This window comes from Schistocerca cancellata, chromosome 9 (assembly GCF_023864275.1).
Source record: "Schistocerca cancellata isolate TAMUIC-IGC-003103 chromosome 9, iqSchCanc2.1, whole genome shotgun sequence".
Classification (NCBI taxonomy): Eukaryota; Metazoa; Arthropoda; class Insecta; order Orthoptera; family Acrididae; genus Schistocerca; species Schistocerca cancellata.
In genome coordinates, this window is record NC_064634.1 from 353,411,078 (window position 1) to 353,555,256 (window position 144,179).

The 144,179-nt window shown below is 43.3% G+C and overlaps 1 protein-coding gene and 1 non-coding gene across 2 annotated transcripts; one reads left to right on the forward strand and one right to left on the reverse strand.

The window, feature by feature from the left end:
* Positions 1–5,341: 5,341 nt before the first annotated feature.
* On the reverse strand, positions 5,342–90,851 carry LOC126100739 (tyramine receptor tyra-2). Its single transcript, XM_049911360.1, has 6 exons — positions 90,450–90,851; positions 26,184–26,379; positions 17,808–18,046; positions 12,406–12,753; positions 10,099–10,328; positions 5,342–6,967 (listed from the first exon to the last, which is right to left on the reverse strand). Exons 2-6 carry the CDS (start codon positions 26,354–26,356, stop codon positions 6,158–6,160), a joined length of 1,800 nt encoding a protein of 599 aa, XP_049767317.1. The 5' UTR covers positions 26,357–26,379; positions 90,450–90,851; the 3' UTR covers positions 5,342–6,157.
* Positions 90,852–109,937: 19,086 nt separating this feature from the next.
* Trnat-ugu (transfer RNA threonine (anticodon UGU)) lies at positions 109,938–110,011 on the forward strand. The gene has a single exon. It is a non-coding gene; the product is annotated as a tRNA-Thr (tRNA).
* The last annotated feature ends 34,168 nt before the right edge of the window (positions 110,012–144,179 follow it).

Here is a 144,179-nt window from a genome sequence, read left to right on the forward strand (position 1 = left end):
GAATCTGCTTAGTGTATTCATCTCTTGGTCTCCCTCTACGATTTTTACCCTCCACACTGCCCTCCAATGCTAAATTTGTGATCCCTTGATGCCTCAAAACATGTCCTACCAACCGATCCCTTCTTCTAGTCAAGTTGTGCCACAAACTTCTCTTCTCCCCAATCCTATTCAATACCTCCTCATTAGTTACGTGATCTACCCACTTTATCTTCAGCATTCTTCTGTAGCACCACAAAGCTTCTATTCTCTTCTTGTCCAAACTAGTTATCGTCCATGTTTCACTTCCATACATGGCTACACTCCTTACAAATACTTTCAGAAATGACTTCCTGACACTTAAATCTATACTCGATGTTAACAAATTCCTCTTCTTGAGAAACGCTTTCCTTGCCATTGCCAGTCTACATTTTATATCCTCTCTACTTCGACCATCATCGGTTTGTCAACTATGGCCAGGTAAACAGCATAACCATGCACTATTGATCTGTTGACAACCTCCATTGGCCTCATCAGGTGGAATGTCAGCTACGCGGGGTAGATGCGTGGTCTGAGGCCCCTTGCCGAGGCTTCCCTCGGATATGGGTGTGTGTGTTGTCCTTAGCGTAAGTTAGATTAAGAAGCGTGTAAGACTAGGGACCGATGACCTCAACAGTTTGGTCCCATAGGAACGTACCACTAACACAGGTGGAACGTCAGCGCACATGAAGTGTAAATAGGTGGTGTGGGAGGGTGAACCGTCAGCTCATACACCCATTTTTCATAGACAGAACACTCAACATGCACAGGTATTGCAGCCTCCTAACAGACTATTTTCCACGCATACAGACTAAGAATAGTCTGCAGTACCAACATCATCGCTGTGCAGCCCATGGTACACGAAGTACTATGGCATGGTTTTAAGAATGGTTTCGAAATCATTGGATTGGACGCAAAGGACCTGTACCTTGGCTGGTCCGTTCCCCATATTTTACACTTGTAGACTTTTTGTTGTTGGAAAAGCTGAAAGAGTTTCTGCAAGGAGCTACCAACTACACCCTATGATATTCAATGACGTTTACTGGAGCCTGTTCGGACATCTCTGCTGAAATGCTAACATTTCTGCAGCAGTCGTTCCATACTAGACTGGAAGCGTATATTGATTTTGCTAGAGGTCATTTTGAACACAACCTGTGATGGTCAATTGTCCCATTACTGGTTAGATAACTAGTGTACGCACGTGTGTTCTTCTTTAGTGTGTTCTAGCACAGGTATTATACAAGTGTCGTCGATGTGGGAACTTTTCAAAATACGGTATCCTGTAAAACGACTCATACTAATGTAGAATGCTGCAACAAACCTCACTAACATTCTAATTTACCGTTCTTTTGGCTTGTCAATGATAATAGGTATTGTTACATTTTAAAAAAGTGCACATTTCAACAAAAAACTAGACTTTATAAACATTATTATGATCTGTGTTGGCTAACAATGAGCCCCAGACGGTTTGGTGGGGAGCACAGACAACTGTTCAACTCTCAATGCATTCAGTCTTGTCCAGAACTGAGAAGCATCAACAGCTGCGTACCTTCTTGGTGTATAAGTGCTGGTGGATAGTTCCATTCTGAACTTAGCGGGTTGCCCCCATCCTGTTGACGTAGTTGTGCTGGAGCCTTATCTCAAATGACCACTTATGACGCTCTCCCGCAGTCTACAAGCTCAGCACAATATGTTTGTTTTCTCAAATTGTAATGTACGTTCTGTTGATGCTGAGTGCTACCAATGCTGGTTTAACTTAATGCTCCAGATGTACACATTTACTGTGTCCCACCCAGGGCTGCGAGATGCAGCACTGTGTTTGGTGGATGTACTGGTGCCCACACTTGCAAGGGATGCTCCCAGGGGGTATGATTAAAATGCAGCTGCTGACAGAGTTGAAATGTGGGCTGTAATTGTCGTATGGCACCAGAATATTGTAGGCATGCTAATGCATTGAGGCAGAACCAATTCACTGTGGAAAAAAATTAGTTCCAATTTTGGCCACCAGGTGCAAATCTGAAACTGTACATCAACTTGTCGACGTCTCCAGTGCTCATAAATTGCGTACGCAGCAGTTAATAAAGATACCAACATTATACCTTTCTCACTTGTTTGACCTTTTCTGCTCACATCCCATTCCTAATCCATTATATCTGAAAGCATTTCTATACGCCTTTTTTGCATTCAGAGCGTCAGTTTTGCACCTGGTGGCCAAAGTTGGAACTAATTTTTTTCCAACATACATCAGTTTCACATTAACGCATTGGTTTCACTGCTGTATGATAATTACAGCCCACATTGGACCTCCATGAGTAACTGCACTTTAATTAAAACCATATATCTGAGCGAGTGCATTTTCTTTCTGTAGACTGCCTTTCCTAGTGTACACTATTATCTTGTACAACTACTATAAAGATAGAAAACAAAAATTAGACACTATGTACCACCATATATGAATGTGCCACCTATTCCAGTCACTACAATGCTTACAGGAGTTTACTATGGAAGACGTTTGGAAAACGCCACATAGCAACCTTATGAGTTGACATGGTCCAATCAGTCAGTCTGATGTGTATACAGTCAGATACTGCCTAGAACAAAATATACACTATAAAAATGGCCATACCAAGCGGAGATGCTACTAAACATTTTTAGACATTTAAGACTGTTTGATTATTGCTTGTCTTACCATACTGCATCACTTCCCACAGAAGTGGAAGTACTTATGTAAAAAAAAGTACTTTCTTTAAGGCTATGAAATTCATTGAATTATCCATTTTAATGATTGTTGAGCTACAGGGCTGCCGCTGAACCCAGTGACATGGTGGATGCTGCACTGTTCTGAGCATTACACAAAGAAAAAGTGTTTGTGTCACTCTTATAAATGCAGAAAACATGAGCAACAACAAGCAGAATAGAAAGATAACTGCAGTATCCAAATTGGAGTAATCGTTTTTAACAATAGAACTGAAGATTTAAATGTGTTGCATCAAATGACGATTGGCAAAAGCCAAAATCATCACTTCATATAAAATACATAAAAAAGTGACTGTTTGCTATGTTTCTCAAAAATGTCATGAAATATATCTTTCAACTGAGACTTTATCCTGATTGGAACATATTTTATACATCTTTCCTGATAAATAAAATTAAATGTTTTCATGAGAGATATCATGATCTCACAGTGAATGACCCTGTACTGGTGTTATTGGTTGCCGTTGAGGTCACGTTTTTAATATATAATCCAATGAACACTGGCATGAAACTATTTTTAGTGTAATTTTGTTGTAGCACTTTACCCGTGCATGACATGAGCTATTTTATGTTATTTCAAGTATTGCACTTGATAATTAACATGAAACTCTGTACCAGTTCTGAATAAAAAACAATAAAGGAGTTTTTTTATGTTTAAGATGTTAGCAAAATAAGCATTTCACACATTGATATTAAAGAGCTCAATATGTACAAGATGTTTTGTCATTTTCAGACAAGATGGAGTTCTAGAGGTATGCTTATATTGATGCTACAGTTTAATCTTTCCCCCAGACTCCATGAAGCTTTATTTTACTATAGAATGTGCACTCTGTGTTTGTGGTCAATCTATCTGTTGTGTTTTTAGTTTTCATGCAAGAGATTCATCACTGATGCAAATGTAGATATAAAAACAGAAAAGCTGATACTTATTAAAGCTCCTGCTTCCCCAGTTACATTGAATCACAGTTGTCTACCTACCACCATTTGCCTACTATTATTTGCACGGCCACACAGTTATTTATCAAGAATGAGAATTGTCCATTTGCTGTAAGAGTAGAAGCCAATTTACAATGTTACTGCATCTGTGAGACTTTTTGCTGTTGCTATTAAATTCTCACTTTCAACAAGTGGCTGAAAACTTGTGTTAAAATGATGTAAGGGTGAAGTTATTTGTAGACAAGTCTCACATTGCATTCTGTTTACTATGACACATCTTCTGTTACCGTTCAGTTTATTCATTGGAGAAATAAATTTGATGCAGGTAAACAGAAGAAGAAGCTATAGAATACAGCCAACGATAGAGAGAAAAACTGTCATAAAAAAAGAAATGACAAGACTGCAAGATAAATCCTGCTTTGGGCTAACAACAAAATACTATAACTCATTAAACTTTTCTAAGAAAGACTATTCTTACTTAATGAACCAGCTGGTGTCAGCATTAAATTTTAACAGGATGAGGAATTTCAAATGAATTGATGAGTATTTAGCAAAAGGAAGATTGTTTTATTTTTAGCCAAAGCAATTAATAAAAACACAGCTGAAGTTTTACATAATTCAAGATTAATTGCCTCTAATTTGAAATGTGTTTAATACAAAACATATTTTGAATTTAGAAAAGTATAATTTGTGAGTTTTGAGCTGCACAATCTCCATAAAATATCTAACATTTAAATAAAAATTTCTTTCTGCAATTCTTGATGAATTGTGTTTTTTATAAAAATTAAAACAACAGTTTAATATTAATTTAAATCAGTCTTTTCAAAACTTAAATATAATATCACTATGCTGATAGCATTTTACAATTTGACAGGCAAAACATTTGGCTTGAAAGAATGCTGTTCCTCTAAAGTTGTCACTTTTTGTTTACATGATTTGTACTTGGAAACAGCCCACTATAGCAGGGATGTGAACACACAGTTTATAAGTTGCTACACAATTTTCTAGACGTTTCAAAAGGTACAGCAGTATTTTTTTGATGTAATCAGCTTCTGATCATTACCTAATTTTTTATGTCTGAAAGAAACTAATATTCTGACTAGCTTGACTGACCTTTCTGAAACATGCTGAGGATATAAATCGTAATATTAAGTAAATAATTTATTATGCCAGTAATCTGACAGTAATATCTAACAACATCTGTTAATTACAAGCAACAGTAACTGACCATCTGTTAGGATAATTTTTCTTTTCATTGATTTTTTCAGAACATTGGAGCATGCACAATGTGTTTCAAATTCCCCATGTTGGTTTGCTGTAGTATAATAATAATAGGCAGTGGCACGAGTCTGTACTGCTACATTGCAGCAAGGGTAACATTACTTAGTAATGATATTGTAGCTTAAATGCTCAGTGAGAAATAACTAATTCCCAGCCAAGCTTTGTACCTGTCACATGGTAAGACTGTTAGTTACAGTGAGTAGAATTTGAGCTCATACAAATAAGCACTGGTCAACCGTATCATCACATACTGCTGTACCAATGTAGAGAGCATATTCCATCTACATAAATGTGAAAGTGCTCTAATATCACTATCATTATCATTTCTCTCTCTCTCTCTCTCTCTCTCTCTCTATCTCTCTCTCTCTCTCTCTCTCTCTCTCTCTCTCTCTCTATCTCTCTCTCTCTCATATTCAGCAATGTAGTTGTTGACTTAAAGTTTCACTACCAAGCTGTGGAATACTGAAATTTCAGAAAATCTGAAATGTTGGCTGCCTATAACAGTCTCCACAATAAATTTTCTTCCTTAATGAACTCACAGTAATGGAATTTCTTACTATCACAAGACCCTGCAAATTTTGTTATATGCTGGTGGTACTCTCAGCAACATCTTCATCATTCTTCTGAGAAAGTTAAGCACTTTCAGGAACTTAATTGTAGGGAATACTGACAAGCTGCACTATACATATCTTAACTGTTCAAATATGCTCTATTTACAGCACTACTACTACAACGACTTTGTCTGAGGTATGTCACAATTAACTTGTGATGCTCTAGCATTGATTTTGGTCTAGTTTATTGTTCTCTTGATGGAAGAGTCTGCAATCAGTATGCAGCCATTTTCAGCTGAGACTGTGCTTCAGCTTCTTTCCCCTAAACAGTACACTTGCTACACATCAACCTCCAGAGCATCCTTACTGAAGTTCCTAATTGTAAGTGCTCTGCAAAATTTCTAACACAGCAAAAAACCACAGACGTGTTTGTTATGTTTTTGACAGTTTGAATACTTAGTGGAATACGGTACACAATCGTGCATTGACAGTATCAGTTTTACTCGCACTCCAGGCTACGGATACAGAAAATGGCAAATACACAATGCGGCACTGTACAGTGTCTTTTCGAACAGTCGTTACATTCACACAGTCGAACTATACCACTGCAGTTGGCGATCTCAGTCATCTATTCCAGTGTCCACGGTGGAAGACGTGTACTGCGTACTAGCACCACTGGAGAAGGAACTGCGACAAGTGTCCACACTGAGAGCCGCGTCGGGAACTGGCACAAAGTCGCACAGCATAGTCCGGCACTTGGGCTGCTTGGTGCCCCATTTAGTTTTGCTGAGCAAAGACTGCAGCACCGACGAGGAACTGTCTTTGGACAGAGAGTCAGTCTCGCCTTCCGCCAGGGAGGCCATTACGTCCAGCGACACGTGGCTGTAGTTTGCAGTGAGATGCGTCTGCTGGGGATGGTGGACCTGCACAGACGGCGGACGCCTCAACGTGGGCGCCTTTCGACGGCACGTGGCGGTACCGGACCCCGCCTCGGACGGCCTCGGCAGCCCGAAGATACGGCGGACCTCGCGCTGGACGCGGCGCGACCGGAGGGCGAAGAGAAATGGCGAGGCGACCGTGCCCGCGGCCAGCATGGTGAGGCTGAGCGCGTCCACGTAGTGCGGCACGCCGCCGGCAGGCAGCGCCACCAGCAGCCCCGAGTGCAGCAGCAGCGCCGCCACGTAGGGGAACCAGCAGAAGAGCGCCATCACCACGACGAGCGCCGAGACGCGCGCGGCCCGCGTCTCTTCGCGGTAGCGGAACACGCTCGCGTTCGAGATGCGGTGCTTCAGTGACGTCACGATGCTGCTCGACGTGCTGCGGACGCTGGCAGCGCGCGAGAGCGGCGTCGAAGGCGCCGGCGACGACTGGCAGGTGGCAGGGCCGGCGCCCTTCTGCGGGGAGCTCGGCGGCGTCACCGTCACTGTCACCTGCGAATTCAAGGAGGCAGCTGCTGTCAGCTTCACAGGTCACAATATTGGGCATATGCATCAGTCAGGTCACTTACAAGGTACCGGACGATTGCAAAATGATATACCGGGTGATCAAAAAGTCAGCATAAATAAACCACGGAATAATGTAGATAGCTAAAAATGGACACAGGCTTGGAATGACATGGGGTTTTATTAGAACCCAAAAAAAAGTATTGCTAGACGCATGAAAGATCTCTTGCGCGCGTCGTTTGGTGATGATCGTGTGCTCAGCCGCCACTTTCGTCATGCTTGGCCTCCCAGGTCCCCAGACCTCAGTCCGTGCGATTATTGGCTTTGGGGTTACCTGAAGTCGCGAGTGTATCGCGATCGACCGACATCTCTAGGGATGCTGAAAGACAACATCCGACGCCAATGCCTCACCGTAACTCCGGACATGCTTTACAGTGCTGTTCACAACATTATTCCTCGACTACAGCTACTGTTGAGGTATAATGGTGGACATATTGAGCATTTCCTGTAAAGAACATCATCTTTGCTTTGTCTTACTTTGTTATGCTAATTATTGCTATTTTGATGAGATGAAGCGCCAACTGTCGGAAATTTTTTGAACGTTTGTATTTTTTGGTTCTAATAAAATCCCATGTCATTCCAAGCATGTGTGTCAATTTGTACCTGTCTATCTACATTATTCCGTGATTTATTCAGTTTACAAATTTATACTGACATTTTGATCACCCGGTACAGCATACTCAAAAACGAATATAGCGATTAAGAACGCCTGTAGCTACACTGATGTTTAAAACTCAAGGACGAAAGTAACTTCCGCTCGATGTGCTATTCAAGAGCAGTATCAGTCTTATATGTTTGGTCTGTTTATTGTAGTGGATTTCAGCTGTTATGTTGCTATTTTCAGTGCAATTAGATCTCACGACTGATGCTGCCTTTCCTGCTGTTTTGGATCTCATTAATTCGGTCGAGAAGTACGCCGCTCATGATGTTGTTGTTTTTGTTGTTGTTGTTGTTGTTGTTGTTGTCTTCAGTTCTGAGACTGGTTTGACGCAGCTCTCCATGCTACTCTATCCTGTGCAAGCTTCTTCATCTCCCAATACTTACTGCACCCTACATCCTTCTGAATCTGCTTAGTGTGTTCATCTCTTGCTCTCCCTCTACGATTTTTACCCTCCACGCTGCCCTCCAATGCCCTCCATATATGGCTACATTCCATACAAATACTTTCAGAAACGACTTCCTGACACTTAAATCTATACTCCATGTTAACAAATTTCTCTTCTTCAGAAACGCTTTCCTTGCCATTGCCAGCCTACATTTTATGTCCACTCTACTTCGACCATCATCAGTTATTTTGCTCCCCAAATAGCAAAACTCATTTCCTAATCTAATTCCTGCAGCATCACCTGATTTAATTCGACAACATTCCATTATCCTCATTTGCTTTTGTTGATGTTCATCTTATATCCTCCTTTCAAGACACTGTCCATTCCGTTCAACTGCTCTTCCAGGTCCTTTGCTGTCTCCGACAGAATTACAATGTCATCGTGGAACCTCAAAGTTTTTATTTCTTCTCCACGGATTTTAATACCTACTCCGAATTTTTCTTTTGTTGCTTTTACTGCTTGCTCAATGTATAGATTGAATAACATCGGGGAGAGGCTACAACCCTGTCTCACTCCCTTCCCAACCTCTGCTTCCCTTTCATGCCCCTCGACTCTTATAATTGCCATCTGGTTTCTGTTCAAACTGTAAATAGCCCTTCGCTCCCTATATTTTACCCCTGCCACCTTCAGAATTTGAAAGAAGTATTCCAGTTAACATTGTCAAAAGTTTTCTCTGTCTACAAATGCTAGAAACGTAGGTTTGCCTTTCCTTAATCTAGCTTCTAAGATAAGTCGTGGGGTCAGTATTGCCTCACGTGTTCCAACATTTCTACGGAATCCATACTGATCTTCCCAGAGGTCGGCTTCTACCAGTTTTTCCATTCGTCTGTAAAGAATTCGTGTCAGTATTTTGCAGCCGTGACTTATTAAACTGATAGTTCGGTAATTTTCACATCTGTCAACACGTGCTTTCTTTGGGGTTGGAATTATTATATTCTTCTTGAAGTCGGAGGGTATTTCGCCTGTCTCATACATCTTGCTCACCAGATGGTAGAGTTTTGTCATGGCTGGTTCTCTCAAGGCTGTCAGTTGTTCTAGTGGAATGCTGTCTACTGCCGGGGCCTTGTTTGACTCAGGTCTTTCAGTGCTCTGTCAAACTCTTCACGCAGTATCATATCTTCCATTTCATCTACATCCCCTTCCATTTCCATAATATTGTCGTCAAGTACATCGCCCTTGTATAGACCCTCTATCATATAAAAATATGTAAATGCCGTGTGATTAGGGCCTCCTGTCGGGTAGACAGCCGGGTGCAAATCTTTCAATTTGACGCCACTTCGGCGACTTGCGCGTCGATGGGGATGAAATAATGATGATTAGGACAACACAACACCCAGTCCCTGAATGGAGAAAAATCTCCGACCCAGCCGGGAATCGAACCCGGGCCCTTAAGCTTGACGTTCTGTCGCACTGACCACTTTTTTTTTGTTATCTCATTTTGTTCGTCATTGTTCGTTGCATCTGTTCGTGGCGGACGTCCCCTGACGCCCGTTGAAGTTCTTTGTTGATCGATTCACTCAGCTTTTTTTTATTACAGAGGGCAACTAACCCTCTGATCGAACACGCTGAGCTACAGTGCCGGCGCTTTTCATTTTGTTCGCTTTTGTTCGTTGTATCTGCTCGGGGCAGACGTCGTAAGACATCCGTTTAAGTTCGTTAGTGATCGATTATCTCAGTTTTTTTATTATAGAGGGCAGCTAACCCTCTGACCGATACTTCACCCTTAGTTTGCGATGCATCGATAATTATTCCAGAGAGGGATCTTCAGAAATTTAATATCAGCTCGAATAAATAAAGTTACGTAACTATTTTTTTTTTTAGTTCCTTGCAGGCACGCGTTTGGAGTCTTAGTACACATTGAGCTCCCCGCACCACAGCAGGGAGGCATGTCTGTTTTTGAGGTGATAATTTAACTTTACGATCACGTCTCCTAATGGCTAATGGAAGACTCACTTGTTGCAGGAGGGCCGTGTTGTCCTCCGAGGCGGGCGCAGCGGACACGGAGAAGGTGATGGTGGTGGGCTGCTGCTGCTGCTGTTGCAGCTGCGGCGGCTGCAGGTCGCACGATGCTTCCTCCGCCACGGACGCCAGCGGTTGGCAGTCCGCCACCTGTGCGTCGACAGACGCGTCCGCTGTGCTCACTTGTGACGTCAGCTGAGAGCTGGCTGCCACCGGACCAGAACCTGCGCACACCGACATACGGCGGCTCTGTTAGTCGCTGCTGCTCTGCACCACCAAACGCCTGCTGCCTGTCCGTTCCTTATGTGAGCAATGCGGTTTCGAAAAAGGCTGTGACAAAGCCGCCACTCTTTATGAACATCTGTAAGCAATTTCCATCCCCTGGTACAGAAACCAGATGGCAGTTATAAGAGTCGAGGGACATGAAAGGGAAGCAGTGGTTGGGAAGGGAGTGAGACAGGGTTGTAGCCTATCCCCGATGTTATTCAATCTGTATATTGAGCAAGCTGTAAAGGAAACAAAAGAAAAGTTCGAAGTAGGCATTAAAATCCATGGAGAAGAAATAAAAACTTTGAGGTTCGCCGATGACATTGTAATGCTGTCAGAGACTTGGAAGAGCAGTTGAACGGAATGGACAGTGTCTTGAAAGGAGGATATAAGATGAACATCAACAGAAACAAATGAGGATAACGGAACGTTGTCGAATTAAATCAGGTGATGCTGCAGGAATTAGATTAGGAAATGAATTTTGCTATTTGGGGAGCAAAATAACTGATGATGGTCGAAGTAGAGAGGACATAAAATGTAGGCTGGCATGGCAAGGAAAGCGTTTCTGAAGAAGAGAAATTTGTTAACATGGAGTATAGATTTAAGTGTCAGGAAGTCGTTTCTGAAAGTATTTGTATGGAGCGTAGCCATGTATGGAAGTGAAAGATGGACGATAAATAGTTTGAACAAGAAGAGAATAGAAGCTTTCGAAATGTGGTGCTACAGAAGGATGCTGAAGATTAGATGGGTAGATCACGTAACTAATGAGGAGGTATTGAATAGAATTGGGGAGAAGAGGAGTTTGTGGCACAACTTGACTAGAAGAAGTTGGTAGGACATGTTCTCAGGCATCAAGGGATCACCAATTTAGTATTGGAGGACAGCGTGGAGGGTAAAAATCGTAGAGGGAGGCCAAGAGATGAGTACATTAAGCAGATTCAGAAGGATGTAGGCTGCCGTAGGTACTGGGAGATAAAGCTTGCACAGGATAGAGTAGCATGGAGAGCTGCATCAAACCAGTCTCAGAACTGAAGACAACAACAACATTGGTTAATAAGAGTTTATTAGAAAAAGCGACAACAGTTATTCACAAAAGCGAAGAAGAATTACTTATTTTCGTTTTATTTCAAGGAAAGTGACAGTAAACTGAAATATCAGGCCACCATAAAATTCGTTTTGGACAGTTTATCGCCAATGGATATTCGAAGTTGATCACGGTTTATAAGCACTGCTCCTTTATTTTCAGCTGGTAACGTAGGGGCTTCTGAATTCAAATGTGGTCGACCTCGACGGTGTCGAAAGTGAAGGACTCACGGAAGTGCCGCCTCAGATGGACCCATCAAGCACACAGTAAGGTTTAGACGACTGGCAGTTAAAGGTGTACGAGGTTTTAAAATTTTGAACATGGCTGCGCTGTAGTAATGTCGCAGGTAGAAATCTGATAGAATTGGAAAATAACAGCCAACCAGTTGCAGAAGTAAAGGTATTTCTGTTTTCCCATGGTTTCGAAAAAATAATTTTTTCAGTCCGTTTTCCTTACGAAGAAGACAAATTTATGCTTGTCAAAAGGATCGGTACGGGCAGCGGAATCATCCTGTATTCACTTGACGAAAATTGGAAATTTATTTAACCTAGTTTGTATCTGCATATCGTCACAATTGTGTCTGCTCTTTCAGGCATACACGTCCAAATGAACGGACACCGTACCCAAATAATACATATAACAAATAGTACTGGTAAAGCGTAAAGAAAGCTGATCTGAATTGATATGGTCCCTGGAGACCAAAAGGGAAAGAAAGAGTTGGTGCCATTGAGAAGTTCAAATGGCTCTAAGCACTATGGGACTTGATATCTGAAGTCATCAGTCCCCTAGACTTAGAACTACTTAAACCTAACTAACCTAAGGACATCACACACATCCATGCCCGAGGCAGGATTCGAACCTGCGACCGTATCAGCCACGCGGTTCCAGACTGAAGCGCCTAGAACCGCACGGCTACTAGCGGCCGGCTCATTGAGAAGTGAGTCACTCACCAGTGAGCCGCGTCCGCTTGCTGTTGTTGTGTGCCGCAGAGTAGATGCACAGGTAGATCCACGCGATACCAGCAAATGGGATGGCGAATATGAAGATTGCGTAGCAGGCGGCGAAGGTCTCCCTGTAGAGAGAGTAGTCAGCCCGCTCCAGCTGTGGCTCCTCCACGCTGATGGAGCTGGTGGTGTTGGTGTTGTCGGTGGTGGTGTTGGTGTTGGTGTTGGGAGCGGAACGCGCATGCCGGTACAGGCACGCCTGCCACAGACTGGAGCCGGTGGAGTCCTCCACCGGGACGATGCCCGCCAGGGCGCCGAACACCAGCGCCACACTCCACGCCGTCAGCATCATGGCTGCCAGTCATAAAAAATACGTGTTACACTGACTACTGGCAAGGGAACGATAAATGGAGACCAGACTTTGTCGGTAAAGGGCGGGAGAGGGACGGTGATGAGCAGAGGCAAAGCTGGAAGCGGCAGGGAAGCAGTACTGTAGAAGTCAGACATCCTCGAGACTGCTTATTTCTTTCAAAGTGTTTCATAGTAGTTGTAATTTATCTCAAGCAAAATCAGTATAAAGTAACAAGTAGTTACGGCTGGAACGATCAGTTACTGGCCAGAGCCGAGAGGCTAATTGCAGTGCCATGTTTCAAACAACCACTACTGTAATGTGTATACATGGCAAACGCTGTAAGATGAATGTATAAAATCGTATAAAAACATTGTGCGATTTATGTCACACAGTAACTCACGACTGTAGTAACCACGCTTAAAGGAAATAATGAGGACAGGGTTTTTTTCCATACTCCGCAAGCCACCTGACGGTCTGTGGCGGAGGGTACCTTGAGTACCTCTATCAGTTCTCCCTTCTATTCCACTCTCGTATTGTTAGTGGAAAGAAGGATTGTCGGTATGCCTCTGTGTGGGCTCTAATCTCTCTGATTTTATCCTCATGGTCTCTTCGCAAGATATACGTAGGAGGGAGCAATATACTGCTTGACTCCTCGGTGAAGGTATGTTCTCGAAACTTCGACAAAAGCCCGTACCGAGCTACTGAGCGTCTCTCCTGCAGAGTCTTCCACTGGAGTTTATCTATCATCTCCGTAACGCTTTCGCGATTATTAAATGATCCTGTAACGAAGCGCGCTGCTCTCCGTTGGATCTTCAGTATCTCTTCTATCAACCCTATCTGGTACGGATCCCACACTGCTGAGCAGTATTCAAGCAGTGGGCGAACAAGCGTACTGTAACCCACTTCCTTTGTTTTCGGATTGCATTTCCTTAGGATTCTTCCAATGAATCTCAATCTGGCATCTGCTTTACCGACGATCAACTTTATATGATCATTCCATTTTAAATCACTCCTAATGCGTACTCCCAGATAATTTATGGAATTAACTGCTTCCAGTTGCTGACCTGCTATATTGTAGCTAAATGATAAGGGATCTTTCTTTCTCTGTATTCGCAGCACATTACACTTGTCTACACTGAGATTCAATTTCCATTCCCTGCATCATGCGTAAATTCGCTGCAGATCCTCCTGCATTTCAGTACAACTTTCCATTGTTACAACCTCTCGATATACCACAGCATCATCCGCAAAAAGCCTCAGTGAACTTCCGATGTCATCCACAAGGTCATTTATGCATATTGTGAATAGCAACGGTCCCACGACACTCCCCTGCGGCACACACGAAATCACTCTTATTTCGGAAGACTTCTCTCCATTGAGAATGACATCCTGCGTTCTGTTATCTAGGAACTCTTCAATCCAGTCACACAATTGGTCTGATAGTCCATATGCTCTTACTTCGTTCATTAAACGACTGTGGGGAACTGTATCGAAAGCCTTGCGGGTATCAAGAAACACGGCATCTACCTGGGAACCCGTGTCTATGGCCCTCAGATTTAACGTGCACGGACGGCGAGATCGTTAGAGATGAAATCCTGAGATTAGGAGAGGACGGCAAAATAAATTGTCCGTTCTTCTGAAAGGCTGACATTACAATCGGTGGATTTAAAACTGCGATCTTCTGTTCATGGAGGTAGGCTGGATGAGGCACCACTCTGAGCTCCATGCGTCTCTCGATGGTGAAACGCTTTCGTCAAAACAGCTGCTTGATCGATTGTGCATTGCCTGTCAGTGCGTTTGAACAGAGTACAGTGGCGTCAACGACACCGTGGATTATGTTTGTTTGTGCATTAGAGTCGCATAGAAAAAGCTTTGCTATGCTGACGTTTTTTTATGACATGTATTTTTTACCAAACAAAAATGGCTACAATGAAATGACATAAATAAGGTGATAGATAATTGCAGCCATAAATTACACCATCAAAGAATGAGGAATATTTAGCAGTAGCACACATTTAGCACCTTCACTGTCACCTTCAACCGGTGGCAGTTTAGCATGCACATTTTCTTCTTCTGCAACCTCAGGTTCCTCATCATCATTTCCCAGACCCAAATTAATCATTCAGTAAATGCTTGATGTGTGTTCCTTCCAGGGTAAATTACGTGGACAGAAGAGCAGTCCCGAACAGCTACATCGCAAAATCCTTCACTGCCTTGTTATTTTTGTCAGTTCCAGCCTTCTGAACGCATCCTTAGGGAGTTCAAGATCTTCCTTTATATCAGACACCAGATGTTTGCCGTCATATTCTTGTATCTGCTGTACTACTGATTTATTTTTCATGTGTGACTTGCAGGTGAGGTTAGGGTTGGGAACGTGACCCAACCCATCCCCTCTCTAACGAGGAATCCAGTTCCTAACCTACACCCATTCTGTTGAAGATAATTCGGAACATGTTACCATATTTCTTATTGTGATTCTGATACTTAAGTGAGGGAACAAGATCATACTGCGGTTCTTCGCTTCAGTTATTACACGAACATCAAACTGACGTATGGAAATAAGTGTCTCGGCATATGAAAGCGGAAAAACTGTCAACAGAGCTAAGGTAACTTGACCTGATGGAATATATGATTCGACACAGAATACGCGAAAAGACTTGCATTAGCATACTGCAGGTCGTCTTTTGTGTTCCATCTGATTGGTAAAACGCGCAGTTCCAGAAGGGTAACTGAACATACGAACTGCTTACTTTATTATGTCTTATACTATGTCATTATGGGGTAACTCCTCAAACCGAGAGGTGGTTTTTAGAGTACGAAAGTGTCTAATAAGACTCAGCGGTGCTGAAGTCAAGCTTGCATAGCACATGGTAAGCACGGTAAATGTTGAAGGTCGTGGGCCTTAACCAAGAATATTGCCCTTCCCACTTTTTCAATTTTCTATCTTCTTCGAGTCTCTACATCTTCAGTCCACTGCGAGAGCACGTGATGAGAATTGATTCACTTTAGAAACAAACGCCGAACAGTTTAGCACATACATTACGGAAAGAGTGCTACACAAATCGGAACATTTTGGGTTGACTTATCTGTTCTCGATTGATGCCAATTTAAGCGATCTATCAGTACTGGCCCTTTCAAAGCGTGGCGAAATGTGAGGTGCGAGTAAATTGATAAGTAATGTAACGAACAAGTTTAAACACGAACGTCTCTATAATCAGCGTTCGCGAGCCCTTATCACTTGGGTGTGTTATTTATACCATAGCTACTGTGATCGGTACGAGGCGAGCGCTTCCGTGGATTACCAGTACTGATCGACACTACCCCCGTCACTACCACTTCCCTGCCCCCCCCCCCCCAACCAACCAGACGTGTAGGCTGTGTCATTCTCCCTGCGCTCCTAGCATATCCCAAGGCAACTGTCTTCTTTCAGTACAAGGACGATCAGGAAAAGGTCTACAGTAGTATCGATTATTATCTAAAACTTTTCGACACTTGTCGATCAGAGTGTTGGAAGTATCAATAGTACTTCGCGGCATTAATGACACTGACCACTGAAGAGAGAGTCGGGAGAAACAGGTGGTCAACAAGAGACGCGGGAGGATTAAAAAAAATATTGCTGTAATACGGCAGATCTCGAGAAATAACACTGCTGGCCAGTAAAACTGCTACACCAAGAAGAAATGCATATGATAGACGGGTATTCATTGGACAAATATATTATACTAGAACCGACATGTGATTACATTTTCACGCAATTTGGGTGCATAGATCCCAGAACAACCACCTCTGGCCGTAATGACGGCCTTGATACGCCTGGGCATTGAGTCAAACAGAGTTTGGATGGCGTGTACAGCTTCAACACGATACTACAGTTCATCTAGAGTGGTGACTGGCGTATTGTGACGAGCCAGTTGCTTGGCCAGACGTTTTCAGTTGGTGAGAGATATGGAAAATATGCTGGCCAGGGCAGCAGTCTAACATTTTTTGTATCCAGAAAGGCCCGTACAGGACCTGCAACATGCGGTCGTGCATTATCCTGCTGAAATGTAGGGTTTCGCAGGGATCGAATGAAGGGTAGAGCCACGGGTCGTAACACATCTGAAATGTAACGTCCACTGTTCAAAGTGCTGTCAATGCGAACAAGGGGTGACCGAGACGTGTAACGAATGGCACCCCATACCATCACGCCGGGTGATACGCCAGTATGGCGATGACGAATACACGCTTCCAATGAGCGTCCACCACGATATTGCCAAACACGGGTGCGACCATCATGATGCTGTAAACAGAACCTGGATTCATCCGAAAAATGACGTTTTGCCATTCGTGCACACAGGTTCGTCGTTGAGTACACCATCGCAGGCGCTCCTGTGTGTGATGCAGCGTCAAGGGTAGCCGCAGCCATGATCTCCAAGCTGATAGTCCATGCTGCTGCAAACGTCGTCGAACTGTTCGTGCAGATGGTTGTTGTCTTGCAAACGTCCCCATCTGTTGTTGACTCAGGGATCTAGACGTGGCTGCACGATCCGTTACAGCCATGCGTCTAAGATGCCTGTCATCTCGACTGCTAGTGATACGAGGCCGTTGGGATCCAGCACGGCGTTCGGTATTACCCTCCTGAACCCACCGATTCCATATTCTGGTAACAGTCATTTGATCTCGACCCACGCGAGCAGCAGTGTCGCGATACAATAAATGCAATCGCGATAGGCTACAATCCGACCTTTATCAAAGTCGGAAACGTGATGGTACGCATTTCTCCTCCTTACACGAGGCATCACAACAACGTTTCACCAGGCAACGCGGGTCAACTGCTGTTTGTGTTTGAGAAATCGGTTGGCAACTTTCCTCATGTCAGCACGTTCTAGGTGTCGCCACCGGCACCAACCTTGTGTGAATGCTCTTGAAAGCTAATCATTTGCGTATCACAGCATCTTCTCCCTGTCGGTTAAATTTCGCGTCTGTAGCACGTCATGTTCGTGGTGTAGCAATTGTAATGGCCAGTAGTGTAGGAGGCTTGGTCATCCATGCTCGGATAGTGATGGGAGTGGCTTACCTGCGGAGCGCAGCTTGTTGATGCGCGAGTGGTAGTGCAGCGGGTCGACCACTGCGCAGTACTGGTCGAGCGCGATGAGCAGTACTCCAAGGATTGAGGCTGCGCAGGTGGCGGCGGCGGCGGCTCGGCCGGCGGAACAGAGCGCCCACAGCGGTCGGGACAGCACAGAGTCTGCAGCCGCCAGCGGAAGGAACACGCAGCACGCCGACAGGTTCGTCGCCACCAGATTCAGCACGAACCTGCGCATCGTCGAAGAGCACAGGCGTCACTCGCCGTACAACACCGTGCCGGCCGGCTGGGTACTGGATATAACAATTTGTAGGGATACGATTTCGTTCAAATGGCTCCGAGCACTATGGGACTTAACATCTGAGGTCATCAGTCCCCTAGAACTTAGAACTACTTAAACCTAACTAACCTAAGGACATCACACACATCCATGCCCGAGGCAGGATTCGAACCTGCGACCGTAGCGGTCGCGAGGTTCCAGACTGTAGCGCCTAGAACCGCTCGGCCACTCCGGCCGGCCCCGGATAAGATTTCACGCAGGCCCAGGACGCTAGGTAATACATGTGGAACACTTCGGTGCATTAGGATACGGGGAAAATTCAGTCAGTGTAAAAACGACATTGTTTACAAAAGTAACTCGTGGGAACTATCTGCTTTATGATGGATAAAAACTCGAATTACGCCAGCCATCTATGATGTCTGGTTAACAAAGGGAGCGTCTTTCGCAATCATCGCGTGTTTCATGGTACGCAAACTTCCCGTCTGGAAAATTATCGTTTGGACACTGCCCTGATTAACGTGGCGGTTGTATTACAGAAGATCCCTAAGGTAGTGTTATAGGCCCTTTGCTGTTTCTTATCTATATAAACGATTTGGGAGACAATCTGAGCAGCCGTCTTCGGTTGTTTGCGGATGGCGCTGTCGTTTATCGACTAATAAAGTAATCAGAAGATCAAAACAAACCGCAGAACGGTTTAGAAAAAAATATCTGAGTGGTGCGAAAAGTGGCAGTTGACCCTAAATAACGAAAAGTGTGAGGTCATCCACATGAGTGCTAAAAGGAATTCGTTAAACTTCGGTTACACGAGAAATCAGTCTAATCTAAAAGCCGTAAATTCAACTCAATACCTAGATATGACAACTACGAACAACTTAAATTGGAAAGAACACACAGAAAATGTTGTGGGGAAGGCTAACCAAAGAAAACGTAACAGACCTACTAAGGAGACTGCCTACACTAGGCTTGTCCGTCCTCTTTTAGAATACTGCTGCGTGGTGTGGGATTACCAGATAGGACTAACGGAGTACATCGAAAACAAAGAAGGGGCAGCACGTTTTGTATTATATGGAAATATGGGAGAGAGTGTCACAGAAGTGATACAGGATTTGGGCTGGAAATAGATTAAAGGAAAGGCGTTTTTCGTTGCCACGGAATCTTCTCACGAAATTCCAATCACCAACTTTCTCCTCCGAAAGCGAAAATATTTTGTTGACACCGAACTACATAGGGAGGAACGATCACCACGATAAAATAAGGGAAATCAGAGCTCGTACGGAAAGATACAGGTGTTCATTCGTTCCGCGCGCTATACGAGATTGGAGTGATAGGGAATTGTGAAGGTGGTTCGACGAACCCTCTGCCAGGCACTTAAAGGTGATTTACAGAGTATCCATGTAGGTGTAGACGTAGATGCGGCACTCAGATACGATTAACCTAAAGATATTCACGTTCTAACTGTCGGATATTTCCTCTGACGTCAAGAATGTACCGAGAAACCTTATGGCTTATCCAGATGTTTCCCATTGACTAGGACCAACTACGATCATCAACGAATATTGAACGCATACAAACAAGGACAACACAAATGGTCACAGATTTATTCGACGCGTGAGGTAGTGTCAAGGACGTGCTACTGGGCCTGAACTGGCAGACAGTTCAAGACAGACGTCGAATACTCTGCAATAACCTGCTTACAAAGTTTCAAAGAACCAGCATGAAGCGACAACTCTAGGAACATACCCCCATCTTCTACATATTGCTTCCCTAGAAACCGAGGATGCGAGATCAGACTGCAACCTCATGATTTCCTGGCATATTTCAAACTTACAGGATTGTCGGGCGTCCGCTCCGGTCATGTCAGTTCTCCACGATACTTCGCCAACAGACTTGTTGCCATCTCAGGTGGTTTCTGATCAGTGCTGCTCTGCTCGGGTCGGCGTCCTATGTACGTTGGCCGTTACCCCTTCCATCGCTCTGTAGTGACGGAGGAAGTAACACTAAACTTACTTAGAACGCCGATCCCAGCAGGACAGCGTTTATCAGAAATCACCTGAAGATGGCAACGTGTCTGTTGGCGAAGTATCGTTGAGAACTTGCGATGTCATCCCGGATGACACCCGAGAATTTTACAAATAAGATCCGGCTAATTACAGTGCATACAGAGGCGTTTAACAAATAATTCTTCCTGCGTGAATAGACTAGTAAGTGGTACAATGAGAAGTACCCTCTGCCGTGCTCTTTACATCGGTTTGCGGGAGTATAAATATATAGATAATCCAAATTTAGTGCATACTGCGATGAAGAGTAGTAGAAACGAGAACAACAACTTGCTTAACATCAAAATGGCGATCGATACCGAAGTTCAAGTGAAAGAGGTAATCTAGCTATCTGGAAGCAAGATTACTATGGATGGCCGAATACTGGAATCAGGTTACTACAGGTGATGAAATATGTCTTCAATAAAAGAGCGCTGTTGCTATCATATACTCGTATGAGTATGTAGAATTCCATGAAGCATGTATCTGGAGTATAATGTGGAAGTGAAAAGTAGGCCATCGGAAACCCTGATCTGAAATGTGGTGCTATCGAAGAATGTTAAGAATGAGTGGACAGATAAAATACGAAATGAAAGAGAGTAAAACAATAGGGAGGGATAGAAGTAAACAGAAGACACTTAATGGAAGAAGGGACAAATTAATGGGATGTCTGATACTGCATCCAGCTGTAGTTAACCTGGCTCTGGAAGGAGTAGTAGAAACGAAAATAGATGTATACCAAGACTAGAATGTGAAGAAAGATTGTAGATGAAAAATAGAGGGCAGCGACAAACTAGTCGAAAGAATGGCATTTTAAAACAGCGATCCATGTGGCGCTTTGTGGGAAACAATGAGATAGAAATGGGCATTCAGTACTAGTAAGCTTGAAGTAAGAAGCCTTAGGGTTTAAACCGTGAAGTCTGAGACGGTGGTGGCTAAAGTTAATTAGTTCGATGTTCCGAAGATGGTATCACAATACACGTTCGAAACGTCGCATTTTTCGTCCCCGTTACTGCGCTTCTGTACTACGTTAAGTATTGCAATACTGAAACGTAATATTCTCTCAATTAATTGTACCATCGGCGGAAAACAATCATCTCGTGCTTCAGACTAATTCTTCAGGAAGCGCTATGTTATTTGGGTTTGCGACGGTCATCACATCGAATTACGTCAGCCATCTGCAAAGTATTGTTGATGATGGCATTCACTCCGTGTTTCGCGGTACGAAAATTCCCCAGTCCGCAAAACTGTGGCTTGGACACTGCCCTGCTTAGCATACTGGTTCTGTTATGGAAAAACTCAGAGCAGATGTACTTAATTTAAAGGAATTCACGTTCTAATTGGTTGGTTATTCCCTCTGACGTCAAGAACGTACCAAGAAACCTTACGATGTGTGTAGAGATCTTTGCCACTGATCGCAGAGAAGACCTTCGGCGTTCTCCGCCTGAATATTTCCATTGTGTAAAGTTTTATTACCTATAAAAACTTATAAGCACAACACAAACTTGTGATCTTGTCGATGTATGGTCATATTTATAATGAACGTATACTACGGGAATAAAGGCAAGAGACGTTATCTATTTTCTAAATTTTTCGCAAATTTTTAATATTGACGTTTCGCGGGCGCACAATTTTATACCGAAGCGGTCAGTGTTACCAGAGTATGCACATTCCAAATACGTTGACAGTAGCTCGTTGCATCCTTACTTGATGGAATAAAGAAATAAGATTACATATTAATGTACCGTCGACTTCGAGTTTGTTAGAGACATACTTGGTAATCAGAATTCAAACATCAGGTCAACGAGTGTGATACAGTTTTTCTTAAATTTTTAAAATCTCACTACGGTTAGTTAGCAGTTCTGGCATGATGTCTACAGTTGTTTGGTTTTCTACACCATATTTGTTTTATGCCAACTACAGTTGCGACTACTGTAATATGCTGCGTATGCCTGATTATTTTTGACTCTAGCTAATAGTGCGACAATTCTGATCTTCTGAAGAAGGGCACTAAGTCTCTGAAATTGGTCAAGAAATAAAATTTCTTTTGTAGAACTGGTTACCTATTTCTTCAATAATTACTCTTAGTTGCTGAGGAAGGTTAAACTACTAAAAATCTATAGCCCTTTTACAAAAACATAACTTTGCAAAACTGAGGTAGTGTTCCGTTACTGGTGGCATTCCTGAAATGTAAGTGAACTTGATGCTTTTTTTTGCGACCTCGTAAACTTGTCTTGTGTCTGTCGTGGGACTTCATAATGTAGAAATTTCGTTATACAGCTTAGCGATATTAAAAACAGTAATGATGTATATCGTAAATTAGTTACGAAACAAGAGTAATACTATAAACTACGGGCCACTGAAGAAACACTTACGAGGTAGGCGAGTCCTAATCACTATAGATACAAAGTCATCACTAAGTGTGTGCAGATGCCTACCATGGATTTAGCCTTTGGGTGCATTGTTCTGTGTCATTTTACACACCAGGTACTATGCCTATTCGGAGGGTAAGTTCCGATTGATAGAGAAATGGAAACCACTGTGATAATGAGAAATATTTTATCTTCAACAGTTAGCTACAGCTTCCAGACACTGCTCTACATAGTCACTACTCCGACTTAGACATTTGTAGTGGCGTTGTACCAACTTTCCAATATCCTCGTCATAGAAGGCAGCCGCCTGTGCTTCCCGCCAATTCTCTACGCTCATCTATAGCTCGTTGTCTGTGCGAAAATGTTGTCTTCACAGCCAGTAGCTAATGTGAGCAGAGATGAAAAACAGAGAGAGCCAATTACGGGCTGTAGTGCGGGTGATCAAACACTTCACATCGAAAACGCTGCAGGAGCGTTTTCATTGCCCGTGCAGCTTACGACTGAGAATAGTCACAAAGTAGGAACCGTATGACAGTTCTGTAATGTGGGTTGCATAACATCAGGCGAAATCTCTCAGCAGAACCGTATACTTGGCGGGAGACACTATTTTCTACACATCTTTATGTGCTCGCCATGCGCTCAGAACTGGAAAGGGCGAAGTGATGTAACCGACAGGCATACTAGAGACACTGTCGAACACATATGTGCAAAGCTTTACTAGATTTTCACAGTGGTTTCCATTTCTTGACCGATCGGAACTTACTTTCCGAATATCCCTCGTATACTGCCCAAATGTAGTCTAGTCGACCGTTCGATCGTTTGTTCATCGTGTAACGGTTTGAAGTTATCCACCGTATAGACCACAGCTGGCCATACACATTGTGAAAGTCGGAATAGCTTCACGAGCAACAACAGCAGAGTCCAGACTAATGGGCTTGAAGTCCACACATGAACATGTGAACCGAATATGAGCTACACGATTGGTACTGGAGGATCGAAGTTTGTGGGCGGTCGTCGTTGCAGTGTCGTCACTTTGTTGCTATTTGATCAAGTTCCACACGACCTACGTCGTTTTAGTTCTCTTCGAAGACTCTTCCCAGTGCCACCGAAAAACGCGTGTAGTTCAATTAAAAAGCTATAAAAGAAGAAGGAGAAGAAAAAACAACCACTAGAATACGTCAGAAAATTAACCACATTGTTATAATTTAGCGAAACCCACTCCGCGATTTGTAAGATATATTGAAAAATAACGAGCCTGAAGCTGTAAAATGAAGACCGCTGAAGGGATGGTAATGACATTGCCTACGGAAGGTGTTGCCCCTTTGGAGGGGTGAAGCTCCAAACTCGCCACACACCACTTGATGAGAGCCAACACTTGGACGCGTCGACCGTCCCCTGCACTCATTAGTGCCGAAAACGCAGAAATAGGAGCTTCAATAAAATAGTAAAGGGGTGTAGCGCGTTCCTTTACAGCTGGAAGAGTGCGGGGAATGGAAATTCATCGAAGACTGGCACAATTATACGGAGGGCACAGCATGTCCGTTGCAATTACGACGGTCAGTCCCACCTCTGGGTCAACGGCTGCCACTGTAACTCGCCGGTTTTCAATAACGAGGGCATCCATATACGGGGCAATGGTGTCTGTAATGCGGTGTGGCCTTCCAGATCGTGAGTCATCGGCTAACGACGTCAGTCCTTTCTTGAATCTCATGTGTGATGACCCTTGCAATGGACTCTCAGTGCTCTCCGTACACTTGTGCCATTCTTTAACGAATTTCGGTTCTCCGCTACTCCTTCCGCTGTCAGGAAACACAAAACATCCCATTGCTCTTCTTTTGAAGCTTCCTTTTCTCTGTTTTCAGCAGTACTGAGTGCAGTGGACGGTCGACGATTGCACGTGTTCGCTCTGTCACGTGCGTGTGCGCCCATGTCCCCCTAGCGGCGTGTTTGAGGACTCAGCGCTCTTACACTAATCATGCAGTCTTCTGTAGCCAATGGCATTACGATCCCTTCATCGCTTTTAAAGCCTCCGGTTCGTTTCTTTTTGAATGCTACTTATATTTAATTATTCTCGATATAGTTCAGAAAGTTTGCCTCAGCTGCGTCACCCTGCATGTGGTGCGTAAACCGACCAGCAGCTTTGCAGGTCTAACACAGGAGTATAACACCCTCAATTAAATAAAAATTTATGTTATATGAAATCATACTATGCATTCCGGACCCTAAGGATCCATTATCAGGTGCATATAGTACAATACATTATTTACGTCTGCTCTTGAGCGAGGTGATGCGAAATGTACATTCCAAAATATCTTTTGGGGGTACATTTCGCATGACTCGCTGAAGAGCAGACGTAAACAATGTATTCTTCAGTTTTCGCCTGATATTGGGACCACGGGGTACGAAATGTATCGTGTGATTTGGAGAAACACGAAGAATGTGTATTGTATACAGCCACGTCCACAGATGCAACGTGCGGATAAAAATAGACGCAGATGCAAAAATCACTGTGGTGGGGGCGTTGGCAGTGTAACACGAGTTTGATAAGAGGGTATTTTTTCTTCTTTTTCAAGATTCCGAAATAGAAATTACAGTGAAAAGGAAAAACGTTTTATTTGCGGCATTTAGCTACATTTTCCAGCTACTTTTGTACGTAGTCGTTTCCCCGACATAAAGACATATGTCGTATAGTGGTACCAACTTTCCAAGACCTTCGTCGCAGAGGATAACCGCCTGCACTTTCAGTCAATTCTCTATGCTGGTCTGCAGCTCGTTGCCTGTGCCAAAATGCTGTACTCATAGCTAGCGTTTTATGTGAGCAAAAAGATAAAAATCGGAGGGAGCCAAGGCCGCGCTATTGTTGGGTGACCAGACACTTTCCATAGAAAAGGCTACAGGAGCGTCTTTCTTGCAGCTGCAGTGTACGGCCCAGCACTGTCATGAAGAAGAACAATGCCTGAGGACAACAGTCCAACTTACTTGAGTTCCCCTTCGTAGGTGATTTTCTCTAATCGCCTAATCGACTCGCTGAGCAAGATCCTTTGTTGACGCTCGCCTCACTCCCTGACCGCCTGCGACATCAACGTCTGTACGCCCTGCTTCGAAGTTCCTGCACCATTGCCACAGTCGTCTGTAACGCGTGACAGTTACGTTTTCGAGCCGCATGGAAGTCAGGCAAAAACCCTCGGCGTGAAAAGAAGAATCGAATGACAGCACCCACTTCACATTGTTCTAGGCATCTTTTGCGTGTTCACTATCTGTCCATAAATGGAAACTGCTGAAAAATGCAACCTGATGTTGCCGAGGGCATACTAGAGATACTGTGCAATCCATATGCGCAAAGCGTCATCGGATTTTCACTGTGGTTTTAATTTTGCGACCGATCGGACTCTGGTTAAAAAAGTGCCCTCGCAGAAGCTTCTGTATCCTCACCTCCAAAGGAAATTCTGCCAGCAAAGCTTTTGGAAGATTAAAATTTCTCCGCTGCCTCCCTACCTTCTCGAACAGCGGTTGTAAACAATTCATTGGGAGGTCGCGCAGCAAACGTATGAGGGACTTCGAGAGCCTGGACCCGCTCAGCTCTCAATTGGCGGCTTATTTATAGGCGAGCGCCGTTGTGGAAGGCTGACGTAAGCGAAATGAAACGGAACAGAGTGGGCCGGCTGTGGGCTGGGCTCACCTGTTGGATAGGGTGCGTAGGCCGGGCCGCCGGTAGAAGACGAGCAGCACGGTAGCGTTGGCCACGAGCCCCGCCACCAACAGGAAGAGCAGCGCCACGTCGCACGCCACCAGCAGCGCCGCCCCCGCGTCCGTCGCCGTCGCAGTCGCCGCCACAGCCGCCCCCGACGCCATTCGCCGAGGGCCTTCACTGGACTCTGCAACACCACCACCATCACCGGTCAGTCTCGCTTGGGGCAACCTGATGTTGAGGTGCCGTCCTCACTCCCAAAACTAGACAGTCTTAACACTTGATTCACAATGGTCTTGACCCCGCTGGATGGTTGGCTGGTTGGTTGGTTGGTTGGTTGACTTGGGGGAGGGGACCAAACAGCGAGGTCATCGGACCCATGATCTAACGTGGAGGAAACCAAGGAAGGAACAACACAAACAGCCCAGTCCAGCTAAGACAAAGAGAAAAACGGGCAAACGAAGAGGTAAAAGGAACGCCGGGGCAGCAGGAAGAGTGAAAAACAGGAAAATGGGCGGGGAACGGGGAGAGCAGGGGCGTCCCAGAGACGGTACGCGAGTTGGGGCATCAGCACCGCCGCCGACCCTTCCCGATCCCCACACCATACCGTACCATACCATAATCACGACACAATGGGTACAACACCAGGAAAAGAAGACAGAAGAAACTTCCTGGCAGATTAAAACTGTGTGGCGGCCGAGACTCGAACTCGGGACCTTTGCCTTTCGCGGACAAGTGCTCTACCAACTGAGCTACCCAAGCACGACTCACGCCCCGTCCTCACAGCTTTACTTCTGCCAGTACCTCGTCTCCTACCTTCCAAACTTTACAGAAGCTCTTCTGCGAAACTTGCAGAACTAGAACTCCTGAAAGAAAGGATACTGCGGAGACATGGCTTAGCCACAGCCTGGGGGATGTTTCCAGAATGAGAGGACGGGGCGTGAGTCGTGCTTGGGTAGCTCAGTTGGTAGAGCACTTGCCCGCGAAAGGCAAAGGTCCCTAGTTCGAGTCTCGGTCCGGCACACAGTTTTAATCTGCCAGGAAGTTTCATATCAGCGCACACTCCGCTGCAGAGTGAAAATTCATTCTGAAGACAGAAGAAAATGGGGGAAAAACGGCTCAAAAGATCAGACAAAACGTAGGGCAAAGGGAGGGGGACAACTTGGCCGATGGGGAGGCAAGGCCAAGGTTGATCGTGTTGGATGGACTTAATAGCACTTTGCAGGTTTCGACTCTTATGAGCCATCATCAGAACCAGTTTCTTGTCTGTAAAGTAGCGTGTCACACGCACTCGGCGACTGTGTTGGACACTTGACATCGGCATGAACTCAACGCTTCACTTGAGTTGATGTCAAGTCACCATCAAAGTGACTGTTCGACGTGCTACATTTCTACCAAGATACTGGTTCTGATGATGATCATAAGAGTCGAAACTGGTAAATTTTATGTCTGTAACGGTACATTTAGGGGGGGGGGGGAGGGGCTTAATTGGAATGGTTAAGTTAGTTCTTGGGTTGCCTAATTTTATTGCTATCAATTTTCTGGCTTTGATATGCCTACAGTTCACCGATCCTATGAACGGCTGCCGCGTCTTTGAGACTTTGAGGGATCTGCGATTCCTATTTAAAAAATTATCCTTCTGTCACAGGGCAAACCAGTGCAACTGTGGCGATTCTCTTAATTTCAGAGGTAACTCAACGTAAATATGTTTATTTAGGCAGCTAAGTGAAGTGGTGAAACGCCACAAGTCCATCCCGTGCCAACAGGACAATAGTAAATGAAATACTTACGGAAACAGGTCGCGCGCTACAATTTGACAATGTCAAACTTCATTCTAGATGGGTTATTTTAAGATGTATAATCAAATTACTTTGTGAAGACAGGGCCACCGCATATACTACATGTGGAAAAAGGCTACTTTAAATAATTTTATGATGCCTGAAGGTGTTCGGACGATCGAAACCGGTTCATAAAAATTTATTTCATCAGCAGCTATTTGTGACTCTAACGTGTGAATTTCTCACATTTTGTATACAACTCATCACAATCGGCGTAATTGCGTTACTCATCAAAATCTCTCAGTGGTAAAAAGAAGGGCAGAGGATGCGTGAGGTGTCAGTCGGATGTCACAAAGAAATAACACGAGAAATGTAAGAATATACTGAACACGTATAACAACACCACAGTTCACGTAAGAATTGTGATCTGGGACGAGACACCGCGGACAACACGATCAGTTAAAAATGAAACAAAGGAAGATACGGGTTTAACAATCATCGGAGACGGATTATATCCTCTTCTCTTTGGCTTTTGACCTGAAGATCAAAGAGACATCGCTCAGTGTTTTAAGAAGTTTAGAAAGTTTCTTGTAGGATGTTATAGGGTAAGATTATGTTTATTTAAAAGTTCATAATTAGTTTTAAAATTAATAATTATCCTGGCGGGTACAGTGTTAGTTGTTAATAGTTGAAGACGTATAAGTGTAAGAAATATGTTTACTGGTTTGCAAAGAGTTGACATTCCAAAAAATGTGACGTATCTGACGGTACTAGTCCATCAAACTGACGATAAGCATTATCTTGACTGTTTATGCTGTACAGATTGCTGGAGAATGATTATTCGCTTTAATTGCGTGGAACCAGCGTTCCGAGGGAATGTATGGCTGTAAATGTCCATAGTATTTCACTTTACTGCGTATGGTTGACTCGCCATCTTTCCATCGATGCCTTGTTCTACATGATCTAGTCCTCAGGTCTGATGGCCGTAATAATACATTTCTGAATGTGCTGTTTTGAGCGGCGGTTCCCGCTCTGTTTGGGGAAGAAAATCTGCGTGTCCTTTCGAAGGAAGCATCACAGCATTTGCCTTAAGCGAATTAGGAAAGCTGTAGAAAATATAAGTCATGACGCCATCACGTGGATTTGAACACACAGAGCCACCTCCATAAATTTACTGACAGAGGCAGGACGGCATCAAAGATTGATGAGGTTTCATTATTGTGAGGAGTACAAGGCCTCCAGTCATCGAGATAATTGCGCAGTCCAGATTATGTTCTTCCTACTATAAAGAATATCGGTTGTTCTGAGTGGTCATATCGTGGTTTCCAGCGGGTTCTAGAACTACACTTCAACGAAAGACAATGACCAAGGTATGTGAAAGTAGTTTAGGTTTGGAAGTTCCTGGCAGGTAACAGCGTTGTGCCGAACCAAGAATCGTACCTTCTGCCTTTGCCTTTCGCGGGAAAGGGCTCTACCGACTGACTATGCAAGCACGACTCACGACCCGTCCTCATAGCTCTACTTTCGCCAGTACGTCTCCTACATTCGGAACTCCATGGACGTTCTCCCGCATACCTTGCGGGGCTAGCACTCCAGTAAGAAAAGTAGGCAGGAGAGATTTTTTGTCATTTGGAAGGTTATGGCAGAAGTAAAGTTGTGGTGTGGATGGTGAGTCGCGCTTGGCTAGCTCAGTCGGTGGAAGACAAAGGCCGCAGGCTCGAGTCCTCCTCCGGCACCCAGTTTTAATCTGCCAGGAAGCTTCAAAACGATATATACTCCGCTGCAGACTGTAAATTCGTTCTGGAGTAGTTTATGTGATTATGCTTATTAAGTAGCACATACTATGGCGCCAGGAGAGAATTGCATCTTCCGACGACAATGTCCTCACATACAGTGCTGCAAATGGTATAGATTTTATATGAGCATGAACATAAAACAACTTCCCTGTAGTGTGGTTTGAGCACCGTGCTGCTTTAACAAGCAGGGTCGTAACAAACACGGAAAGCATTCGCGTCAGCTGATCTCTCCTCCACTGAACTCGCGACGGTGGACATCCCGCAGACTTCCTTACTGTGCTTGGCCTAGTGCGGTGTAGAGCGCGTTGTATAAGCGGGAAGAGACCTGCAGTTTGTAGGTGTCGAAGGCTGTGGGCGGCGGGGTGAGTTCCCTAACATACGGCTTTAAACATACCGGCAGACGTATCTAGGGCAGAGGCCTCCTAATATACTGTACCGTCTGGAGAACGCCAGGTTATAAAATACTTTTGCCGGGAACTTTATGGTCTGGCGGAGCGACACCGTCTGTATATACTGCCTCGTGCCAGGATCGGTTACGATATTTAAGGGTTTATGGACAAGTAAGTCACAACTGTGAGACTTTCTGCTTACCACGTGATGGCGCTCTGTCTTCCTTTCAATCCGTAAGGCAAAAGTGTTTCAACATTTAACGAACTCCCGAATACGTGCGGATATTCAGGATGGCGGATTATCCGTGCTGCTTTCCACTAGTTTTGCTGCTGTTAGAATTATGATGAATATTTTTTGTTTAGAATACACCACTATGCATGTGGCTAATGTTTTACGACACAATTCGAACCACTAAATGCGCTGATCTGTTATTAGAGTATGCGTGAACCAAATTTAGCGATACCGTTCTTGTGACTCATAGGTAAAACCGTCTATAGGAAAAGAGTGAATGGAAAACAGAAGCGGAAAAAAAAATTGACGACCATTGTCAAGAAATGAAAGCAAATGATCCCCGTCAAGCAAAGAAATTCCGAGACTCTATTAATAAAAAATAAAGATATGTTAAGAGGGTGGTTTTAGTGCACCAGTGTTCTACATAGTCTCTCACGACTTGAGTAAAATGCACAGAACGTTCAATCATGAGAAACTGCCAGAAAAATCCTCCTTTGGGATATTGTTCAGATCGCGTGACACATTGGGTTGAACGTTGGTTATATTGGCAAAGCGTGTGACCATTGATGTGAATTTCTGCACCTTGTGGCGTTTCTGGTAGGTTCGTATTGGTAACGGCCTTTATGATTTTATCAAAGATCTGCCTGCGTTTTATATGTCAATTAAGTCGCGGCAGGGTTCGACGTATAGTTTTGTTCGATAAGCAAGGTGTGGGGGACAAACTTAGCAGACACTTTCCTCTTATTCAGAACATTCTGGAGAATGTCTAGAACTTGATTTAAAGGTGTTGCTCCACTGCAGTTTGTGACACAGCGGCGCTGACACACTGCAGCCGCACGCCCACTACTTAACACCGCCTGTCATTGTTTACAGTTGTTAGTTCAACATGCCACCGTAGTTACTGCGCTGATCTCGCTTACACGCCAGGGATTAAATCAGTCTCTCGACTATTTGGACCGATGGTTTACAGTGCGTTTTAAGAGCAATTTAGTAACTAAGTTTCAAGTTTTCGACGCTTGACGCGTACGTAATGTAGTGGGTTTTCAAGCATGTTATGTAAATAAAGTAAACGGCGACTACCGTTAAAAACAAGTGTATTTTGGATAATCCGTATTTTTCACTTATTCATTCAGTTCGGTTCCGCATTAATCCAGAACATCGGAAGCTTCTGTATTCGGTTTCTTAGCTAGCCCCGTTTTTGTGATAATTAGGGCTACATCGAATTCGCATTCCTGGTCAACGGCGTGGTGAGTAGGAATAATTTATCTGAAAGATGGAAAATGATCGACACGCATTGGCGTTATTCATCCTACTTACAGGCTATCTGTGTTTCACGAAGATTAAAAATAGGGAGTCAAGTGAAAGGATGGGTTTTTGCATATGGAGAGCAAATACATGCTAATGTATCAACGACAAAGCTGAATTTTTCAAATCAAAGTTTATTGAGTGGTACTAGTTCAATCTGTTGTGGTTGCTCCCGCGAAGAATTCTTAAATCTATAAGGAGTCGTCAAATAAAAACGAGACAGATGGAAAGAAAGTAAGTAAGTAACCTGATTGTTATTTAAAAAGTAATCTCCAAAACTGTTAATAGATTAATCTCACTGAGAGACAAGACGGTCAATGCCTCCATGGAAAAAAGCGCTTACCTAAGCGTCCGACCACTTGTTGCCAAGGTTGTTTAGAGTACGTTGCAGAAAGTGGGAAGCCCTTACACACACACACGATGTAGCCCCGACCTCTACTCGATTTTTGGGGTCATGAAAAAGGACGTTCGTGGTCGTAGATTTGCTTCAGACGAAGAGATGCACCCCTGGATACAATCATGATTCCGTAGGAAACTGCAAACATTTTCCCATGAAAGCGTTTGCCGTCTTGTCTCACAGTGGTATAAATTTATTACCAGTTATGGCGATTACTTTTGAAATAATAAACAGTTAACTTCCTTTTCTTCCATCTGTTTCGGTTTCACTTGACTGCCCCTAATAGTTTTATGGAGTCATTTCGAGGAAACTCTCTCCAGTCCTAAAACGACTCGAATCACACATCGAAAGGCGTCAGTCACTGAACACTCAGAGGGCTAAAAATCGAAATCTGCTGCTGGATGGTGAATCCAGAACGATCAGGAAGGAAGAGGAGGAGGAGATTAGAGTTTAACGTCCGTCGACAATGAGGTCATTAGAGACGGAGCACAAGCTCGGATTAGGGTAGGATGGTGAAGGAAATCGGCCGTGCCATTTGAAAGGAACCATTCAGGGAAGTCACGGAAAACCTAAATCTGGATGGCCGGACACTGGTTTGAACCGTCGTCCTCCCGAATGCGCGACCAGTGTTTTAACCACTGCGCCACCTCGATCGGTCAGAACTATCAGAACTGGTGCAAAGGAGAGAAGGGCGCGATGGTTGGTAACACTGGTTATAGAATGCAAATGGCCGATTTCTTCAGAGATATTCGCTAGCGGCTGCCAACAGTTCCAGCCACGCTGTGATTTATTCAGCCCACGTCGGAACACGTGCCACCGAAATACCGGATGGCGACCACTTAAGAAAATTCGCAGTAAAACAGGAACTCGTGAGCAGGCGAACTGTCCTCCTTACAGTGACATAACTCTGTACCAGCGCATCACGCTTCTGGGCAAAACCAAGCATCTTTAGTTATATTTTTAATGTGTTTCTCATTTTTGGTCTAAGTCCCTCTCGAAACTTGCTGGCAGATTAAAACTGTGTGCCGGACCGAGACTCGAACTCGGTATCTTTGCCTTTCGCGGGCAAGGTAGGAGACGAGGTACTGGCAGAATTGAAGCTGTGGGGACGGGGCATGAGTCGTGATTGGGTAGCTCAGATGGTAGAGCCGCGAAAGGCAAAGGTCCCGAGTTCGAGTCTCTGTCCGGCACACATTTTTAATCTGCCAGAAAGTTTCATATCAGCGCACATTCCGCTGCATAGTGAAAATCTCATGCAAGTCCCTCTCATCTATCACCATGTTCTGGGGGCTAAATTATAGGAGTTTGCCTGGCTCCTTGTGTCCATGAAAAATCTGCCTACATCACCGGGAGATTAACCACGGATTAGTTTTTAGGCCCGCTCCGACTGGACTACCAGTACGAAGAGCAACCTGTGATCGTCGGACATGTGAGAACAGCATGCCACCAATCCCAACAGCCGTGATTGCCATTAGATGCATCCTGGTGATGCTGCTGCTTCTTCTTTATGCAAGTAATCCTGATTTGACCTCGTGACGTTGCGTCGCACCAGTTCTAGAGCTCCGTACCTCAAAAGAATCTGAGAAGGTATCGGGAATTGAACTCTGGTCTTTTCGCACCGGAGGGAGCAACGCTAACCATTCAGCTACGCAGGTGATCTACTGGCAAATAATAATAATAATAAAAAAATTATCTGAATGCTGAGGTTTTAAGTTGGGAATTCTCGCATGGCTTACGGGGTACAGGAGTACAAGTACCACTATAGCCGTGATCTGGATCCTAGTCTTAATAAGGTACTCTCCCTCTCCCTCTCCCTGTGTGTGTGTGTGTGTGTGTGAGAGAGAGAGAGAGAGAGAGAGAGAGAGAGAGAGTGAGAGAGAGAGAGAGTGAGAGAGAGAGAGAGAGAGAGAGAGAGAGAGAGAGAGAAGGGATGGGGGAGGAGGGGGGGTGTCTGCATTCTTACTGTGTGTAAGAGAGCGAGACACAGTTGGTAGTAACGAGAAAACAGACGCACAAAAAGAAAGGCGTAACAAATATCACTGGCTGTGTTCACCAGCCGGTTTATGAGATTACGCACTCTTCGCTAAGGAGCATGTGTTGGGTAGTTGAATTCATACAAATGTCTTCGAATATGAAGTTTTAAGTGACGCCGGAACGAAAAGTTGTTTAAATCGGCGAAAAGTCTTTTTCATTAGTCTACTACGCGCGTTACTTTGGATATGTAACAGTCTCACCAAGCCACGCGGTGTGGTAAGTTGCTACTATGCGATGATTGTAACACGTGTTTATTTAATCATTTCCCGATTTCCTTATAAGTTTCAGGTCTTCTGCTAGAGAAATATGAATATTTTGCACACACACACACACACACACACACACACACACACACACACACTCTTCTTGTATGTTGCAGAATGACTTACTCGTGTACGAGAAATATTCAACACTATAACGCTAAAGTGAACATCAGCTAAACCTATGTTTATTCTTGTGTTGCACTGTTCTTATGCTAGTATATGGAATTTTGGCTCCCCTCGACCCGCATGGTTTTTTTTTTTCCGGCGGCTAAACATTGTTTCGGACAGCCCGGGTTCCTTCGCTGCGCCTAAGCGACATTTCCAAGGTCTGTTGCTGTCCACTTTTACAGCGCGGATGACCTTGCACCGAGGCCGTGCCCGCTTGGCATCCTGAGGACCGTACAAGCGGCATAGGAACGCACGGAATTTTGAAATCTATTTTCCTGACATTCCTCACTGTTCCACCACTGTCCGTCAACACACCTGTTTTCATAATACATTGATGGCTGTAACGATAAAGAACGACCCGTGAAACACATACAACTCACCCTGTCAGTGACCCGATCTTAACATATGTACAGGAAATTTGCAATGTCGCTATTTTTTCCAGACTAGTAATATAAAACAGTAGCAATTTTCTTCCTTATTATTAACTTTCTAGCGCTATTTTGTGTTTGTAGAACAGGACAGAATTTAAAAAGCTTCCTGTTAGCTCGCAGTGACATTATGCGTCTATAATCAGTTACGTAAGTACGTGTCGGAGGGTGTTTCTCACGGCAAGATACATTGACCAAGCACGGTATTATATGCTCCGTGTATCTGGCGTAAGAGCGGGCTCAGGTCACGTGGAGCGCATGTACCAGGTTGAGAAAGACGAGGAACCGGTTTCTGGGACGCAAATAATTCGGGATGCGAATATTGTTGAACGTCGGCAACCGCTGCTACCTTCTGTGCGGCTGCGGAGTTACATCGAAAATGTCTCTTAAGTGGGGACTTTTTTCGAGATATTTCGGTTGAATGAAAAGGTTTATGCGTCTCAGTATCGATAAACAGACTTCATTAGGGCCACATATGCATTTCTTCTAGGAAGCGATTACAATGTACATTGTTCGGTTTCACAACGCCAGAGCTTTGTCTAATGTGTGGCGTGTCGACCCGGAAAAACACCCGCTGTTCTTTGCTGAAAGAAGTCAGATTCAGAGAAGGCAGTTAGCTCGCCCATTAGCAGTTGTGATTAGCTCACGAGTCGGCGAACTCTGAAATTTCCACACGCTGAAAGACCACGCCTACACTGGTTTGACCTAGCTTGTGTAACTGGAACACTAATTGCTCGTGTGTTATTCCCCGCTGGTATTCCTCGTTGTTAACACTTGAGTTTTCACAGCGTCAGTGTTCAATAACTAAACACTGTAAATAGATATTCTACGTTTTTCAGTTTTCTGTTTTTTGCTGCACTACCGTGGGTGATTTCTGATGCCCCCTTACAACCTGCTAAAACAAAGACTGAAGAAACTTTGTGCAAGGTTAGCACCTTGAGAAAATTGATAATATAACAAAATATTACATCAACGGGGGAGGGAGATTGGGTTTAATGTCGACATCGAGGTCATCAGAGATGGAGCAAAAGCTCTGGCTGGGAAGGCAATAGGCCATGCCCTTTCAAGGGAATCATCCCGGCATTTGCCCGAAGCGATTTAGGGAAATCACGGCAAACCTAAATCTGGGGCAGTCGGACGCTGGTTTGAAACGTCGTCGTTCCGAATGCAAGTACCGCGTGCTAAACACTTCGCCATCTCGCTCGGTAGGAGAAACTGAAGCTCATACTAAGGTAGGTGTCGCTGTAGTTAAAATACTGGACTCTCACTGCGAGATGGTTTTGAATCGTCTTCCACCCATCCGGATTTCTGTTGTTCCCTCAAATCCCGTAAGGCAATTGGCAAGATGGTTCATTTAAAAAGGAGACAGCCGAAATCCAATCGCATTCCTCCCGAAACCGTTTTCGTGTTTAGTTCCTAACGACCTCGTCGTCCACGGAACGTTAATTCTGATTTTCCTTCTTTCTGAACTCACCACCCACACTGAATAAACGATCTTATTCGGAAGAGAAGCGGCCAGTGCAGGGGTGTGCTACTTCTCTCTGGTAGAATTTTAAACTGAATTAAAAAGCGAATTCGTTCGACGCACTGTCAGGGCACAATTGAAAAGAATGGCAGATGCAGCGGAAAGTACATTTGTTATGGGAACAGTCTGGACAAAGCAAGGACAGCCATGGGAACATATCAGTGGGAACACATCAACCCAGCGCCGAGTGTAGAAGAAACATCTCTTCCCGACACTTCAGCTGCTTGCCCCTCAGCGTCGATGGTAAACGAAACCGAAGCCGACTATAAATAAACACTCCGAGGCTGCCCCCAGAAAACCGCAACGCAGAGGAACACACACAGCTAGCGGCGGTTATGCAGCCGGTGATGCAAGACGTGTGACACCGATTGCAGCGCCAGTGGCGTCTGGCTGTAGGAACTTGCAGAAGTTTGTCAGCTTGGATTCGGCTGTCGCCGGAATGCTAGCCGGTCTGGATGACAAAGGACGACAATGTTCTGGCGGTCGATGATCTCAGCCGACACGTCATTTCGGGAAAGAGACGTCTTGGCCGCACGCAACCGGTACGTGCAATTGGTAAACTGGCTGAAACGAGTGTTAATTACTTGCTGCAACCGCACTGGTGCCAAATGCGCGAAACAGATTCATGAGAATTAGGTCATCGACTATGTTACCGTTCACATCGATTGAGATCGCGATAGTATAGTTTTATTCCATCGGAAATAGACTCTGCAGTACATTGTACTCGTATATAAGAAGGAGAAATGTGTGGGTATGCCTTAGAGTTAAGTCGATAAGAGTGTAATGTATCTTATGCTGCGAGTTATGGGACTTGTGCTTAAGACGACGACGGTGCCAACAGCGGAGACAGCTATGCCATGGCGAAGATTGTTTTGATGATGATGGTACAGAGAATTATTGGGAGTGTTATGTATACATTTCCCACGATTATGGGAAATGAGGTATAGGCCCTGAAAAATGAGGAATGGATGACGATGATGAATGACGACTGGATGATGATGATGCCATGTTAACCGCTATGACATGATCAAGTCAGTGATAACGAAATCTACTGTGTTTTGTGCACAGGGCACACAGAAAACTTCACTGGCAAGAATGTCTCCAACATATTTGTTGGTCTCACCCAGCACAGCGCCCACGTAATGAAATACTCATTGTTAGGAAGCTAGGCAACATTATCCACAAAGAAGCAGTCTGGATGAGAGTGACTTTTGGGAAATCTTAACCAGGATGAAAATCATACAGGATTTATAGAATGAGATTTTCACTCTGCAGCGGAGTGTGCCCTGATATGAAACTTCCTGGCAGATTAAAACTGAGTGCCCGACCGAGACTCGAACACGGGACCTTTGCCTTTCACGGGAAACTGCTCTACCATCTGAGCTACCGAAACTCAGATGGTAGAGCACTTGCCCGCGAAAGGCAAAGGTCCCGTGTTCGAGTCTCGGTCGGGCACTCAGTTTTAATCTGCCAGGAAGTTTCATACAGGATTTAGTTCGCCTCATCCCACATCGTTCGAAGGACCTAGCCTGGTAAGAGAGATCACATTTTTGTCGCCACAAAGGTGTAACAAACTCCGGTACCTAACATTCAGAAGGAACAACGCAATCTCCTTTCCGTAAAATGCTCTTAGGTGGTTCAATAAAGCGTATATCCACGATCACCGCGGTCCAAAAAATTCCTTTGGATGATTCTTGTGTATTATTTTTGTACGTATTTTCTCCGCCACTAGTAGCTTTGTTCCGCCTACAGACTTTGTAGAGTGAAGAACTGACGTCCAAGGCCGAACGGCTTTGTAGGTCGTAAAACGTCCACGCACTTGGCAGAGGCCTCAGCCTCTGCCCGTTTCCTCCCTGAATAGAAAAACTGACTGATGGAGGCAAGGCAACCTTGGGATCTGGTGACGGGTCTAACAGAACAGAAAAATAAGGAGAAGAGGAATAAATGTAAGAGGAGGAGGAATTGATGAGCAGAAGTGCCAGTGAGCAAACTTTCGAAATGCGCACCACTAGTGCGTGGAAGGAATAGATTGAGGAAACGAGCAGGATTAGTTGATGATCAAGACTGCTACAAAAAGGCGCGACACGAGTACGTTCATTGATTGTCTGGCTGAGTGCAAGGGCTGATCGGGTGCATCGCCCACTCCAGGTGTCGCTAGCGGAGAGACCATTGTATGCTAATCTGTCGGCTTGTGAGCTCAAAAAAGCCGCGCGCCGACACACACACACACACACACACACACACACACACACACACACACACACACAGCTCCATTCCGCAGAGCAGACTGCTTGCCGACAGCTGGTGGGCAGTGCCGTGGAATTCTTGCAGCGGACCAGTCGCTGCCCGCCGACCACCCCGCACCAGACCGGTCAAGGTTGAAAGGTCAGCGAACCGGAGGAGTTGTGACCAGCTGCAGATGGCGCACTGCCTCCTCCGTACCGTTCTCACAATCGATTGTTCACTTCTCTGGTACAGATTTAAAAGTTATCCAAAGGATGATACAAATTGTGGTACGCGCGATGCAATTTTCTATTTTAAATCATGTTTCTAATCGATATTCCGTGAACTGATTTTGCACAACAATGTTCTAAAGAACTATGCAAAATAGATCATTTCTAGTGACTGCATACCTTTGGAAAGCACCGGGAGAGCTGCTGATAAACAACTCCTTATTCACAAGCGGTTTAGATCTTCAATCATTTTCAGATATTGTATTTCATTTTTCGAGTTGTTTAGAGCTCTTGCCGGCCGCTGTGCACGAGCGGTTCTGGACGCTTCAGTCCGGAACCGCGCTGCTGCTACGGTCGCAGGTTAGAATCCTGCCTCGGGCATGGATGTGTGTGATGTCCTTAGGTTAGTTAGGTTTAAGTAGTTCTAAGTTCTAGAGGACTGATAACCTCATATGTTAAGTCCCATAGTGCTTAGAGCCATTTGAACCATTTATAGCTCTTCAGGTCTTTTCTCACAAACTCATATCCAAGCCACTCGACCCCTGCATAAACCTTCTTTTCAAATTTCTTCGTCGCATATACTTCTCCACTTGATTTTTCCCTTCTGCAGTCTTCCTCTTTTTCTGTTGTAAGGTGGATGCTAACACAGCAGTTTTTTCGGTCATCGTTCGTTCGCGTGGCATTTTAAACGCCATATTTCCACCCCTTCGGTAAGTGGGGGTCTTCATTCGGTTCCTGATTACTTTATTTGGGATTTTCTCTCGCCTTGAAACCCTTCATGCACCTTGTAATTAACAACCGGCCGGAGTGGCCGACCGGTTCTAGGCGCTTCAGTCTGGAACCGCGCGACCGCTACGGTCGCAGGTTCGAATCCTGCCTCGGGCATGAATGTGTGTGATGTCTTTAGGTTAGTTACGTTTAAGTAGTTCTAAGTTCTAAGGGGCTGATGATCTCAGATGTTAAGTCCCATAGTGCTCAGAGCCATTTGAACCATTTTGTAATTAACAACTTACGTGTCAGTATTTAAACTGTTGCGTCAAAGAACATAAAAGCCACCCTATTTGACGTCAAACTATTGTCATGTTAACTGTTTTATTAATTTATGTGGCCACAGCGTCCGTAGTTGCTTTCAATTATTAGTTATCTAAATCCGTCCGTCCAATTACTAGAAAACGTGTTTTTATATCACTATACACATTTTGACAGGTGCAAATACGTTGTTGCAAATTAAACGTATTTACTATTTTGGACTGGTCTCTAGATTTAAAAACAGTTCGTTACAAAAGATATTTTAATACAAGCGTTTTTCCGATTTTCGATTGCAAGTGTGCTCTGCTTGCACATTTTTAAGTATTTTTTTGTTTCGTAATTGTATTTTGTCTGAACTCAGATTGATTTGCAGAACTACACCTTTTTACACACAGCAGTCATCTTTTTGCGTTTGTGAAAAATACTCAGTTGCGACGTGATTCGTATTTTACATTAAGCTTAGGTGCCCCGACAACTGTTTCAGCCGATTCACAGGACATAATGGAACCAAGTTATAGCAGTTCCACTATGGTATTGAAAACAATGTTTCGGTTGATGGCAACTTTAGTTTGCAATAAAAATTGCGCATTATGTGGCAGTGTTTATTGTAATTCGTACAGGCAAGGTGTTCTAAGGAGCAAACATTTGAACGCTCTGGTCACAACCTACCAGTTTATGTTACGTGGAGAAGGGACTACCGTAGGAACTTCAGCTAGTCTGATGACCGTTGTAGCTATATTCACTGACACAGGCTGCAACCGCCACAGAGCGTACATGAGTGGTTCGCTCGATGATCGCGTCCACCCATTTACCGTCGCGCACAGACGCAGAATGAGTGGCTAGCAGCGCTGATACGAATGTGCGGCGGTCGGTCTGATACGCAAGTTGCTCAAGGCGGCCTAGGGAAACACCATAAAATTACGCAACGCGAACATTTTGAACTCTCGATGAACCTCACACAGGTTCAACCATTCTCTACTCCGAAATGATGCCACTCTTGTTACGTAATATATTTTCTCCATTGCTTTTCACACTCATTTTTTCTGAAAAACAGTCAAGAGGCGAGGGAATAGAGAAACCACTTCCTGATTCGATTTTGAAATTACGACGGATTATTTTTGTGAGATGTTTATAGTCTAAGTACGAGTGGTCAGATATCCAAGCTGGACGTTTCTTTCGAGCTGACCAACTAGAACGCCTTCTGCGACTGAATGCTATTCGCCAGGAAAGAAAGATACCCAGTATAGGACACAGCTACCAGCTTTCATCGATTGCTGCTCCTCCAGGAATAAAGCTGTCATTTTCTAGCTTGAAATTACACCTCTTATTAAAATTTTTTTTCAAATCTAGCGTTTCATTTCAAGCTACCGAAAACATTGCATGACGGAACTAGAATTTTTACAAAATAAGAATCAGTCTGGATAGAATACTTTCAGCTCCTAGTCGTGAGAGAATCTATTTTTTAGAGGACGTCATAATAGCGTGAGCATAGCTGTCCATGAGATTTTTCAGCATACTGTCGCTATTTCGTGTACGGGGCATTAAAACTTATTCATACTAGTACTACATGGTACACAGTAATATGGGAGTACTGAAAACGTTGCCATGGGGAATTTCGTTAAAAAGTGGAAAGACATGCGGAATGCCGATGAGCAAATGGAGTATTTGGGAAATTCTTATTAAGAAGCGACAGGCATGGTGTATGAGCCAGTTCTGCAGCTGAGGTTAAGATAAAGCAAGACTGCAAAGTTCATATGGACTGAAGACATTGATACTAGTCAGTACACAAAAAAGAAGAGGTGAGGAGGCTAGTACAGAACAAAAACATTGGATGACACTTTTATCAGCATTTCATGAATTAAGAAGTACGGGACACACAAAATTTGCAAAAATCTTACAACTAATGTTGCGACCGTTTAAACCCATCCATCAGCAATCAGAGATTTCAAAAAGGGATGTTAGAACGTGACGATATGACTTCTAACGGAGTCTAATTTCGAAATAATTTGTTTAATCCCCTTCTCTTATCATCTGGGTAGCGAACTTTACCCTCGGCGATCGTTGACTGATGTCTCGCACCACTTACGCGCACCACAACGATTTTGATAATTACGCAACAAGTAAGCGTTGGCCTTCAAAAATCTGGCTTATCATCGTGTACAAGAATCTCGGTGTTGTTCCAAAATCACAAAGAAACCTTCATGATTGCCACCTGCCCTGTGGTATGCCAAGAATGTTATCCTTGCCGTCCTCGGTGTACTGGTTTGCAGAATACAGAATCAAGTCACCTGACGATGTTACAGACTTCGTTACATCTTCAGTAGCTGAAAATGGCATTGGGATGTAGGTCGGACGCAGCTAAAATGTGGTGGCTAACATAACCAAATTAATAGTTCATCTGCTCCCTACATCCAAGCCCTTACCCCACACCCCACTCCAAATTCACAGACAGCAACTTCAAGGAGCTAGTATGCAACACAGCGAGGAGCAAGGACGACCTGTGACGTAAACACTAATGAGGTGGTACGAATGGCTGAAAATTTCACATTACTGGCCCTGACTAGAAAATCAGTTTCAGGTATTGCACCCAGACGAGACTACCTTCACTGTATTTGTGTATTTCCCGATTTAAGAAATGATAGTAGCAATATTTAGTCATGTTGTTAGTGCTCACACTGGAGGAAAGGAAACAGCATCGCCGAATGGAATTCCTAGGCAGCTGAGTATTTCTGCTTTGATCTGGCTTTGCTAACCAGAGGCCACTTTGTCATATGCAGATGGTCGATGCGCGTCAAAACAGTATTAACGAGACAGTGAAAGGGATCGTTTATTTCTAATTTAGCTTTCAAGATAATCTTCTGGCTCGCAAAATTATGGGACTGCTCTGCTGGCAGGTTGGCAGCACGTACTGTAGAGGTCTTGCCACAGTAGAATCAAGTCTTTCACTCGACGTATCACCCCACTTTCTACGCATTCTTCAAGCGAACTGTTTCTGTTTACCTTGCTCTGCAGTAATGCATGACGCACCATTCTTCAACCGCTAGTGTGGCTAGGGTGAAGTCCCGTGGATGTTGCAATCAGTTCCAGGTTCCAGGAAACTGAGCAGCACCAGGCGTATCACTCCAGGGCGCATTTCTGAACTCTCTCGTTCACGTAAGTTTAGCACGAATTGGAGTACAGTGAAAATAAGGCTCGCATATTTTTTGGAGGTAAACTCATTATTGGCTCGAGAACAATGTCTCCGTCAATCAGTATCCAATTAGAAGAGAGCAAAATTGCTACTGGTTAGAAATCTCGATCATGTATTTTTTGGAACGTGTAAGAGGACTGATAGAAATTGCGATTATTATAATGACTTCTTGTATTTTCGGGTGTCTAGCCAGGAGGTATCCATAATACCGCCGGTATTTACCTGGTTTGTGTTATACGAGTACGTATTGACACTATCTAGAGGCACCTGGAATTCTTTTGTTTCTAACTATTGATAACACACAGAAGGGGAAATAAGATAGTTAAGGCAAGATAAACATGTCAGACTTGAGATAATTGACAAACACGTGAACAGGGCTTTCAAATAGCCGTATGCCGTTTTCCCACTACCTGTCACTCATTCCAATATAGTAGCTATTCATGTTAAAAGACAACGCCCAATTTTAATCTTTTATCAGCGCCGAACATCGCATACAAATTCACGTGTTCCACGTCTACTGTAAGTGCTTAGCAGGAGGTTTCGCAGTATTGCAAAAAGCTGAAAAAAAGAGATACTGTAACTCCGTCTGTATGTGAATTATTTTGTACTAATGATGTTGCATTCGACATTTACTTCTGCCCCTAGACTTCTGCTTACATTGCCGTCTTTAGTTATTCGACTACACACTAAGGACTACATATTTTCTAGTGTAATTTATCTGCCCTTAATTGCATCCCCCCCCCCCCCCCCCCCATCTTGGTCTTCTGTTATCTTTTGGAATCCGACAGGGAGCTTACTTATTCCATAACCCTTTTGTTCGCCTAGCTACTGTTACACCCATATCAGACACACATTCATTGCTTCTTAAGCTAGAAACCTCTCCCATTTGCGTCCCTATTCTTCCGAGAATACGTATCCTGAGCAATCATTAGTTTTTAACGGAAAACCGTTCGAAACTCCATTTCTCACATTTCGTAAGTCAAAACTGGTAGTATATATACAGATTGTGGCTTCTGCATTTCATTTACGTCAGAAGCTCTTAGTTTGCTAAAAGCACACCAGTCTATTTTTACTTTTCAGTTTACTTCTATTGTTGCACCTTGAATAGTTGTCTCGCACCTCCCTATGTGCAAAAGCTCATGGATCGATCAGGGTACGTTATTGTTAATTTTTTTGTTATTGTTAGTTCGAGTGTGCATTATATTAGTCTTCTTATAATTGTCAAGTTTAAAAGTAAAGTTACTTCATCCATTGTTGAAGATTACCTACACTAGAGACGAACCGTACGTTATCAGCAAAACAGAAGTAGTTTAAGTATATATATATATATATATATATATATATATATATATATATATATATATATATATATATATATATATATATATATATATATATATATACAGAATTAGTGTGTGATGTTACGAATTGCGAAAATTACAGTGTCTGCCTGAAGATTAAGGGATTTTTTCCTACGCATCTTCTCTAGGCAGATACGGAAGAAGGGAAAATGTGCTGCATGCAGTTTAACTGTCACATTTAAAAGGGATTGTCAGCGGAACCATTCAAGTGTCAACTTGTAACACTGAATCTTCGGAGTCAGAGCTCAAGACAGTAGGACTGGTAGTCTAGTGAGCGTTGACCTAGCAACATCTTCTTAGAATGGGAGATTCTGATTTAACGTTCAATCGAAGGCGGGTCGGCCTGAAGAAGGATGGGAAAGGAAATCAGTTTTATCCCTTCACAGGAATGGTCTGGCACAGACCTTTGACGTAAAACGCAAGCAGGCCAGATGGGAATTTGACACCCCCGCCCTGCCGTCCCCAATTAACCACTGCGTCACCTCACTCTGTAAGAAACGCTTGGATCACTGTGTAGTTCTCTGGAGCAGAATCTGAGAGCGGGGCAGTCACTCACTCACTAGTGCACGAAATGATATGCAAACCACATTCGGAATGAGCGGTATTAGATCCGCTGTCTTCTGTTCCACCTCGAGGACAGAATCTTCCCACTTCTCTACATACTATTATTGTAGTCTAACCTAAACCGAACTCTAGCCTTTGTTTCCTTACCTAAAGTTGTGAACCATGCGCATATTTTGCGTCAGTGTAGGGAAGTAAGGAGAGTTTAAAGCACCGTCGACACTTGACTAGTCAGAGATAGTGATTCAGTGACTGTTCTTCCCGTGGAGAAGTGGCGGTGTAAGGCCGTCACAGCTACTTGCGTACGACAGTAAGAGCTGCGTGGGCGTAAGGCATACACAGAGGTGGAGCGGAAGAGCGTTTCGCACTACTTTGACAACTTGTTATCGACTTCCACGTACGGCGGCTCATTATCACTCGGGTGGAAAGAGTTCGGACATGCGCTAATTTTAGACACTTGTTTGCGCTTGGCCCGTAATAGCTGTTCGGCCAGCAAATTTTAGCCGTGGGAGGGCTCTGGAGCACTTTAACACACTGATCTCGGCAAGGAAGGAACGCTACTGCCCGTAAATTGTTCTTCATGCAGTTTAATAACACTGTCTGCCTTGTACCAGCTAGAGTAACGTTCACATCTCTCTCCTCATCTTCAAACCAGAGACTGCCTCGCTTTGTGAGAAAAAAATTGTTAGAATTCCACGAGTCTTCTATAACGAGCACTAATTCCTGCAGCAGAAGCAATAGTTTACAATAATCCGTTTAGTGTCGTTAAGGAATTCTGAAAGCTATGTGCCCTTGCCCATTAGGAGAAGGCTAATCCAAGAAACCTCTTAATTTAGAAACAAGTTAGTTGATATATATCAGACTGTTAATGTGTGAATAAAAGTGCGGCGTATCATTGGCACGTAAGAAAGCGAGGAAAAATGTTTCAGGTTATAGTACCGATCTGCAGCTTCGTATTAGTCTCAAGTGCACAGTATTAATACAATAAATGAAACTCTTGAATCGAATAGCTGAATGTACTACACAACACGCCGTTGCCACACACCGTACAACTGGAGGTGATAAGGCGTTTCAAACACCTAGTATTTCTTTTGTTGCATCTTTATTGCTGTCTTTTACTATCGACTTCGGAACACGAAAAAGAGAGCAATAAAATCGCAGATAAACTGCACACCACTTCAATAAAGAACTTTTTATGTATAAATAGGAAAACGTACAAACATATTATGGTTTCTTTATTTGCTGATGGGAACAATTATGGCGTAAACACTCTTAAATTGCAGTACACTTAGGACGGAAGAAAGCAAATACTAATTGACATAGCATTTCCATTGATTTGGCGCCTTCCTCTAACTCGTTCTCATACTTTCATTACTGTTTCCCCCAACATCCTCGGTAATGAGGAGTTCGGACGTTTCCCAAGTTACTATTCTCTTCCCTACTACTCTTCATTACATTCATCCTAACTTTTTTTGTCCTCCAAAGCGCCATTTCGCTACAATAAGCTGATTATCCTATTCAGCATATCTCATAATTCTTTCTTTTCATCTATAGAAAGGTTTTGTCATAAGCGAATCTTAGCAACAAAGTCCGTAGCCAATCTACCTTTAAGTCACTCGAGAAAAGCTACTTAACTTCTTTAATTGCTTCTTTGGATTGCCTTTAGGGAAGTACGTACGATGAAATTGGTCAAAAAGTGACATTTTTCCGATTATTATCTCTTAATAATACTTGATGTCTCCTGAATAACTTGATGCATCTTTTATCGACTAATTCCAATTCGGAGTGCTGTTTTTATTATTTCAAAGTTAACAGTGCAAGTGTAAAAAAAATACATTTTGCACTGACTTCCGTAAGTATCTCTATGTCAGGTACTATTTAATCTAGAAAGCTGTGGTTTTCCTTTAATTCGTGTCAATGTTCGTGTTAAGAGGTTGGATTTAGTGTGTAAACAGAAATGGCGATAATGCACATGCATTTTGTGGGGACTCTAAATGGTAAAGGAAGACTTAGAGATGAAAAAGTTGATGAACTCCAGCAATATTGTGGAATGGCATTAAGAAACAATACACATGATCTACAAGGGATGAAAAGAGCAGTGTGGGCTACATTCTTCCACAAAAATTATCTATTGGTGATACACTTATACATGGTCTTTTCCCACCTGGTGTTGATTCATGGTGCAAGTACCACAAATCTCAGGCAGCGAGTACAGAGGAACAATATAGGCACGAAAATAGCATACCATTTGCAGTGATGGCAGATATTAAGCCAATTACAGAGAGTTAGCTCATCTTGATCTTTTTTCCAAATGTCCTCATGGTCGAACACAAAACCCGAATGAGTCTTTTAATAATGTCATTTGGACCCACATACCAAAAAATATCTTTGTAGGAATGAAAACTCTGTACGTGGTGTTTGTGACGCTGTAATAACATTTAATGATGGTAGTAAGTGAAGGATTAGGGTACTAGAGCAACTTTGTTTAAGTCCAGGAGCCAACGCACTGCAAACCTTTTGGCGAATGGATCGACATAGGATCATGAAAGCCCAGCGTGCAGCAGAGAAAATGACTAAAGAAGGAAGAGGCAGAAAAAAAGGAAGCTTTAAGATTTTCAGTACGATCAAGAACAAGATTCAGATAATGCTGACTATGTGTCTTGCTGTTTCTAGGCGCTGGCATGCCTTTCCAAATGTAAGTTCATATCAAATTAATCTTTTAAACTTGATTTCCTGAAAGTGACTTTTTTAAAAATTTTTGACCCATTAGCTCAGGAACTATTACCGATACGTATATCTAATTTTTCACTATGTTACCTCTTCGTATACTGCTGCTGCTGAACCACGGAAACGTTTCTATCTATAATGGCTTTTTACCTACAAAAGCAAAAGTTGATAATAAAAGTTTAAAAAAACATAAGTAATTAGTTATTTATCTGTCTACTATGATTCTAGTTCACTAATCAGAACAGGAGTGAAACTATACCTCCCAAAAATTTGAAATCTGTCGAAGGTTCTGAGAAAATGGGTCTTCAATATTGCAAATTTAACACTGTAGGTGTGGGATGCACGGACTCCCTTTAAAGCCTTCTTAATGTGTACTTTCATTTTTCCTGCTCGATATGTCCATGGCCTCACTCAAAAATCGTTCTCCGATGCCATCCTCTGTTTTATGACTCAGGGATGAACAAGACACTGCCAGAGACAACGTAAGTGTTCTGGAACAACAAAAATAGAATATCAGAGCAGTAGGGAATAGAATATAGGGCTCTTAGTATTTCTTATATGACGAAGCATCTGTAGAGATCGTCCTGTGGAGGTAGGAAGTATACCATACAAAAGCCCCAACGCATACTTGCGGTGCTGCGAAAACTCATACCATCCGCGTCGTCATTTGTGACTCGCAACATCGTGAACTCCGAGTGACTCAACGTTACAGTTACGGCGTTGTCTATGTGATAACCGTTTACTAGTGGTCACGATAAGTGGGAGACCGAGGCATACCATTATACTGTTGTCTCCCGCACTTAACGAGACTTCTACGCCGAGGAAAATAAATAGAACGAAGAAACGAAGATTAGGATTTAACGCGCCCAGGTGATGAAGAATTGATTAGAGACTGAGAACCTACTCGGAGGGTGGAAGAAAATTTCCCCTTTCAAAGGGGCTCGGCATTTCCCTTAAGAGATTTGGGGCAATCACGGAAAAACCTAAATGTGGATAGTAGGAAGCGGATTTGAAACGTCGTCCTCCAGAATGCGTGTCCAGAGTCCTGACTAATGCACTACCTCGCTCGATAAAAATAAAGTGAGATGATGACAATAGGAGGAATCTAATAGCTACATATAACGTCTTTTATTCGTCAAGAGAGCTTCAGTGGAGTCCAGACTCATCCTCGCCGTACTCTGCTTCTTTTGCAATTTTCCTCGGTACGTCTATAGCGGCGAAGAATTTCAATAAAAGCGTGAATTGACGTAACAGTGCTATAAAGCTTCCCACATCCTGAATTTTCTGACGATGCCATTGAACCATCGCGTGGGCGCCGTATTTAGAATTCCGAACCACCTCGGGCGCGAAAATGCGGAAGGACGACTTGAAGCGCACCTTTTCACCTTTTTTTTTACCCTGCAGGGCCGGCTATTCACAGGATCTGAAAGCGCTCGCATCAGGCCCTTGTAAGGAGCGTCTGACAGAGCTGGTTGTTTTCACCGAGCTTGTGGCTTGTTTCTCCTCTCTTCTGTTCTGCTCCGATTCGAAACGGTGCACAATCCTTTCTGCTTGCAACGGGTCACATTTCTGTAGCTGGCGTTCGGAGATGGTAAATACCAATCGAATGGCCAGTGGTGATTTCCGAAATTATACAACAGCACAAAGAGACAGTACTTGATCTATATGGACCACCTATTTTTTCCATTGCATCGTATAGTCTCTAGCTGTGTCAATGAAAGAAACAAATAATATTTCCGTCCTTTAAAGAATTATTTGTATAACTTCATCACACTGCGTAGGAGTAAGCTTAGAGTTTAACATTGTAGAATGGAGAGTGGAATTCATTTGCCGGCCGGTGTGGTCGTGCGGTTCTAAGCGCTTCAGTTTGGAACCGTGTGACCGCTACAGTCGCAGGTTCGAATCCTGCCTCGGGCATGGATGTGTGTGATGTCCTTAGGTTAGTTAGGTTTAAGTAGTTCTAAGTTCTAGGGGACTGATGACCACAGAGGTTAAGTCCCATAGTGCTCAGAGCCATTTGAACCATTTTAGAATTCATTTAAACCTGAAATCGCGTTACCTAACGTAGTTCATGAATTGAAACTGTACAAATATTGAGACTTGCATCCATAAAATCGCTTCTCTGTGCAGGAAGGTAAAAATTACAGCTACTATAACTCTTTCTAAAAACTCACTACTTAACCACACGATCCTAAGTATCAGGACTATGTCACTGAGCACATGAGCCACTTTATACCTATATCACCTAGTGTTATCTTTTATTTGAGCAGCGCAAGAAGTTTCTTGGGAACGCCCTCATTATCGGATTTGTAAAAAACAACAGCTCTGAACCGTGTAGTTTTTACCGTTATCCCAATGTTACGAGATTGACGAATGAATATCACATACACTGCAGCTGGATATGATGTCCAGTCGATACATACGCTCAGTACTGGCGTGGTACAGGAGTGCTTGTTGTTCACTTTACATGCAATTCATAGCACCTCTCTGAAGACTAGAAATTCCCACAGTTATAGTAACTTTCTCCCTTGGTGGTGCACGGAGTAACAATCATTAGCATATAATCATACAATGAAGGCTTTCACGACCGGATGGTACTGTTGTTGATAATTCTTCCGGGTTATATGGCCGTGATCCATGGAATTCTTGTATTCCTAACGTTTCGTCCAATACTACGTTGGACATCTTCAGAGTCCTACAGGACTCAGCAGGACCAGCCATACCTCTGAAGATGTGCACCGTAGTATTGGACGAAACGTTAGGAATAGAAGAATTCCATGGACCACGGCCATATAACCCGGAAGAATTATCAACAACATTAGCATATACCTGTAATAGAAAGTAATCTTTAATTCTGAAGATACTAGGTTAGTCAACACAATCCACAGATCTCGTTCTCCAGAGCCACTACGGAGATGATTATATTCAGCCGGCTTACTGACTGGCACGCCAGGTAATTCCAGATTTACGTCGGCTACTGCAGGCTTGGCCGCTAAACCGTTGAGCGCGCCTGGACACCCCTGGGCGGGTGGGAGTTCTCCCGCAATCCGCATTCTGCCCGGGTAGCGGAGCCGGCCGCTAACCCCATTCACAGTTGAAAGCCGCTGCCATGGAAACGCACGCCCAGCCCGGATGCCACCTCGTCTGGAGAGGGGGGGGGGACAGGTCTGCGCATGCGTACGGCACTGAGTCCCGGCAGGGGTTCCCAATACCTAGCGACAATTGCTCTGGCTTACAGAGACGGATACGCAACCTATGACACTGGATTTGCTCGAGCGGCAAATCCCAACCGACACGTGCAAACGTTTAGCGATCGCGGCTTTGGAGCAAGAATTTCGCCAAACTCAGTTTGTGGCTGGCAGGAAGCTTTTCCGCGCAAGTATTCTTTAGTTAGGAATAATTAAAAACCGTTAGAACTTTTTTTTCACAAAATAAGTAACACTTCAAAAGCCAGCGCGGCTACGTGTTTCCACTTGTGCAGCTCATCCGGCATTAAAAAACAGCAGTTATTTAGCTATCACCACGTACAACCAGCATTACTAAGCTTGCACAACGCTGCCGCGTATTATATAAATTACCTTGTGGTATATATGTGAGGACATTTGCGGTCTCCCTCTATCTCCGTGCCGTACACCTCTGATAAGTAGCTTACAACGAAGTAGACTAAAATGAAATCCGCACTTTCAGTAACACTTCTAGACAGACACGTCATGTCGAAACATTTTATTGTAACAAATCTAAACAAAATATATACGCACTTGACAGGTTTTTAACATATACTTCTCTCATCTAATAGAAACTCATCATCACGAGCTGCTACTGAGACTGAAACTAAAAATTATACTTGTTTGTCCAATACTATAAAAAGTCGTATCACAAAATATTTGCTCTTTATTGTAAGAATGGAGGTGAAGCTTTCGTTCGACTAAGTGTTTAATGTTTTTTGTCAATATATATACCAACCATGTTGGAAAAGGCGGCCGGTTTTGCCGAGCGGTTCTAGGCGCTTCAGTCTGGAACCGCGCGAATGCTACGGTCGCAGGTTCGAATCCTGCCTCGGGCATGGATGTGTGTGATGTCCTTAGGTTAGTTAGGTTTAAGTAGTTCTAAGTTCCAGGGGACTGGTGACTTCGTATGTTAAGTCCCATAGTTCTCAGAGCCATTTGAACCACGTTGGACAAACAACAGAAAAGAAAAAGATCGAACAAGACGTACACGATTCGTCAAGGGTTTGGCAAGTCATCGTGATGACCTGCTCAGCAAACACTCACTCATGGGAGACGTTCCAGGAAAGATACTGTGCATCATGAACGGCGATACATTCAAAAGTTTCGAGATCTCACATTCCAGTACGAGTCCTCAACACATGGTTTCTTCCGAAAAACGTCTCTCGTAATGACTTCTGCAAAACTAGTAGGAATCTCTACAGGGTGTAAAATAATAATAGCTACCAGTCACAGTAGATGATGATTTTATCTAACACACGACCAGTTTCGGGCTTGTGTCCATCTTCAGGTGCGTTATATTCCATTTACATTTTCCATACTCAAAGCTGTACATCACTGCGTGCGCGCGTGAGAGAGAGAGAGAGAGAGAGAGAGAGAGAGAGAGAGAGAGAGAGAGAGAGAAATATGCGACGATGACTAAATAGTTACAACTGAAACAATTAGAAGTGGCTAAGTGACATTTGGTGAAAAATATTAATACAACATACATTCAGCTGGAGTACCCACATCGTTCCCACATTACAGTCATATTTTTTACAGAAGTATTTAGACTTTTTACAAAACTATATTTTAGTCTCAATGGTAATTATTGGTACTTCCATATTACGCCTTTGATACAACACTGGCAGATGTTAGTAATTTCAGAAGCATATGCATTCATAACGTCCAACGCGTTCCATTGGAAAACAGAAGCTATGGTCAAAAAGCTTAGTTCTAAGAAGCACAGAGACGTTACAAGCACATAAACGTAACAGATATTACAGCTAGTGAACATGAACGTGTTACATGGTTTTGGAACCATACTTGTATTAATAATATAACAGAGGGGTTGCTAGAAAATTATATAAGGTTAAATTGTCATGGTCAACATTTTTTTATAGTTGTAAACAGCCAATAAGTTACAAATTTTGTTTTTAAATATCTCATGAAAGATGTGTAGGAATGACTTGTTTGCAGGGTCTACTTATTGACCGAGAATAAAATGTGGCGAGCTGAAGCTATGGATGTAGATTTCGAGCTCTTCAACAAGATTCATTTTCGTTCCTTTGCTGACAGTTTGTAGTATCTGTAGGTTATCTTTAATTGCTGAGGCTGAGTGGTTGTGTTCTTTCAGGTGTGTTTGCAAAAGTGGATTTATCAAAGTTAGTTAGCTGGAATTTATCTGTGTGTTTCCGGTATCTTACAGTAAAACTCCTCCTTTTGTGGCCTATGTAGAACTGTGGGAAATTGGCGCATTAAGTTACTAATAACTTAAGCGCCACTGCTGTACCAAAAGCATAATATGAAAGTACCAATAACCACCATGAAAACTAATTGACAATTAACATGTAAAAATCAAAATCTTTGCAAAACATTAAATATGATGTGGGAATGGTATGGATACACCTGGTTTATGTGTGTACTCTTACTAAATTTTTTTCCACACATGTCGCTTAGCCACTTCGAGTTGTTTCAGTAGTATCTATCTAGACATCATAACATTAGTTATTTTTTATTTAAACAGTGATCTGCCGGCCGGTGTGGCCGAGCGGTTCTAGGCGCTTCAATCTGGAACCGCGCGACTGCTACGATTGCAGGTTCGAATCCTGCCTCGGGCATGGTTGTATGTGATGTAGTTAGGTTTCAGTAGTTCTGAGTTCTAAGGGACTGATGACCTCAGATGTTAAGTTCCATAGTGCTCAGAGCCATTTTTTTTTTTTTAAACAGCGATCTCCAACGTTGAGTATGGAAACATGTAAATGAACACAAACCACCTGAAGATTGGTATGAGCTCGAAACCGGTTGTGTTTTAAAATCACCTTCTGTTGTGACGTAGCTGTTCTTATTCTACACCCTGTAACGGAACACTCAGAGTTCAGCTGCATCCATTATGGATAAAATTCACCTGGAGAATCTCTGTCTACACAGACGGGTACCGACGATCTACTTGCACAGTATTAGCCGCGAATGGCTTAGAAGTCTCTCAAAACTGGTTCTGGCACACCATTTGGTATTTTTAGAAAATAAATCCAAAAGTCAGATAGGCCATATCGAAGTACAAGTATTTGATCTTCCCAAGCAATGTCTTTCATTTTTAAGCAAGTAGGATTCATTCATCCCACTCGTGAGTGAAAACTTACCTAACCTAAGACGCACACTAGGCTACCTGCTGGGCTAAGACGAACTTTCAAATTTTTAAATTTTTTGAGGTGTAAAACATACTGCGCTCGTGATAAAGATTTTCGTAGAACCGTAATTGCAATGAACTATCTACACATTCATTAACAGGGATAAAGGCGTCGTTTATAGAACAGCAGGAAATCCTTTTAATTGGCAAAAGAAACCTTGACGCCAGTGATAAGGTGTCGTTTACAGAACAGCAGAAACGTCCTGTAATTGTCGAACGAAAAGACGTCAGCGGTCTTTGTTCTCGACCGGTTACGACTGGACGCTCAGGGGACTGAGCGACTGGTTCCTGAATTAAACCAGCGCTTCAAAAACGCTGCCAAGTGTCTGAAAATTCCTGTTGGCAGACAAGCCGGGTGCCGAATGCCGTCCACCGAGACAGCGACGAATGTTGCTGGGCAGTTACAATTGCTCCCCGATGGTTTAAAAACACACTAGCCACTCTAAATTCCGACCTCTGTGTGTAGCTAGCTCAACATTCTAAGCTGTTTTTACGAGATAACTTGCGACTCCAAGGGTACCACAGGTGCTAATATACCAGAATCCTACGCGGCCTCACGATGAACGCTGACCGGGTGGAAAAGCCGTATTGCTTAATTACTTAATACCGTAGTCTGTGTTTTTAAAAAAGAATCGATGATGATCAGCCTTTAAATTCTCTATCGGTACCTTACTTGCTGCCCACGATTTCGAACTTCATTGAAATGAGCGTCATATGTTCCCCTTACGCACGTTATGCCTCAATTTTAGACAACTCATTTCACAAACCGTTTGACCTTTATTTTTCATTTCTTTTGTCATACGAAATACAGGAAGCGAAAGGCTATTTACAATTTGTACAGAAAGCAGATGGCAGTTATAAGAGTCGAGGGGTATGAAAGGGAAGCAGTGGTTATTCAAATGGTTCAAATGGCTCTGACCACTATGGGACTTAACTACTTTGGTCATCAGTCCCCTCGAGCTTAGAACTACTTAAACCTAACTAACCTAAGGGCATCACACACATCCATGCCCGAGGCAGGATTCGAACCTGCGACCGTAACGGTCGCGCGGTTCCAGACTGTAGCGCCTAGAACCGCTCGGCTACTCCGGCCGGCTACTGGTTATTCAATCTGTATATTGCGCAAGCAGTAAAGGAAACAAAAGAAAAGTTCGGAGTAGGAATTAAAATCCATGGAGAAGAAATAAAAACTTTGAGGTTCGCCAATGACATTGTAATTCTGTCAGAGACAGCAAAGGGCTTGGAAGAGCAGTTGAACGGAATGGACAGTGTATTGAAAGGAGGGTATAAGATGAACATCAACAAAAGTAAAACGAGGATAATGGAATGTAGTCTAATTAAGTCGGGTGATGCTGAGGGAATTAGATTAGGAAATGAGACACTTAAAGTAGTAAATGAATTTTGCTATTTGGGGAGCAAAATAACTGAAGATGGTCGAAGTAGAGAGGATATAAAATGTAGGTTGGCAATGGCAAGGAAGGCAGTTCTGAAGAAGAGAAATTTGTTAACATCGAGTATAGATTTAAATGTCAGGAAGTCGATTCTGAGAGTATTTGTATGGAGTGTGGGCATGTATGGAAGTGAAACGTAGACGATGAATAGTTTAGACAAGAAGAGATTAGAAGCTTTCGAAATGTGGTGCTACAGAAGAATGCTGAAGATTAGATGGGTTGATCACATAACTAATGAGGAGGTATTGAACAGAATTGGGGAGAGGAGGAGCTTGTGGCACAACTTGAGTAGAAGAAGGGATCGGTTGGTAGGACATGTTCTGAGACATCGAGGGATCACCAATTTAGTATTGGAGGGCAGCGTGGAGGGTAAAAATCGTAGAGGGAGACCAAGAGATGAATACACTAAGCAGATTCAGAAGGATGTAGGTTGCAGTAGGTACTGGGAGATGAAGAAGCTTGCACAGGATAGAGTAGCATGGAGAGCTGCATCAAACCAGTCTCAGGACTGAAGACCACAACAACAACAACAAGTCATACGGTTTTAGTCTCGGCGCTGGCGTACTTCCCTTGACAGTGGTTACGCGCAACGAAAGCTTTCCGGGAAGAGTCAAATAAATGTACGGTCACGAGACTCGAGCAGCGAAGTTTTCTCACGCCAACCCTCCTCTCCCCCGCCTTCTCACAACCGGAAGTTTGCTCTCAGCAACCATGTCAGAGGGTCACTGATGTGAGGGTGCACGAGGTATCCGCCGCAAAGTGGGACCAGTATTGTCGAGCCGGCAGCAGACACCGGAAGTGAGACAGAACGGCTCAACTGGCTGTCGGTTGTGTGGCAGTGAGCAGACAAGAGACGTGGGAAGCGGGATGTAGCGAATCAATTGGAGCAGCGTATGCGTGACACTTGCATAGAGGTGGCGGCCGCACTGAAAGCAACGGAAACCGATGGGCACCGATGTTTGCCACGCAATCGGCAAGCACGCACCATTACCTAAGCTGCTGGCTGGCTGGAGGCACCGCCGTCGTAACCACTGGCCAATCCTCGCTTTCTCCAGCACTCTCGATGCTCACAGTAGCTCCACAACGCTGCAGGGCGCTCTTGGAGGTTCTTTGTCGGCTCGTGTCCATACTGTCGAGTCTAGTGGCTGACCTCGCCGAAGATTAGGACGGCGCAAAAGTGACTAAGGTCTCATCAGTAAGGTTTTACATTTTACTTTGTCTCCAACCTTTGAACCATGGCCTTAAATGTAGATTGGTTTGAATACTGCACTGCTTGTCCAGGTACTGTCATACTGCAGATGGTATGCGTTGAATTCTTCCGACTTTTGAACTGACTTATCAGCAAGTTAGAGGAAGCTGTACAATTTAATGCGGACTATGAACCATGGAGCAAATCGATTTCACATTAACAACCAATGCCATAAGTGAAAGAAGTTATGACAAAAATCCTGAACTTGACCAGGGGGTGAACACAAGATCTTTTGATTGTCTGCCTTTTTCATACACAGTTTCAAAAACAATGTAAGAAAAGTAACTGTAGGAACTTTCATGTTGTTGTCTCAATTTCAAAGACTGGTTTGATGCAGCTCTCCTTGCTATTCTATCCTGTGCAAGCCTCTTCGAGTAACTACTGCAATGCAACCTACATTCTTCACGTTTTTTATCCCCTCCCTCCCCCCCCCCCCTCCGATACACACACACACACACACACACACACACACACACACACACACACACACACTCTTCTCTCCAGTATTAAACTGGTGATTCACCAATCGATCCCTTCTTCTAGTCCGGTTGTACCACAAATTTCTACTCTCCCCATTTCTGTTCAGTACATCCTGATTAGTTACGTGATCTCCCCATTCGTCTGTAACACCTAACACCACATTTCAAAAGCTTCTAGTCTCTTACTGTCTAAACTGTTTATCGTTCATGTTTCACTTCCATACATGGCCACACTCCATACAAATATTTTGAGAAAGGACTTTGTGACAAATCTATACTCGATGTTAAAAAATTTCTCTTCTTCAGAAACGCTTTTCTTGCCATTGCCAGTCTGTCTACATTTTATATCCTCCCTACTTCTATCATCATCAGTTATTTTGCTTCCCAAATATCAAAACTCATCTACTACTTTAAGTATCTCATTTCCTAATCTAATTCCCTCAGCACTTTCAACATACTGTGGATATATATAGATATAATATATTCTTCATAAAGTACGAAGAAAGATGCACGTCGTCACCATTAAAAATGACTATAATACATACCAAACGGTTACCGATTTCTCTCTGAGGAAACTAAATATTGACGAATCGTCAATGCTTAGTTATGTGTATCGACTACGGCAACTTGTAAACATACCAAACTTTAGGAGAATCCAGGAGCGGCTCCTATGGAAAGGTGAGGGCCGACTTCCTCCTCTGAGCCTTGTGTTTAGGTCCTGTCTGTATTACCACATTGTCGTTGGGTCTGTGAAGTATATCACTACTTTGTTCCCGCACTGTATCTCCATACTGACTAATGGATGTGTCTTTACAGGAAAATGCTTACTAGATGCTATCCATCTTGTCTCTAGCGTTAGCTGTTTTCCCTAATACAAGATAGGCTACTTACCTATAACTGGAAGTTCTCTCTTCGAAATGGAAATTCAATCAAATTAACAATGCGCCATGGATCGTGCAATGCCGGAACGCAGTGGCGGCTTGCAACTGAAACCGCATGCTACCTCAGCGCCTAAGCGGATCATAAGGGATAGAGACGGAGCCCGTGTAATGCGTCTCGGAGCGGCGTCTGAAATGTAATAAGCGGTTATCCGTGACCGCAACACGGCTCACAAGGCTGCCTCGTTCCAGGTCGCCGTGCGGACGTTTCCAGGCCGACTATGTCTGGAGCGCGCTCTTCATCTCAACTATCCACCGGGCAAATATTCCGCGAACCGGGAGTCATTGCCACCAGCCTCAAAACACGATGGATCTTCAATGAAAGCGATTTATCGAATTCTAAATACACCTGTAGAACCTAAAAGAGACGTCAATCCTTCGACATTGACAAAAAGTTTCTGTTATCTGGAGAGAGAAGCAAACTTAAGGCTACAAGAGAATGTAGACTCTCTCGACGAGCTCCATTGACGAAATCGCCTCTTGCCACCAGCCGCGTTAAAATGTCACTGCAACGTTTCCACAAATTTCGTACCCGTCAATCTCTGGTGAAGGAATGCGGGAAACTTGTAAATACGTTACACAAATGCTACATTGTTAATCACCTGATAGCCCGCGAAGATTTCGTCTATGCATATGTAATTCGCTTTTACTACTTAGTGTGATTTCTATAGCGTTTGAATATCCGCTTCAAACAGTTTGACTACAGTAGATGTCAGTTCTCTAACTAGATTCTACTGACGCAGGAGACGATAGTAGCGACACACAGTGCGTTGTCTGGAGTAATAGAGCCTCATAAAAACTTAAATAGTTCTACCAGTAGCAAGGCTTAAAATATTACGTTGTCCCTAATTTACATCTTAGTGCTTCAGAACGTTATCGTTTGTGACCAGAGTGATTAGGGATTCGAACATCCTTGAGTTTGTGTTTCATATTTCCTTTTGATAACTGTTACTGTGTATATTTTAGTTGTTTTTCTACCAGCACTTTGACAGTTATTCAATCTGCAGATCAAAATGAATAACACAACCTCAGTGGATGTTATAAACTTTATCCTATCTATTTAGTATGATTTTAACAACAGATATTCGATATATTACGATGGATATTCGGAATGTAAGTTCCGATAGTAAAAATCTAATAAAGCTTTGCACATATGCGTTCTACAGTGTCTCTAGTATGCCTGTCGGTTACATCACTTCCCTCTTTTCAGTTCTCAGCGCATGGTGAGCACATAAAGATGTGTAGAAAATAGTGTCTCCCGCCAAGTATGAGGTCCTGGCGAAAGATTTCGCCTGATGTTATGAAGCCCACATTACAGAACTGTCATCCTTCCTACTTCGTGACAATTCTCGGTCGCAATCGGCAGGGGCAATGAAAATGCTCCTGCAGCATTTGATCATCCGCACTACAGCCCGTAATTAGCTCCCTATGTGTTTCATCTCTGCTCACATTAACTACTGGCTGTGAAGACAATATTTTAGTACAGAAAACGAGCTATAGATGAGCGTAGAGAATTGGCGGGAAGCATAGGTGGCTGATTTCTATGACGATGGCATTGGAATGTTGGTATAAAGGTGCAACAAATCTATAAGTCGGAGTGGCGATTATGTAGAGCAGTGGCTGGAAGCTGTAGCTAACTGTTGAAGATAAAATATTTCTGATTATCACAGTGGTTTCCATTTCGCGTCCATCGGGACTTACTTTCTGGATAGCCCTAGTATTACAGCCTCCGTACCAGAATGAATGTAAAACAAGTTTATGGAAGAACCGTGATTTGGCACAATAGTTATGTGGCACTTCTTTATTAAAACTGCTAGTTTCCGTCAGACAACGTATCTTTCTGATACATGAAAACAGAAATTAATTTCGCTTCATACGACCAGCTGTTAGTTTTTCATGCCTGAGGATAGTTTGCTGTTTCACAAACCAGGAGCTCTAATGAAGTCACACACCAGATTTGTGCCATATAATTATTTCCCAAAAAGCGACCATGAGCTACGAGTAGCGTCTTTGACGAATAGTTAAAACGATCTTGATCTCTAATTAGATAACATCCACTGGTTAAATGTTGAATAAAACAGATCAGCGACGGCGAACGAAGACTTCCGGCATAAGCAAGTCACCTTTGTTCTCCCAACGGCTTTTTGAGTGAGGCCAGAGGAGCGAACAGTGGTCGAGACACCTTGCTCTTGGGGTGGGACACTGCCCCTAAAGCCGGAAGAATCGGCGACGGTCGACAGCCTGAGGATGGAAGCAACTGGATGAAAGTCACACAACGTTTATCCATAGAACATTAGCCTGCAATAGAAAGTTGTGTGACGATCTCTCCATTGTCGAAAGATTCCGGGGTAGCCCCCAATGGGACCACCAGGGAGGTACTTCCAAGGAGCAGGAGATCATGAGTAAAACGCTGAATAACCAGCGAAAGGGCAACAGTTTACGAGTCGGAGAGTGGAATGTCTGAAGGCTGCATGTGATGGGGAGGTTAGAAAATCTGAAAAGAGAAGGGAAGGGAAAAAAGGCAGTCTAGATACAGCGGGGGTCAGTGAAGTGAAAAAAAGTAAAATTTTCTGGCCAGATGAGTGTAGGGTAATACCTACAGCAACTGAAAATGATGTAATGGGTGTGGGATTCGTCATCAGAAGGAAGGTAGGCCGGACAGTTAGTTACTGTAAACTAAACCTCCTACCAGCATCTACAAGTAACGAACGCCAACAACAATAGTTCAGGTTTACTTGCTGACGTCACTGTAGTATAGTTTTATTAGCATCCACAACTCGTTAATAATCAGAGTGGTGAGTCAGAGTGTGTGAACTACTCCCAACGCCTGCTCACAGATGTACGTGAAGCAGAGCCTCCGAACTCAAGACGGCAAACTCTGGCGTCTCGCATGGATTCCGCCATCGTACGCCTCAGGGAGCGCCGCCTAGCGTGCAGAAATTTGTAGAAAGTTTACCTCCGGGCCTTGTTCGTCGCAACCGCACCTCGCGTATCGCGTCTCCCCCTACTCGTGGCCACTAATGCACTATACGGATAGGAGCGCATACCAATGATACCCCTCTCTTTCTCTCTCTCTCTCTCTCTCTCTCTCTCTCTCTCTCTCAAGTGTGTACTAACAGTTTAGGAAGACGTGCCTATGACATACCCACCTCCTCTAGAAAGTGACCTTCCTTGTTTACCGGCAGTGTCTGGCGGAATCTTCCCTCATTTTTCTCGCGAGCAAAGTGTCCTCCAACCGACTAACGGGAAATGCAGACGAGCGAGGTGGCTCTGCCCGCATGAAGACTCGTGGTCACCGCCCGTATGTCATCCACTGGCCTGGGCAGATATGCCGGACAATGGGAACCGACAGTGGCAGCTCCCGTGGAGAGCCACATAGAAGGGCTTACAATCGCTGGAAACGGAGCGCATTCCTATTGCTCGTCATAGGCGAGAAGTCGCTTACTGGTGTGTTTGCAACGTTGTTGCCCATCAGAAAATCATGTCGAGTGAAGGACGAAGTTCAAACCTGATCTGAAATTGCTGCAGTCAAGAAACTACAACGACGTGTCGACTATGCTCTGAAAAACTGACTAAAACGAGTTTGATCTTTCCATAAAATATTTGTTTTGAACTTTTCCTTAGTTTGTTAAATAGGCTAAATACCTGGAATAAAAAAGTGAGGTCGACATCCGCATTTAAAATTCTTAGTACGTCAATTCAGACCATTTACTTGAAGAACTGAGCTCCATTTTTAAGTCTTAACTCCTCAGCTGAGGAGACGTGCGATCAGTTTTAGTCCGCTGCACGTTTCCCTTTCCGGCTCGCAATAAGCAGTTATGTAACCGATCTCAGTTGTAGAGCAATCATCTCCGTATCACAGCACCTAATGCAGCTAGCATGATAAAGCACACTGTCATACGGAACCAATAAGAGTGCCCTGCAAACAGCAACTGACTGCGTGATTTATAATAGCAGTTGAATTTGGAGTTACGACCTAGAGATGGTTTTTCAACAACTGAATATAATGAAGTGAGTTGCAGTTCGTCTTGCAGACAAATCGTTACTAATGATTCAGAACCTGACAGAATCATGTTGTGTTGAGATGCATCGGAAATGACAGTCACATAAAACATGAAGAGTCAACCAATTCAATTTGGCTCTTGCTACCTCTAACGAAGCCACCACATAGGATTTAAAATTGGGAACTACAATGACACCGGTCGGAGTGACCGAGCGGTTCTAGGCGCTTCAGTCTGGTACCGCGCGACCGCTACGGTCGCAGGTTCGAATCCTGCCTCGGGCATGGATGTGTGTGATGTCCTTAGGTTAGTTAGGTTTAAGCAGTTCTAAGTTCTAGGGGACTGATGACCTCAACTGTTAAGTCCCATAGTGCTCAGAGCTATTTGAGCCATTTTTTGAACTACAATTACTTCCTTTTCCACCGACATTGTTACGTTAGTGTAAAATTCTTTTGGGAATTAGGTTAAACTGCTTTAGACTCAATACGAAAGATTTTCGTATTTCCACTTGACCGAACTGCTCACTTTTCCGTGGTGTCCCTAACCCACTGCCCCCGTGTTCATTCAAGTAGGCGACAGGCGATTTCCCCCCTCCTTAACTTTTGTGCAACTGAGGCTCCATCACTGGCGACATCGTAGACGAGAAGCTAAAATCTAATCTGCCATCACACAAATGCAACCATTGTGTTCTCCTGAGACGGCTGGGTGAGCCGATGATCTCGTCAGGACAAAGTATCCCTATTTCTGTTCGCTCTGGTGAACATATGGCGTAATCGACAGTTCGGTGGTACAGGCAACATCGCACTTTGCGTCCTATCGGTTTAATTTCCGAGAGACGAATAGAAGAAGCACTTAGCTATAGCGACTACCCGATTTCTCTGTTGGCTAATACTGATTTCCACTACCTCATCACATAATGTTCCTACAGGAACATTAAGGGATTGTATTCAGCTCAGATAACAGAGCTGTACCCATCTATTGCTAATAATTAATAATCATCGTACAACGTCATTAACAGAGCACTATTGCTATTCGGACATCACAATAACATATTGTATTAAAAGTCGTAAAAATGGTTCCCTCTTCATGGCATGTTTGTACAGCAACCAGTATACACAATGTGGTAAAAATAACAGTCCTGGTTGCAACCAACGCTGTTGCTTTCACCACATGGTATAAACTAACGCATTAGCTACTCGTGTAATTAGCAGAACATACAGAAATTTAGCGAAAAATACGAAGCACAGTTTCTGTTTCCTAACTTACAGTGCGCTGTTGAACTAGCGAAGATGAAGTAATGCTAACCACTCTGACAGTTCGACTACATCGCGACTGAAACCCGCCCCTGATACATCCTATACAATCACTCACGGATTCCCCGAATTTCGTTCGGTGCTTGGCGGTACCACACAGCGCATCGCGCTGACAGCCGTCGTGTACTCCACACGCCCTATGACCGCTTGTTTATCACGGATGGTGGCCGCAGAGCCAGGCAGAGAAGCAAAATACGACAGCAAACAGCTACCGACTGGTACTTCCTGTTACAATCTCTTCCAACACCGGCCACATGTGTGGCCATGAACCCTGTCCCCAGAGCGCGTAAGGGACTTACAGAAAATTTCGTTTTGGCAGTGAAACGAAAACTGCTGTCTGACTTGAACGATGGTTTGATGACTACACAACATTTTGTACCTCATCATTTGCTGTCTCGATTGATGACATTAACTACCCTTGGTTGCTTTTGGTTATCTCTCCAATGCCACCTACTTATCCTTACTCCCTTGTAAACATTTTCAAAATACGGGGTGTTCAAAAATGCTCTCCGCAGTGCCGTATGATTGTCCGCCTTCCCTTCAAGTGAACATGTAATGTAAAAATTTGTAAGTAAAAATGAATATTCAATAAATTAATAACTTGTATTTGACTGAGTTTCATTTCGGTATATTCACTGCGGCATACGGCACGCGCGGCTATCATACGGCACTGCGGAGAGACTTTTTGAGCACACCGTACGTCTTTCCTCAATATTTCCAGTAGCTCTTCAATTCGCATTTTATCCATGATATTATACAGCCCCAAATATCAATTTCATTTTGGTTCTCCTACTGCAGTTTTCAACTGTGCATTTTTTTGTTAAAGCAAACTTTTTTTCGTCAATGTCGTCACATATTTACGCTTTCCTTGCCTCGTCTCTGTAAACCAAGTTCCTAGGTAACTTTCTAATAGCACCTTCACAATGTGTGTACATCTGATTATGCAATTCATCATAATCCAGTAGTAGTGTCCATTAATACAAACTTCACAAAAAATCCTTCGTTCAATGCTAATGTTGTCAGAACTGTTCGCCTACGAATCCACAGTAAGTGCTCGGCATTTTGAAATTAAAAAATAAAGCGTAAAATCTCAGAGGTGTCAAACCAAATTTTGGAGCTAAACTTAAGTAATTTTTTATAGGCACCACCTATTCTAAAGACGAAATCGTAGTCTGAAGATGATAGCTTGTGTAATTCAGAAGACAAACTGCGTGTTAACTTTTTTGTTAAATTTATTGTTTTTCTAATTACATAAGTAACCAGTGCGTTCATTTTATTACGTTTAATCCACTCTGCTACTTACAAATCTGTTAATGGCTTGCATACAGCCACACACACACAAAACATACACATAACGAACTGACTCGGTCCTCATCGTTTCAACGCAAGTTATACATATGATCTATGGGTAGGGAATCAACCAACTAGCCATCGGGATTCTGTATTATGTGGTAAGCTTATTTCATTTAAAGAAACTGAGCTGATTTTGCCTGATGTATGTTAGACGGAAGATCATTTTCAAATATGATTAACAGTAGTGGACCTAAGACTGAGCTTTGTGGAACCCCGCAAGTGAAGTTTCCCCAGTCAGAAGAATCTCTCCTGCTTACACTGCTTGAATTATTAAGTACAGCTTTTTGTGTTGTTTACGTTGTATATGACATTATTCACTGATTGGATATACCATCAGTTCCTTAAAAGCTCAAGGATGTTGCGATTCATGTTTCCACACCTACATCTATACTTCGTAAACCACTGTAAAGTACATGGCAGATGGTACGTCCCATTGTACCAATTATTGGGGCATTTCCCAATTAAATTCACTATGTAGCAAATGTGCTTTTCGTTTCATCTCTCTAACATCGCTCGTATATAACCCAGTGACCGCCTCGCCGGACCAGATTTAACACACTTTCTGTCTGTTCCACGTCGAGTGCATTACTACCATAACTCACACTCAGCATAGATGCAAGGGTGTAGCTCTTGACACAGTTTAGCCCACATCTGATACTGTACTGCGGATGTTTGCTACTTGCAGAGTTGGTGCAAGACTGCGTCTCTTGAGTGCTACGATAATTCCGCTTCTGCTACGTAAAAGTGATACCAAGCAGACACCAAGGCGAAGCTACTCTACGTGAAGGCTGGCTTCACAATTAGACATTGAAGAGATTTGCTTGTAGCAGATAGAAATGTGTTCTGGTAAAATGGATCCAAGGCTGGATATGTGATTTACGTTCAGGAACTGAGTTGAGCGCTGCAAATAGTAACTGTGTAGCTCAATAACATAAACGTCCAGTCGTAGTACGAAACCTCATTCAATTATATGTCAGCATCACACTACGATCTTGTAACCCGAGGTGAAAGAATGCAAACCTACCCCAGTATGTTATGTAATGGTGATAAAGCTGTAATGTAACAGACTAATATGGTCCGAAACAAAATGTAAGTGTGTGTTATTTTGTAGTAAGTCTTGCTAACATCCTTCTTCCATCTTGTAAGTTAGGTGGTTGTCTCTTTCGCCTCCAAAATATGCTCTTGTTTCCCAGCCAATGATTGGTAATTTACGCTTGTCCTTTTACTTTACTCAAACGAATGTCATTGTTAGTCTTTTTTAATCGTCATATAGAACCTAACACTGATGAAAACGTGACCTATGTTAGTTCTACATAATACTACACTGACGTAAAGTAAAGCAAGTTGAGAATGACAGATGGATTATTGTGTCATCATCCGAAGTTTCACACTGTTCCCGAGGGCATTTAAGAACACTGCAGGGCAATAACTTTCAATCGATCGATGACTTTCAAATGTTTGATGCTACTCGTATCTCTAATTCTCTAGCCTGGGCGAGAACGTTTCTCTTGGAGCTAAACTCTTCTAGCCTCATACGCAAGATCTAGAATGACGTCTGACATCACACCTAACATCCGGTACTTCCTACAGGTGTCTCGTCCTCCCTTCCTCACACACATGCGCGGATATTTATTATACTTCTCCGTCAGCTAGGTCTCCACAACTCGCCCACCGCTCTGGAAAACTGCCAAGATCTCTCTCTCTCTCTCTCTCTCTCTCTCTCTCTCTCTCTCTCTCTCTCTCTCGTGTGTGTGTGTGGGGGGGGGGGGCGGGGGGGGGGCGGGGGGCACCGGGAGGGGGGGGCGGGTCCTCGGTCTGTGCAAGAATAACCGGTTCGCGTTGGTGTTTAATGGTACGAGAAATGTGAGAAGTCCTTTCTCGCAGGGAAGGCAGCCAATAACATCGTTGTCGAGACGGACTTGGTAATGACAGCACAGAAATACAATTATGACCTTAAGCTGCAATTATCCCTTTCAGAACCAATTTTTTCGGAGTATTTTAATTGATGTCACACTCGGAAGCAACAATATGAAAGAAAAGTCCCGATGTTTCATTCTTCAGCGCGGGTATGGAGAAGACATTCTGGGTTAAGGGTTGTTTGTAAATACCACTGGAGTTTCGGAAGGACACTGCGAAAGTACGCAGATCAGTGGACAGAACATCTCTCCAAGTGGTTAACCCACGTTACTGGTGCTAGATAGGGCACTGTGTGTTAAGCGGCAAACGTGAATGACTGTGAAATTATCACAGATTTTATGGAAAGGCGCAACAGCAGCCCGCTTTGCGTATCTGTTAATTGGGTTGCTTATCTGCAGGCGTCAACTACTTCGACGCAACAGTGCGAGGCGTTTTGTTTTGTTTTATTCTAGGGCGCAAAAACAACTAAGGTCATACGCACCCATGACGAAAAAGGATCAAAAGCGGCTACACGTTAAGGCCAATCGACGGAAGGGAAGACAGCTGAAACCAAGGACTTCCTCTTGGAGAAAGGTCCATAAAATACGCCTTAGACACAGCGGAGGTACTGAACTAGAGATTAAATGTCTTTCGCCATATTGCTATGGAAGATAGAAAACGAAACACGGTAGACACACCACGCGTCGTTCGCTAAAACGGCCGATACCTCAGACGGCTAAAACGACAGTGCCCGATACGCAGCCTAGCTAAAATGATCTCTTCGCGGCGACAGGGCCGAGAGAGGGTCGGCCAAGCAGCTGGGAGAGGTTTCATTCCCCGTAGCTTGTTTCCATGAAGGGAAGACCAGTGGCGAAGCCAAAGGGACACCACCTGCTGGCAAACGGCAACGCAGAAATCGTCGGAGTGGAGCAGAGGATTAACAATGAAGACAGGACAGCCTACAGGTGCAAGCTGTAATTAGTTGTTTATAAGAATCTTACAAATCGTTAGCAGTCTTCGCTTTGCTTATGTATTGCAGTAATATGAAACAGATTCCTTCTCTGTCTCTGGTAACTTATCGTGAGACACATACGTCCCACGCTAACGAAGGTAAACGCTCTACTCATTTTTACGCTTAAACCACCAAGACTCACGCAATACTTTATTTGCGTGATTTCACTCATCAGATGCAAGCATTTATTGCTCTGATGGCAACAGATCAAAGCCTTAGAGCCCAGTCGACGGCATAGTCAACACACAGTGTACCGAGCTATGCTTTGAACATCACTGGCTGTGGCTGCTTTTGTATCTGATACAGTCGACGACTTCATTAGGGCGTATAATCTCTGATGGGACACGGATGGGGAAGGGAATCAGACAGATCCTTTAAAAGGAAACAGTTAGGGCAATTGTGGAACATCGAAGTCTGGATTACGCACGCTATATTTATAGTTATTTTAATGATTATTACTTAAAAAAAGGAATTTATAACGATAATACTGAATTCCACGTCACAACAAAACGAAATGAATTTATCGATACGGCGTAGAGGCTAGTAGTGAAGGTGCCAACGAAACTGACACCTGTGTCCCCACGTCTACTACATCTGCGTAAGTACTCCGCAAGACACCATAAGATGCATGGCGGACGGTACCTTGTGCCTCTACTAGTTCCTCCCCTTTTCCGTCCACTCGCAAATGGAGTGAGGGAGAAACGACAGCCTATAGGCCCCCGTGCGATCTCTAATTTCTGTTACCTCTTCTTCGCGGTCTTTCTCGTATTTCGCTACTTTAAGGGTGAAGTTTCGAAAAATCCCTTCTTAGACGATGCCGAAGATCAACATCGTGTGCAAATTTCAAGTTTGTATCCTTAGCGGTTTGGGTTGGGCGATGATGATCACTGATTCAATCGGAACATATCCTTTTATACCGGTTGTCTATAATTCAATTGCACGTACTCATGGAGGTTCAGTTCAGCTGTAATTATCGTGTGGCTGCGAAATTTTGTAGATATTCCAAAGCGTTAATGCGGAACCGATTTAGGCAGGAAAACAATTGTTCCAATTTTGGCCACCAGGTGCAAATCTGGCGCTGTACAGCATCTCGTGGGTATCTCCGGTGCTCATATGGAGCAAACTGTGTAAGCGGCGGTTGATAATAAAATCATAATTATTCCTTACTACTCACAAGTTTGGCCTCTTCTGCCAGTGTCCCATTCCTAATTTACTGCGTATGAAAAAAAAAAAAAAAACTGTCTCTCTTGCATTTACAGCGCCAGATTTGCACCTGGTGGCCAAAACGAACTAATTTTTTTGCCAGCGTAAATCGGTTCCACATTATTGTATTAGAATATATACCAAGTTTCGCTGTCATATTATAGAGCACACACTGGACCTCTGTGAGTAGCTACAATTTAACGACCTGGTATATAGAGGTTACGTTATCGTTGTATTGTGGAGTTAAGTCGGCGGCAGCCTCGGTCCGTTTCGTGCGCTTCTAATATTGTCCGGTTGGAAAGCAGTTCGCGAGGTGGAGGCCACGCAGTACGGCGGCTGGCGCTCTGGAGACTGGCAGCGCCCGCGTCCCGGCCGCAGTGCAGGCAGGCAGCTGTGGCTCTCCGGGGAGAGGCAGGCGATATTGCCGGCCTTAAGACGCCGCCGCGCATTTAGCCGGCGTCCGCCACTGCCCAGTAGCCCGTGGCTTGATGGGGGCTCAATGCCGCAGGAGTCTGCGTAACCTCCTGCGGGAACCGGGCCGGCCCTGACCCGTTTCCATGGCACCCTCTCAGATGTCGGGACCGCGAGGTCGCGACGCCTCTGCGAGTAGAAGAGGGCGGCCGTATCGGGTCTCAGGCTGCCCAAGGGCTCTAACTCCACCACCGGACTACCGCAGACTTAGCGGCTGCAGTTTGCTCGGGACAGGAATAAAAGCCAGTATTGAGCCTCTAAGATGGCGTTGCTCTTGAGGACTTGGGACCTTTGCTGTTCATTTTGTGTATTAATGACCTCGCATATAATTAGAAGCCGTCACATTACCGTAGTTAAGCGTTGTCGGGCTTGGCTAGCACTTGAATGGGTCATATAGTCCGGAGCTGCCGACCGCTACTGGCAAGCACATTGCACCAAACCCTTGTGAGGGCAACTGGGGAGCTACTTGATCGAGAAAAAGAGGCTCCGGTCACGAAAATTGACAACGGCCTGTGTGCTGACCACATGCCCCTCCACATCCAACTACGCCTATTGGTGAGGATGACATGGCGGTCGGTCGGTGACGTTGGTCCTTTCGAGGCCACTCCGTATATAATAAGAAGAGACATCAGGAATTAAGTCACACATTATTGCCACGCCATATAGTTTTTATTGAATCCAGCGACCTGGACGCCGGGTGTGGTGGATAGTCTGAGCATGGGAGTACTTTTTCACAGCATCCTGTGTTGATCGTGCGTCCACACTGAGATCGCCATCAATATGGTCGCATAAGAGGAGTCTTGGGCGACCAGGTTAGCTAAGGAGAGAGGAGTTTTTATTGAATGCGGCAGTACGCTTCAAAGTGAGACTGGTAGATTACACTATTTTTCAATATTGTCATCAGATCTCTGTAAACAGCGATCGGAACGTTCTAGCAACCGTCCAGTTTCTCGACGACAGAAATAAGCTCCTGCGAAACAATGTGTGAACGTCCTCATAGTTGAACTGTTCTCCCCCGCCCCCCCTCTCCCTCTATTACCTGGATGTTGTGGCGTAGTGTTCAGCATAGTGGATTAGCATTCGGGAGGATGTCCAGACAGCTATATTTAGGTTCTCCGTGATTTCCCTAAACCACTCCAGGCAAATGTCCGGATGGTTTCTTTGAAGAGGGCACGACCGATTTCCTTCCCCATCCCTGAAACAATCCGAGCTTTTGCTCCGCCTCTGATGGCCTCGTTGTCAACGGGAAGTTACCATTCTTCCTCCAAATGCTGAGAAACGTAAAGTTTGTACTTCTCTCTCTCTCTCTCTCTCTCTCACTCTCTCTCTCTCTCTCTCTCTCACACACACACACACACACACACACACACACACACACACACAAAAGAAACGTAGTATGCTAGACTACAATAGCAATGGGTCACGGTTAGAATCGGTCAATCTTGCGAGTATCTTCTTAACAATATTTGAGGATATGAAGGGAAACTACCACGTACGCTCAGTCTAGAAAACAAATTGCTTACAAAAAAATCGGGCAACATAAATTAGAATATTTCACAATTGTGTAGGACCCTTGCCAAATAAGAGCAATTAGGGCATTCAACGTATTCAAAGGAGGACAGTACAAAGGGTACAGGTGTGTGTGTGTGTGTGTGTGTGTGTGTGTGTGTGTGTGAGAGAGAGAGAGAGAGAGAGAGAGAGAGAGAGAGAGAGACACGCAAACGAGGGTGGTGGTTTTTTTTTTTTTAAAGCAAATTAAGAAAAATATACAAATATAAGAACCTACCATATTTTACTTATAATGTGAATTACAGCTTCATCTAAGTGGTATTCCTTCTTCCGATGTCCAAATTAAACTGAGATCGTTTTAGAAATCATTACGAGTCGTCGTGATCACTATTTTATTTTACGGTTCCGATGCCGGTTACCATTTTGTGAGGGCTTTAAACGAGGAAAATAGTGTTATACGTCTTCCACCACTGGTGCTTCAATAGTAAGATCGAAATTCCCCTTGGCAACTTCAATCTCTCTCTCTCTCTCTCTCTCTCTCTCTCTCTCTCTCTCTCTCTCTCTCCCGTCCTCACCCACCCCTTCAAGAACCACTTAAAATGACCTTATGACGAAATAACAGCAAACGAAATTCTTTATAAACAAATTCGAATCTTTACAGACGCTGCCTTCTGGTACAGAGGCCGGTTTCTTCTCCCACTTTACCGCAAGTGTACCCTGAAAGAAGATAAACATATCGTTGGAAGGCAACAGCTTGTCAGCATGTTACTGCCGCACGACCCTCCTGCAGCATCTGTGTGTTTACAATCGCACGGAAATGACAACCTTCATATCGTATGCGGCTAGCAGAGCTCGAATGTTAGCAATAACTGTAGAGCCACTGCGTCTGGAAATATCCCGAACTCCGTCGCGTATTTATTGCGTTTGGCGGTAGACAGATATAAGCGTGACCTTTCAGGAAGGACAGTTTGTTCCATACGCAGAACGATTGATCGGGAGGTGTTTGTTTGGAGCCACTTTGATCAGTCATTTTGTTAGACGCGTATTCCTTCCCAGGTATGCGGAAATGCCGTCATTCTGTCTGGAGCAGAAATAAAATCTATGTCGCCTTGTACTTTCGTTGTTTACTCGCGCGCCAACCTTTTTCCTTCTTTTTTTTGGTTCTGACTCAAATGGATACTTCCGGCTCGGAAACGCGGACGGATTGACCTTTTCCATTTTTAGATGAGCCGTAATTCGGAACCGCCTACTCAGCGAAAATACAAACATGAACACATGGTTACGGAAGGAAGGAACGTTAGAATTTAATAGTTCGCTGACATTGAGGCCATTAGAGACGAATTAAATGAATTGGACAAGGAAGCAAACGGCTGTGGAATGTTTATGAAAATATCACCGTATTTGAAGTGATATGATGGAAAACTGTAAAAATATACGTCTGGATGGTTGTGAAGGGATTTCCCATTCCTCCCCAACACGCTTTGGTGTTTTCAACCGCGTAATAACCAGTTCCATGTTTATCATCACTTGCATTTATCTATTTTCCAGTATTTGTGAGCCCGTTATCAATTCTCCACAGCCTGAGAGCCCATTTGGATTGTGTACTGAAGTTAGAAACAGCTTTTTTTTTTTCAACAGATTCGCAGAAACTGTGGAGACAGGGAAGGAGTTTTCGTTATCTGGCGCACGGTCTTCCTCGTCGGCGTCTGGACACTCACTGTGGCTCTTCAAGAGATAAGGCTCACTGCTATTTCCGGCGCCAAAAGATTTTTCGCGTCTGATGGATAGCCTTGCTAGTTGGAACAAGTTGACGATATAATGTGTACATCCAGACTGAGGTGACGAATGAAACTTCGTACCAGTACTGGGCTTCTAACCCAGGTCTCCCGATCACCAGGTAGGTGCGCTAACCACTACGCCACCCTGGCACAACTGCACGCCTCCCTCCTCAAGTTGGCCATAAATGAATGGTTGAACGTTCGGATCCTGGCACTGGCACAATGTAATTTTGATCTTCATACTCATCTATTAGGTGACATCTTGTGTCATTATGACATTTGTGTGTAATTCTCACTACAGTAGAACAGACAAATGTGTGTGACATCGCAAGAAGACAATGAGAGTTTCCCAAGACTACTACTGGGCTGTAGACAGCGCCATATTATGCAACTATTAACCAATCAGTTGGTCATTGCTGAAAGTATAATTCACAAGGATATTTAATATAACCCTATTGTTACATATCCTATTGAATGCTATTTGCAATATCAGCCAAAGTATTGGTTCAACAGTTTGCAATGTGACGCAATATTTTAAAAAAGCAGAATTTTATGGGAACTGACTTTCAGCGAAAGTCTACAAAACATAATATTTGCGTAGACTATTTATTTTTAATTTCTGGTAGATATTCATTTGTTTATTACAGAAGCTGCACCTGGACACATCTATTCTTATTTATCCCGCGGACCTTCAACTTCCATTCATTTATATGACACCCATGAGCGTCTAAGGAGGAGCTTAAAAGTTAACGTGGAGGCAGGTGGAAAGTAAACAAGAAACAAAACACAAAAGACAAGAAAATTAGTAGTTCATACGACACGAAAATAAACTAAAGTGGTCGTGAAAGAAAATCAGCGGACACTTCACAACTGCAAGGAGAAGGGAACAGGAAACTAGTGATGAAAATAGACATCATAACAACAAAAATGGTTCAAATGGCTCTGAGCACTATGGGACTTAACAGCTGTGGTCATCAGTCCCCTAGAACTTAGAACTACTTAAACCTAACTAACCTAAGGACATCACACACATCCATGCCCCAGGCAGGATTCGAACCTGCGACCGTAGCAGTCACGCGGTTCCGGACTGCGCGCCCAGAACCGCGAGACCACCGCGGCCGGCCATCATAACAACAGTCATGGTGGTTGTGATACGGAGAGTTCAGAACAAGGATCAAGTACACCTGCAATATACGTAACAGCTACTGAAGATACGTTGTGTTAAACAGTCTCGACAAATGTTCTTGTACACTGCAGTGTCAGCTTGATTACGACTCTGTTTATATCTTCAGCGCCAAATGGCAAGGTGTGTCCATTCTACCTTCTCATTAGAGTAGCTGTGAGGCAAACGTTCTGGAATGAAGTTCACGACTAGAAAACCAGCTGCGGAGGTCATCTTCAGACGCCATTCAGAATGTACCATCATTCCTTCGCTGTAAGGTAGGGTTGCGAATAATCAGTGTAGGAAATTATGCAGAGCTGCACAATAAAAACGCGATTAATATCCACATACCACTAGCGAGATTTTTGTTCTCTTTTGGAGAGTAATGCATACTGTAATAAACGAAATAAACTATTCGACTTCGATATGTTTCTTTCTTGTTCTCTTTACATTGCTGTGTGAACAGCCACTTCCAAGGATTTCCAGTCTATTTTCATTACTTCTTTTTATAGATTTTAAACATGTGTCGACGAGTGTTCGCTAGAAACAGTGCAACGGTATGTTTTCAGTATTACCGGTGGAGGGCCGCCGATGTCCGTATCGAAGGAGCTCTTTAACATAATTTAGGCAAACAAGGGGAAACTTAAATCGTAATGTCTGGCTTAAGATTTGAGGTCGATGCGGCTTGAAAACATAGCCGTGCTAACTTTCGGAGACGAGTGGAATATTTCATAGATATGTTGCTAGTAAATATCTCTGAACACCCAAGAGGTCTACCTGCAAAGAAAAAGAACTTCCTTCTTCTCCCGTCTCTCACATAGAAAGAAATACACTGCTCTTTGCTAGACCTGTTATACAGGAGCGTAATAATCAGAATGATGTATGTAGGACTGAACAGATCTAAAATAGAAAGTAATAATGAAAACAGCACATCATTTATCTGGTGAAGTGCTGCTAGCTATGTTATTGTCGAAGTGGTCTATGTGGCACCTTTGTTTTGGACGAAAGACCATGCACTTTTAGAAATCGGGGGCTTGTTATGCGTGTGTAGAATTCAGAGGAAACCTTGTTTACGGAAGTTGGAAGTTGCGTCTCTTAGTATTGCTTCCGGTCATACAGCACGACGAACGTTTTGAATATGAGCGATCCTAAACAGCTTGAAGCTTCCCTAGTCTGACAAATTGTATCAGACATCGTGTTGGAAATCTTTAATCATATAGTCTCAGAGCAGTAACTATGGGCACCTGTGAACGGTATATGACACAATGACTAATGGTGGGGTGCATTGTTTTGCCTTTTTATTAAACTAGATTTTCATTTGCCTCCAAAGACCTGACATTACTCCAATGTTGAAATATCGAAGTTGATCACTGTGCATCGAACGAGGTACCACTGAGTCAGTAACTAATCACTAACCACTAGACGACGAGCACGGTTAAGAATTAATTTTCTCGAGCTCTGCCAGGTGGAAACTCAATGGAAGACACCGATGTCACAGCTTACAGATTCGGTGCGTAGAACTTCCGCACTGTGCTAGGAAACGTGTTATTCGTGCTGCACCGTCTGCGACCTCGACACCAGCACCCGCATCTGTTTTCGTTCTGGGAGGTTGTCACCCCGCGTCCCCACGAACGGTACGGCAATTAATCTCGCAGCGGCCAGTAGTGCCAACCTCTGACGCCTCACGGCCTTCCACATTGTGCCTACTCAGCTGGCGCCGACATGAGATCCGACGGTTGCAGTCACGTGACGCTCGGAAACTAAAATTAAGGCGGCCCGGAGGCTCACATGATTCTCTCGGCACGTGTCTAACCCTCCCTCAGCTTCTTTCCTAACCGGAGCAGACAGACTTTATGCCGCTGGGAGTGCAGAGAAAGTTTCACGAGCGAACTGCGTCGTTAAACGCAGCCGGACATTAGTTTCCAGGTTTAACGGTCCCGGCTGTTCGTTATGACCGCCTGACTGTCCCGCTACACGTTCCGTGCCTGCCGTTCATCATCCCGTTGCTTGTCTTGAAACCGTGAAGTTCAGTTACTTCCATAAATTCTACGAAATAAAGATGGAGATCTATTCAGGTATAGATACACCAAAAAGACAAAGAAACTGGTACACCTTCTTAATATCGTTTAGGGTCCCCCCTCGCTCCCTTGCTCCCTTCCCCTCCCGGGCACACAGAAGTGTCGCAACATGGCGTAGCATGGACTCGACTAATGTCTGAAGTAGTGTTGGAGGGAACTGACACCATAATTCCGTAAGAGTACGAGGGGGTGGAGATTTCTTCTGAACAGCACGTTGCAAGGCATCCCAGATACGCTCAATAATGTCCATGTCTGGGAAGTTTAGTGGCCTGAGGAAGCGTTTAAGCTCAGAAGTGTGTTCCTGGAGCCATTCTGTAGCAATTTTGGACGTGTGGCGTGCCGCATTGTCCTGCCGGAATTGCCGAAGCCGGTCGTAATGCACAGTGAACATGTCAGAGTCGTATGTAAAGGTACCAGGCGTGCCGTATCACTCCAACCGGACATGCCCCACACCATTACAGAGCCTCCACCAGCTTGAACAGTCCCCTGCTGATATTCAGGGTCTACTGATTCATGAGGTTGTCTCCATACCCGTAAACACCCATCCTCTCGATACAATTTGAAACGAGACTCGTCGTACCAGGCACCATGTTTCCAGTCATCAACAGACCATTGTCTGTGTCAACGGGCCCAGGCGAGTCATAGAGCTTTGTGTCGTGCAGTCATCAAGGGTACGAGTGTGGGCCTGCCGCTCCGAAAGGCCATATCGATGTTGTTTCGTTGAATGGTCCGCACGCTGACACTTGTTGATGGGCCAACACTCAAATCTGCAGCAATCTGCTGAAGGTTTCGTTGAACGATTCTCTTCACTCACCGATGGTCCCATTCTTACAGGATCCTTTTCCGGCCGCAGCGATGTCGGAGTTTTGATGTTTTACCGGATTCCTTATATTCACAGTACACTCGTGAAATAGTCGTTCGGGAAAATCCCCACTTCATCGCTGCCTCGGAGATACTGTGACCCATCGCTCTTGCGCCGACTATATCACCACGTTCAAACTCACTCGAAACTTGGAAACCTGCCATTGAAGCAGCAGTAACCGATCTAAAAACTGCGCCAGACACTTGTTGTCTTATATAGGCGTTGCCGACCGCAGCGCCGTGTTGTGCCTTTTTACATTTATCTGTATTTGAATACGCATGTCTATACCAGTTTCTTGGAGCTTCAGTGTATTTTTTATTATTAGTCGACACACTCTGTGAACTGTAGTTCAGAACTTTGGCCGCTCCTTGTGATGCAGGCACAGGTTCATTTGGACTTTTAGAAGTAAGTGGCTAAGCAGAAACCGATGCAATAATTTTGGACATCATAATGGAACGACAGCGATCGTTGTCGTTATTAAAATTACCAATTCTATTTTGTTTGAACTGTCATTATGTTTTAGTGCAAAAAAATAAGTGAAAATCATATTGGACCAGTCAGAGAAGGGCATGGTGTGATGGCTGGAATTCAGACTGAGAACATTTAATTTATCACAACTTTTCATAAACGGAATTTAGGGGAAATTTCTATGCCTTCATGCGGGCTCCAGGTTGAACACCCTGTCTTAGAGCATTTCTCCTAATTCATTATTGGCCATTAAAATTGCTACACCAAGAAGAAATGCAGATGATGAACGGGTATTCATTGGACAAATATTTTATACTGGAACTGACATGTGATTACATTTTCGCGCAATTTGGGTGCATAAATCCTGAGAAATCAGTACCCAGAACAACCACCTCTGGCCGTAATAACGGCCTTGATACGCCTGGGCATTGAGTCAGACAGAGCTTGGATGGCGTGTACAAGTACAGCTGCCCATGCAGCTTCAACACGATACCACAGTTCACCAAGAGTAGTGACTGGCGTATTGAGACGAGTCAGTTGCTCGGCCACCAGTGACCAGACGTTTTCAATTGGTGAGAGATCTGGAGAATGTGCTGGCCAGGGCAGCAGTCGAACATTTTCTGTATTCAGAAAGGCCCGTACAGGACCTGCAACATGCGGTCGTGCATTATCCTGCTGAAATGTAGGGTTTCGCAGGGATCGAATGAGGGGTAGAGCCGCGGGTCGTAACACATGTAAAATGTAACGTCCACTGTTCAAAGTGCCGTCAATGCAAACAAGAGGTGAACAAGACGTGTAACCAATAGCACCCCATACCATCACACTGGGTGATACGCCAGTATGACGATGACGAATACACGCTACCAATGTGCAGTCACCGCGATGTCGCCAAACCATCATGATGCTGTATACAGAACCTGGATTCATCCGAAAAAAATAACGTTTTGCCATTCCTGCACCCAGGTTCGTCGTTGAGTACAGCATCGCAGGCGCTCTTGTCTGTGATGCAGCGTCAGGGGTAACCGCAGCCGTGGTCTCCGAACTGATAGTCCATGCTGCTGCAAACGTCGTCGAACTGTTCGTGCAGATGGTTGTCGTCTTGCGAACGTTCCCATCTGTTGACTCAGGGATCGAGACGTGGCTGCACGATCCCTTACAGCCATTCGGATAAGATAGATGCCTGTCATCTCGACTGCTACTGATACGAGGCCGTTGGGATCCAACACGGCGTTCCGTATTACCCTCCTGCACCCACCGACTCCATAATCTGCTACCAGTTATTGGATCTCGACCAACGCGAGCAGCAATGTCGCGATACGATAAACCGCAATAGCGATAGGCTACAATCCGACCTTTATCGAAGTCGGAAACGTGATGGTACGCATTTCTCCTCCTTACACGAGGCATCACAACAACGTTTCACCAGGCAACGCTGGTTAACTGCTGTGTGTGTATGAGAAATCTGTTGGAAACTTTCCTTATGTCAGCCCGTTGTAGGTTTCGCCATCGGCGCCAACCTTGTGTGAATGTTCTGAAAAGCTAATCATTTGCATATCACAGCATCTTCTTCCTGTCTGTAGAACGTCATCTTCGTGGTGTAGCAATTTTAATGGCCAATAGTGTACATATAGACAAAATCAACTGCAGAGGTATTTGTTGAAATCACAACGATAATCTGCTTCTACAGACTTGATTGCTGACCCGATATTTCAGCACCGCGAAAAATACGTAATGAGATGTTTGCAGGGCGAGGTAATGGGGCTGGGGAGACGGGAAGCGCCAGCCCACGGAGGGAGCGGGGTTTGGCTCGGCGGCCGGGACGCGGCCCGCCGGCATTGGCAGTGGCTGGCGGCCGTTCCCCCGACCTCGCCCTCGGCAGCCACAGCCGCCGCCGCCGCCGGTCGTTAAGGCTCTGGCGGCTGGGCGGCTAGGGGGAGTGCTGGCGGCTGGCGGCGGGCGCCGCTTTTCAGCCGCGTGGGCGCTGCGCCGCAGCCTGCCTTTACGAGCGCCCCGTAACGCAGGGCGCCGTGAGTGCAAGTGCTCGCAACATCAAACTGCCACAGCGCTGCAGTCACCAGGTCGATACCGAGCACCACCCGGAAATTACTGGGAGAAAAAATTCAGACTCTTTTCGTGACGAAAACTGCCGAGCTCAGCAGCCTAAGGAATAGAACTCGGCGAAGGCAATATACCGGGTGATCAAAAAGTCAGTATAAATTTGAAAACTAAATAAACCAAGTAATAATGTAGATAGAGAGGGAAAAATTGACACACATGCTTGGAATGACATGGGGTTTTATTAGAACAAAAAAGAAAAAAAAAGAAAAAAGCACCCCCATGTTGCTAGACGCGAGAAAGATCTCTTGCGCGCGTCGTTTGGTGATGATCGTGTGCTCGGCCGCCACTTTCGTCATGCTTCGTCTCGCAGGTCCCCAGACCTCAGTCCGTGCGATTATTGGCTTTGGGGTTACCTGAAGTCGCAAGTGTATCGTGATCGACCGACATCTCTAGGGACGCTGAAAGACAACATCCGACGCCAATGTCTCACCATAGCTCCGGACATGCTTTACAGCGTTGTTCACAACATTATTCCTCGACTACAGTTATTGTTGAGGAATCATGGTGGGCATATTGAGCATTTCTTGTAAAGAACATCTTTGCTTTGTCTTACTTTGTTATGCTAATTATTGCTATTCTGATCATATGAAGCGCCATCTGTCACATTTTTTCAACGTTTGTATTTTTTTGGTTCTAATAAAACCCCATTTCATTCCAAGCATGTGTGTCAGTTTGTACCTCTCTATCTAAATTATTCCGTGATTTATTCAGTTTTCAAATTTATACTGACTTTTTGATCACCCGGTACTTCACCTAACCCGCGTCGGCAAAGGGAAAAAGACCTCGGCAAAAGCCACACTATCCCTACTCCTGCAAGGAAACCAACCCCGCAGTGGCAAAAACACTGCGTACCCTCCCAGAGCAAAGGCGCCATGCACCCCCTCTCGATGAAGAAGGATCCTTTATTGTATGATGGTAGCAGTTACTTCTGTAAAATATCTGGGAATATGCGTACGGAACGATTTGAAGTGGAATGATCATATAAAATTAATTGTTGGTAAGGCGGGTGCCAGATTGAGAGTAATTGGGAGAGTCCTTAGAAAATTTATTACATCAACAAAGGAGGTGGCTTACAAAACACTCGTTCGACCTACACTTGAGTATCGCTCATCAGTGTGGGATCCGTACCAGGTCGGGTTGACAGGGGAGATAGAGAAGATCCAAAGAAGAGCGGCGCGTTTCGCCACATGGTTATTTGGTAAGCGTGTTAGCGTTACGGAGATGTTTAGCAAACTCAAGTGGCAGATTCTGCAAGAGAGGCGCTCTGCATCACGGTGTAGCTTGCTGTCCAGGTTTCGAGAGTATGAGGTATCGAATATATTGCTTCCCCCTACTTATACCTCCCGAGGATATCACGAATGTAAAATTAGAGAGATTCGAGCGCGCACGGAGGCTTTCCGGCAGTCGTTCTTCCTGCAAACCATACGCGACTGGAACAGGAAAGGGAGGTAATGCAGTGCCACGTAAAGTCCCCTCCGCCACACCCCGTTGGGTGGCTTGCGGAATATAAATGTAGATGTAGACATCCTCCATTAGCAAAGGCACCCTCCCTCGACAAAAGGCGCAGTTACTTTCAATGATTCGCAAATTTTATAGACATTCGTTTAGCGTCTGCCGGTGTTTCTACGAACAGCGTGGCCACGTAATAATACAGCCCTTTCAATGACGATAGGCTTCAGAAAGTTAAGCACTGTTAGCAGCAAAGGCTGGGAATATCTGAAACTGGATGCTTTTACTGTTCTGGAGCAACCGGCAAGCTATTCAAATAAACAAATTATGTGGTCCGAGGGACCTTCTCAAGTCTCAAGCGTCTGTGTGGTATATATGCAAATTGAGGTGACAAATGAAAATTCGTACCAAGGCCGGGATTCGAGCCTGTCTCTCCTGTTCACTAGGCAGATCCGCTAAGCACTACACCATCCTGCCACCGTGGCTCACTGGACTATACTAACATACCTCTCTCCTCAGTTCAAATTCTCATTCACGCTTCAGTCCACTTGGTATTCTCCCTAAACTCTAACAGCATTGCAGCTACTCTCCAGCAGTATTGGAACAGAATGAAATGTCCACTCAGCAGCGGAGTGCGCGCTGAAACTTCCTGGCAGATTAAAACTGTGCGCTCGACAGAGACCCGAACTCGGGATCTTTGCCTTTCGCCGGTAAGGGCTATACCGACGAGATGAGAGCTTCTGTAAAGTTTGGAAGGTAGGAGCCGAGGTACTGGTAGAACTGAAACTGTGAGGACGTGCTTGGGTAGCTCAGTCTGCAGAGCACTTCCCCGCGAAAGGCTAAGGTCCCGCGTTAGACTCTCGGTCCGGCAGACAGTTTTTATCTGCCATTGGAATAGTACCTCAGTATCGAACGAAAGCAGCTATGCTTGGATTTCAGTCAGAATAACCAGTATCGTTTAATGCTGTGATGCTGTTCCAACACAACACAGTTGGTGAGCCTCTGCAATGCAGTTAGAGTTTAGGGGGAATGCCAAGTCGACTGAGGCGTGGATGGGAATTTGGATTGAGGGCGGAAGCATGCTGTGGCAGTCGGCGCAGAGTCACTCCGCCAGAGTGGCATAGTGGTTAGTGCATCTACCTAGTGTCCACAAGACACAGATTCGTATCACAGCGAATAAATATTCTGTGGTGTTCACGACTGACTAACCACTGTGGCGTTAAATCTACGGCTGTGCATTTGATATTTATTTATTCTCACTATATGAAAGTCTGCAGCTGGTGGTCTTGCGGTAGCGTTCTCGCTTCCCGCGCACGGGGTCCCGGGTTCGATTCCCGGCGGGGTCAGGGATGACTGGGTGTTGTGTGTCTTTCATCATCATCGATTCGCAAGTCTCCGAAGTGGCGTCAACTAAGGACTTGCAATAGGGCGACCGAACTCCCCCGCATGGGGCCTCCCGGCCAGCAATTCCATACGATTATTTCATTTCACTATATGAAAGTATTTTGTATGTACTAAGTGAAGAATCTGGAATGTACTATAGCCCCCTACATATTCACTCCTACAGGGAACGCGAAACGCCATTCGACTAATTTCAGTATGGAAGACGCACTTAAACAGTCATACGCGAGTATCTAATGCATGGTAAAATGGGAAGTATTATCTGCCATATACTCCTGTGGTTTACAATGACTGCAGATTGTCGTATCCTCCAAGTACTCCATCTCGTAAGCAGTCTGCTTATCTGGTGGCTTAGTGTCTCGAGTTAAAGAGCACATGCCAGCCCACACAGTGAAGTTCTTTAAACGGCTTTGGGACTTCGAATAGGGGCTACAGTTCTCACTGCCAGGGTGTTTCCCTAAAACCTCATTGTTGCTTAGCAGGAGTGATCAGTATGCTTTTTATCGGGTGATCAAAAACTCAGTATAAATTTGAAAACTGAATAAATCACGGAATAATGTAGATAGAGAGGTACAAATTTACGCACATGCTTGGAATGGCATGGGGTTTTATTAGAACCAAAAAAATACAAACGTTCAAAAAAATGTCCGACAGATGGTACTTCATCAGATCAGAATAGCAATAATTAGCATAACAAAGTAAGACAAAGAAAAGATGATGTTCTTTACAGGAAATGCTCAATATGTCCACCATCATTCCTCAACAATAGCTGTAGTCGAGGAATAATGTTGTGAACAGCACTGTAAAGCATGTCCGGAGTTATGGTGAGGCATTAGCGCCGCATGTTGTCTTTCAGCATCCCTAGAGATGTCGGTCGATCACGACACACTTGCGACTTCAGGTAACCCCAAAGCCAACAATCGCACGGACTGAGGTCTGAGGAGATGGGAGGCCAAGCATGAAGAAAGTGGCGGGTGAGAACACGATCATCACCAAACGACGCGCGGAAGAGATCTTTCACGCGTCTAGCAATACTTTTTTTTGGGTTCTAATAAAACGCCATGTCATTCCAAGCATGTGTGTCAATTTTTACCTCTCTATCTACATTATTCCGTGGTTTATTAAGTTTTCAAATTTATACTGACATTTTGATCACCCGGTACATACAGGCTCCTCGAGTTTGTGGGAAGAGACGGGATGGCGCCTTTAAAGAGAACTCTGCCCTTCGAATCAGACTGGTAACAATCGCAAATACGGTATCATCTTCGCCCTCCGGTGGCCATGCGGCGTGCTTTTATGCGCAGGCGGAAGCACTACTATTACGTGACAGACAGCGGTCATTTCAGTACCTGCGAGCTAATTCCGACCGTGCCGTGTTCCCATCCACCGAGGCAGAACCTTCCCGGGGCGGGGAAACACGCGAGCTACGACGACAGGCACCACCTATGGCGTCAGACTTCCCTGAGGCGTCCGAACTGGTCGGCCTGGAGATTCCAGCGCTCCAGCAGCGTACGGCGATCTGGTTCAGGCTGGAGAGGCCACGTAACGGCGAACTGCCTCCTACTTCCACAGCCGTCCGACCGTCCGGTTGATTGCGTATTCTGGACGCGGCAGACTGAGCGGCGGCGGAGGTATACACGGAGACCGCGCCGCCTCGAATCGGGGACGAGCATTCTTCCCGCCGTGGGCCCACTGTTTGTGTGTTTGTGTTTGTGTGTGTGTGTGTGTGTGTGTGTGTGTGTGTGTGTGTGTGTGTGTAGCGGAGGGCTTTAGAAAGTGGGCGGGCCTTCAAGCGTCGCGCATGCTTTCGCCTCCCTGTAACAGAGGAACGTTAAGACTGAAAGGCGCTCTGTCAGCTATTTGAAGATGTATCCAGCTCATAAACGTTTTCGAACTGAAGTCCTCTTACACCAGTGAGTTTCTGGTCAAAATCAGCTACTCGTGGTGGGCGCGTGTAAACCGGCCACCAACAACGTCGCGGTGCGTCACGGACGAGAATTACCAATTGACACCACTGAGTGTGTCTAGAATTCGACAGTCGGCACAACCAATGCTGCAGAATGTGCTTGCGGTGTAATAGGTTTTTCTGGAGCCGTCTGCTAACTTATTCTCGCTGCGCTCACTGATGCTATGGATTATGCTTTTATCTCTTCTTAATCTTCGTCTTTTTGTTTGCTCTGTTCCGTGACTCATTGCAGAAGCTGCATAAGAACTTCATATCTTTTCTACTAGTTTTCTGCTGTAAGAAGGTCAAATATTTGAACAATAAGTTACTTGTAATATGTGGAAAATACATAAATAAAAGCTAAATAGGCGGAAAACATTGTAATGAAAATTACACCAACAGTGCAAAAATCAAATCTAAGGAATGAGAAATATACCCTTTCGAAGTTATTTGGCAAGTACAAAGAAAACTAGATATAAAGGATAAAGTAAATAGACTCTTTACTGCATTATAAACGTTTCTGGGTGTGTTTGTACCTTTATATCTTGCCGAGTAAATGGATGCTGATGTTTTGGCCAACACTTTCCCCGTCCTTTCATTTATCACCCGTGTGTAGATTTATCATCTAACTTGTGACCTTTTCTTAGGTCATTAGTAAACATTACTGACCCTCTTAGTTCCTTAATTCTATATTTTGACCACCATTCTGTTTACAAACTGCACAGCAGACACAACATGCGCAGTTTTGACGTGGAAGTGCTAACAAAAAGATGACTCGTGACAGACGAGAGCCTGTCCAGGGATGCTGCAGTAGACTCACATTACCAAAAGTAGTCGATACAGACAAAAAAGTCTGGAGATTAAAGCCAATCGTCTGTCAGCTCTCGTCGTGCTCTGAGTAGTGTTTTCACCACGTGCTTCTTGGTCCACCACTATATTTCAGCCATCCGTCCTGCAAGAACTCAGCATTCTGCTGCAATCAGCTTCTGCCACATCAAATTTATCACACAGGGAACCTTTCTTCAGCTTTCGAAATTTTTCTTCCTATGTGAGTATTGGCCGTTAGAAAACGAGATTGAAGGAATGGCTTTAAGAGCTCATTGAAATAAGGGAAAAGCTAAGGCTTAGTAAGAGCGGCACTTAATGATACTATCTGGAGGAAGGTCACAGTGGTCTTGTCTTAAGCTGCTTTAAATTTTCCGTAAACGGATAAACTACGTCACAGTCCAATATGGAGAAGGGTGTAACAGTAGAGAATTAATCTTCGTTTTCGGTAGACGCAGATGGCACATCACAGACTATGCTATACTTAATGAATGTTTCGTATGCCATTTTTCATTGCGATGCAGTGAAGTAGTGCAAGTATTAAGTAACAGAGGCCAGTTCAACCGTGTGAATTAATTTAGCTTCCCTTGCGACAGCACAATGGTGACTGATGTACGAGTCTAAATATTAACGGCTCTTCTTTGTACCATTTTAACCACAATTATTGGGCGGAAATCCGTATTTTTCTTGCTACAGGCTGCTGGTATCAAGGATACTGTAACGCTCCCCGACTTTTCGTCAACTCGAAGAGCATTACATGAGGGGAATCGGAAATATGCTGACCAGCGAAGATAATCTGGCCGGACAGCCGTCTCCCTCACTTTGCATCGCTCTGTCGCCTATTCACTGAACAAGACTGGCGAGTCTGCTGCTCTTTCAAGTGCGACGGAGCGGGGGAACCCTGATACAGCTGCAATGCGTGCATTCCATTCCAACTTCTTGCACGTTACCAGGTGCGCGTTGAAGGAAATCTTTTGTGCTTGTGTTTCAGCACTTGGCGGTTTTCTTCGAACTCTACTCCCACATTTGTATCGGGAAACTTAATTCATTCGTCATTACTATGCTTCCGTGATAGAAAGTGTTTCCCATATGTAGGAGGAGTGTGGGCGTTGGGATGTGGAAAAGATGTCGCACGAGCTCCCATTTTGTTCAGTTCTCTATTATCTAACGGCCCTTCGCAAGCTGCAAAGTCAGGTTGATTTTATTAGATGGGTCATGGCAAAGAGGCAATAACGAGCCTTAATGCTATTGACATCCTCTTTCATGGTATGATCAAATTCATAAAAGCATCACAGTTACAGCTTGCTTGTTCAGAATAGCGAACCTGCTAACATAAATATATGTCGTCCGAAGATAGGGAGGAAACACCCAGGAATTTGGAATTTATGTGTACAGAAGAGAACGAAGACGGGGGGAAAGCAAAAAGGGGCAGAGGGGGGGGGGGTAGGAAGCAAAAAGGGGCAGAGAGGAGGGAAAGCAAAAAGGGGGAGAGGGGAGGGAAAGCAAAAAGGGGGAGAGGGGAGGGAAAGCAAAAAGGGGGAGAGGGGAGGGAAAGCAAAAAGGGGGAGAGGGGAGGGAAAGCAAAAAGGGGGAGAGGGGAGGGAAAGCAAAAAGGGGGAGAGGGGAGGGAAAGCAAAAAGGGGGAGAGGGGAGGGAAAGCAAAAAGGGGGAGAGGGGAGGGAAAGCAAAAAGGGGGAGAGGGGAGGGAAAGCAAAAAGGGGGAGAGGGGAGGGAAAGCAAAAAGGGGGAGAGGGGAGGGAAAGAAAAAAGGGGGAGAGGGGAGGGAAAGAAAAAAGGGGGAGAGGGGAGGGAAACAAAAAAGGGGGAGAGGGGAGGGAAACAAAAAAGGGGGAGAGGGGAGGGAAACAAAAAAGGGGGAGAGAGAAGAAAAAAGGGGGAGAGGGGAGGGAAAGAAAAAAGGGGGAGAGGGGAGGGAAAGAAAAAAGGGGGAGAGGGGAGGGAAAGAAAAAAGGGGGAGAGGGGAGGGAAAGAAAAAAGGGGAGAAAGGATAGACAGAAGATTAGTACATTCTGGAATAGGCCAAGAAAACTTGCTGTATGCCATACAAAGGAACCGTCACAACATTATCTTTAATCGACCAGATGGCAATTTGAACATCATTTGCTCCAAATGCAAGTTTCCCCAGTGTCTCAAGTTTAAAGTATGAAGCCTCCTTTTTAGGTTGATGGCTATATCTCCATGTTTTCTTCATTTCTCTTACATGAGTACCCCTAAAGCGTTGGTTCTGAATGTACAGTCAGCAGTAAGCATAAATGATAAAGCTCCCTGAAGACAGTATGCAGTACTATGACACACGTTAAATAAAAAAAAAAATGCAGGGCTTATTTGACATCAGTAGTTAGATTCTAAGTAATACTGCACACACACAGAGGGAAAAAAGTGACATCACATTTGTTTTGAAGTTCATGCTGAAATAAAGACAAGATTCTAGTCATGGACGTGTTTGCAGTAACAAAGAGTCCATAGCGAAAATAAAGGGGACAGATAGATTTGCAAACAAAAGATATTTTTTATTATTGTTAAAGTAGCAAATTGGCATTAAAAACCACTGGGCTTTAAAATTTCGCCGAAGTATAAGAATCAATTTTTAAATTTTATTTTAGTTTCGAAGTTAATATCTGGTAATAGAAAAAATGATGAGGAGGGCATGTTGCTCGAACCGACGACGCAAGGCGCGAATGAACCCAACAACCGTGGCAAGGGAGTTTTTAGTGAGAATTTGTAAAGTTTAGAGATACGCTGTAGTGGTTATTACCGATAATATAAAAATGCAAGTAGCCGAGAAGATAACATAACTAAGGATTCTGACCCTTTCTATACTTACTCCGTACACACAACTGCCAAATTCCTGGGTGATTCCATCATGGTAATTGCCAAGGATATTTTCTTTTATCGATGTGCCTGCTTTCGTTGAGAATTTTGTTAGAATAGCTTTGACAGGAAAAAAACCGAACGAGAAAAGGTTATGCATGGAAAAATCCAGCAATGCGAAGGGCAAAGTTGCGCAGTAACCACCGTCCTGCACAAAGGACTGAAGAAGAAAATTGCAGGGGCACCAAGGCCAGAAAAAATAATCACTCCCTTTTCCTGTGGAACGTGGAAAGTTTTGCATCTGTTGTTCTACCCCCTCTTCCGCCTGAAGTTGGTGAGCCTTGGAGGCCAATCTATTGCAGTTTACCTGAACGAGATAATGTAAGGCGCCACAAAAGTTAGGAAAACTATGTATTACACTCTCAGCAGGCTTCACAACTCTGAGACTTACAAATAGTGCTATACTTTTCTAGCAGATACTCTACATTCCCCTCCCCCCCCCCCCCCCCCGACCCAGATTTTATTCCGATTCTGTCACTTTTCATTGTAGGTACCAAAGTAAATGACTAGGTAAATCATCTCACAATTCGGAATCACAAGTGGGACATACGCACTATCTACATCAAGGTTTAATGTTGTTAATTATTAGCGTTCTAGCGAACCATGCCTGCATAAATTTTAGCGACCACTGCATACCGGAAAGTGATGCTATATTCGCTACTTGGCTCTGTTTTTAGCAATGAGTTTCAGTCATATTGCTACGTGAAGCTAAATAAACGCCTATTTTGTTTTGGGAAAGTGGCATTCATTGAATGCGGACGTCTAGGCACGCGTTGTCAGTAATTGTGGGGAGGCAAGCACACTTGTTACTGCTATAAACGTATAATTTACAGAGTAGCAGTACAGCGTTTGAAGGCGCCGGTAAACAAGAAGCGAGGTATAATGTAAAGAGAGGGAAAAAACGAGTAAATGGCAGAGAAAGCAATTACAGTACTGGGGAAACCATGATGTTGGTAAACATCAAGCCGGACATAGTTCAAAGTCTAGGAAAAGACGCAAAATGGAATGAACTGCACAAGGGGAGGCTGCAACAGTAACAATGAAAATCATAACGCAAGCTTCGCTGATGACTCTGTCCAGATCAGTTACCGTTTTCATCACAGTATTGAAGGGTGTAACTTACACTGCACTTTGATGCTGAACTTTGTTCTAAAGGTATTACGTTTCGCAGTGGCCCACACAGGTCATGAAAATTTGTAGTAAAGAATTAAAAGTATTATTAAGCGGTATAGAGAGTATCATTCACGAAGATCACAATGATCATGGAGTCATTCTAGAAATTTACTTTTTCTATTAATACACATTTTTTGTTTTGGCAGGTACTGATACGTTGACTACCTTACATCATCAGAAGCCAAGTAATATCTACAAACACACGCAATACACTTCTCATTTGACAGAATTCACTAACACGCGTACTGTCTCTTCCATGAGGCTGGACCATATTAAAAAATAAATAAAAACAACGATAACGACGGACAATTACACTGAGTTAAACATAACAAACACAGTTTGCTTCACAGAAATTGGGCGCAGAGCTTCCAAAACCACCACCACTACGTCTTAGCGAGTACCGTAATAATACAAAAAAAGCAGAGAACCGGTCGCTCTGTTAGCTGTTTAATATTTTTGTGCGCAGTGCATTTTCGAAAACACTCAGGACAGTACTAACACACAGAAAGCGGCGTGTTGTGATATGCGTTTTTCTGGAATTATGGTGAGAGGAAACTGGTGAGAGGGTTGTCACATAGAAGCAAGCGTGTGTTAACAAAATTTGACAAAGCAGCGAAGAGAGACAGACAATATTTAGACGCCGTAGTTTTAAAGGTACAGATAATAAATCTGTCATTGTCAGAGATCATATGCCTGAGATAGATATTTAAATATGGTTGTTACACATGAAACACCAAGAAATTTGTGTCAAATGTTAAGGAGAGCTCGATTTGACCTAATCAATTACGTAAGCTTACACGCAACATATGACGTTCATAAATATAAACAAAACACAGAGCCTTGTGTTTCATAATTAATTTGAACTTTCAACGGGTAACTTGTCAGGCATCCGCAACCGGTTCTGAAACAGCTGTGAGGACAAACAACTAAAGCGCTACTTCTGATACGTGTTTGAAGAACACACTTGCGGTTAAAAGAAAGGACCTGAGATAATCAACCGAGAAAGAACAGTTAGTCAGTCCCGAATCGCACTGCAAGGCCCGTAAGCGTGGGCCTTGTGGCGTTCATTTCTACATTTAGACTGAAAACTTTCACTTCGCTTAGCAGGTTGCTGCGGCAACAGCGTTCCCCTTGTTGCGTCCAGCGAACAATGCAACAAAAAAGCGTGCGGGTAGCTGGAGCGGCAATTTTGCCGTACTCACCTAATATCGTCGGTGGCTCAGTCACTGTGGGCGCCGAGTGGAGCGTAGTTTCCTCCGTGGTAAACGCAACGAGGGTTCACTTCGTAAACAAGAAAAAAGTCGTTCAGTCCAGTGGTCTCAGTTTGAAGCGGCGCAGCTTTTTACACACGCACTCGTGTCTCGCGTTCGACAGGCACTCGCTCGGACACCGAGCTGTCATCGACATCGCGACCGCCCATTTACACGGACGTCACCTACAGACGGGGAGCTGGAGCGGCAGGTGAGGTGGTCGTGGATGCCCGCAGCAGCAGACGCCTGCCTAGTGTTGTGCTGCGTTGTGGTGTGTGTGTGTTGGCGCTCCAGGTGGCTCTCCGCAGACGTTGGCGCACGCGGCAGCGACTGGGCGCGTCAACTGGCGGACACCAGAGGCAGACTGAGCGCGCGCCCGCCGGCCGCGTCGGCTTATCACAGACCGGCCGCTCGGCTGTCCCCGGCTGGCTCCGCCGCGGTGGAGGGGGGCAGCGGGACCGGTCTGCGCCCAGCTCCCCACACTGCCTATCTGCTCCACCACTGGCACTCGCGCAGAGATCTCTCTCGCGGAAGCCGCGCGTCTGCTGGTGACTTCGATGCTCTCCTCGAATGCAGCTACTGAAGTTGCCATTAATATTCGAAAACCTCAATCTGTATTAATAAAAACGTAAATCTTCGTTCGTTCAAAATCTCAACGATCGCAATACCAAGGCTGGAGGAGGCCGGGGGGTGGGGTATACTTTATGTCCACTTTTGTAGTCTAGTCATTTTCTTTATATGTTTCTAGTTTTTAATCAATTCTTCTACCAGACTCCATACATAATTTAAATGTTGCAGTTAAAATTAACCAAAAAATTTAAGTCTCAGTAGTAGATGTCACTTTTCGCAATAAAGGTCGTATTCCATATTTCCTGTTTCAGTATCTTACTTACACAACAATATCTCTTTTAAAAACAATGTTGAGACTAAAAGTCAACAACAGTAACGAAATTTGTACTTTTTATAGTTTTTGTGGCGGTCATAAAGTCGGTATGCACCTTATTGAAAATGCGTTGATATTGCTAAAAGTGTGTTACAAGGTATTTTCAGGTTCTGGACCCAACTTACAAATCAGTACCTCTTAAAAAGAATATGCAGTTACTATAATTCAACGACAATTGACGAATTTTGTTTTTTTAAATTTTTTTGGGGGGTGGGCACAAAGAACCCCTCCCCCCTTCCCCCCATTGTACTGAAAGCTATGGAGAATGGAAAATGCCTTGCTATTGCTGAGGTTGAATCTCCGAAAGTTCTTCACCGATTGCCTTGAACTTCTGACTCAACACTGCATTCGAATACGCGCTTATTTCATATATTTCCTGCAGCGTCATCTTACGATATGTAAACACATATGAAGGGCTCTGCAGTAAAAAATGGTAAGGGACGAATCAGTAGTTCTGAGTAAACGCACCACAAATATTTCAATAAAATTACATAAATCAGATATCTGAAATACATACAACATCATATTTTTTTCGGGTACAGCATTGCTTTATTACACAGCGTCAGTAGTACATATTTTTAGTATGTAATATCAACTCGAAAAATATATTTCAAAATTTCAGAAACACTGACATAACATTATTTACTCGAAACATTGTAATCTCGACACACTTTCTTAACATTTTTTAGATGACTATATTTTATCCTCAATGCATTTACTTAACATTATTATTTTACTTAAAACATTGTTTTCGCAGTACGTGATTGTCCATCTTTCTTCTTCGTCTTCTTGTTGCTGAAGCGCAGTACCTCCTTCTGCTTGGAGTGAGTTGTACCAATCATGGTATACAGGAAGCTTGAGAGAATGTCTCTTAGAACAGGAAGAGGCCCAGAATATTTCGGTTTAAGCTCTGTCAGGAAAGAACTGCTTGCAGCTTTTCTACGTTCTGATAAGGCAACAGATTCTAGGCAACTAAACATTATTGTTCCGACACTGACAATGTTGAGTGTTTACGGAAAAAGTTCAAGGCAATCGTTAAATGCGTTTTAGACAAGTACGTGCCGAGTAAAACAGTGAGGGAGAGAAAAAACCCACCGTGATTCAACAACAAAGTTAGGAAACTACTGCGAAAGCAAAGAGAGCTTCACTGCAAGTTTAAACGCAGCCAAAACCTCTCAGACAAACAGAAGCTACACGATGTCAAAGCGTAATGAGGGCTATGCGTGAAGCGTTCAGTGAATTCGAAAGTAACATTCTATGTACCGACTTGACAGAAAATCCTAGAAAGTTCTGGTCTTACGTTAAATCAGTAAGTGGATCGAAACAGCATATCCAGACACTCTGGGTGATAATGGCATTGAAACAGAGGATGACACGCGTAAAGCTGAAATACTAAACACGTTTTTCCAGAGCTGTTTCACAGAGGAAGACCGCACTGCAGTTCCTTCTCTAAATCCTCACACGAACGAAAAAGTGGCTGACATCTAAATAAGTGTCCAAGGAATAGATCCTGACGGGATACCAATTCGATTCTACACAGAGTACGCCAAAGAACTTGCCCCCCTTCTAACATCCGTGTACCGCAAGTCTCTAGAGGAACGGAAGGTACCAAATCATTGGAAAAGAGCACAGTTAGCCCCAGTTTTCGAGAAGGGTCGTCGAGCAGATGTGCAAAACTATACGCCTATATCTCTGACATCGATCTGTTGTAGAATTTTAGAACACGTTCTTTGTTGACGTATCATGTCATTTCTGGAAACCCAGAATCTGCTCTGTAGGAATCAACAAGGATTCCGGAATCAGTGATCGTGTGAGACCCAACTCGCTTTGTTTGTTCATGAGACCCAGAAAATATTAGATACAGGCTCCCAGGTAGATGCCATTTTCCTTGACTTCCGGAAGGCGTTCGATACAGTTCCGCAGTGTCGCCTGATAAACAAAGTAAGAGCCTACGCAATATCAGACCAGCTGTGCGGCTCGATTGAAGACTTTTCAGCAAACAGAACACGGCATGTTGTTCTCAATGGGGAGACGTCCACAGGTGTTAAAGTAACCTCTGGCGTGTCACAGGGGAGTGTTATGGGACCATTGCTTTTCAAAATATATATTAATGACCTAGTAGATAGTGTCGGAAGTTCCATGCGACTTTTCGGGGATGATGCTGTAGTATACAGAGAAATGATAATTAAATGGACACCCTAGCTGAAAACAGGTGTTGATGTACTTCATGGGGGACATGTTGAAAATGTGTATGCCGACCGGGACTCGAACCCGGGATCTCCTGCTTACATGACAGACGCTCTATCCATCTGAGCCACCGAGGGCACAGAGGATAGTGCGCCTGCAGGGACTTATCCTTATCCACTACGAATGTAATGGTGTGGACATGTTGGGAATGTGGGCTTCACGGGGAGCGTGCAAGGGATGACTCCCTGCAGGCGCACTATCCTCTGTGCCCTCGGTGGCTCAAATGGATAGAGCGTCTGCCATGTAAGCAAGAGATCCCGGATTCGAGTCCCGGTCGGGACACACATTTTCAACATGTCCACAATGAAGTACGTCAACGCCTGTTTGCAGCTAGGGTGTCTATTTAACTATCATTTTATTTCTACAAAGCTGCATGGTCATCTACGGTAACTGTTCTTTCGGGAACAGATACTACCGTCACATATAGTATACAGAGAAGTTGCAGCATTAGAAAATTGCAGCGAAATGCAGGAAGACCTGCAGCGGACAGGCACTTGGTGCAGGGAGTGGCAACTGACCCTTAACATAGACAAATGTAATGTACTGCGAATGCATAGAAAGAAGGATCCTTTATTGTATGATTATATGATAGCGGAACAAACACTGGTAGCAGCTAGTTCTGTAAAATATCTGGGAGTATGCATACGGAACGATTTGAAGTGGAATGATCATATAAAATTAATTGTTGGTAAGGCGGATGCCAGGTTGAGATTCATTGGGAGAGTCCTTAGAAAATGTAGTCCATCAACAAAGGAGGTGGCTTACAAAACACTCGTTCGACCTATACTTGAGTATTGCTCATCAGTGTGGGATGCGTATCAGGTCGGGTTGACAGAGGAGATAGAGAAGATCCAAAGAAGAGCGGCGCATTTCGCCACAGGGTTATTTGCAAAGCGTGACAGCGTTACGGAGATGTTTAGCGAACTCAAATGGCAGACTCTGCAAGAGAGGCGCTCTGCATCGCCGTGTAGCATGCTGTCCAGGTTTCGAGAGGGTGCGTTTCTGGATGAGGTATCCCCCTACTTATACCTCCCGAGGACATCACGAATGTAAATTTAGAGAAATTCGAGCGCGCACGGAGGCTTTCCGGCAGTCGTTCTTCCCGCGAACCATACGCGACTGGGACAGGAAAGGGAGGCAATACAATGGCACGTAAAGTGCCCTCCGCCACACACCGATGAGTGGCTTGCGAAGTATAAATGTAGATGTAGATGTCACTTTTACCAATGAAGGTCGTATTCAATATTTCCTGTTTCAGTATCTTGCTTACACAACAATATCTCTTTTAAAAACTATGTTGAGGCTAAAAGTCAACAACAGTAACGAAATTTGTATTTTTTATAGTTTTTGTGGCAGTCATGAAGTCGGTATACACCTTATCGAAAATGCGTTGTTATTGCTAAAAGTGTGTTACAAGGTATTTTCAGTTTCTGGACCCAACTTACAAATCAGTACCTCTTTAAAGAATATGAAATTACTATAATTCAGCGACAATTGACGAATTTTGTTTTTTTAAATTTTTTGGGGGCTGGGCACAAAGAACCCCCCCCATGGTACTGCAAGTTATGGAGAATGGAAAATGCCTTGGTATTTCTGAGGTTAAATCTCCGAAAGTTCTTCACCGATTGCCCAGAACTTCTGACTCAACACTGCATTCGAATACACACTTGTTTTATATATTTACTGAAGCGTCATCTTACGATATAATAACACATGTGAAGGGCTCGGCTGTAAAAAATGGTAAGGGACAAATCAGTAGTTCTGAGGAAACGCACCACAAAGATTTTAATAAAATCCCATAAATCAGATATCTGAACTACATACAAAATCATCTTTTTTTCGGGTACAGCATTGCTTTATTACACAGCGTCGGTAACTACATATTTTTAGTATGTAATATCAACTCGAAAAATATATTTCAAAATTTCAGAAACACTGACTTAACATTATTTACTCGAAACATTGTAATCTCGACACACTTTCTTAACATTTTTTAGATGAAAATATTTTATTCTCAATGCATTTACTTAACATTATTATTTTACTTAAAACATTGTTTTCGCAGTACGTGATTGTCCATCTTTCTTCTTCGTCTTCTTGTTGCTGAAGCGCAGTACCTCCTTCTGCTTGGAGTGAGTTGTACCAATCATGATATACAGGAAGCTTGAGAGAATCTCTCTTAGAACAGGAAGAGGTCCAGAATATTTCGGTTTAAGCTCTGCCAGAAAAGAACTGCTTGCAGCTTTTCTACGTTCTGATAAGGCAACATATTCTAGGCAGTCATTGTATGTATCACTAAACATTAATGTTGGGGTGGGGCTTTGTACCTCAGCAGAAAATCCAAGTCGAACAGAATTTCTAATACTGAATTTGCTTTGAGCAGTTGACGCTTGTGGTTGGTGCAACAGCTCTTTCAGTGCAGAGAAGCTGTAGAAACACTCTTGAGTCATACGAGTTACCTTGAATGGATTCTTTCGCTGGGACGTTCTTAGAACTTCTTCCCAATTATGAGGTCCATAAACACTTTGGTAATGCTGGTCCATAAACACTTTGGTAATGTTAGGTGACAATTTTCTCCTCTTGAGCAAAGTCTCTGTCGCTGAATAACACGCTATGTCCAGCCTGAGGAAACGTGTGCTCGACGTATCTGAAACGACCAGCTTCTAACAGGTATAGCCAAAACGCCACTAAGGACCAATTCTTGTTCTGTTCGCCAGAGTTGTCGGAAAACGCAATCAACTTTTCACCTTTGATGTCATTCTTTTCAAAACACATCTTTAAAAGCTTTCTATTTCGTCTGGTCCCCATTTAGCTATTACTTCATCCCAGAGGAAAAAACGTCCTTGGCAATCTGCACAAGAATGAACATTAAAACTGTAGCACCATATTTTACGCTTATAAAACATTGGCCCAGTAGGCAGTTTATGCCTGGGTAGTGTCAGCTGCAAATCGAACGTGATTACATGAACATTTTTGTCTTGTTTTGCTACTTTCATTGCTTCATGTATTGCAGATTGCCTAGCTTCTGCTTTTCGATGGTGATTCTCCTCCTTTTTAGTTTTAACAGTTCTCAGCATGCTTGATTGCTACATAAATTGAATCAAACTGTTGACAAGTGTCCATTTTAGGGCTCTTGAAACTTATATTGAATTCCTCGGTAAATATTGGTCGAAATTTGTCTATAGAAACAGAACTTTTGCTTGCCGACTGACATTCCTCGACGTACTTGTTATAACAGAGTTGCATGAAGTAGTCCATACTTAAGTACTCCCGCGATGAATCTTTGCGAGTGTAGTGACTTCTATACTTTGGAAGTTTGTTAATAAGTGCTTTCACATCGTTTATGACATCCTCTGAATATTTTCTAGCATGACTGGTATGCTTACCTCTGCTATCCGAAGCAGGTGTAACGACATCATTTTTAAATCGTTTCACCATATTCTCCACACGCCCTCTATTTTTCTGAAGTCCATTGATGTTAAGAAATGTAATTTTGCAAACAATTACACCCTTTCTGGCAGTTTTCACTGCATACATAATTGTTTGAGTGCGTCTACATATCTCCTGTTTACTCTTCTTTCGGATAACAGTTTTTGATCGGAAACAACCTTGTAGGTAAGCATTTTGAGTATCATAGCAGTTCATTGTACTTCGTATACTGCTTTCCTTCATTCCTGTTTTTCTTCATCTGCTCTTGCACACTGCCACGTTTTAGCCTCTTTCATCCTTCCCGTATGCTGTGTTGATCGTTAACATGTTTAGTGTCTGCTTCATCATTGTCACTACTGCATGTATCTTCAGAGGAACATCTATCTCCAAGAAGTCTCTGGACCTAGAAAAAAAGAAGTCATAAGATTAACATTCTGCACAGTTCTAAGAATAATGAAACGCCTAAAACTATACATCCACTCTAGTTTTCATTATTTAACATATATGTTAACATTCTCTCATACATTTTTTGTAGAAAAAAATCTTGGAAAAGATAATCATGTGGAATAGAGAAACTCCATAATAAAAGATCCGTAACTTAATACCGATTGCTGTTAGAAGGCTAAATATTAACATATAGCTACATTTACAGATACCGTAATACTTTATAGAAAAATGATCTGGAATTCTTACTTCGGCAAGTAAGTTGTGTTAAGGGTAGTTCTTAACATTACTGGTCATGTAAATTCATGTAAATAATGTTAAGGGAAACAATTTAACACAGTTTACTTGCAGAAATAAATATTCATATTTACCTGATTATCAACAACTCTGGAGGTGCTTTCAGCTTCAGGAACGTATTCCGGGTCTTTATCAGAGTCATAAGTATCCAGGACATCTCCACATTCGTTCAAAAACTCACTGAAAAGCTTGTTTTTCACACAAACATTGGACACTTCACTCTCACTTGCCGCCATGTTTTAGGCACTTATCATTGTTTACTTCCACACGAATCGAAAAAGCTGCTGACAGCGAAAATCTGAAAGTTGACAAAGTGGTGCCACCTATCGGTTTTTCGTGGAACTTTTTACTAATATGAATGAAACACACCATCTCTGACATTTTACAGTTAATATCTCTGTTTCTCGTGGACTGTCCCTTACCACTGTTTACTGCCGAGTCCTTCATATTTAATATAGGAAGGGGAAATGGTATTAAAAATCTCGAAAAGTATCTGCCCGATTTATTTCAAATTTTTACCGGATACTGTAATGAACACTCGGATGGATATAGGCTGTATATTTTTTTAAATACTGGTGATTGTAATTAAACAACAGATACTCAAAGGGTTACAGTGTGGGTTGTAACTATCATATGGCAGCTAAACTTGCTGGACACGCTAATGCATTAACACGGAACCAGTTTACGCTGAAAAAAAAACAGTTCCAATTTTGCCCTCCAGGTGCAAATCTGGCGCTGTACAGCTCCTCATCGACATCTACGGTGCTTAGGCTTGCACTAAAAAAAGCTGTGTGAGTAGCAGTTCTTAAAATCGACATTACGCCTTCCTCACTTGTTTGACTTTTCTGCCCACATCCTCATCCTAATCCATTTCATAGTGAAACATTTCTGTATGTCCTTTTTGCATTCACTGTGCCTGATTTACAACTGGTAGACAAAGTTGGAACTAATTTTTTTCCCAGCATATATCGGTTCCGCATTATCTACCAAGTTTCGCTATCATACGATAATTACACCTCTGTGAGTAGCTGCACTTTAATTAAAACCACCCAGTATATTGCATAGCTAAGTATCTATGTAATATATAAAAGAGAAACGTTATTAGCAAAAATCTCGAAAGTTCTTGACCGGATTACTAGATTACTTCATATTTACACACATTACTTTAATAAACATTTCGATGGGCGTAAGTTTATATAAAATTTTGGAGAATTCTTAACCAATTTCCTTCAGGTTTACAGGACACTCTAATTATCGTTCATGTGGACATTGGCTATATAGTTTTTTAAACAATAACGTACATGTTATATATATATACATATACATACATACACACACACACACACACACACACACACACACACACACACACACACATATATATATATATATATATATATATATTTATTTATTTATTTATTAAAGTAAATTGTATAACTATGAAGTAAACTGGTCAAGAGATTTCCGAGATTTTTGCTAACAACGTTTCCCTTTTATGTATTACATAGATATTTACATATGTAATACACTGGGTGATTAAAATTAAAGTGCAGCGACTCACAGTGGTGTAATTATAGCAATAGTAGGGCGTTTATACCATTAGAAGAAGTTTTTCTTCCATACATATTCTTTCTCATGACTTATATTTCTAAACAACAGTTGTATACACAATAATGTGCTGTTTTGTTTTCATCCTCGCAGTCGGTTTTCACACTAAATAGAAAAGTTGTGTCTACGGCTATATCAGCTTATGATGAGAATACTACAATGGAATATGGATTTGCAATAACAGTAAAAAAGGCTCTGGATTGGAGAAAAGGGGAACGCGTAGAGGGACAGAAAAAGTCGGGAGGAAATCGACGTAGAGAGGGGGAAGGAGGAGATGGATAGACGGAGAGGTAGGAGGGCATGGAGAGAGAGGAATCAGGAGGAGATGGACAGAGAGAAGGGGGAGGAGGTGATAGACAGAGAAAGGGGAGACGATACGAGATGGACAAGGAGAGAGGGAAGAGGAGATTATGACATAAATTCAGTTCCTGTACATAATCAGCAATTGCAAGCATTGCCGCATTCGCTAGGTGTAAAAAATGATTTATAAAGAAAATAAACTGCTAATATACAACGTCTTTAAATCGAATTAAAAAATACAAGATAATTTCTCCTGGCCACAGATTCCTATCTCCGGAAAATTTGTGCTTGTTAAGTTTTAATAGCTATGAAAATACTTGTAACATTTAAAACGAAAAACGTGGGGTCATACAACAGATAATCCTAAGTGTGTAAACTACTCATGCATGAATTATGTATAGCGTACACCCCACGGTTATCGTTTTAAATGTCACAATTATTTTCAGGGCTGTTCAAAGTTAACAATCACATATGTTCAGGACAACCTGTATGGGGTTAGGAATCTTTATGGGGACAGGAAAACTTATTTTATACTTTTTAGTCCGATTTAAAAATCGATATGTAAACAATTATTTTTTGCGTTTTAGTCTTGTGTGAGTGAGTTTTTTCAATATATTTCAAACATTTTCGTGTGATTACGACACAGTTGACTTAACTTTCAGGTTTATTTTAGTTTTTCTTCACCTGAGTCGTGCAGTATATTGCTTCCCCCTATGTACGTCTGGCGATAAGGCCTTGAAGGTAAAAACTAAGGAGATTCGAGTTTACACAAAGGCTTACCGGAAACTGTTCTTTCCGAGAACCATTGACGAAAAGGGGGAAATGGTAGTGCTGCACAAAAGTACCATGCGCCACATGCCACAGAAGAATTCGAGTTAATATTGCTGGAATGTACCCGAATTAAGTCGGGTGATGCTGAGGGAATCAGATTAGGAAATGAGACACTTAAAGTAGTAAGTGAGTTTTGCTATTTGGGAAGCAAAATAACTGGTGATGGTCGAAGTAGAGAGGATATAAAATGTAGACTGGTAATGGCAAGGAAAGCGTTTCTGAAGAAGAGAAATTTGTTAACATCGAGTATTGATTTAAGTGTCAGGAAGTCGTTTCTGAAAGTATTTGTATGGAGTGTAGCCATGTATGGAAGTGAAACATGGACGATAAATAGTTTGGACAAGAAGAGAATAGAAGCTTTCGAAATATGGTGCTACAGAAGAATGCTGAAGATTAGATGGGTTGATCACATAACTAATGAGGAGGTACTGAATAGAATTGGGGAGAAGAGGAGTTTGCGGCACAATTTGACAAGAAGAAGGAACCGGTTGGTAGGACATGTTCTGAGGCTTCAAGGGATCACAAATTTAGCACTGGAGAGCAGCGTGGAGGGTAAAAACCGTAGAGGGAGGCCAAGAGATGAATACATTAAGCAGATCCAGAAGGATGTGGGTTGCAGTAAGTACTGGGAGATGAAGAAGCTTGCACAGGATAGAGTAGGATGGAGAGCTGCATCAAACAAGTCTCAGGACTGAAGACCACAACAACAACATTGCACTGTTATACGGTTCTGAGCTATGTTGAAAGTTTCATGTCACCAGCTCAGCGCGAAATGAGAGGAGTAAACAAAGTACCCTCCGCCAAAGCGAGTTAATGTTGTACTATTATGCAGATCTGAGCTAGGTGAAAGGTTTAAGTCTCCGCCTCATCCAGATGTTAGCTTTAAACCAACAAAATTTGTACTGAACGGACAGACGTGAAAGCAAAATACAATGAAAACAAGAGTCGTACCATGAAAGAATCACCCGAATTGGACGGAAATCATCCTCTCTGGCCATCGGGGCTCATTTCGAAGCGGGACTAACCAATGAAGACTATTTTACTCCAGTCAGTGAGATTGCAGCCCGAAGACGTCTGGAGACGCTCCGGACAATGGTGGGATACCAGCCTGGCTCTCGCTCGCCATCCGGTCCGAAACCAGGAGTTACAGTCTGTAGTGCCATTTCTTTTCATAGCAGGATCACTTCGGTTGTCATGCGCTGTAACCTTACAGCACATTGGTACGTCAACGATATTCTACGCCCCGTTTTGTTGCCCATCATTGCAAGCCGTCAAGTGATTACACTTCAGCAATATAATGCTCGCCTGCACATGATGAGTTTCTCCTGCTTGTCTTCGTGCTTGCCAAGCCCTATCTTGGCCAGCAAGCTCGTCGGATCTCCCCCAGTTGAGAACGTTTGGAGCATTATGGGCAGTACTCTGAAACTAGCTCGAGATGGTGACGATCCAAAGCGCCAGTTGGACAGAATCTGGCACGAAACCCCTCACGAGGATACCCAACAACTGTATCAGTCAGTACAAAGCCGAATAACTGCTTGCATAAGGGTCAGGGGTTGATCAATGAATCATTGACTTTCCCAGTTTGTGAAGCTCTTTATCTTGAATGAATCATCCAATTTTTATGAAATTGTAATCATTTGTTTGTCTGCACATGTACGTCGCAACACTGTTTTCCGTCTCATTCGGGTAATTCCGTCGTGGTGAACCGTTTCTTGAACACGGTAAAATGCGTGTCTCTACGTGTGTATGTATGTTCAACAAATCCACATAAAGTACTGCATCGATTTCAGCCAAACTTGGTACACATATCACTTGCTGTCGGTAAACAACCACTGTGGGGTTAAGAATCCGCTACCTCTCAAAGAGTAGGGGTAGGGGTAAAAAATAAGCGTAACAAGCCGTTCATAAACCCGGATTATATTCATCCAGTATCTGAGAGGACTTGGAGACTTACAACAAACTTTATAAGTCACTACAGTACATGTGAAACTACCGAGCGAGGTGGCGCAGTGGTTATCACACTGGTCTCGCATTCGGGAGGACGACGGTTCAAACCCGCGTCCGGCCATCCTGATTTAGGTTTTCCGTGATTTCCCTAAATCGCTTCAGGCAAATGCTGGGATGGTTCCTTTGAAAGGGCACGGTCGATTTACTTCCTAACGCTTCCCTAATCCGAGTTTGTGCTCCGTCTCTAATGACTTCATTGTTGACGGGACATTAAACAAAAATCTCCTTCTCCTTCAGTACTGTTATACTGGACAACGCGTTCCTGAAATGTAAAATGACTCTTCGGAGTTTATGGCAAAATTATAGTGGCTGTCCGTTTTGTCTTTGTTTATCTGAAAGTAGCAAACCTATAAAGAACATCTGAAGTTTCACCGAATAAATATAAACAGTAAGTACAGAAGAGTAAAGAAACAATTGTATCACATGTGCGTAAGTATTATAGTAATAACAACGATTCTTCTACTTATTATTATTATTATTGTTCCTATTATTACTATACTTATTTTTATTAGCATTGCTGTTATTATTATTATTACTATTTATGCTTTCGCACGTGTGACACAAATTGTTCCTTTATTCCTCCATTCCGATTGTTTATATTCATTTTGTGGAACTATAGATGTGCTCTATAGGTTTGCTACTTTCAAATAAAGCGAAAGAAGATTGCCGACAAAACATTGCTATAAACTCTGAACATTCTTTCTGCATGCAGGAGTAGCTTGTCCTACACAACATATCACACGTACAGTACAACAAATGGGATGACCAGGGCTCGAATTCGGGACCCTTTCTACGATAAACTAAAGCTCTGTCGACTTCCTCGCGGGAGCCCTAAACGAAAGTCACTCACATTTAGGCTTTTCCTGTGCTCCGTTCGCCAAGTGTTACTTATTACTTCCGTTTACCCACGTTCTCCGCGACGACGGGACATGGAGCAAACTATTTGGAGTTTTCAATTTACCGACGTACAACGTTTGGTACCGATCTGATTGTCTGACATCGGAAATTTGGGTGTTACAACGTTATCAGTAAAACTAAACTCCGTCCGAACAGGCCATGAAGGACCAACGATACCGACCTGCCACCGTGTGGTCCTCAGCCCAAAGGCGTTAGTGGATGCTAATATGGGGCTGGGGGGGGGGGGGGCGGTGGTCAGCACACGGCTCTCTCACAACGTTAACACATTCTACGCTTTAGTTTACACGGGTTGTCCGGGAAGAGGCGTAAGAGGACCGCTTTGAAAATCTGTTCATTAGATTGCCTATCTGCAGGCGCGAACTAATTCTATGCTACGATCCGCAGCAGGGGTTAACAACGAAACTTGAAGCACAAATTACGTGTGCGAGCTGTTATTCTACGAATTCTTCAAACCATCGGCAGGTTTGTCTCTCCTAGTGTGGCGTACATAGCAATGACATGCTGCATATGCCCACTGGTTCCCTAATACCATATTGTGGGACATATAATTTTCAAACACAGTAAAGATGTTTAACTATGTTACGTTCAGGAACCTGAGCCTTCATTCAGTGCTCATAGTCTGACCTAATCAATGAAATCCCTGCCTTAATTAGTAAGTACTTTCTTTACAAAACCATTTTCAAATGTTTTGTGAACGCAACAGCGAATGTTCTATATGTCTTATTAAATGGTTCAAATGGCTCTGAGCACTAAGGGACTTAACTTCTGAGATTATCAGTCCCCTAGAACTTAGAACTACTTAAACCTAACTAACCTAAGGACATCACACACATCCATGCCCGAGGCAGGATTCGAACCTGGGACAGTAGCAGTCCCGCGTTTCCGGACTGCAGCGCCTAGAACCGCACGGCCACAGCGGCCGGCTGTGTCTTATTAGACTAGCCTTTCTGGTGCGTGTCTACTACTGCGGTTGAAATCTTCACCGCCATTGAAATGAAGTCTGGAAATAATTAAAATATCAACAAACCACGTTCTGCAGTTAATATGGAAAACACCGTTCCATTGCGAGACAATTTTGAAAATCGATAATAAAGGGAAAATAAGCATAACGAAGGAAATGGTAGAACTGAACTTTTGATCAATCAAAAGTATTTGCGTACTATTTCAGCTATATCTGGATGTGCGAAGTAATAGGTCGCAGGTTTGTGAAAAGAAGCAGCTCGGCGACTGGATTATCAAAGGGAACCTAAATTAGTACGATTTAAATATGCATATATCGCTTTAACCACTGTACGACGTTGCTCATGACACAGATATCGAGGTCGAGCGTAGCTTGCGAAGAGGCATATTTGTTTCTATGCACGTAAATCAGTCACAAACACGAAGATTTCCGTGAACTCCAAGATAGTTCGTGTAATCCTACCGGTCTTTGAAACCGGCTTATCGAGCTCGTAGTCGAGAACTTAAGATTAATGTAAAAGTCGGAACATAGTGCAACGTGATATTTGTAATTCACACAGACCACTACCAGAATTGAAAGTCGTTTCAGGTTACAGATTTATACACACATCAAAAAACGTCTTGCATCACCCCGGTTCCCAGAACTCCTGAAGATAGACGTTGGACTCTGGATACTGTATCACAGCCACAGTCCCTTTGACTGTTCAGAGATGTCACTAAACCCGCCCAAAGATGTAAACAACCATGCATGAGCAGCGCCTATTAGACGGAGGGGCTCCGACAGCCGATCAGTTCCAGTCATTCCGCCAGGAAGGAGGTACATGGCTGTTGTTCAACCATGCCTAGACGGTCAATACCGCAGTTCGATCAAGTCCGCATTGTTACTTTGTGCCAGGAAGGGCTGCCAACAAGGGAAGTGTCCGGGCGTCTCGGAGTGAACCAAAGCGACGTTGTTCGGACATGGAGGAGATACAGAGAGGCAGGAACTGTCGATGACATGCCTCGCTCAGGCCGCCCAAGGACTACTACTGCAGTGGATGACCGATACCTACGGATTATGGCTCGGAGGAACCCAGACAGCAACTCCGCCGTGTTGAATAATCCTTTTCGTACTGCCACTCGACGACGTGTTGCCACTTAAACTGTGCGCAATAGGCTGCATGATGCGCAATTTCACTCCCAGCGTCCATGGAGAGATCCATCTTTGCAACCACGACGCCATGCTGCGCGGTACAGATGGGACCAACAACATGTCGAATGGATTGCTCAGGATTGGCATCACGTTGTCTTCACCGATGAGTGTCACATATGCCTTCAACCAGACAATCGTCGGAGACAAATTTGCATGCAACCGGGCCACGTTGAACGTCTTAGACACACTAACCAGTGAGTGTAGCAAGGTGGGGTTCCCCTGCTGTTTTGGGGTGGCATTATGTGGGGCCGACGTACGCCGCTGGTGGTCATGGAAGGCACCGTAACGGTTGTGCGATGTGTGAACACCATCGTAGGACCGATAGTGCAACAATATCGACAGCATATTGGCGAGGCATTCGTCTTGATGGGCGACAATTGGCGTCCCCACCGTGTACGTCTTGTGAATGACTTCCTTCAGGATAACGACATCGCTATACTAGACTGGCCAGCATGTTATCCAGACATGAACCCTATCGAAAACACCTGGGATAGATTGAAAAGGGCTGTTTATGGACGACATGACCCACCAACCACTCTGAGGGATCTACGCCGAATCACCGTTGAGGAGTGGGACAATCTGGACCAACAGTGCCTTGATGAACTTGTGGATAGTATGCCACGATGAATACAGGCATGCATCAATGCATGAACTACTGGGTATTTAGTGGTATCAGTGTGTACAGCAATCCGGACCACCACCTCTGAAGGTCTCACTGTATGGCGGTGCATCATGCAATGTGTGGTTTTCATGAGCAATAAAAAGGGCGGAAATAATGTTTATGTCGATCTCTATTCCAATTTTCTGTTCAGGTTCCGTAACTCTCGGAACCGAGGTGATGCAAAACTTTTTTTTGATATGTATCCACCAATCAGCACATCCATACACTGCGAATGTCAGAAATACACGATTACGAAGCGTATTGCCTCTCTATGTTCCGAGCGGTTAAATTTACCGTAGAGTGAAGCTGTTGCAGTTTGCGTGAATCAAAGTCGGCATACTCAAAAAAACGCCATGTGTGGAACAGCCAAATGTCGGGGACAGGAGAACTCGAGAAGGAGGAACTTAGAACGCTTCATAAATGATGCATGGCTTGGTACCGATCGCTACAAGTTCCGTTTTGATCGAAGAAGGCTGAATATTCTTGTCGATGTAAAAGTGCTTCAGCAGGCATCTTTCTGTCACGAGACATAAACTCATACTGACTTTTTTTAAAATCTCCGTTGCGTTCTTTTGAACTAGCAAGTTCTGTATAACAATAGAGCACCATTTATATTGAGAAACAAGACGTGTTTCCTAGATACTATGACCAATAATGGTAGGTAGTCTACATCTCGGCTTCCAAGTTCACGATCAGCAGGTCGAAAGATTTTTAATAAACAGCGTATCTTCTACAGTAGCCAAACAGTGTTTTAGCGCACGAGCAGCGTCCGTTGCTTTCTACAATAATTCAGTTTTTAATTCTAATTTTTTGTTAATATGTTGAAGCAATATGTACCATTACGCTCAGGTTCATAATTTCAGTTCATGTTAATGCATTCGTTCACTGCATTCGTTTTGAATTCATTTAAGCTCTCTGTCCGTGCCTCCACAAAATTTGATTTAAATAACTCATTTACGACTGACATTTTCAAACACTCAAAATGTGTTTTGCCTACAATTTTTACTCGCAGTTAGTTTCAATCATAAACCATCATCAGGTCACAACGCAAGATATGAAAGTGCATGACATATAGAGTATATCTACACTAATAATAAATCTGTAAAACCGTTGTGTCTGACTGTCTGTCTGAGTATGCTAATCTCCAAAATTAATAGACGAATTTTCGTAAGATTATCACTATACTTGGAGCGTAGCTCTGGGCAACGTGTGGTCTGTATTTAATTAAAATCGGATAATAGAACGAAAGAAATCGTGATTTACAGTCTCACTTAAATCCGTCGTGTCTGTCCGTTTGTCTGCTTGATCATGCTAATTTGTAAAAGCTCGAGACGTCAGTTTTTTTACAGTTAACTTGAGCGCAGCTTGGAGCAATACGTAGGCGTTATTTCATCAAAATCGCAACACAAAAAAATAGATATCGCAATTTAAAGTTTTATCTAATATACTCTGCTCAGCTTAACAAATGGTTCAAATGGCTCTAAGCACTATGGGACTTAACATCTGAGGTCATCAGTCCCCTACACTTAGAACTAAGTGAACCTAACTAACCTAAGTACATACAAGAGGCAGGATTCGAACCTGCGACTGCAGCAGCGTGATTCCGGACTGAAGCGCCTAGAACCGCTCGGCCACTGCTGCCGGCTCACCTTAACAGTTCGGATGTTTAATCGTAACGGCGTAATACACCAAAGAACCAATAAATGGCGCTGATAGTTCCGTAGTACACCACAGAACCAGTAGATGGCGCTGTTAGTCTTTTTAGCTCAGTGGCAGATGAATTTTCGGAAGTTTAAGACAGTGACATAAATAAGAGCCGCAATCTTATCTTTGCAAATACAAATTAATATCGAATTTACCTGGCTAGGATATACAAATTTACTGATTTCGCTTTGTGCATTAATAGCTTAACGACACTACTATCGATAGGTTTTATTTATATTATTTGTATTATTATATATTTTTATTTATATATTTATAAATATATACAAATATAGAACTATAGAACAGTGAAATTAACGCCTGATGAGAAGTAACTGCATCGTGTCCTTGATTCAGTGATTGCATCACCAGCTAATTTTTGCCATTTCTATATGGTGTGCCAGTGGAAGACGACGTCAGTAGCGGCTGTAACTTCTGAGCCCGGTTCGATCTCTGTGCTCAGTTCTGATATGGAGACGTCCTTCTTTTCCACAGCAAGTCAGGTCTTATTGGTCACCTGGCAGCAGTACTCTTCCATCTCCTGGCAGCCAGAGTTTTCTCTTGAATGTTACCTTCACAAGTATTCTCTGACTTACTTGCTTACTTACTCCTCAGCTGTACAGCCCTTGAAGGGCCTTGGCATGCATTACAATATCCTGCCATTCTATCTGGTCCATGGCTTTCCGTCTCCATCCTCTGACATCCAGCTTTTTCATGTCTTCTTCAATTCCGTCCACCCATCTCTTTGTGGGACGTCCCTTCCGTCGTCTGCCTCCAGCCTTGCCATCAAAAATCTTCTCACATGTTGTGCCTTCATACTTACCACGTATCCTGCCCATCGCAGCCTTCTTATTTCAATGGCTGTGACAATGTCAGATTATTCAAGAAGTTGTTCTAATTCTGCATTTGTACGGATGTGCCAACCTTCTTGATCGTATATTGGACCGCATATTTTACGCAAAAACTTTCTCTCCCAAATGCTAAGGATCCTTTCCTCATTTGCAGTCATGGTCCATGTCTTGGCACCATCCATAACAGCTGTCCTTATAATTGTTTTGTAAATGAGGATTGTAGATTTTCGTGACTGAAGTGAGCTCCTAAGCTTAAGTAGTGTGGGAAAGTAGCATCTGTTGCCTGCTGCTTTCTAGCTGATGATGTCATCTGCCTCTGTGGTACTTGAAGTTTCTCACCCTTCCAAACTCCTTGTCCGCTGTCCTGAGATTTCCTAGGTCTCGCTGGTTGGTCATTGCCATATATTCGGTCTTTTCGACACTGACTACCAGACCAAGTTCTTTTGAACCTCTCTCCAGTTGTTGATAGGTATCAGCCAGCAGAGCAGTGTTGCGTGCGAGTAATGCCATGACGTCTGCGTGGGCTAAGTACTGCAGTGAACTTAGAATAAAATGAACACCCTTAGCTGCTTACAGCCGTTGACATACGTCAACGGGGACAGATGAAAATGTGTGCCCCGACCGGGACTCGAACCCGGGATCTCCTGCTTATATGGTAGACGTTCTCTCCATCTGAGCCACCGAAGGCACAGAGGATAACGCCACTGCAGGGATTTATCTCTGGCACGCCTCCCGCGAAACCCACATTCTCAACGTATTGTCCTGCTCTACATTTGTAGTGCCCCCGCCCATTATACTCATTACTCGCGGCGCGTTGCCGATTCCCGTAAGAGTGCGGGCACTGTTTGTGCATTCGCACAGAAGAAGAAGATGGTCAAGTGGCGAATGCACAAAAAGTGCCCGCACTCTTATGGGAATCGGCAACGCGCCGCGAGTAATGAGTATAATGGGCGGGAGCACTATAAATGTAGTGCGGTACAATACGTTGAGAATGTGGGTTTCGCGGGAGGCGTGCCAGAGATAAATCCCTGCAGTCGCCCTATCCTCCGTGTCCTCGGTGGCTCAGATGGATAGAGCGTCTGCCATGTAAGCAGGAGATCCCGGGTTCGAGTCCCGGTCGGGGCACACATTTTCATCTGTCCCCGTTGACGTATGTCAACGCCTGTAAGGAGCTAAGGGTGTTCATTTCATTGTAATTCCTCCTAATTACTAAGGGCGTTTTTGGTTCTGCTCTCAACTAATATTCTGTGCTCAGTAGGCTGTTCATCCCGTTGAAAACCCCCGTAGCGCAGCGGTAGAGTTACCGCCTACCACGCAAGAGGGCCGGTTCGATTCCGGTAGGGTGTCGTGTGATTTTCATCATCATTGACACGCAAGGGAAGACTTGAACAAAGGACCTCTCGTACCACAGCTGCTCACGCTAACCACGGCACCACGGCGCTCCTGAGCTCACACTATCATTGATATTGCTTATCTTGCGCATGGACTACTCAGTTTGTATATTTTGCTTATTTTTTCATAGTTCCACACAACTTCTTCCTGTTTTCTTGAGTGATCTGTGTTCAGTTTTTCAAGGCCTATCCACTGTGCCAACTTATAACTAAATCTGAGGGGAGTGCGATGGGGAGGTTCCCTTGTAAGGAGATATGCAAGTCATTAAAAAAAGAACGTGTAGCTAAATAGGTGGAAGAATGAGATGGCGAATAGTGGCTGGATCTTTGCAATAATTATCATCAGTCATGAAAGCGTCATACAGATTTCTATAAAACGGCACAATGAAAGAGAAACATGAAACGTATCGGCTCAACATTTGGCTGACGTATTTCGTCTTTTTAATCCGAGCACTGCTTTCTTGGTCTTCCATAATTATTGTTCCCTCTTGGTTCTTGCATATACTGTATACTGCCCGTCTTTGCTCACAGATTATACCTATGTTTTTAAACATTTTGCAACACTTTAAGTTGTCGGACCCTGTTTCGAGGTCGACAAATCCTATGAATTTGTCTTGATTGTTTTAGAATCTTGACTCTACTATCAGGCTCTACGTCATAATTGCCTCTCTGGTGGCTTTACCTTTCCTTAAGTCAAACAGATCGTCAGCTAATACACCCTTAGATTTCGTTTGTACTCTTTGGTATGTTATTCTTGTCAGCAACTTAAGTGCGTGAGCTGTTAAGCTGTTTGCCGCGCGGGATTAGCCGAGCGGTCTGGGGCGCTGCAGTCAAGGACTGTGCGGCTGGTCCCGGCGGAGGTTTGAGTCCTCCCTCGGGCATGGGTGTGCGTATTTGCCCTTAGGATAATTTAGGTTAAGTAGTGTGTAAGTTTAGGGCCTGATAACCTTAGCAGTTAAGTCCCATAAGATTTCACACACATTTAAACATTTGTTAAGCTGTTTGTGTGATAGTTTTCGCGTTTATGGGCTTTTGATATATTCAGTGGGTTTTGGATGATATTCTTCCATAAGTCCGTTGGTTTCGAGTCACATGGAATCTACATACCAAATTGAATAATCATTTGGTTACCACTTCCCCCAAACATTTTAGAAATTTCGAAGGGCGGTTATCTGTGCCTTCCTCCATATTTAATCGCAAGTATTCCATAACTATCTCAACCTCTGCATGTGATATTTGGACCCTTATGTCCTTCATATTGATAACCACTTCTACTACGTCAGTTCTTCTCCCTCGTACAGGGTCTGATTGAACGCTTTCCAACTACAGTTTCTCTCCTCTGCGTTTAACACTGGAATTCCTTTTGCATTGCGAATTTTGCCGCTCTTGCTTTTAATTTCGCAGAACGTTATTTTGTGTTTGCTATACGCTTAATCTGTTGTTCCAAAGACGATTTTCTATATTTATTCACTCTTTCCTGTAGCAGTTTCGTCATTTAATCGTCCCTAAAGTTCAATCTCTTCCCTTTACTTCTCCATATATTAGGAGATCAGAGCGCCGCAAGTATTAAGTGTAATACCTTGTCTGCAGATAATAGTCAGTTTAGAAGTTGCCATGATGGAGCCTTCAGCCCTTAGAGAATTTTGATGTAAATCTCGTAGAGCAGAAGCTTCAGGATAAAGACATTACTGAAGCAAACTTTCATGTCTGGATTAAAAAGGGAGCAGAGTTTTAATGGAAAAACTTACATCGAAGGCGTAATTCAAGTAAAGTCTATTTCTGGCATACAGCGCCACATTATCCGATTTCTGAGAAAGTAACTTCGTCAGGGAGAGAAACGAGACAGCACCTTCTTCAGACTGCAGTAGCGCAACAGTGACTTGCCTCGCAAGGCGGGCTTATAGTTAGTAGATCGTGTGCAGTATCCAAGGAAATAAGTCAATGAAGTCTTCATTCTTAGTCTCATTATTAACAACACCGTAACCAAAAACGTTAAAACATTTTTCTTTTGAATTTCTGAAAACAATAGTCCCTCTAACAGAGGAACTGTGGTTTGAACCAGGAAATAAATAAACTTTTCTGTACCCTTGCCTTTAAAAAGCACTTTATAGAATAAGACTAATAACAAACGACCCGCATTAGATGTATGTCGAACAACCGCGTCTGACCACATCCTAAAGTTAAACTGAGGCTACCAGTAAGTTACATGAAGTGTGTCTACATCTACATCTATATACATACTTTGCCAGCCACCGTGTGGTGCGTGACGGAGGGAACCCTGTACCATTACTGGTCATTTCCCTTCCTGTTCCGCTCGCAAATAGAGCGAGGGAGAAACGACTATCTATATGTCTCCGCATGAGTCCTAATCTCTTTGATCTTGTCTTCATGGTCCTTACGCGAAATGTACGCGAGCGGCAGCAAAATTGTTCTGCACTTAGTCTCAAATGCCTCTTCTCTAAATTTTCTCAAGAGTACTCCTCGAAAAGAACGTCACCTTCCCTCCAGAGATTTCCGTTTGGGTAGAAGCATTTCCGTAATATGTGCGTGTTGTTCAAACCTACAGGTATTAAAGCCCTGAGACGATCATGGTTTGCAGACTAGACAATCTTAAGAGGGTCGACCGTCACTTCCACAAGAAACACTAAGTTAGCACCGAACGAGGTGGTGAAGTAGTAAGACGTGTTTATTATCTCCACTCCGAAGACTGGGTATACGCAATTCTCCAAGCTATCTTGAACAGGCCTCTTTATCTCAGTTTGACTGCTGAAACATAGACCCATTTGAACCTCCTTACTGTGGTCAACCTGTGGTTACCCTACCCCACCCCATCCCCTCACGCATTTATTAGCAAACTGATGATTCCTTGATGCCTAAGGGTCTGTCCTTTGAATAACTCTTCTTTTAGACGGGTTGCAACATAAACTTCTTCTCTCACTAATTCGGTTCACTACTTGCCCATATCACTAACGTCGATTTGCAGTAGGGTTTTGGAACATATTCTGTGTTCGAACATTATGAATTACCTGAAAAAAAAAAACGATTTATTGACACATAGTCAGCACGGGTTCGGAAAACATCGTTCTCGTGAAACACAACTAGCACTATATACTCATCTACATCTACATCTACATACGGAGCGTGGCGGAGGGTACCTCGTACCACAACTAGCATTTTCTCTCCCTGTTCCACTCCCAAACAGAACGAGGGAAAAATGACTGCCTTTATGCCTCTGTACGAGCCCTAATCTCTCTTATCTTATCTCTGTGGTCTTTCCGCGAAATGTAAGTTGTCGGCAGTAAAATTGTACTGCAGTCAGCCTCAAATGCTGGTTCTCTAAATTTCCTCAATAGCGATTCACGAAAGAACGCCTTCTTTCCTGTAGAGACTCCCACCCGAGTTCCTGAAGCATTTCCGTAACACTCGCGTGATGATCAAACCTACCAGTAACAAATCTAGCAGCTCGCCTCTGAATTGCTTCTATGTTCTCCCTCAATCCGACCTGATAGGGATCCCAAACGTTTGAGCAGTACTCAAGAGTAGGTCGTATTAGTGTTTTATAAACAGTCTCCTTTACAGAGGAACCACCTCTTCCCAAAGTTCTACCAATGAACCGAAGATGACTATCCGCCTTCCCCACAACTGCCATTACATGCTTGTCCCACTTCATATCGCTCTGCAATGTTACGCCCAAATATTTAACCGACGTGACTGTGTCAAGCGCTACACTACTAATGGAGTATTCAAACATTACGGGATTCTTTTTCCTATTCATCTGCATTAATTTACATTTGTCTATATTTAGAGTTAGCTGCCATGCTTTACACCAATCACAAATCCTGTCCACGTCATCTTGTATCCTCCTACAGTCACTCAACGACGACACCTTTTTGTAAACCACAGCATCATCAGCAAACAGCCGCACATTGCTATCCACCCTATCCAAAAGATCATTTATGTAGATAGAAAACAACAGTGGACCTACCATACTTCCCTGGGGCACTCCATATAATTGTAGAATGAAGGCTTTCACGACCGGTTGACGTGGCTGTTTACATACTTTCCGGGATGTGAGGTCGTAGTCCAAGAACTTTTCTGCTCCTTACGTTTCGTCCAGGACTGCGCTGGACTTCCTCAGAGGCGCTGCTCCGCTGAGTCTTGCCGACTGACTGGTCGGGTGTCTGAGAGCGACTTATATATTGTGAGAAAGAGGGGCGTGGTTCAGGTGACACGTGATGAGCAGTGATAATCCATAGCAAAGATAAGGTTGACTATCGATTACCACCTTGTCAAAGATAAAAATTGTTAGCAGTTTTGTAGAGCCACTGTCCATATATCGCTAAGTTTCATAGCCTCCTCTTTCCTATTAAAATTATCGTTATGTTTATGAATTTCGATAGCTTCTCTATAAAGCCGTGGGTAGTAATTTAACGTTGTAGATAAAACTTCGGTATCCGAAAACTTCACTTGGTGGTTGCCTGGTTGAAGAGCATGTTCCGCTACAGCTGACTTTTCTATTTTTCCAAGTCGACAAAGACTTTTATGCTCTTTCAGTCGCGTGTTTACGCTTCTTTTGGTAGTACCAATGTAAACTTTACCACAGGTACATGGAATTTTATACACACCACATATCGACAGAGGAGAGCGCTTATCCTTCACAGATCGTAGTACTTGACTTACTTTCTTAATTGGTTTAAAGATCGGTTTTATGTCATGTTTTCGTAAAATCTTACCGATCCGATCTGTTACTTTTTTAATAAAAGGGAGAACTACTGTATTTTTCTGTTGTTGTGGTTCATTCTTATCTTTTGGGTTTCTGTTCCTTGGACGCAAAATTCTATCTATCTCTTTTCTTGAGTATCCGTTTTTTTCAAAAGCCTGTTTCAGATGTTTCACTTCAGCATCCAAATGTTCAGGTGTACATATCCGTTCCGCTCGATCGACGAGACTTTTTATGACACCTCTTTTTTGTTGAGATGATGATTAGAATTTTTATGTAAATATCTGTCCGTATGTGTTGCCTTCCGAAAAACTTTATATTCCAAGCTTCTATCGGGCCGTCTCATAACTAAGACATCCAAGAAAGATATTCTGTCTTAAAGGAAAATCTATTTTATGAAAAGGAAAACAGAATATCTTTCTTGGATGTCTTAGTTATGAGACGGCCCGATAGAAGCTTGGAATATAAAGTTTTTCGGAAGGCAACACATACGGACAGATATTTACATAAAAATTCTAATCATCATCTCAACAAAAAAGAGGTGTCATAAAAAGTCTCGTCGATCGAGCGGAACGGATATGTACACCTGAACATTTGGATGCTGAAGTGAAACATCTGAAACAGGCTTTTGAAAAAAACGGATACTCAAGAAAAGAGATAGATAGAATTTTGCGTCCAAGGAACAGAAACCCAAAAGATAAGAATGAACCACAACAACAGAAAAATACAGTAGTTCTCCCTTTTATTAAAAAAGTAACAGATCGGATCGGTAAGATTTTACGAAAACATGACATAAAACCGATCTTTAAACCAATTAAGAAAGTAAGTCAAGTACTACGATCTGTGAAGGATAAGCGCTCTCCTCTGTCGATATGTGGTGTGTATAAAATTCCATGTACCTGTGGTAAAGTTTACATTGGTACTACCAAAAGAAGCGTAAACACGCGACTGAAAGAGCATAAAAGTCTTTGTCGACTTGGAAAAATAGAAAAGTCAGCTGTAGCGGAACATGCTCTTCAACCAGGCAACCACCAAGTGAAGTTTTCGGATACCGAAGTTTTATCTACAACGTTAAATTACTACCCACGGCTTTATAGAGAAGCTATCGAAATTCATAAACATAACGATAATTTTAATAGGAAAGAGGAGGCTATGAAACTTAGCGATATATGGACAGTGGCTCTACAAAACTGCTAACAATTTTTATCTTTGACAAGGTGGTAATCGATAGTCAACCTTATCTTTGCCATGGATTATCACTGCTCATCACGTGTCACCTGAACCACGCCCCTCTTTCTCACAATATATAAGTCGCTCTCAGACACCCGACCAGTCAGTCGGCAAGACTCAGCGGAGCAGCGCCTCTGAGGAAGTCCAGCGCAGTCCTGGACGAAACGTAAGGAGCAGAAAAGTTCTTGGACCACGACCTCACATCCCGGAAAGTATATAAACAGCCACTCCATATAATACCCTCACCTCCGATGAACACTCACCAACGATAGCAACCAACTGGGTTCTATTACTTAAGAAGTCTTCGAGCCTCTCTCATATTTGGGAACCAATCCCATATGTTCGTACCTTAGTTAGGAGTGGCCGGCCGGAGTGGCCGTGCAGTCCTAGGCGCTACAGTCTGAAGCCGCGTGACCGCTACGGTCGCAGGTTCGAATCCTGCCTCGGGCATGGATGTGTCTGATGTCCTTAGGTTAGTTAGGTTTAAGTAGTTTTAAGTTCTAGGGGACTGATGACCACAGATGTTAAGCCCCATAGTGCTCAGAGCCATTTGAACCATTTTTTTAGTTAGGAGTCTGCAGTGGGGCACCGAGTCAAACGCATTCCGGAAGGCAAGGAATATGGCATCCGTCTGATACCCTTCATCCATGGTTCGCAAGATACCATGTGAAAAAAGGGTGAGTTGCGTTTTGCAGGAGCGATGTTTTCTAAAGCCGTGCTGATGCATGGACAGCAACTTCTCTGTCTCAAAGAAATTCATTATATTCGAACTGAGAATATGTTCGAGAATCTTGCAACAAACCGATGTTAAGGATATAGGTCTGTAATTTTGAGGATCCGTCCTTCTTATATACAGGCATCACCTGCGCTTTTTTCCAGTCGCTCGGGACTTTACGTTGGGCAAGAGATTCGCGCTAAATGCAAGCTAAGTAAGGTGCCAATACAGTAGAGTATTCTCTGTAAAACCGAATTGGAATACCATCAGGACCTGGCGATTTATTTATTTTCAACCCATTCAGCTGCTTCACAACCCCAGGGATATCCATCACTATGTCCTCCATACGGGAATCTGTACGAGACTCAAACGGCGGTATGTTTGTACGATCCTCCTGCGTGAAAGATTTCTCAAATGCTAAATTTAAAATTTCAGTTTTCGTTTTGCTGTTTCCGTTGCCAGGCCAGACTGACCAGTGAGTGACTGGGTGGAAGCCTTCGACCCGCTTACCGATTTTACGTAAGACCAGAATTTCCTTGGGTTTTCAGCAAGAACTTTTTCTAAGGTATGACGGTGGTAGTGATTGAATGCTTCGCGCATCGCTCTTTTTACAGCAGCACAAATCTCTACTAACTTTTGCCTCTCCTCAGTCTCCCGATCTTTCTTGTACCGCGAGTGCAACTGTCGTTGCTTCCTGAGTATTCTCCGAATTGCGCTGTTAAACCACGGTGGGTCTTTTCCGTTCGCAACCCACTTTTTCGGCACATACTTGTCCAATGCGTGTTTAAAATTTGCCCATAATTCTTCCACGTCCATCGTACCGGAAGTATATGGAGTCGATTCATTTACTAAGTGGGATGCTAACGACTGCTTATCTTCTCTTTCTAGTAAGAATACTCTCCTAGCCTACTTGACCGACTTTTTAACTTTCGTAACCATAGTCGTAATGACAACATCATGATCACTAACCCCTGTCTCAACACTGACACCATCAATGAAGTCTGGTCTGTTCGTGGCTACCAGATCTAAAATATTTCCATTACCCATTGTCTGTCGATTTAGCTGCTCAAGACAGTTTTCGGATGATGTGTTCAAAAGTAATTCACACGACGGCTTGACTGTGCCACCTGTAATGAATCCACAGACATCCCAGTCTATACTAGTTAGGCTGAAGTCGCCTCCGACTAATATAGCATGATCCGGGTACTACTGCGATACAGAGTGTAGACTCCCTTTGAATGATTCTAGAACTGTCACGGTGGAACCTGGTGGCCAGTAATAACACCCAACAATTAACTGTATTTCTCCTATCCCTGTTAAACGGGTCCATATAACTTCACAATCACACTCTACTTCGACCTCAGTAAACACAATGAAGTAAAACTGATGAAGTAATTAGTCCTATCTACAGAGAATGTCAAATTAATTCCATATTTTTAGATTTCCAGAAGGCTTTCGACACTGTTCCTCACAAGCGTCTTCTAACCAAACTGCTTACCTATGGAACATCGCCTCAGTTGTGCGACTGGATTCGTGATTTCCTGTCGAAAAGGTCACAGTTGATAGTAACAGTAAAGTCATTCAGTGAAACTGAAGTAATATCCGGCGTTCCGCAAGGAAGCGTTATAGGCCCTCCATTGTTTCTGATCCATATTAACGACATAGGAGACAATCTGAGTAGTCCTGTTCGATCGTTTGCAGATGATGCTGTCATTTACCGTCTTGTAAAGTCATCAGATGACCAAAACGAATTACAAAATGATTTGGGTAAGATATCTGCATGGTGCGAAAAGTGACAATTGATCCTGAATAAAGAAAAGTGTGAAGTTATTCACATGAGGACTAAAAGAAATCCACTAAATTTCGAGTACGCGGTAAGTCACACAAATCTTAAGGCTGTAAATTCAACTAAATACTTTGGTATTACAATTACAAATAACCTAAATTGGAACGATAGATAATGTTGTGGGTAGAGTAAATTTGGCAGAACACTTAGAAGGTGCAACAGGTCTACTAAAGAGACTGCTTACACCACGCTTGTCCGCCCTATTCTGGAGTATTGCCGTGCAGTGTGGGATCTACATCATGTGGGACTGACGGATGACATCGAAAAAGTTCAAAGAAGTGCGGCTCGTTTTGTACTATCGCGAAATAGGGGAGATAGTGCCAAAGACGTGATACGTGAATTGGAGTGGCTGTCATTAAAGCAAAGGCGTTTTTCGTTGCGACGAGATCTTCTCATGAAATTTCAATCAAAAATGGTTCAAATGGCTCGGAGCACTATGGGACTCAACTGCTGTGGTCATAAGTCCCCTAGAACTTAGAACTACGTAAACCTAACTAACCTAAGGACAGCACACAACACCCAGCCATCACGAGGCAGAGAAAATCCCTGACCCCGCCGGGAATCGAACCCGGGAACCCGAGCGTGGGAAGCGAGAACGCTACCGCACGACCACGAGATGCGGGCAAAATTTCAATCACCAGTTTTCTCCTCTGATTGCAAAAACATTCTGTTGGCACCCACCTGCATAGGGAGAAATGACGATCACGATAAAATAAAAGAAATCAAGTCTCGCGCAGAAAAATTTAAGTGCTCGTTTTTCCCGCGCGCCTTTCGAGAGTGGAACAGTAGAGAGACAGCTTGAAGTTGGTTCAAAATGGCTCTGAGCACTATGGGACTTAACATCTCAGGTCATCAGTACCCTAGAACTTAGAACTACTTAAACCTAAGTAACCTAAGGACATCACACACATCCATGCCCGGGGCAGGACTCGACCCTGCGGTAGCGCGGTTCCGGACTGAAGCGACTAGTACCTCTCGGCCACACCGGCCGGTGCTCGAAGTTGGTTCACTGAACCTTCTGCCAGGCAGTTTATTGTGAATATCAGAGTAATCACGTAGATGTAGATGTACCTCATTATTTATCCTATCTACCCATCTAACCTTCAGCATTCTTCTGTAGCGCCACATTTCAGAAACTTCAATTCGCCTCTCGTCTGAACTGTTCATCGTCCACGTTTCACTTCCATATGAGGCTACACTTCAGACAAGTAGCTTTAGAAAATACTTCGTAAAACCTACATTTAATTTCGATGTTAACAGATTTCTCTTTTTCAGAAATGCTTTTCTTACTATTGCCAGTCTGTGTCTTACATCCTCCCTACCTCAACCGTTGTCAATTATTTTTCTCCCCAAGTAGCAAAACTAGTCTACTACTTTAATGTTTCATATCGTAATCTAATTATATCAGGTGCGTATCATTTAATTCGACTATATTTCATTACCTTTCTTTTAGATTTTTGATATTCATCTTGTTGTGTACATAGTTCCGCGTAGTCAGCGCGTACACAACTTTCCGACTAGAGCGCGCCCCGCTAAGCACAACATCGCAGGCGCAGCGCTCGTCCGTCTCCGCACTACGAGATGGCGCTGTCTTAGAGACAGACCATATTCTGCTTCCGCCGATCCGCGTATTAATATGTAACGCAGCCAATGAGATCGCTGCTAACGTAGAACCTTTTCTTCTCGCGGATCACACTCGCTCAGTGATACCTGAACACTCGAGGTATTATAACGAGTGTACAGACCTCCGATTAGTCAGTCTGCATTAGTCTGCATTAGTCTATAGTCAAGTTTCAGTCTGCGCCTAATAAGATTATCATATTCCTGTACATAGCCATGAAGAGAAATTTATAGACACTTTGTCAAGTATCAGAGATATGTGAGAATAAGATTAACGTACCAAGACAACAGGAACTTCAGATTGTCAATTGTAAAGAGCATCCAGAATCCAGTTACGTAATGTCTATGTTTTTTTATTACTTTAATAAATGTGTGTGAAAATTAATCAAGTTCTGTTAAAGTTGGTCACCGTCAATCTGCTATTCTAAGTGTGCAAGTGGCATTTCTATCGTCTGACCAAACGGCAGAAGATAAACACGCCACGATAAGACCACGAGACATATTGCTGACACTCGCCTACTTCGTTAGAGCGACAAGTCAAATAATCTGATGGTGCGCGCACCGAACGTCTTACAGTACGCACACCACACATCTCATAACCTTTTTTCCAGATGCAGATCTAAGGATACAGGTATCATGACTACTAACTGCGAAGAAAGCTTTAGTAGAAAAATAGATAGTAAAAAAACAACACTGATCAAGGTGTGCGCAATTTGTATGATTCCAATGTTTGTACGATCGGTATGATTCAAAGGACTGCACCAAACCTTCCTGAACAATAAACGTAAGAATACAGTGTAAGAATTAATATAAGAACTGATAAAAGAATGAAATATAAGAATTAAAAAAAAACATAGTAACATCGTCCGAACAGGCCTTGAAGGCCCAACTGTACGACCGGCAGCCTTGTTATCCTCAGCACTTAGGCGTTACCGGAAGCAGATACGGAGGAGCTTGTGGTCAGCACACTACTCTCTTGGCCACTGTCAGTTTTCGTTGCCAGTGCCGCTGCCTAATCAAATAGCTCCTCTATTGGTCTCACAAGGGCTGAGTGCACTCTGTTTGCCAACAGCACTCGGCAGACCCAGACGGTGACCCATCCAAGTGCTAGCCAAGCCCGACAGCGCTTTACTTCTTTGTTACCAGTGCAACAAGGCCGTTGGCCAAAATACAGGGTGTTTATAAATGAATATCGGACTTTTGACGCTTTATAATATTTATTACATTAAACTTTTTAAATGATATGTCGAATAAAAGAGCACCTCAAACAGTTGTGTTTGGCACCAGTGCGCATGCACAGCTCGCAATGTTTTCGGCGCAATCCGCTAGACAGCGGTAGTAGCGAAGATGGCGACTAGTGAACAGAAAGCGTTTTGTGTTTTGCAGTTTGCAAAGACCGAATCTGTAGTTACCATGCAACGTGCGTTCCGGCTGAAGTTCGGTTGTGATCTTCCAAGTGACAATAACATTCGTATATGGTATCATCAATTTGAAGATATGGGCTGCCTTTGTAAAGGGAAGAGCACTGGAGTTTGTGAAGAGACTGTTGAGCGAGTGAGAGAGTCGTTCACTCGTAGCCCAAAGAAATCAGTCCAGAAGGCTAGTCGTGAATTACAAGTTCCCGTTTCGACTGTTTGGAAAGTTTTAAGAAAACACGTTCAACTATGTCCTTACCGTTTACAGTTATTACAGGCTCTAAGGCTGGCAGACCATGGATTACATGCCAACTTTGCAAACAAAATGTTGTTTCATGGCGATGAAGATTTTCTGGATCATGTTGTCTTCAGTGATGAATCGACTTTTCACCTTAGTGGACATATTAACACCCACAATGTGCGCATCTGGGCTCAGAAAATCCTCACGACGTGGTACAATGCAACGAGATTCCCCTAAAGTGACTGTTTTTTGTGCTGCATCCCAGCGGAAAGTTTATGGGCCTTTCTTTTTTGGTGAACCTACTGAAACTGGCACTTCTTACCTTGATACACTTGAGCAATGGCTCTTCCCTCAGTTGGAAGAAGATGAGCGTGAGAACTTCGTTTTCCAGCAAGATGGTGCGCCACCTCACTGACATAGCGACGTATGCAATTGGCTGAACTTCACTGTACCCAAGCACTGGATAGGCTGCAGGGGGCCCAGTGACAGGGCTTGATTTGCATGGCCTCCGTGTTCACCCAACCTAACGCCATGCGATTTTATCCTTTGGGGCTTCATCAAGGATCGTGTGTACGTGCTACCAGCAGACCTCCTTGAATTAAGAAACCAAATTGAAGCAGCTGTTGCTACAATCACTGAAGACACACTTATCAGCGTTTGGGAAGAACTCAGCTATAGATGTGAGCTGTGTGACATATGGTGCTCACATTGAACATTTATAAGGCTTTTGGTAAAACTGTTTTAGTTGCTCTTTCGTTTGACGTATAAGTTTAATATAATAAATATTATAAAGCGTTAAAATCCCGATATTCATTTATAAACACCCTGTATAAGAATATGAGAATTTAAAAGTATAGTAATCCCTGAAATCGCCATATACACGTAGATTACGCAATTAATGACACTTATTGTGGAAACCAGTTCTAATTTTACAATTAATACAACGTCCTTGTATGCTCCAATTTCGTAAGTAGTGTTCGTCTAGTAATCTTCTACGGATGAGTGGATAATGGAAAAATAAATAGCAACAATAATCGGGTTTCGAACTCGGGTCGCAAAAGTGTTAGATCTCAACACTAACCTCTATGCCACCGCTTCGATTGAATTTACCGCGAGCTAGAAGTCATATAAATCACGGCGGAAACTTTGACCGTCGTCTTCTCGGAAACTGTCAAGTATCTACGGATGAGCGTAGACACGTAAAGCGGTTGATGGCATTCTCTTCGTAGCCGGGCATCCTGAAGAAGGCGCCGGACCGTATCCATCGATCCGGGAAACGCAGTACTATGTACCAACTGCACCCAGATTAAAAGAAGAAAAGATTGTGCCGTGACGTATCGAAAAGTTTGTTATTGTGGACAGATGCATTTACACGCCAAAGCCCAGTTCCCACACGCCGACTGGAATCTCTGGTATCTCGATAACGTTATACCCACTGTTGCGCAGTGCTCTCAGGAACGCCAGACTGTGGCCCGGTCTCCGACGCCGCCAAATTCCCTTCCTCCACAAGAGCGATGACGCGGCCACGAACTGCCTGTTAACGATGAGGCATGGCGCGTGAATAACATGACTTGGCTGAAAGCGATGTGGTGTAGGTATTTGACCTTGCTAGTGTACTGTCATTGGCTATTATAAACTGAAGAGCCAAAGAAACTGATACACCTGCCTAATACGGTGTAGGGCCCCCCGCGAGCACACAGAAGTGCCGCAACACGATGTGGCATGGGCTCGACTAATGTCTGAAGTAGTGCTGGAGGGAACTCACACCATGAATCCTGTAGGGCTTTCCATAAATCCGTAAGAGTACGAGAGGGTGGAGAACTCTTCTGAACAGCACGTTGCAAGGTATCCCAGATATGCTCAATAATGTTCATGTCTGGGGAGTTTGGTGGCCAGTGGAAGTGATTAAACTCAGACGAATATTCCGGGAGCCACTCTGTAGCAATTCTGGACGTGTGGGATGTCGCATTGTCCTGTTGGAATTGCCCAAGTCCATCGGAATGCACAATGAACATGAATGGATGCAGGTGATAAGACAAGATGCTTACGTATGTGTCACCTGTCAGAGGCTTATCTAGACGTGTCATGGCTCCCTTATCACTCCAACTGCACACGTTCCACACCATTACAGAGCCTCCACCAGCCTGAGCAGTCCCCTGCTGACATACAGCATCCATGGATTCATGGGGTTCTCTCCATTCCTGTACACGTCCATCCGCTCGATACAATTTCCAACGAGACCCGTCCGACCAGGCAACATGTTTCCAGCCATCAAAAGATCAATGTCGGTGTTGAAAGGCCCAAGCGAGGCGTAAAGCTTTGTGTCGTGCAGTCATCAGGGGAAAACGAGTGGGTCTTTGGCTCCGAAAGGCCATATCGATGATGTTTCTTTGAAAGGTCCGCACGCTGACACTTTTTGATGGCCCAACACTGAAATATGCAGCAATTCGCGGAAGGGTTGCAATTCTGTCACGTTGAACGATTATCTTCAGTCGTCGTTGGTCCCGTTCTTGCAGGATCTTCTTCCGGCCTCAGCGATGTCGGAGATTTGACGTTTTACCGGATTCCTGATATTCACAGTACACTCGTGAAATGGTCGTACGTGAAAATCCCCACCTCATCACTACCTCTGAAATGATGTGTCCCATCGCTCGTGCACTGACTATAACACCACGTTCAAAAACACTTAAATCGTGATAAGCAGCCATTGTAGCACTAGCAACCGATCTAACAACTGAGCCAGACAGTTGTTGCCTTTATAGGCGTTGCCGAGCGCAGGCCGTATTCTGACTGTTTACACATCTCTTTATTTGAATACGCATGGCTATACCAGTTTCTTTGGTGCTTCAGTGTACAACGCTTGGTGCACTTTGTAACACGCTTTTCCAATAATGAATAATTTTCATGACGTACCCACGTCACAGATTTTCGAAATTTTTTACTGTAACCGAGAGGCTTGCCCACTATTGGAATGTTAAAGTTTTACTTCTTAGCTGTGTCTGTTGCTGGTCTCGTTGCCTTCTTTTCACGGTATGACTTTGATCTCCGGATGTGGTTGTACAAAGATGTATACTATTTCTAGGTTTATCGAGTATGTGTAAGATTACCGTTGCGTATTTAATACATGTCATGGTAGGAGGTGTGGGACGGCCGGGAAAAGTAAGCTGAGTAACATTAGATGGAGATTCACAAACTACTTAAGTAAACTGTCGAATCACCTTAGGAACATATTAAGTACATCAGACAATTCAATTTTCACAAAGTAGCAAAATGGCCACTTCGCCCGACAGGAGAGGCAAAACAGCTAGTTAGTGTTTAAGCTCAAAAATAAAGGAAAAGAAACTGTTGTAACAAAGAGCTATATATATTTTATTATAAAACATAATTTGAATTAAATTATTTACACTTTTCAGAAACAAAAGTCAAACTGTGTGCACAGTGAGCACAATTAGCAATAAATCCATTTCTCTTCTGGCCTTGAATTTTAAAATTTTCTTCACAGTACATACACTCTCTGTCTTCATCATTGTCGTGAAAAAGAGCTTCCCTAGGATTGGGTTTCGTGCACTTCGCACTCTTCTTTTTACTGCCTTTCTTCTCGTCGGCTACTTCCGTTTTTTTATTTTTATTTGCTTTTTCTTCTCTTTCTTTATTTGTCAAAAATGGTTCAAATGGCTCTAAGCACTACGGTACTTAACATAAGTCCCCTAGAATTAGAACTGCTTAAACCTAACTAACCTAATGACATCACACACATTCATGCCCGAGGCAGGATTCGAACCTGCGACCGTAACAGCAGCGCGGTTCCGGACTGAAGCGCCTAGAACCGCAGACACGAATTCGAGTAAAATACTTTCGTAACTCGAATCAAAACATAGATTACATTGAGGCTGTCGCTAGTTTTATGGTCATATTCATGCAAACTTCCTCTTCGTATTTTATTTTATTTTCGGATTATTCTCCGCTTGGTACAGTTTAGTGCTTTACGCTCCTAAGTGATCTGAAAACGATTGTTATTAGAACTGTGCCTGCATAGTCAAAGAAAGAGGATTTCAATAGTAGACTCGCATAAGAGACGAATGCTTTCTTCACCAAAAGAGCTCTAGTGATATAAAATATTAATAACTCTCGAACAGAGCATTGTACGAAAGTGGAACGTAAACTGTGGGAAAATCGGAGAAAACACCTGGAGTAACTTTAAATGTGCTGATATTGAAGGATCTTGATAAATGAGCCTACTGATAAATTCTTCTTTTGTGCATATGAATGGGAAAGAGCCCAGAAAAGGGAAAGCTTAGCGAAGACTCTTATGTACAAAAGGAAGGAATGCTTCGGAGACCTGTTAGATAGAATAGAGATAATATTTTGAAAAACGTATTGGTCAAGGGCAAACAGTGTCCTAGATGATGAGAAGTAGAAAGGAAAGTTGCCTTAATATGATAAACTGAGGTGGGTAAATTATTAGATGACGTGCAAGAATTTCTGCTAGTTACAGGGCTATGCTGCACCGGATAGCTAAAAAAAAGTGAAAGAACAAGAGTTCGTAAGCCTTGTGCATGCTTTCTTCAACAAAGGAACTCTACTGGCATCAGACGTTTACATCGAATTGAAGAAATTCCTGAAATTATTTGTCTGGAGTAGAACAATGTGTGAGATGTGGATCGTGGAAGTGGAGAAAGAGATTGGAAGCATCTGCAATGTGATACTTTAATAATAGTATTTAACAAAAATTTTATACAGGATGCGGCGCTTAAATCCATACTAATATTTTTTTAAAAAAAGCAGATTTGTTAAAATAAAAAACATATGAAAATGAAAATCCCTTCAAGATTAACATAACTCGATATAACCCCCTTCAGGAGCGATGACCGTCTCCAATTTTGTCCTGAAGCGATTGCACGCAGTCTTTAAAACAGCGCTGTCCATATTCGCGAATGCTGCTTCGACAGCGGTGCGTAGAGATGCGACGTTAGCGTGCCTCGTTTTCAAATGGTTCAAATGTCTCTGAGCACTATGGGACTTAACACCGGAGGTCATCAGTCCCCTAGAACGTAGAACTACTTAAACCTAACTAACCTAAGGACATGACACACATCCATGCCCGAGGCAGGATTCGAACCTGTGACAGTAGCGGTCGCGCGGTTCCAGACTGAAGCGCCTAGAACCGCTCGGCCACTCCGGCCGGCTGCCTCGTCTTATTGGTAACTCTTTCGACTACGTTCCAAACATAGTAGTCGAAGGGGTTCAAGTCTGGGCTATTCGGGGGCCAGAGCTCCATTGACCAGAACATGTCAGCGTCATCCGAGAGCCAGTTTTGGACTAAACGGCTCGTATGAGATCCTCGTCTGCCATCCTACCTGCTGGTCGCTCGCTGACAGCACTGACTCCAATTTCCTCGGCGATTGCCCCGGGTCCTCCGAAATCAGCGCCGGAACCTTTTCCATTACTGCCGCAGCTCGTGACACACGTTTTCTGGAATGGGGTTTCCTCGCCGGGTTAGCGGAACCTTCCCCAGACTTCTCCGACGCACTGTACTTGGCCACAATATAGTAAACAGTTGATCTGGGATACCCGAAGAATCGAACTATTTCAGTGGTGAACGCGGCTCTTCGGTTGTACTCCGCACTTGTCAGTAAGATCTCGGCCATTTTGAGGTTCTGAATGTTTTCTAGATGGCTTTCGAGGACACCAATCGCAACCTCCGGCAGAAGTACGATATGGCGGGAAATTGAAATTTGTCCGGATCTAAGAGCCGCACCTCGTATTCTTGCAGGTGTTTACTGCTTTCTACTGAAACTATAGTCCGTTCAGTCACCTGATGTACAAGAACAAGACTGTCAAGCTGTCACAGTTGATAACGATAGAGATTAGCATGTTCCACCGAAGCCTACACAGATAGCGTTCACGGTCAACAAGAATGTTACGAAGGCCGTCAGCACTTTGTGCCACGTCAGTGGCATACCAGAAACAGAAATTAGACTATCTGATGTTTTTATGTGGCCAGTTTGGCTGTTATGTCAATAAAACGATAAAATAAAAATATTCTGAGATACTGAAACTCTTCAGTAATGCTATCCTGTAAACTTGCGACAAGTTGCGTCAGAATTTTGCAAGTACATCCAAGTTTGAAGAGTCTTATAAAAGAGTTCCGATATATACTGTACATATTGCGTCTACAAGAAATAAGTAACAACAAGATACGTGTTTGAAATTTTTATCAAATCATTAAAAAATAAGGACTAATAACGTTATAAGTAGTAACTAATTGGCCAAACAAGGAAATTTAGCCTCTACGATATCACTGAACAATATTTCGAAGATACATGTCTTTTGGTTGGCGGATTTACAGACAAACTATAATACACATCGTAGATGTACAAAAGAAGACGCGGGGAACTCAAAGTCGATATCTAGTGTTCAACGTTCGAAGGATAAAGTAAAAACTAGAAGCAATTTTTCAGTTGTTGAAATGTATAAATTATTGGCAATAAGTGGTTCGGAATAGAGTGACGAATTGCATTGTTTGCTTCTTCTTTTCTTAGTGGTGAAACAACAGAATGTGCTGCTGATAGATTACGGAGGTCACTCGATCTTACTAAGCGTATTGGATGTATTCGATGAGTTTTCTGGAATAACAGATTCATGGAGAAAAATTGCAAATAAATATCAAAATCATTCAGATGCTTGTATTGTAGCACACTGTTAGGTAAGTTATAGGGCTGGTTTAATCATCTAACATCGTAGTTAGCTTCCCTTTCCTTCATGAAATTGGAAACCGGGTGGTCATTTACTGTGTACAGTAAAGCGCGATGACTTGTCTTCTAACTGAAGCACTGAAAGAAATGCTGTCGCTCGATTTTGTTTAACTGATATGCTTGTTTTTCTTTTGTGATCGAATTAGTTCGTTGGTTATGGACTCATAGCCGGCCGCGGTGGTCTCGCGGTTCTAGGCGCGCAGTCCGGAACCGCGCGACTGCTACGGTCGCAGGTTCGAATCCTGCCTCGGGCATGGATGTGTGTGATGTCCTTAGGTTAGTTAGGTTTAAGTAGTTCTAAGTTCTAGGGGACTGATGACCACAGCTGTTAAGTCCCATAGTGCTCAGAGCAATCTGAACCATTTTTATGGACTCATAACAAGCATTGAATTACTCGTAAACGGTACATAATTCTTAGAAGAAAGGAATGGCAGACAGTTTACCGTCCGGTTATTACAGAGTACAATCTAAATTGGTAAAGAAAGTTCACTTAATAATAATATGCAATTCTCATTCAACAACAGTTGATCACAGTACACACTGGTCCTTTAAAGTGTAAGATAAATGGAAATCTACGAGAAAAGGCAATGAGTCATGGAATTGTAATCTGCTAACCTCACCGCCAAAAGTATTCAATTGTATTTAGTAGCCATTTGCTTCGTTTACGATGCATAGCTTTATTTTTTACTGTGTTTCGAGACAAAGCAATTATGCCCAAAGGACGTACTTATCGCGGTCCGTCACAGCAGTTTATGTGCATGCCTCGTGTGATCCTTTGTTTTAGAAACCTGATGACACTGTATGTTCCCCTCTGTGTAGTATTGGTTATTGGCAGTATGGTTCAAAATACACTCATGCTCAGAAGAAACAGAACACCTTGAACGACTAGCGATAAGGCGTTCATATTCACAGGACATGTACATTGGTATGTTCTTCAGAAATGATTAGAGTTTCAGTCACCTCGGTTCAGCATGTGTCCTGTTGCCTAGTAGGCACAGCGTCCGCCGTTGGCCCTGATAACTTGTTCCATGCGTGATGGCATCGACGCGTAAAAGGTGCGATTGGCGTCCAGTGGTATAACCATCCATGCTGCTTTCACCTGCTTCCAGAGTTCGTCTTTGGTGATGGGTATTGGGTCACAACGTTGCACCTGTCGTTTCATCGTATCCCACATTTTCGATTAGCGACAAGTCTGGTTATCTGGCGGGCCAAGTCAAAATGCTGACGTCCTGTGAGACAAAGAAGGCACGCGGTCGTGCATTGTCTTGCTGGAAAACGGCGTCTGGGGTGTTGTGCAGGAAAGGTATGGCACAGGTCACAGGATGTCATTCACGTAGGCCACGCTAGTCACAGTGCCCTGGACATGCACCATCTGTGCGTTGTGGTTGTACCCAATAGCAACCCACACAATGAGAACGTGAGTTGGCACTGTATGGACTGCACGAGTGCAGTCACGGAGATGGTACTACCCCTACGGCGAGCCAAAATGCGGCCATCATTATCGAACAAAAAGAACCTGGATTCGTCTGAAAACACTATCTGATTCCGTTCCTGTCCACAGTGATGTCGTTCTGAGCATTACTGCCGTCTAGCATGTTTCTTCACGTTCGTCAAAGGTAGGCAGAGAAGTGGACGACACGCACGTAACCCATGCCGGAATAAATGGCGACAGACTGTAAGCCCTAATAGTATACGATATACAGGGTGGTCCATTGATAGTGGCCGGGCCAAATATCTCACGAAATTAGCATCAAACGAAAAAACTACAAAGAACGAAACTCGTCTAGCTTGAAGGGGGGAACCTGTTGGCGCTATGGTTGGCCCGCTAGATGGCGCTGCCATAGGTCAAACGGATATCAACTGCGTTTTTTAAAATAGGAACCCTCATTTTTTATTACATATTCGAGTTGTACGTAAAGAAATATGAATGTTTTAGTTGGACCACTTTTTTCGCTTGTGATAGTTGGCGCTGTAATAGTCACAAACGTATAAGTACGTGGTATCACGTAACATTCCGCCAGTCCGGACGGTATTTGCTTCGTGATACATTACCCGTATTAAAATGGACCACGATGGCTGCGACAAATGGAACATCAGCGACCATGGCGGGTTAACGTATAGTGCGGCATTATTGGAGGAAGGATAATTGTCCTCCATTTTATCGATGGTAGTCTAGATGGTGCAATGTATGCTGATTTCCTAGGTAATGTTCTACCAATGTTAGTACAAGATGTTTCACTGCATGACAGAATGGCGATGTACTTCCAGCATGATGGGTGTTGGCATATAGCTCGTGTGCGGTTGAAGCGGTATTGAATAGCATATTTCATGACAGGTGGATTGGTCGTCAAAGCACCATACCTTGGCCCGCACGTTCACCGGATCTGACGTCCCCGGATTTCTTTCTGTGGGGAAAGTAGAAGGATATTTGCCATAGTGATCCACCGACAACGCCTGACAACATGCGCCAGCGCATTGTCAATGCATGTGCGAACATTACGGAAGGAGAACTACTCGCTGTTGAGAGGAATGTCGTTACACGTATTGCCAAATGAAATGAGGTTGACGGACATGATTTTGAGCATTTATTGCATTAACGTAGTATTTACAGGTAATCACTCTGTAACAGCATGCGTTCTCAGAAATGATAAGTTCACAAAGGTATATGAATCACATTGGAACAACCGAAATAAAATGTTCAAAAGTACCTACGTTCTGTGTTTTAATTTAAAAAACCTACCTGTTATGTTTGTGACTATTACAGCGCCATCTATCACAAAACGAACAAAGTGGTCCAAATAAAACATTCGTATTTCTTTACGTACTACACGAATATGTAATAAAAAATGGGGGTTCCCATTACAAAAAAACCCAGTTGATATCCGTTTGACCTATGACAGCGCCATCTAGCGGGCCAACCATAGCGCCTTCTGGTTTCCCCCTTCAAGCTAGACAAGTTTCGTTCTTTGTAGTTTTTTCGTTTGACGCTTATTTCGTGAGATATTTGGCCCGGTCACGATCAATGGACCACCCTGTATACTGCTCCACTGCTACCCCAGAGCCGGGGACGACGCAGACCTGTCCTGCAATGGAATACGGATGAGGTGTCGATCTTCTCGGGGGGTGGTCTGGATGGTGCGACCTGATCCATCGCGCCGTGTTCTACGCCCTTCCTTGAACCATTCGGCACGCACCAGTTGCACTGCCGAAACACCCCATCCCTCACAAGCAGCAATTTACCTGATGGATGCAACACATTCTCTCATGCCAGTAACGCGCCCTCTTTCAAACTCATTGACTTGACGCTAAGGTTCGCTTATACGTCTGCGAGGCATCCTGCACGTCTGCCCAAGTCACACTGATCCATTACTTTGGATTATAGTGACTAAGAGAGCCGCAGGCACATTTTACCGGTGGGTGGTGTTGCGCCTCGAGGTCGATGTTGACCCTGAACCAGCGGGCTAACTTGGTTGAAATGCAGAAGTGCTGACGGAGTAAGGAGACCATTCGATCTTACGGAACGTATCAGAGACATTCGATGAGTTCTCTGGAAGAGCCGATTCATGGAGAAAAATTGCAAATAAATATCAGAATGGTTCCTGTGAACATGAATGTCCTAACTCTAGTCGTTCAAGACGTTCTATTTTTTCTGAACACGAATGCGAAAGACTTCAGACCTTCATTTTCGTTTGTTTGTGTTACGGCACAAAGTCAAGCGAAAGCACGCCAGTCGGGAACGACAGGGAAAATAAGGCTGTGAGAAGAGATCAGCCAACCGCATGCTGACTAGTCTTCCAGGACGACAACGCTACAGCAGTGGCCCCTATGTCAAGAGGACATAAGCACCACGTCCGACTAGTGACGGCCCACTTCAATAGCAGCTTCAAGATTAGCGACTTGGATAGCAGCCTCAACGTTAGACACTTCGATAGCAGTGTAGTTAGAGATCAGCAGGCATTGCAAAGATTGATTTTTCGCCGGTCGCCCTTTTGCTTGCGATACATCTGTGTAACTGCCGTACTTAAGTATTGTAACTTCGAAGTTAAAATCTTCTGGATTATTAGGCCACGTCATATTTGTGCTAAAATGATAGACGTTTCGACCCCTAGAGTGTTCTAGGGTGAGAGATCTGGAGAATGTGTTGGCCAGGGCAGCAGTCGAACATTTTCTCTATCCAGAAAGGCCCGTACAGGACCTGCAACATGCGGTCGTGCATTATCCTGCTGAAATGTAGGGTTTCGCAGGGATCGAATGAAGGGTAGAGCCACGGGTCGTAACACATCTGAAATGTAACGTCCACTGTTCAAAGTGCCGTCAGTGCGAACAAGAGGTGACCGAGACGTGTAACCAATGGCACACCATACCATCACGCCGGGTGATACGTCAGTATGGCGATGACGAATACACGCTTCCAATGTGCAGTCACCGCGATGTCGCCAAACGCGGATGAGACCATCATGCTGCTGTAAACAGAATCTGGATTCATCCGAAAAAATGACTTTCTGCCATTCGTGCACCCAGGTTCGTCGTTGAGTACACCATCGCAGGTGCTCCTGTCTGTGATGCAGCGTCAAAGGTAATCGCAGCCATGGTCTCCGAGCTGACAGTTCATGCTGCTGCAAACGTCGTCGAACTGTTCGTGCAGATGGTTGTTGTCTTGCAAACGTCCCCGTCTGTTGACTCAGGGATCGAGACGTGGCTGCACGATCCGTTACAGCCATGCGGATAAGATGCCTGTCATCTCGACAGCTAGTGATACGAGGCCGTTTGGATCCAGCACGGCGTTCCGTATTACCCTCCTGAACCCACCGACTCCATATTCTGCTAACAGTCATTGGATCTCGACCAACGCGAAGAGCAATGTCGCGATACGATAAACCGCAATCGCTATAGGCTACAATCCAACCTTTATCAAAGTCGGAAACGTGATGGTACGCATTTGTCCTCCTTACACGAGACATCAACAGGCAACGCCGGTCAACTGCTGTTTGTGTATGAGAAATCGGTTAGAAACTTTCCTCATGTCAGCACGTTGTAGGTGTCGCCACTGGCGCCAACCTTGTGTGAATGCTCTGAAAAGCTAATCATTTGCATATCACAACATCTTCTTACTGTCGGTTAAATTTCGCGTCTGGTAGCACGTCATCTTCGTGGTGTAGCAATTTTAATGGCCAGTAGTGTAATTCGGGTGAGACAGGTTCGAAGTGTTTACCGAAGACCTCCCACTTGAAATAGCTAGGTAAAGGCACTTCTTTTGCTATATAAATCCTTCCTTTCGTGTACTACTTTTTTCTTAAGAATACAGTAATTTTTTCGCAATTGTACTTTATGTATCTTGTGTCTTTTTGTTTTGTTTTTCTTCTCTAAGCAACAAAATAATTATATCAAGAAACAAGAAGCTTACAAAAAGTCTGAAAATTGTCTAGTTTGTAGCAGCAAGCGACCCACTGTAGTTAGCAAGGTGATGGGTTTATAAATAAACAAAATAAAATAATAAACATAATAAAAATCCGGATTCGGACGCGGGGCTCAAAAAGTGTGAAGCTGCTACGCTAGCAATTGTCCCACCGCTTCGTTTGAATTACATTCTCGCCAAAAGGCACATAAAGTACTTCAAAACTTTGACAGTCGTTTTCTCAGAAATTGTCGAGTATCTACAGATAAATCGAGACATGTGTTCACTTATGTTGCCCCCTCTTCTGAAATTTCTGTGAAATCGAGTTACGGCGCTCACCGTCTTCTCCTCGTCAGCGACTTCAATTAATTTTTGAATCTATACTAATGTCTTTCCCCTACAGTTGTCCTGGAAGGCTCCCTCTCGTAATACGGATTTCCACACTGCGGCTGAGAGCGTGCTGATTTAAAAGTTCACGGCAGTTATTCCCCGATATCTTAACACATATTGCGTCATCCTATTCCTTCTTTTGGTCACTGTTTTCCTCACATTCCTTTCACTGTCGATTCTGTGGTAAACATTGAAACGTCCCCTTAGAACAATTGTACAAGACTGTGCTTAAACTGACACACATTATTTTTAGCGAAACGCAATCTGACTATCAAAGATCCCTGCAAAAGAATGGCCCTGAGTAACTTTAACCTATACCTTTCACAAATCACTTACCTCACAAAAATCTTCGTTACTCGAACTACTGCAATACAGCGAGCGCCACTACTGCCAGCTAAATACGGAAGGCACTAACTACTGATAGGGATAGTTAGCAAATGAAAGATATTAATAGAGAACAAACAATGTATTTACCTTAATAGTCATAATATATATAGCACTTCATGACAAATTACAAAACTCCGCCATCTCTCTCCCCACATCCACCACTGCTGGCGGCTCACCTCCAACTGCGCAACGCTACGCGCTGTTCACATCCAGCTGCCGCTGCCCAACACTACAATGGCAGACAACAATGCAAACTAGCCACAGACTGCACACGGCACAGCCAGTGATTTTCATACAGAGCGCTACGTGGCATTACCAATATAAAAATCTAAACAGCCTACTTACATAGCCCCCATGCTCCCCACAAAAAATTTTACAAAACATTTTTGGGCAGTGGCCAATAATGTTTTGAAAAATTTTTCATAATTACAATAACAAAGATATCAAATGCACACACTTATTTATACAATGTTGGTCAAAAGCTAAAATTTTCTCACAGTCCATAAAGACAGTCCAGTTTGTTCATCACAGTAACATTTCAGTGGTTTTTTTTCTTTCAAAGTCTGAGCAGTAAAAGACAATGCACATGGAAGTAGTGGATTTCCATGCAGTCTTGAAGAAGTAGTGTTGTCCTTCCAACGGAAAGACAGTGCTGACTCTTGGCATGCTGACAGGTAATGGGCCACAACAGAGCAAACCCACAGCAGAGTCATTCGACGTTTTGAAGAAGATTGTTAGGTAGGTCGTCACAGAGCAGACCCACTGTAGTCATGGTAGAGAGTAAGGTATTGGTGGGCCACCAGAGGTGCAGACCCACTGCAGTCCTTGTAGAAATAATGTTACTGGTGAGTCAGCAAAGGTGTAGACCCACTGTAGTCCTTGTAGAGACGGCCAGCAGCCATCTGTTGCGACTGTGCAGGTGCACATTCACCATCGAAGAGTCTTGCGGAGAATATAGCAAGTCCATAAACCACCACTTGTGCACTCACAAAGTTTTTTGGAAGTGTCCTTAGAACCAGCAATGCTGTTATCCAGTCCCTTGCTGAATTATTAACACATGTGCAAACACTAACAGTCCCTACTTCTCACATATTGTCCATATACTATGACCAACAGAAACGTGTGCAGTGAAATGGAACTTACAAGTTACTTAATTTGATTAACTGGTGTCAATTACAATATTATAACATGAGAATACAATTACAAAGGTACAAAATACATCATTAAAAACATAACAATACAGATAACATTTGTAGTACAGGCTTTACAACAGAATAGAAATAAACATATACATCAGTGTTACAAGAATTATGACATGAGTACAAAAATAAAAGATCAGAATCACTTTCGAAACATCAACTTCACACATGAGCATTAAAACAGAACAGAATACATAATGTCTAAACATCTTTACAAAGAAAATACCATATTATTAATGCAAAGTATATTTGAGGATAACAGTATTCCTCATCATAGTGAATGTAGCTGAGTATTAGAAAAATTCTACAACATAAGTCTTATCAAATAAACATATAAAGACAGGAAGAACATAATTACACACGGGTACCCAAACACATAGTGGGATAACACAAAAGGAAAGGGCAGGGTTTGTTTCATTGCAGTATTTTGCAAACAAAACTTTCTTTGCTTCTTAGAGATCTCCCTTCATTCATCATTATTCCCAAAAGTCCTATCTTAGCCTGCCTTCTGTATTCTGTTCACATCCTCTGTCAAAAATAGTTTTTCTCCACTGTACAGTATCCTTTTTTGGCCAAACTATTTTCTTATAGCTTCTTAATGCATTTCGTCCAATTCATCATAGTTAGTTTCTTATATAGTTTACCCCCTCTTAAGCTAACTTAAATCTACTGAGCTCAAATGCTAAACTAAGGGACGAGGCAATGCAGCATCACATAAAACAATTAATATAAACAGCAATGAAAAAAAACGCAGATTTGCGAAGCAAGCAGCATTAAGAAATTAGCAAAGCAATTGTAATATTACAACTAATCTAAGGCAATGTGCAGCAAACAATAAAAATAAATCATTAGTAAAACTGGCTTAACAGAATAATAGTCAAATTCAATAACACTATGCCTGGCAAACAGCAGCAACTTATACCTAAACATGACATAGCTCAAGCAGAAAAAATATTACAGTAAAAACGACAATGCAGAAAAGGGAAATGTCTATTCACATCTTAATGTCTATGTAATTAAAGTGGTCATCTTAATGTCTATGTAATTAAAGTGGTCATCTTAATGTCTATATAATTAAAGTGGTGCACCACAACAACTTCTTGTAAAAAAAATATTACCATGTACTTGAAAAGAAAATTATGTGTCCAGTTACTGTTACTAGTCCCTTCTTATTGTTCTTTCCTTTCCAAGTGCTCATTTTTTAAAGAATGTGGATTACAAAATTATCATTTAATAGATCTGTTGACAGAAAGTGTTCACATTAGCAAATGCATCTAAGTTTATTTTATAAAACTAATGCTGCAACACAGCTGGAAACCAGATATCAAATGAAATAAGCAACTACGAAAAGAAAAGCATAAAAATACCATTCAATAGTCATGTGACATTTCATAAGTTAATAGAAATTCTCTCAACTCTCGTAGAAAGACGCTTGTCGTAATCAGGTGTGCAGATGTAAAAATATTTCTCGTCATTTCATTAGGCATTTCAGTAAATATCATAAATTACGAGCTCCACAGTATGCTTTCAACAAGGAAATGTCAATAGCGAGGATAATGGCCTCCCCTTTTTTTTCTACCTGTGCTACTGGAAAGGAACACCCTAATGGGTTGTTCTCCAGGTGTCTGACACAGCTGTGTGCCGATGACGCACGTGCAGGTGGTCACTTAACTTTCTTACGGAAATATTTACGACAGCAGTTTCCACTACAGTGACAGTCTCATATAAAAATTTCACAGGTCGAGAATTTACGTTGCAAATGTGTAGAAACAAAATCCTATGAATATAACAGTGTCCAAAAAAATTTTCGCCGGCATTGTGATACATTCACGCATTTACACACATTTCATAATTCTTAAAGTACGATTCTTGGTTTCCAACATCCTTTTTCACAAGTCAAGAGTCCCTAACTTCTATTCATTATTCATATACATATAAACACGTAATCACATTCCTCATATATGGTAGCATCATCTTATTGACATAAACATACCTCAACAGCATAATACACATCGTCGTCATAAAAATAACATCATAACACCTCAGTCAAATCTCAAAAAAGTCGTAGCTTTCTGCAATAATTTCAAACCATAAAAAATATTCTCTGCTCATTTCAATAGTGTCATCTGCCTCAAACGTACTTTGAAAATCATGATCTCATACCAAATACATCATTCAAAGCTCTCATAGTATCACAATGGGTCCGAAAAAATATGAACAGTTCACAAAGTACAGACAAAATACAATTTCGTAAGTGTGAAGTTATCCAGCGGTGTAATCACGTAAACATCTGTCACTGACGCAATAAAAAAGTTTGTCTCTCTCAGTTAAATGATCAGATAGCTGTGTAATTTGTGTGTTAGAGAAATATGGTACCGATGTGTAAAGTTGTGTAAGCAAATACCATATTAGCTAGGGCTCCTTGTGCTTGCCAAACACATGATACACAAAGTAAGTGTGTACCCCCCTGAGGATTATTGTAATTATACCCTCAGGTGTTACAGATTACAGCAATGGAATGAAATGTATCATGGAAAACTTTCTTTGTAATTCAAAAATCTTTAAAAATAAATGTTTTAAGTACAAAATTAATCACTCAAATACATGTCCTGTAGCGCTAAGTGTGCGTCTTGCTGTAAGATAATCTCTGTGGGAGTGTCGTAGTTATTGTCCTCCGAAAGCTAAGTTCTGCAGAAGTCAATGTACTTACCTCATGATAAACAAAAGTGAAATGCTTTGCGTATAGATATCTTAGTTATTACACTTATTGTTGTGATGAAGAAAGTACTGTGCTGTAATGTATTGTTGTGCTACGAAAGAGGCTGTCTCATTGTAGCTATACCACAAAAGTTACTGATAAAACATGTTTTGCTTTCCAGAAGAATTCAGAAAAACTGTGCAGATATAAAACAGATACACCACAAAAGCAACAATGTAAATTGTGTCACACATTAGTAGTGTCGTAATATAACCGTGTAGCTGTCAAAGAAACCAAATACTAAGTCATCTTTAATCTCACAGAAAGTACTTTAAATCCCAAATGTATTTTCCAGTAAACCAAAATGTTGCATTAAAATCTCATTAGCAGTACTGGTAAATGTTCTAATCATGCAACTAACAAGCAAGAATGTACACACACAATTACACTGTGTCGTCTGTTCACAATAACAATGCATTCGTAATTTCTGTTTGAATAAGTTCTCTTGGTTCTTGACTGGATATTTAACTTCAAACATTGTTGCATGGTAACAGTTTCTAAAGCATACTAGTAACGAGAAGTGAAAAATTTTATAGCAAAGACTAAATTAAAAAACAGTTTATCTCTCAATACACGGTTTTACATGTGAGGTGTGGTGTAACCCTTTGCTCTTCTCAGTACACAGAGTTTCAACTTGAATGCAATTATCATGTGGTATTCGTCCGTAAAGAATACTGGAATTTTGCTCAAGGTTAGCGTCAATGTTATTTTTCCCTGAGCCAGCGGGCGCAGGTGGCTGCCTGCGGTGCGAGTCATTGTCTGTTTCTTTGTTGGCGCGCACCGTTACTGGGATTAGGAGGCCTAACTTCCACAAATTCGCCTTGCAGAGAGGGCCCAGCTCTGTTTAAGGCTCGCCAGTTCTGATGGAATTCAGGTCTGTCGTTACGATCATATCGTCTGTCGTCATGTCGGTAGATTCCATAGTTTCTTTCTTGTCAGTCACGTGGTGGAGAATTTCTCCCTGAGTCGTAACTGCGCGCTGGACCATTGCGTCTAAAGTTATTCTGTCTCCCTTGATAATAATTGTTTTGGTTCCCATATTGTCTGTTTCTCTGATTGTCTCTGTGATAGTCATTACCGCGGAGATGTGATCTTTCCCTGTAATTATTACTACTCTGCCAACGGTTGTCATACGGATGGTGTCTGCTTTGGTCACGATTTACATTGTAAGAATAGGCTTGTCGTGTCCAGTTATTATTTCTGTCATCGCGGAATTGTGACAGATGTGACCTGTAGTAGTTGTGTTGCTGTTTTCGCGTTACGCGATTGTCAGTGTCAATTTCTAGTTCTTGTAACAGTCCCTGAAAAGCTTCAATGTCGTCTTTGCAACGTCCTGCTAAAATAACATGTCGTAAATGTTCAGGCAGTTTGATTAAGCAAATGCGGATGAGTTCTGAGGGGCTGTATGGGTTTGACAGGTACTGATTCTTGTGCAACATGTTTTCAAAATATTTCACAAGACTGGAAAATTCAGATTGTTCGAAATGTTTCAACATTATGATGCCATGTTTTACTCGGGGTTGTGTGGCTTGAGACCAATATGCTGAGAGGAAGGCATGGTAAAATTCTCCTTCACTGTGACAATCGTGAATGACCGATCGCATTCTTACAGCTGGTTCATTCTCTAAGTAGCCACACATAAATTCTAACCTGTGCTCCAATGACCAGTTAGGAGGGAAACAATGAGAGAATTGATGGAGCCAGGCTTGTGGATGAATATCGTTGGCAGAATTCTTATACGTTTTGAATTTACGTGTAGTAATGAACAGCTTATAGTCAAAATCATCGTGTCGGCGAGTAGCATGTCGGTCATTGTTACGTCGTGTCGGCGGCTCGATCTCAAAATTCGGTGCACATTGCCAATTTCTTTCATAACTTCCGAAATGCCCTGTGTTATTATTTTGTGGCTGTTCCGTATTTCTATGTCCCTCTTCCCGTATTGGAGCGCGAGTGTCCTCTGAAATACGTAATTCTTGTATTACCTGTGTCAGCTGATCTTGTACTTCCTGGATTTCTCTTTGGTGTTGCGTATTGATTTGATTTTGATTTTGTTTGAATTTTCTTATTTGTTCATACTCTTCTGTGTCAGTGAAGGCTACGGGTCTTGTGTCATTCAGATCATCATCTACCTTTGTAGATAAGTTAGTGGCCTGATCCGAAAGTTCGGCTACTTTCTCCGATGGTGAACACATTTACTCAGTGTGTTTTTCTGAACCAAGTTTCAGAGTGTCCATTTGTGTTGAAATCGAATCTACTGTGTTCTTTAAGTTTTCCTGAGTTTTTGCCAGTTGCGTAACCGAATCGGTAGATGCAACTGAGTCAATTTTAGCCCACAAGGTCTCATGATTTTCATGAACAATGGTTTGCAGCTCTTTTATGGCTGCTTCGTGATTCTGTAATGCATTTTCATGCCGCGAAAAAATAGGCTGAAAATGCTCACAAATCTGTGTTTTTACATTACAGACTTTTTGACATTTCGATTCAATGTTATGTAACTCAGTAGTTAAATCTTCACGTGTTTGTTCAAGTGTGGTGTCTAACTTCCGAAGATTTTGTTCCATTGTGTCTAACTTTTGAAGATTCTGTTCCATTGTGTCTAACTTTTGAAGATTTTGTCCCATTTGTTGCATTAATTGTAATAACAATGCATTAGTGTCTGTAATCTGTTCCTCTACGCTTTTCGGCAGTGCATTTGCACCAGCAACATTCACATTTTGACAAGCAGAAAATGTATCTTGACTTATTTGAGAAAAGGGTGAGGACGCAAAAACTGAATCTACAGTATTTGCAAAATTGTGTCCTATCATTTCGGATTCCTGAGGCGAGCTGTTGCCGACCGATCGATCGATAATGCTTCCCTGTTCACTACCTGTTTGACTGTCTACACCATTATTTGCTGCCCGCTCCATATCCCTATGCACAATTACCAAATTACTACTTCGAATGTCTGTTAATTCACTACCCAGTGGTGCTGATAAGCTACGCTCGTCGTCACTATTATTTCTCAGTTTACTTTGGAGCCGAGTGTTACGTTTTTCACACGCCATTATTGTCACAATATTTCACACGATAACACAAAAAAACACAATTGGAAGAGCAAAATAAGAGAACACATTAACATAGCACTGAAAATAATGTTTAGTTAATTGCAGCTGCGAAATACTTGGTGCAAATCTACATTCATGCCACAACTGTTTTACTGTGCCACAATGAAAAACCACAACTACCAAGGAAATTCTCTCTATAATTACGCGCTAGCAATAAACAAAAGCTACACTAAATACACAAACTACAAGAAAAAATCAGAAGATTCCAGTGAGGTATCCTAGGCTAAGGGTCGACATATGAAACGTCCCCTTAGAACATTTATACAAGACTGTGCTTAAACTGACACACAATATTTTTAGCGCAACGCAATCTGACTTTCAAAAATCCTTACAAAAGAATAGCCCTGACTAACATTAACCTATACCTTTCACAAATCACTTACCTCGCCAAAAATCTTCGTTACTCGAACTACTGCAATACAGCGAGCGCCACTACTGCCAGCTAAATAAAAGATTCAAACTACGGAAGGCACTAACTACTGATAGGGATAGTTAGCAAATGAAAGATATTAATAGAGAACAAACAATGTATTTACCTTAATAGTCATAATATATATAGCACTTCATGATAAATTACAAAACTCCGCCATCTCTCTCCCCACATCCACCACTGCTGGCGGCTCACCTCCAACTGCGCAACGCTACGCGCTGTTCACATCCAGCTGCCGCTGCCCAACACTACAATGGCAGACAACAATGCAAACTAGCCACAGACTGCACACAGCACAGCCAGTGATTTTCATACAGAGCGCTACGTGGCATTACCAATATAAAAATCTAAACAGCCTACTTACAACATAATTTCTTATCTGATCAGTGCACTTAATATCACTATCCTCCCACAACACCGCTTCTCAAAAGCTTCGATTCTCTGCCTTTCCAGTTTTTGCACAGTTCAGGTCCATACGACGTTCTGTCCCTTATGGAAAGTCTCTGAATTTTTTTTTTTTTTTGAAATTTGTGGTAAGTTACTATGGAACCAAACCGCTGAGGTCATCGGTCCCTAGGCTTACACACTATTTAATCTAACTTAAACTAACTTACGCTAAGAACAACACAACACCCATGCCGGAGGGAGAACTCGAACCTCCGACGGGGGGCCGCGCGACCAAAGTCTCAGAAATTTCTTGCTCAAATTAAGATTTTCGTTATATACTGGAAGGTTTCCTTGAGAAAAAAATACTTAATGTGTTTGTGCTAGTCTGTTTCTTCGCCCTCCTTGCTTCGCGTGTCATTCGATATTTTGCTTCAAAGCTAACAGACTTCCTTCACCCCGTCTACACCATGGTCCCCAACGTTAAATGATATTTCGTTGTAAAAATACAGCAACCAGCCACTTTTTAATGCGTTTTATTTATGCCAATATGCATTTCGGGTTTGCACCCATCTTCAGCTGGCAAATTACATGGATCTTCAGTTACTACAGTAGTACAATCTCGACAGCAGTTTGGATGCTGCAGCAGGCCTGTGCAAAAGCAACGATTCCTATCATTTACTTCAATTTCGCGAGTTTAAAGTTACGCACTATCAGTTGTTCATTTTACTTACATTCTTTCTTTAGCTATTTTCGCTGCTTTGCTTTGACTGTTGATGTTCACTTTGACATATTTTGGAGTTACATTCGCACTTAAACACTTTTTATTGAACTTGATACTAAGAATTGTTCTTTCTAACTTAATTTTGTACTTTCTGAAGTCATGTAAAGCTCTTAGTACCTGGCTAGGTAATGTCAATAACAATTTGTCCATTATATTTGGACTGTTGAGCTCCGTGGCCGTGGATAATGATATTTCGTTGTAAAAATACAGCAACCAGCCACTTTTTAATGCGTTTTATTTATGCCAATATGCATTTCGGGTTTGCACCCATCTTCAGCTGGCAAATTACATGGATCTTCAGTTGCTACAGTAGTACAATCTCGACAGCAGTTTGGATGCTGCAGCAGGCCTATGCAAAAGCAACGATTCCTATCATTTACTTCAATTTCGCGAGTTTAAAGTTACGCACTATCAGTTGTTCATTTTACTTACATTCTTTCTTTAGCTATTTTCGCTGCTTTGCTTTGACTGTTGATGTTCACTTTGACATATTTTGGATGTAATTTGCCAGCTGAAGATGGGTGCA

What these genes read in the sequence shown, in the direction of transcription:
- LOC126100739 (XM_049911360.1), bottom strand. Translation starts at nt 26,356, where the DNA reads ATGGCGTCGGGGGCGGCTGTGGCGGCGACTGCGACGGCGACGGACGCG. An exon ending in CTACGCACCCTATCCAACAG is followed by an intron (nt 18,047 to 26,183) that starts GTGAGCCCAGCC and finishes GACGATGCGCAG; the next exon opens with GTTCGTGCTGAATCTGGTGG. An exon ending in CAAGCGGACGCGGCTCACTG is followed by an intron (nt 10,329 to 12,405) that starts GTGAGTGACTCA and finishes CGGTGTGCGCAG; the next exon opens with GTTCTGGTCCGGTGGCAGCC.